This window comes from Ictalurus furcatus, chromosome 17 (genome assembly GCF_023375685.1).
Source record: "Ictalurus furcatus strain D&B chromosome 17, Billie_1.0, whole genome shotgun sequence".
NCBI lineage: Eukaryota > Metazoa > Chordata > Actinopteri > Siluriformes > Ictaluridae > Ictalurus > Ictalurus furcatus.
Genome location: NC_071271.1, coordinates 16,951,239 through 17,064,991, shown reverse-complemented (window position 1 = coordinate 17,064,991; position 113,753 = coordinate 16,951,239). Strand labels below are relative to the sequence as shown.

The following is a 113,753-nucleotide window of genomic DNA, read 5'->3' as shown; positions in this document are numbered from 1 at the left end:
TTCTTGTTTTGCATGGGGCACTGTAGTTCCTTTCCTCTATGAATAGTTCACTGTATGTTGAGTGACACATTGGACTAAAATCCTGCTTTTAATTAAGTCCTGAAAGTCTTAAGCACTAAAACCCTGGGGTTAGATTAACATGGTCTCTCCACCCTGAAGGCATTGCTGGTGTGCAGAGAAATGTTGACAAGACAACGGAAAGAAGAGAACTATCATTATGACATGGGAAGGGTTGATGTGCCCTTTCTGACCCTTGCAAAAGCTTTTCATTTCAACCTCTTCTCTTCTCGGCCATTTTAGGTGTGGATGTCCCACACCCTCCAAAGGCAGCTCAACACACGTGCACTATTAGTGGCCGTTCAAATGAAAAGACTCGGACCAGTTGCCCATTTATCTGTCGAGTGTCCAGTAATTATGCCCTACAGTGAGTCAGTGTTAAGTGAATTAGAGAGAGGAAGAATAATATTGTAAAAGTTTTTCTAGCATTTCTATCCTTGAATATATTGTCTTTTCTGCCTGAAATAATTTCACACACTCAGTAACAGTATTACCCTTGTTTCAGTAAAAGCTTAACACTGGACAGAATGCCCATATGCCCTGGTTTTAATTAGCCCATACTGATCATGATGGACACTATGGAGGGATTTGAGGAACAACCCACTGTGGTTGTTCCTCAAGTCCCTTAAGAATAGTTTAAGAAAAGCTTCCCTGTTTAGGGTGCACTTACATAGAGTGTCAGAAAACAGCTTTATTGCCTTCAGAATTATTGACATCATATTAAAGGAAATCCCCAGTGTTTTTCAAGCTGATCTCTATACACTAGATCTGTAGGTTATGTGTGCTTACCATCAGACCTTTCCCCCCCCCCCAGAAAACTTGTATACTCAAAACTCACTTATAATGAGCATTTATTGAGTTTTGGGAATTTACATCCTGCAAAATCTAAAGTGCAACCATAACACTCGATATCATATCAGCAATAGTCATATTTCTAAATGAACAGACTAAACAGGTTTATTTAGAAATACCTCTGAAGCATTTATGAATGGGTTCAACTCCTGCCCTTAGACTTCCATTATAAGTGAGTTTCACCTAAATGTGCCTTCCAATATTTTCTGAGCACAGGGAAACATGATAAACACTAGAGTATCGTTTTAAATACTATGACATTGGGAAGAATAGAAAACATCCCTTTAAATTAAACCAGGGGCACAGTGGCTTAGTGGTTAACACGTTTGCCTCGCACCTTTTTGCAAGATTGCGTGTTCTCCCTGTGCTTTGGGGGTTTCCTCCGGGTATTCCTCAGCCCAAAGACATGTGTTGTAGGCTGATTAATATCTCAAAATTGTCCATAGTTTGTGAGTGTGCGTATGATTGTGCCCTGCAATGGGTTGGCACCCCTTCCAGTATGTCCCACACTTTGTGCCCCAAGTCCCCTGGGATAGGCTCCAGGCTCCCCGTAACCCTGTGTAGCATACGCGGTAAGAAAATGAATGGATGGATTAAACTTTTGTGAGAAGAATGTGCATTTTGCTCTAAACACAGTTTACCTGTATAAAGAAACTAAAGGAACTATGGGAAATGCCTAAAAGCACACAGCTCATTTTGTAATTATCAATTTACATCAAACACTGACCTTTAAGGGGTCATCCATTAGATCGTTGCTTTGATCATGGCATGTGCAAGTACATAGTTTATCCTCAGCAAATGTTTCTGTTTTGAATTTCGTGAACACAGACCACCAAGTAAGGTTAAGACACGTGTATTCTGTATGTAGCTGGAGAACAAACTGAAGTAATGATCTGTAAGGAATGGAGAAGAGGAGACAGCGAAAAATAAAGAAGTTGTATGGAAAAAGTGTTTGAGCCTCTGGGACATTAATTGATCAGCATTTCGGAGAGGTGTGGCTGGGCTAAGTGATTAGCAGGTCTGCTTTGTGTTCTTTGTGCTATGGTAACAGGAGGGCCAGGGCTTATTTTTGTGGCTTATGCTTGCAGGCATGCTGATTCAGCTTCTGCCACTTGAGAAACTATTTGGCGACCAACCAGGAGAATCCAGTCTATTAATCAGCACTCACTTATCCACCCTGCTGAGTCTGTCCCTTCATCTCATTTGAGCTGATCCTGTGAGTATGGTCTAACACTTTCATTTCCTCAGTAATTCATAATCATGTACACGCACAAAGGACAATCTCATGTCCAGTTTCCACTTGTTCTCTCTTATCCAACCCACAGGATTCAAGGATCCTTCTGTAATAAACCATCTGGCAAAACAAAAGAATAAAACATTGATTTACAGTCATCACATCACAACACATTCTCTATTCGGGTTGCAGCCATATTCCAGATACAATTTTTATATGCATACATGCATATGAATATTCCTGTATACATGATTGTTGTAAGTATGCCTGAACTGCCATACCTAAATACCTAGCCTGCAGCTAAGCCATCTGTTAGCACCCACAATTCCTTGTGGACTGAGCATGTGCGTATATCTCCTTTAAGTGGATTTTCTGAATAAGGTGTTTACATGCAACAAATTTCTGATTAAAACAGGAATAATCCCAAGGTGGGAATCAGAATATTGTCTTAATCTGAATCGGCAATCGGGTTGCTGTGTTTACATGACTCAATACTAATTAGAATATTGGCAAATTCCGATTAATATCGGAATATTTGTGTGCATGTAAACATAGTCATTGACTCTTTTGTTGTTCCTCTGAGTGAGCAATTGTGGATAATTTGTTTGTTTTAACCCATAAGTAATCTTGAAAAGGGGGCAAAACCTTTCAGGGTCACATGTGCCTTCTTCAAATCCAGCCTCCTGAAAGCTGAGACAGCTTAATTACACAGACCCAAAAACTCAGAATACATAGTGGGGTGTCTGTAAAGCAGTGATATATATATATATATATATATATATATATATATATATATATATATATATATATATATATAAGTGGCAGAGCAAACATTACTTAGCAATGCAATACGATCAGGAAACTGGACCTTGTTCACGTGTCCGCAATGCACGTGTGCCAACTAAAAGCCCCACCTGGCACAACAAAAGAGTCTGAAACGTCTGTGAGAGTGAAGTTTTTTGTTTGTGTTAAGCTCATTATTCATGGAAAAAACAATCCTCCTGCCTCTGGCATCCTATAGGGCTCCCTGTACTATATTGTGTGCAACTATAAGATCAAACGGCTTGCCATGTATCCTTGTTCTTGCATGTATAACAATGACTCACTGCTTTTCCACAGTCGCCAGGCGCCTGTTGTCTCTATGCAGATTACTAATACAATAATTTTATGAGACCATCTTGTTGAAAGCCTTCCAGACAAAACGCTGAAATCCTCAACGAGGGATTTGTGAAGTAATTTCTGTTTATATATACACTTTGATTCTTGAAGATAACGCCTTTCAAATGACTCATACATCACGTGCAAGTACCTTTGTGACTGGGATCGAAGGGATTTGGTCTTTGCAAACAATAAAACACAGGCAACCCGTTAGGACGTTAATCACAGGAAGTTTATCTTTATGTCATTATTCATTAAAACTCTCATCCTGGACTCCAACCACTTCGCCTACTGGTTTAGATAATTGATCTGTTACTGAGACCTGGGATAGAATCTTTTATGTATTCCTTTTGTTGCATATTTCATGTAGGATTTTACAAGGATTTGCAGAAATCTGTTTATTTGATCATGTATGACATTTGCGAGACCATAGAAACATGGAAGTGTACATGAAACGTAGAAAACATTGGTGTTCTTGCAGCTATTATTAAAATATTTGTTTTAATGGCTTAGTGTGATGTAAACTAAGTAAAAGACTGTGAAATTACAGGTTCAGTGAAGTCTGTAAACATCTGCACTGCAGATATTCTCAGTTCATTATGTTTTTGCTCAAGGCAAAGACTGTATACTATATAACTTGTTGAAATTTTAAACAGCCTGCCAGAAAAAAGGGGCTTATTCACCTGTGTATCAGTGTACATGGGGTATGGAAAGCACCATGGAAAGGCACCAGTGAATGAAACAAAGCTCTGTGGTGTCTTATGCTTCTTTTCCACTGTAATCATATGGAAAACTCTGCACATATTCTGCTGTTGGAATCAGCACTGATTCACTTAAAGTGACGTAAACTAGATTGGAGATTTTTTTCCAACAATGAACAATCAAACTGAGTTAATGCCTATACTTTATTAAAACAACAACAACAACAACAAGTGCTTGCCAAAATACTAATTTATGTTATACACTTTTGAGATGAACAAAACAAATGAAAATCATATTATGGACTAGGCCTGTTACCACCATAGCAGCCCAGATTGACAGTAAAACCCTGTTTAACACTGATTTTTTTTTTTAAAAAAGTGCTGTGACAATGCCTCCCCTGTAAATCACAGCAGCACTAGCCAATCAAGGGCTGTGAACTCATGCATGCAGAAGAAGGCAGATAGCACTTTCCTCTGACTGCGTTACACAGTCGTTACACAGACCCAGTTGAACAGTTTGCCACAATTACTTTCTACACAGTTACTCGAATAAGATGATTCTGTTAGCGGCAAAGGACTACTATAGACATGGGCTTTTCAATAAACTAGCTGGGGAGGCCCATGACAGATTAGCTTGACTAAAATGTGCACCTATAGTACCCACTTTGGCAATATTAGATCAGTTTGGGGACCAGGAAAGGTTTCAAGTAGAAACTGACAGGGAGTTTTTCAATGGAAAAGTTTGTAAATGAGGTCAAATTACTCATGAAATTAAAAAACAAAACAAAACAAGGCCTAATGCTGCTGTTCGCTGGACAAAAAAGCCTCATCAGATGATAACTGACACTGATCTAGTTCCTTCATGGTTAACTTGGTCAGAATTAAACATTAACCTAAGCTGTATGATCTGTGTAACATCAGCTTTGCGTTAACACCCATTTTTTTTTTTTAGGTGTTGCTTTACTTCCTCGAAGGAAAGGGCCGGTTTTTCATTCAGTTACAGGTCCAGGAGATACAATATTCAGTGTATTGTAGCATCTCAACAGAGTTTCTTAATCCATTAGTTCCACTGAAATTTTTAATCCATTAGTTCCACTGAATCTCCATTAAACCACATCCTGTTACCACAAGACCACCAGCAGACACCAGCAGATTCCTGCACGAGAACTTTAGATGGCAAATATCAACAAACACATCCAAAATTTATCACTAACAACCTTCAACTGTGATATCACCTCCTACTGAAACATAATTCCTACAACAAACTCGTTAACTTTAGCTACATTTGGCTTAATGAGGGTTTAACCACAGGTTGTTTTTGTTTTTCCAGGTGTATGTTTTATACCGACAGCTTAATATTTTGTCAAATCAAGCTTTTAAAACCAACTAATCAGCAAATCAAATGACTCATCTAAAGCTTCAATAGCTTCTGAGGTTTCACAAATGTAAACTATTTCCACAGAACATGCTGCTAAATTGCTGTAGACTATGATTGAGTTTATGGAGCATAGCAACATTTTCTAAGCAGTAGTCAGAAAGTCAAGAAACGGTTGGGATCAGTCAGTTTCAGTTATGTTTACGTGAAAAAACGAACAGGAACTTTTCATTAAAGGTAGAAGCAATCATCTGGGGGTGGGGTGCTGCGTATTAAAAACCCCTAACAGGGCTTGTTTCTGAGAAACCTGCCACCTGTATAGAACTCTTAACAACTTGACTGTTTTTCCACACTTTTTTTTACCATCACGGGAATTCTAACCTTTTCAATTATATTAAGAACAACACTGACAAGACTGAATAAACTATGGAGGGGATTGTAGGGGCATGTGGATTCAACATCGAAACACACACAGTGTGTATGAAACAGTATTTGTGTTCTACAAACCCCATCCCCATGGGTTACTCTCTCCCCATGTATTAGCTTTATAAACACACCTATACCTCCTGAATACATACACAGGCTCCTTCCTGACACAAGCAATCATCTAATTGAATAAACTACAGGGTTCAAGGAGGGGAAACCTGCGGCTGGCCTCTCTCTCTCAAAACCACTGCTGCACGTTTCCCATGCATATGTGGTGACCTCTGACATTTGACCACCAAAATGGTTAGGTTAAGCAGGACCACCCGGGCTGGGATAGGCAGGGACACCTCAGGGGAGTCGCTCCAATCTGGGGACAGAGGGTTTCTCAATCGGGCGGTAAAGTGAATATGGCTGTGGCACGGGGGATGGTAGATATTTCGTGTGTATATGGGATCTGTCTGCTTTCACTGGGTACTTGATCTCTGGAAGGTTCATGAAGTGCTACAGAGCCATCGGTTAAATAGGGACATCTGTTTCAGTAGGCTGGTTTGTAGCGGTTTAGTGCCAGACTGCAGCAGAGGATGAACTGAGTTTAACAAATATGGGAGAATAATTAGGTGCTGAAGCAGATGATTTAGAACAGTCTTCTTAAGGGAGCTTTTTTTTTTTTTTTTGCTAAAAGTGTATATGTAACCAAATGTTATTATGCCAGAGTGTCCAATCTTACCCAGAAAGTGCCAATATGGGTGCAGGTTTTCATTCCATCCAAGCAGTGATGCCCACTTGGAGGAGACAATAACTGTCAGCATCTCTCTAATAAACAAGAGGAAAAAGTAATTCCATCATTCTCACCCAGAGAACAGGGCCAATCATGCATCATAAGGATTCAAACTTGCCATCTCCCAATGATAGGAAGAAGAATTTTCTGCCAGGCAGAATATTACAACTGTACAAAACAAAACAAAAAAAGTGGAGCCTATCCCAAGGAGCATGGGGCACAAGGTGGCAGACACCCTTGACAGGGTGCCAGTCCATTGCAGGGCACACTCACGCACACATTTACACACCCATTCATACACTACGGACACTTTTTTGGACATGCCAATCAGCCTACAATGCGTGTCATTGGACTAGGGGAGGAAACCAGAGTACCTGGAGGAAGCCTGAAGCATGGGGAGAACATGCAAACTCCACACACAGGATTCAAACCCTCAACCCTGGAGGTGTGAGGCAAACGTGCTAACCACTGAGCCACTGTGCCCCCTTATGTTACCTTATATAGTGATATATTATTTGAAACATAGCTTACTTTCACTTTTCCATTCAGCACATATTGTTTTGGATTTAGCTTAGTTACCATACCATTCAGTGCCACATTACCTCATAGAAAAGCCCTATACGTAAATAAGCTTATTGCATAGTTTGAGGACAGGGCGCTATATATAGGTGTCTAAATCTGAGGCGTCCTGCTGTAAATCTTAGTTTTATCACCTGTCACAAGATGCTCTTACAGCCGTCTCACAGCATAGTTAATATCCCCATAAAGCATGTCCCACAGCGCCAGTTAGTTAACCCATATTGCCCAGTTCTTCCTGGGCAATAATCCAGTTGACCTTTTTTATGGCCATTCAGAGCCAAACTGCCTGTTTTAGTTAACATCAAAATAAAATCAGCTGTTTCCATTCACAACCCATATCAAAGCTTTAATCATATCAAATCAATATGGGCTACAGACAGAAGGAGACTTTCACTGTAGGTGTTTCACATGAGCAATGGCACAGGCATGGGCGGTGACAGATGTTTGTGACCACATCAGATGTTGAGATGCAAGGGAAGCTGACAACAGGATGCAGGAATGTGACGGCAGGTAGAGGAGAAGCCCAGGAAACAGCGTGGCATGGAAATATCTGCGTCCTGGAACAATGGAGGCCATGTGTAGGCAAGGAAGGAAAACCCTCAAGGAAGATGGATGGAGACAGACTAACCCAGCCCAGTTTACCTGCTCAACACCACGTTCACAGGAACAACACTCACACAGACTGCATGTGTGTGTGTGTGTGTGTATGTGTGAGAGAGAGAGAGACTTCAATGCATGCCATTCATGAAGGCAGATGAATGTGTATATACATGCATAGTATGCTTGTGTTTGAAGGGAAGATTGATTAAATGATGCCTAGATGAGATGAAAAGTCACTCACAATCTCAAACACATAAACATTTCAAACAATCTACAAAGGATTCAATTAGCCAGCGGCTGCAAAGGATCATTTAATTCCCTGTGTTTAATTATGTGGTAAAATGAGCTTTGTTCCAGATACCAGCAAGACATTGCAGAATGCCAGCAGAGATCAACCTTCTCAGTCTTTTACTTAATAAAATAATTACCCCAAACATTAAGTGGTGCAACATATACTCTCACTGAATAAAGTTAGTTTGAGTAAACTTTTCTAGTTTGAGTTTAATACAAGTGTACTAATGTATACTAGCGAAAGTACACTGTCATCTGCCATATAACTTTACTTTTAGTTTAATACTGAGTATACTAAATATTCATGTCCTACATATAGGCTATTAGATTTTATGTGAGCTATAGGTTTAACATCAGTATAGAATGATACTGACAATATGAGTTTTCCTGACTGGAGTGTGCAAGCTGATACAGTTTAATCAAAAATCAGATGTTTTATGGTAGCCATTTTGATTGAAGAATCAAAATCCTTTACATGATTACTGCTGATTACTTGTGACCAACATAACCAGGTACATTAAGTAACAAGTTAAAAGTAATTGTATACTAAATGTATGCACTGTATTACAGTTCTTACTTCTGCTGATGCTTTCCGCTTCCCAAATCCTAAGCTTAACCGTTTGGCAAAATGTTGAATCTGGGCTCAAATCAGCAGAACAATTCACTTTCCACTAACACTTAGGGGTCAGGAGTGTGTGTGTGTGAACTGGCAGGGAGCGGTAGTCAGCAGGGGTTTAGGAGGCTTTACTGTTAGGGAAAGCAGCAGCAGTCAGTCTCTAATGGTGTGTGTCTAACGTAGCAGATGGGCCTGGTGTAACACGAGAACGCCGCTGGCTCTCTCCCGCATCAACACTTCCACTGCTGACCCCAGGGTTGTTTAGTTCAGTCAGTAGAATCACAGATGTTGCAAATGTTTACGCAGTTTATATGAAGATGATGTAGGTATATCATCAGGTCAGATACATACAGGTAGGTATATACTCAGGTCAGAGTTTATCCTGGGTGATAAAAAGCAAAGTAATATTTTTGGAGTGCATTGTTGTGTATTGTTAATTGTATTGGCCGCAAATGATATTAATATGTTAATGCTATAATTGAACATAGTACTGATGACCTTCAAGTCAAAACTTTATGGTTTGCTGTCAACATGACAAATCTTCACCCATTTCTAGTGTACATATCTGACTGGGTGAATCTGTCTTAATCTGTTAATGTAAGGCTCAAGGTGATTTGGTAAAACTGACCGTTCTCATGAACTATTCAGAAACTCTGATGTCAGTGTTCACACATGTGAATGTTTGTTCTCAGGATCTCAAACACATCAAGTCAGTTAAGCATGAATGGATACAAAAGGGTTCTTTATGATTCTACGATCCATAAAAGGAAGTGTGTATTGGGCTGTGTGTAAAATGGATTGTCACCTCTTATCACAGCAACACAAGCACAACAATCAAAACTGTGCTGAACTGAAAAGGTTTTCCCATGAATACTGTTGAAGTTCAGGGTCACCTCTTCCAGTACAAACCAGATTAGATTGTGCTGTCAGCAGTCCTTTCTACTCAAATGGTAAATTTCTTTTCCACTGAGGCACGTTCCAGTACATCAGCTAAAGAAGAGTGCTGTATGGAAACTTCTGGTATCTCTCTTTCCCTTTCCTTTCACTTCCATTGCCTGTTCTTCCATTATGTAAGCCATTTTCATGGGACCATCAACAATTCCTGGGAGAGAGTTGTATGTCACAAGCCCCTGACACATTGAGATTTCACAGCAAGTATCTGTTTCCACAATCAGTCGTTTATGAACTCACCCCACACACCCCCCTGCCTTTTCCCAATCTCGGGAAAGTGTCCCAGAAAAATGAACACGTCTGTCAGCAGGCTCTGGATCACTGAATGATGTCGTTCCACAGTCGGCAGTTGAGCAAGGAGGGGTAAAAGAACATCTGCTTTTCTCTGGGCTTCATTCACTGACACAATTGTGGTCCTGTTATAGGCTGTCAAGGACACTGCGATGTCTTGCAATAAACATGGGAACTAAGCTGTTGTGAACTGCACAGCCAGAAGCACTGACAAGGAAATTGGCTAGATATGTGGAAGACATAGTGTACTGTGTGAAAGACTTTTTTAAAATACTAATTTTGGCTATCAGGTGTCACCTGCAAAAACAGAAACAAGTGTGAGTCAAAGTCTCCAGAAGAACTGTGGCAGGTTCTCCAAGATGCTTAGAAAAACGGTCCAGCCAATATTCTCAGAAAACTATATGAAGTGTACTGAAAGCTAACCAGTGTCATGCCAAATAATGACTACTTAATTAGTGATGATGCTCTTTATAGTAGATTTTTTATGTAGAAAACATTTAATTACATTATTTTTACACCATGTGCTTAAGAGTTTTGCACAGTGCTATAAATTTTCAAAGCTATTCACAACTGATACAGCCAGTGTGTTAAATATCTACTACATAGGGAGGTCAAGCTCAAAGGTACAGTTTATGGTTTGTAAGTAGACCTATAATTATCATATAAGTTAACTTAAATGATAGCAATATTTCGGTTTGTAATAAAGTCATGCAATATATTTCACTAGCTCCTCCTTCATTCACACCTAGGAGCAATTTAAGGTCTCCAGTTCACCTGCTGGCATGTATTTGGGAGGAAACCAGAGAACCAGAAGGAAACCCACACAGACACAGAAAAAATATGTGAAATGGTCAAGTGTCCAACGTCTGTTTATATAGGTTGTGAGTGTAATTGGGAAGTTGTGCATGATTAGAACTCAGGGGACAGTGAATATGCCAGCGGAGTGTTGGGCTGGAGATTGTAGTCTGTGTGGCCATGTTTGTAGGCCACGGTTTATTCTGTGAAGTGGAGTTTCTAGTGGATTCTGGCGCTTGTATGTCAGAAACTCACAGACAGTAGCTCTAAGCTTAGAATCGAATTAGGGGCCCTGGAGCTGTGAGACAGCAACAATACCAAATTACAAGACAATTTTTAAAAAACATCATATTACTTTAAAAAAAAAAAACATTTAAAAACATTTTATAACTATCTATTTAAAACTATCTATTTAACAAAAAAAATAATTGTAGTATAATTTGAATGTAAGGTAAATGAAGACTTCCTTAATGAAATCCCACTTGTGTTTCCCTGTTACGTTAGCTACAGAGCTAGGTTACTTAGCTAATGTTAGGGATTATACAACCACTTGGGTAATATGATCGGAGAGTTTTGTATTTATATTATTATATTAAATAATATTGTATAAATCACTCTATATTGCATTGTAAATTGAGAGTCAGATACTGAAACCTGACTCATGTCCTACTGTGAAAAGTATGAGCTAGCTTACTATCAGACAGTTAGTTGTCATGGTAACTAATTTTGCTAATGTTACAGATGAATGTTGTGGAAAGATCTGAATACAATTTTCATTTATTTTACATTTACATACACAGGTGCCTACATAAATGAATTAATATACCAATATCATATACTGAAATCTGACCTGGGTCTAACTATGAAAGATACAAGCTAGTTTACTAGCAGTTATGTACTGTATATACGTAACTGCGCTATATAGCTGGCCTGCTAGCTAATTTAGCTAATAATAGCGATATTAGGCCATTAGAGTTGGAAGGAAGACATAGGGAAGTTTGCAAATGAATGAATGTTTACATAGGCCATTACAGTAGTTTCATGGCCATAAAACACATCACCCAAATCCATTTATCTACACAAATAATAATATATTGGTTTAAAATCACATCTCAAGAGGCATAGTAAAGTTTGAGCAGAAGGGTGGGATCATTTGGGATTAGGAAGGCTTTTCAGACTTGCTGGCAGCAAAGGGCTCTAAAACTGACAAACTAATCCTTGAAGGTTCACACAAGCACATGTGGACACTATACACTGATGGCATATCTATGGAAATGACCTCTTCCTACCAGGCATGGGCTTAAGACAAGAGTTCTATTTAGGCTGCACCCAAACATTAGAACAAACAGGCTCCTGATGTGAATGTCAACATGATGATGAAGGTAACTTTGTATAAATAGTATCCACAAAAGGCTGTAGACATTTCTGTCTGAGAAACAGAGAACAAGAACAAGCAAGAGATGAATTTTAAGCCATATGTCCCTAATAACTCCAAGTGTAGTAAAAAGGACAAATTGTTTGCTTGGACATCTGGATATCCAAACTTGAGGTACAATGTGGGGTAATGTTTGTTTATAAAAGTGTCTGCATACAGTGCTGTGAAAAAGTATTTGTCAAATCCTGATTTCTGCTGTTTTTTTTTATATTACATACTAAATAATTTTAGATATTCAAAAGAAATACAACATTAAACAAAGCAACCTGAGTAAAAACCCTGATCTGTCCTTCACTTACTTCTTCCTTTGGATCGTTGTCTTGCTGCAGAATCCACTTGCGCTTGAGTTTCAACTTACAGACTGAAGACCGGACATCCTCCTTTAGGATTTTCTGGTAAAGCGCAGAATTCATGTTTCCCTCAGTTATTGTGAGTTGTCCAGGTGCTGAAGCAGCAAAGCATCTCCACACCATCACACTTCCACCACCATGCTTGACCGTAGGTATGATGTTCTTTTTGTGGAATTCTGTGTTTGGTTTATGCCAGATGTAACAGGACTACTGTCTTCCAAACAGTTCCACTTTTCATCAATCCATAGAACATTCTCCCAAAAGGTTTTAGGATCATCAAGGTGTGTTTTGGCAAAATTCATATGAGTCTTAATGTTCCTCTGGGTTAGCAGTGGTTTTCACCTCGCCACTCTTCTATGGATGCCATTTTTGCCCAGTGTCTTGCTGATAGTGGAGTCATGAACGTTGACCTTTATTGATGCAAGAGAGGCCTGTAGTTCTTTTGATGTTGTCCTTGGCTCTTTTGTGACTTGCTGGACGAGTAGTTTCTGTACTCTTGGAGGAATTTTGGAAGGTCGGCCGCTTCTGGGAAGGTTCACTACTGTGCTGAATTTTTCCATTTGGAGATAATGGCTCTCACTGTGATTCTTTGGAGTCCCAGAGCCTTTGTAACCCTTCCCAGACTTTTTTCTCAGACTTCTGGAATTTCTTTCAATTTTGGCATAGTTTGTTACTGGGTAAGATCTTGAACCAACTTCATGCTGTTGAAAAAGTTCGATTTAAGTGTTGAGGTTTGCAGTAATCAGGCCTGGTTCTGTCTAGTCCTGCGGAACCCCAATATGACTGAAGTTTCATAGATTTGGGCAATTTTTTTTCACATTATCATTTAAAAACTGTACTTTGTGTTTACTCAGGTTGCCTTTGTTTTATCTTAGACTTTGTTTTAATTTTTGAAAAAAAGCAGTATCAGATGTACACACAAACAGAAGAAATACTTTTTCACAGCACTGCATGTGTGTTGTGGTATTTCTGTCTGGCCATGAGGATCAGCTGTATAACCAGCTCATAAAAATGTGACTTTCAAAATGAAATCAGATACTACAGTTCTGAAGTATGCAGGATATTTGTGTTTATGAACAATAGTATGTGGGACAGTAATGCATGTCTGTGTGGGTGTGGACATTATGGGTACTGTAATGTCCATAAATGCGTGCATGCACATGAATGATTGTCTGAACGTCTGTGTCAGTGTGGCTTTTTTGAGCTGATTATGCAAGCGTGTAGGGTGAGGTTGTGGGTGCTGCTCTCCCTTTGCTCTGACATGTTCGACGGAGGAGGCTTTTGTTGTTGGTGCCCTCCTGCTCCACTGACATCAATAGACTCCATTGATACTCAAAGAGGGACACTGTGTCCCTAATCACTGTCGTCCTCCCACTGTCTCCAAGTAGCTATCGCTTGGCCAATCCTGAAGTACTCCCTCAAGTTTACCTCCGAATTGACGTCACGATGTGTAAGGGCAACACGGAATCTGAGGTCACAACTACTTTTGAGATGTTTGCATCTGAATTTGCATCTAGATGCAAATTCATGCACATGAGCTCATTAATAAAACTGAAGGGCTCATGTGACCAAACTGTAACCTCAGCATGCCCTTCTAAGATTCAAAGCAAACTATGTGACTAAATACACTGCTGTACGTGACAAATCCCCTTATGATAGAACCGTTAAGACAGAGTATTACCTCACTATAATAAACCACATGTCATCACTAATATTGGGTGTAATAACTAATAACTCACTAGAGGATCACATGATAAATGAACTACATCAAATCCATTTTAATCTATTGTACCATGCCCTTTAAAGTCACTGTATTAGATCACCTGTCTGGGAAATGATTAAGACCATGGCAACAAACCGAACAAGGCCTCTATATATAAGCTGCTGAAGTGCAACTCAGTCGCTAGGAAGATATATATATATATATATATATATATATATATATATATATATATATATATATATATATATATATATATATTTATATATATATATATATATATATATATATATATATATATATATATATATATGCTACAAAAGAAAGACATCTTCCAGAATAGACCAGTGAAAGATTTGATTCATATATGAATTCATAAATCATTCTGTTCTCAAAAGGTTTTTATGCTAAAATCTTCATAATCTCAATATAATTGTCAAATAACAGTTTAAGTGTTATATGTATATAATAATAATAGAATACATTGCACAACAATTTACTTTTCCATTATGTACACAGGACTTTCAACCCTTCAACACTCAGGGATATGGCAGTGGGAATGACCTTAAGCCACTAAAAGGGCTGAGAGTTATTTCCCAAGTCTAGAAAAAGAAGAAAGATTGGATCTTCTTGAAAACTATCTATCTATCTATCTATCTATCTATCTATCTATCTATCTATATATATATATATATATATATATATATAGAGAGAGAGAGAGAGAGAGAGAGAGATATACATATAGATATAGATAGATTGATAGATAGATAGAGAGAGAGAGAGAGAGAGAGAGAGAGAGAGAGAGAGAGAGAAGATGTAAATAGAAAAGAAAATAAGGCTGAGTACACTCCTGGGAAAATCCATGAGCTTGCTTGTGTCAGTCAGGCTTGTGAAGAAAGTCTAATGGTCATCCACACACAGCTGGTGATCTCAGAGCCATCATCATAAAAGACAGCCAAAACAAACTGTTGAAACCTGAGTCAAAACCTGCTATACAAAAAAAACCTACTATACAAAAAAAACTTGAAAAGTTAAATATGTGTGCCAGATCCTCTCATCTTGGGGGAGCTGCAGAATTCTAAAAGTTCATTAGTGCACTTTACAAAACACTCAACAATATAGATTGATAGGTTGATGAATTAGGTCCAAGGTAATTACATGTTTGACGTCAGAAGGTGAACGGACACACACACAGTGCACATTATCTCATGGAAGACTCATTTGTTTGCCATTGAGTCTCTTTACACAGATATGGGCCATATGTGAAAGGCCAAGGTCAAGCCCATACCTTCTCATTCAAGGAAGTTGCTTAATAATGAGGCTAATTACCCCGAGACGTCGTAAAGAAAGAGTATGATATCCTTTTTCTGCTTGTTTAACCGGCATGCCTACACATTTTCATTCATTAGAGTCTTTCCATTTCCCTCTCTCTAAACAACAGTTAATAGTTACCCATATTACTAATCTACTAGCTCATAGAACAGTACAACCCACACAGGCATGAACACGATGTGAACAGATCAACACACCCCATCATGCTCTACATTGTGCCTTGAGCAAGAGGCAAATTATCATTGCTAGCACTGCCATTCACTATCATTTACACGTGCCTAAACAGCACTAATTGAACTTCACCTTTATGTTATGAAAACAGTTGGTTTTAATACCTCGCACAACTTTAATTTCCTGTCACTGTATGATCTGTATAGGGGAGAAAAAACTGAACACTACCTTTTGAGAAGGTATAGATATATTCAGATACAATGAAGCTATTTTCCTTTTTCAAATCAAGGCAAGTTTTACTACTTTCTTCCTTTGCTAATCAATATTTGGATTTTTCTCAGTTCCACACATTATATTTACATTAGATTAAATAGACGCATTCTCAATGAATTGGGGATGGGTATCTTGGACATATGGACTCATGGTTGGCAAAATTACAAGAGGTATTTTGATATGCAGTATATACTACACAATACCCCAAATCTAATATACTACAACAACTTAAAAATGTATAAAGCAAATGTATAAAATAATAGAGAAATACATGAAATCAGTACTGCCAGTTGATAAGTGTGATTTTTAACATTCTGGTAGGTGTCCTTCAGAAGCCACACTGGTAATTGTCATTACATGAATTAATTAATTAATTAATCAATCAATCAATCATATTAACTCTTTAGTTTCATAGGTATTACTGCACCACAACTGTAAAATTTTGTTGTAATAGTCCCCCTATGTCTAAACAAAAAAGCTTAACATAGCTGCAAGATATTAGCAGCTTTGCCTTCTAGATAGTATCTATCTCAATAGTTAGCAAAAAGTATGCTGAATAAAAATACATTATTGTTCATGTAAAATCTTTCAAACTCATATTAAATTCCAATAGGAACCCTCATGTCTTTTGCAACCTAATTGAAAGAAAAGAATCAGTTAACACATGATTATGTCACCAATTCCTCCCTGCTGAGTCAGTTAGGCATTAAGCTTTTGTGGGTGGTTCCCTGATTGTGTGTCATTTGTGTTCCACTGATTTTACATTTACAAACATGTATGTGAAGTAAAGATAAAAGACATTTTAAACATAGATAAAGTGTCCATCACAATGATGTTTCAAATAAATAACTTACTTAAAAAACAAACAGCATTTTTACCTGTCCCATCCTGCTATAACTACAGTTTACCTTGTACATTCTCCTTTGAAAGTAGGGGCTAATTCTTTTGTTTCTGTCATACACTGAAAACATTTGGGTTTGAGACCAAAAGATGATTATGAGACAATAGATCAAAATATTGTGTTAATTTCCTGATATTGACATCTAAACATCTTAGAACATGGCATCGTTTGTTTGAACCCACCCATTTTTTAAGTGATTAAAAATACTGGACCATGTGACTGACAAGTGTTTCTTGTTGTCCAGGTGTGCCATGTTAGATTGATTGTTTAAATAGTTAATGGCTCTGAATATCTACTCTTGGTTTGAGCCCTGGGTTTTGCCTGTGTAAACTGCATTTGTTGTTAAAAAGGTTAAACCAACATGAAGTCCAGAGAGCTGTCTATGGGAGAAAAGCAAGCCATTTTGAAGCTCAGAAAGGTGGGAAAATCCATCGGTGCCATTGCACATACATTGGGAATAGCCAACACAACAATTTGGAATGTCCTGAAAAAGAAAGAAACTACTGATGTACTAACAACCAGATAATGAACAGCCATGGAAAACAACAGTTGTTGATGACAGAAACATTGTGAGAGCTGTAAAGAAAACCCCCAAAAGTTCAGGAACCAAGATTGACCGCTACCAAAATGATGGAAAGGCCAAACTATGGAAAGAGAAAGGATCTGATCATGATCCAAAACATACCAGTTCATCTGTGAAACATGGTGGTGGTAGTGTCATGGCTTTGGCTTGTATCGCTGCTTCTGGAACAGGCTCACTAATCTTTATTGATCATGTAATTCATGATTTTAGCAGCAGAATGAATTCAGAAGTCTCCAAAAACATTCTGTCTACCAATTTACAGAGAAATGCATCCAATCTAATTGGGAGGAACAAGACAAAGACCCAAAACACACTGCCAACTCAACAAAGGATTTCATTAGCAGGAAAAAGTGGAAGGGTTTAGACTGGCCAAGTCAATCACCATGCTACCGAAATGATAAATTGAAAGTAATTTATTCATCATTTTTTCTTTCATTTTAATGTTTAATATCTTCATGGGTGCTAGTTGACCACATTTTGTATATTTGCTAATTTTATGCTAAATAAACAAAACAACCTCAACCCTGTTAGTCATCTAAGAGCAATGTGTATAAATGGGTTAAAACATCAAAAACAAAAGAAATCACTCTTGTACTATTAATGAACTGTTCACAAACAGGAGGTGCTTTCATAAATCATGAACGTTAGTTTAAATGATGTCACCATGCAAAGTGTTCTGTATTTTGATTCAAATTACATTACATACCATTTTGTATCATAATCACGTTCACATTACTGATTGTTAATTTTGTATTTCAGATGCATCTATCAGAAACACTGCAAATTCCTGTTGAGACTATACTTCACCTAGCTACAGAGTATCAGCCTGACCTACTGATAGTCTTCAGACACATAAAGTTCTTTCGTGCTTTTAAACCACAGTGAAACATAGCAACGGGAAAGTCCAATATTATCCTATTGTAAATAATTGCATGGTCCATAGAAACCTCTCCCTAGCTCTCTCTCTCTCTCTCTCTCTCTCTCTCTCTCTCTCTCTCTCTCTCTAACACACTCTGCACTTCTTATCCCTCTGTGAGGTTGTGCCTGACCTATATGACCCACACTAATCATTGTTTTCTAGAAAAGTAGAGATGGGGATAACCTGACAAAAGAGATCAACCCACAGCTTTAGCTTAGCTGCACAGAGAATGAGTATAACACAAAAGAAAAAGAAAATATGCTTAAGGGCCTCTTTGTGGGTCTTTTCTCATGTCCATCAGGAAGCTAGGAAGTGATTCAAGAACTCACCTAATTCATCCTCAGAATAAAAAAAAGGTACATAGTAAATTCAGGCTGACAGTACAATATGAAAAACGTGAACGTGAATGCAAAATGTGAATGAATAGCTTCTGTAGCCTGAAACACAATGTGTCTGTACCAGTGCTTTTGAACCTTTGTTTCTGTAGATTTGTTAAAGCCTTGGCCCACCGTCAAAGAACAAGGGAGCAACAAAAAACGGATGGGTGATATGGATTTACATTGGCCACTCATATAACAAGGGGACAAGAGAATTATTTTCTAAGCACTTCTCTGGCAATGACTAGTAGCATTGAGAGGCTGAAACGAAAATGTGGGAGGATTATGGAGAGGGGGAGTTTAGGACAAAAGCAGAGAGAGAAAAAACATACTTCATTTATACAATGGAGCTATAGCACTCCACAATCAACCACTGAATCATACAAGGATTTAAAAAAAAAACAACAACTGCAAAGCAGAACATATTTACTGAGAAGCTTACTAGAACACACAGTTCCAATGAACATGAGTGAGGTGAACACTATGAACATGACTGAGGTGAACACTATGAACATCATTGTATAAACCTTAATTATCACAACTGGAAGCTTAATTAAAGCTTAAAATAGTGCACATGTGCAACACATATCCCTGCAGGCCTGTTGTGAAAATGTTAGTTTTACCCTGTGTAGCTTTTCTTTCAAATAAGAGGCCATAACAACTGCCCCTTTAAACGTAAACAGACTCGCCAGTCTTTCCTTAACTACCCCCTTTTTTCCTTTCAATAGGCTCCCAATGGCTTAAAACAGACACGAGGTCTGGACTCCGTCTCTGACCACAGACCCACTAATGGAGAGGGAGCATCCTGTCTGAGGGGGGAGTATAGGGTTTGTCCTTGGGAGGTGCAGCAATGAGGTCAGAGGTCAGCAGCTCTGTCCTCAAGTTTCAAAGGCGTTTAAATGGGGCAGTGTAGTGGGGTCAGTTAGTACCAACCCCTACCAAGGCATGGTACTTCTTAACCTGACAATGCACACAGCTAACTAATTCCTTCCCCCCTTATAATGGGCTGTAAGTGGAAACGATTAGCTTGCTCGTTTTGAGGCATTTCAGACCTCATCATAGAGTCTTGCCGTGAAGACTTTGTACATACATACACACAAAAGCACAAAGCTTAATTTGGTTTAACAGCAATAGGAGGAGCTTGCAGCTCTTTCATCAATCAGTCAGCACATGTCACCTGCACATTTGACCTGTATAAGCAAAAAAGGCTTCTGTGGAAGTTTACCACAGTGCACCGCACAAGCCAAGCCACTGGCGATGGAAGTAATGGCTGCTAAAGAGCCACGGAGCTGTTAGTTTAGGAATCAAAGAGGAGAGGAGTGAAGAAAAGGACATTGTTGAAGCTTTGCATGGAGGATAATTCCTAAAGGTTCAGTGGTGAAGCTATGCTGCGGCCACATGAAGGGTAAATTAGGCTAAAGGTAAAAGTATTGAATGGCCATGATAGTAAAAGAAGAAAATGAACAACTGGAGGCATGCTCCACACTAATTTTTGAGTATGTCAGCACACATTCAAGGATAGTTTATTCAATAAATGATAGTTTATTAAGCTGTGTCATGATGTTAGGAACAATTGGGTAGAATCAGACAGCTTGAGGTCCTGCTGTATTGCCCAGACCTTTCTCTTGGTATTATTTTATGTAAACATTCCCTGGCCTTTTTCAAATCTTCAACTGCCCAGTTTTGGTGAGTCTATACCCACTGTAGCTTCAGATTCTTGTTATTGGCAAACAGGAGTGGGACTCGTTGTGGTCTTCTACTATTGTAGCCTCAAGGTTTGGCATGTTGTTCATACTCTGATGATTTTCTGCTCAGTACGGTTGTAAAGAGAGGTTATTTGAGTTCCTTTAGTCTTCCTGTCAGCTCAACCCAGTCTGGCCATTCTCCTCTGACCTTTCTTATCAACAAGTCATTTCCAGACATAGAACTACTGCTCACCGGATGTTTTTTTTGTTTTTAGCACCATTCTGTGCAAATTCTAGAGACTGTTACGAGCAAAAATCTCAGGAGATCCACAGCTTCTGAAATATTAAAACCAACCCATCTGAAACCAGCAACCATGGCATGGTCAACATTGTTGTACTGTATAGTACACAGTCTATAGTGCTCTGTATTATCCCTGTATATATGCACCATTGTTTACCAAGTCACATCTCAAGAAAAATTTTGTACTTGGCCAGTAAAATTACTCTGATTCTGAGTTGGAATTTACTCTATGGGAGGTTTTGCTAACTATATTGTATATCCTCTACAGATCATCATAACTCATCAGTTAAAGAAGCATCAATTAAAGAAAATAAAAGTTTAATCTAAATCTCTGCTTTCATCAGTGTACAAATATGATGAGCTAGATTGAGCTTCTTGCGTGATTACACTATTTATCGACATCCCAATCACCATATTTCAGACAGTGAATTGTCTCTTCTTCTGATTTTCTTATTAATGTTTATGTCATTTATGTATGTTTTTTTTTCACTATTGCTCAACCTTTTAGTCAACACTGCTTGGTAAAATCCCGAAAATAATTGAGTTTTTTTTTTGTTGTAGTGAAGTGTTTAGTCAAGGTCTTCTTCGCTCCATATACTGAGATGATCTTCCATGTCATCTGCAGACCACAACATGCCTTTCTCTCTCACTGTGAAACAAAATGTGAAGTAACATGTCAACTTCAACCAATGACATTATTCACCCGAGCCCTGGGAATGGACTGATTTCACACATGGTGCAGACTGTATCCAAGTTCACTTGAGACAAACCTCATAACATCATATATAGTGGACCAGCACGCGTTCCTTGGACCACTCCGGGGTCCAAAACAGCATTTGTACGTGATTAAATCTATTAAACTCTCTGTCAAAATGGACAGATCTGGATAAAAAGTGCAAGCGTTTCTAAAGCCGGCCATGAGGACTCCAAGATAGTTTGTATTTTTTAACTCTTTATGTCCTAATATGCCTGTATAAGATATTTTGTATTCTAGATTTGTCATCAAGGATCAGGTTGGGAAGCTGTTGTCTTAGAAATAAATATGAAAAGGTAATTCAGCACACTGTGGATACAAAAAATCCCTCATGTGTGAGGTCCACACATGAGGGTGATGTGGATAATGCTGGGATTACTCCAAGGTCTTGCCCACAATGAAACTTTGTTTGCATTTACAGTTTAAGATATAATGATTTAAATAATCCTTAGTAAAATATTATAACAACATTTTCAATGCAAAGCAACTTTTTAATGAACAATATTGTGTCAGTAAGTTATAACAGTTTTCTACTTTTTTATTGTGACTGACAATTGATCTTTTGCCTCAAATGAACAGAAACATACTGATATGGACAACAGTATGAGCATACCGAACATCTTTTCAACACACTTACACACTGACTTTACAGTATATCAATTGTAGAACAGTGATGATTTATAATCCCACTATCCTCAAATATTTAGGGATATAAATCAACATCCGGATTTCAGTAAAGCTGCTTTGTGTCAATGTCTATTGTTATAACTAAAACTGAATTGAATGGAATAGAAATATGGTCAGATCATACAAAGAATAGTAAAACAAATACTAGGTCAATTCATGGGGTCTTAGAGTCTATTGTGGTCCTTAGCTTTTGACAATGATTTGCTTGTTAATTGGCTTGTTTATCTCAAAACACATCAACACGATCAATACTCTGTCCTGGGATATCAAAGCTGTTCCTGATTCTGCTGTGCACATTCGCACGTGTAGTTGTTCTTAATGTCTCTAAACGTTCTGTGTTGACTGTCTATCTGATTTAGATACAGAGGAGAATGCTTTGATGGCATCAGGACTTGGCAGGAGTTGAGGCTCTATCTTCTATGATGTGGGAGATAAAAGACTTGGTTTTGGCTGTCAAATGATGAACGCAGAAAATTTCAACAGTTCTACCGGAGGTTTAGAAAGAGCGAAAGAGTGAGAAAAGAGAAGAAGCATAATAGAAAAAGCAAGAACAAGCAAGATCGGCATAAAAGCACGCAGCATGACATGACATGTTTATTTTAAGACTGTTAATGATTATCTTTTATGATCATTATGGTCAATTCAATCTGGAAAAAACAACTACAACAACAACAACAAGGATTGATATCCAGGAGCCCAGGCTCAATCAATATACTGTATACAGAAACTTAAGTCTGATATACAGACATGAAAAAGAGAGATTGAGAGAAAAAGAGTGAGAGGAGAGAGTAAAGATCAATTGCACATGAGATCAAGCACATGCCTGTAAGATTAATGAACACATCAAAGCTACATACATACATACATACATACACACACACACACACACACACACATACATACATACACACACACGCACACATACATATATACATATATACATACTTACATACATACATACACACACACATACACACACACATACATATATATACACACATACATACATACATACATACATACATACACACATACATACATACATATACACACATACACACACACATACACACACACATACATACATGCATACATACATACATACATACATCACACACACACATACATACATGCATACATACATACATACATACATACATACATGAAGACACACGCTACATGCACATGCGCACAAACCCTTGTATGGTCACAAAACGTGAAGCAGTCTGGATACACATCTAGGATAAGGAAAGCACATGGCTCAAATGCCATCCACTGCTGAGCATTTGCAGAGAAGCTTTTATGTCCTGTGAATAATATGAACACTTAAACAGTTTGGGAACTTCTTTCAGTCAATGCAATGATGGTGCTATCAAAGCATATTCAACAGTGATTTCACAATCAGATTGAATACAGACTAGTGAGAGGTTAGCTTGCAATACTGTACAGTAATAAAACAGCATAATATAACAGACTGTAGGTCAAAGGCTGTGTTATTGTCCCTTGGGGATGGGAGGAGTGGTGGACACCAGCTATCCCTTGTACAACCATGTTTGTTTCTGAAAAATAACTTCTGGAAAGCACTGTACCCTCAAGACTGTGACTGCATGTTGTGAAACCAAATCCAGACATGCTGTGTGTCTAAGAGGCAAGCTACATTGAGCACTGTATCCTTTGAAACCAGATTTGTCTCAGGAGCAGTGCTTCACACGTGTGACCCAGTTACTGCCGGACCTAATCCTTCTAACAATTCTAGACACATCACATTCACGTCATGCCTACGAAAATGCAGATTAATCCTAAATTCTCCCATACAAGTCCACTCTGCAAGAGCAACGTGACTTTGAACAACTTGATTAAACTCAGTTCTGGTCTCATACAACCCAGGTTGCTGTAGCAATAATTACTGGAGGGGAAAACAATCTTTCTAGCCAGGGCTCATAATACTGTATATTCTACTATTCCCAAAGTTTCAGAAGGAGAAGTAAATGGGTTTAAAAACCGTGGAAAGTCAGTGATAAGTATATGGTGTTGCATATTCAAAGTTTGTATCTTGTCATACTTTATCTGCTGGTTATGAAAGCATCTTAACCACCAGGGACAATGAACACACATGATGAGATCTTCCAACAATATCACATGACATATTATGTAAATACCACTGTTACACATCAATCAATCCCTTACTCCTTCTCACCAAATGTACATGAACATGCCATGGAGCTATCCAATTAGCAGCTAGTGATGACAATCAGAGCTACAGGTGTCCTCTCCCATCCAACTTCTATGAATTTGGTTCCATATTATGTGCAAGCCGGTTCTCCCTTTTAGGCTGTCCCACATTTAGCTAGTCACTCACTGTTATTGTTTGAAAAATCAGGTCAGTTTTCGCTCGTTAATGCCCAGCATTTACCTAAACACTGTTGTATATGGAAGGTGGTTTAACCTGCATTAAATAGTCTCTATTCGCTGTCTGGTGAGCGGGACCACTTACATTTGTTCCACCTCACAGCTCCAGGTTGCCCATCTATAGCTCTGTGAAGAGTTTCTGTGCATGTTCTCCTTGTGTCCACATTGGTTTCCTCTGGGTTTTCTGGTTTCCTCCCAACTCGGAAAAGTATGCCAGTAGGTAGGTTGGCTGGGGTCCCACGCAGGATGTATTCCCGCCTCACACCCAGTGTTTCCCAGATCCACCACAGTCCTGACCAGGATAATTCGGTTACTGAAGATGAATAAATGTTTTTCTCCTCAGCATATTCTGAGCATATTTCACATTAGATGACTAAATGGTGGCTGTGGCTAATGCACTGCTAGCATTGTATGGTGGCCCTACCTCGACATACCATGTGTTGTTAATTGCTAAAACTCCCACTTTAGCTGGATTCTAACTAATTCACATCTCTCTTTGTTTTAGAGTGGGTATTCCCTCTATACAACATTCATTTTCTCTTCACTTCTGTTGCAATGGCCCTGTAGTTGAAGCTAAACCGAATGGATAGTCACTAATAACCATGCTACAGGACCTGTGCCAATGCGGTCAGTGTCAGAATCTTTTGAAAAGTGAAGAATAGCGCTAGTTATGTTCTCACTGCTTTGGTATTGACCATCTCAAGGAAGCTGTGTCTGACCTGGACATCCTCTTCACTGACAATGCAGTGAGTCCATTGTTGACATGGCACAGTTTGCTAGCAGTTTTGAATCTTAATTTGAATCTCTAATTTGGTCCCATTAAGCCTGAAACAGATTAACCACATCATATGCTCATTTTATACTACTGTATTAACTAAAATTGCTAGCTAAGCTGAAACTATTGACCTACTCCAACAATTCTCACATCACAGCTAGAAAATTTGAGAAGTTTTAAACTTGGAGATGGACAGCCATGTTCTCGTCTCTGGCACATGAGCAATGGTATCTTGGGGTCGAGCCCATCTGTCCCTCTGCCTTTGTTGCTTCTCCTGCCCATCTGCCTCTCACTGAAAATGAATGAGGGACAAGTGATTATTGCAGCCCATGTAAAAACCCCATCACTCTCTAGATCAATTCAACATAAATCAAAGGTTTGTTGTTCTTTTTTCAGTAAAGTGAAGCATCCAAATTATGGTCTGTAGTAAGCACATATATAGCACAATTGCAGTAGATAGAGGTTAGTTGGAAATAGAAAAAAAAAAAAAAAAAAAAAACGGTTGGAATACTCATTTAAGATATTTTGGACAATGATTACTTTGGGTTTCTCTGGATGCTTCACAATCATGTCTATTTCAGACTGCTGAAGTCTTATTAGATTTTCTTTCTTGCTAACTAAGCAGAACCAGCTCATATAAAAATGGCTACCTTGCTTACAAAAGCATTCATTAAGATCTTCCTGCATCTTTGTTTGGCCTTGAAGAATTATACCATATTGTTTTAAGCTGTCCTCCTCTGCAATTGGCTTTTCGTGCAGACAAAACAAAGCCCTGAAATTGCTGGTGTAGACATAATCACAATGGAAGTGCTAGGCACATAGCCTTTCCAAATTATCGCTCAGTGTCCTAGTCTTCAGACAGTCAGACAATGCAGGAGCTGGGTAAGGCCATTCATTTTAAAAATAGCAAACTTGTAAAGGAACATAAAAAACCACATTAGTAATTTTTACATTTACAAACGCCTTTCAGAGCTGCTCGAGCTTGCTTTATTATATGGTCATTACACAAATGAAAACATTTCAGGTGTGCACACCAAGAAAAGAGGTCATTTTCAATTTTAGTTCAAAGAAGCAAGTTTATTTGTCATAATAATCCATAACTGAGATGTGTACCATGATGTGATCATACAGAAAGATAATTCCATACAGTTATAAAAATGTATAAATCTACATAGATGTACTGTGATAGTTATGGCACTGAAACATATACTGTACAAACTAAGCACAGTCAATGTCATTTTATCAGTTTGATAAATCTTTGCTGTACAGTTTATAGCTAACCTCTAATGGACTTTAAACGTTTGAAAGAGGAAAAAAAATGGCTTCTGAATAATGAGAAGCAAATATGTCCCATTCATCGGCTAACCAACAATTACATTTAGTCCAAAGTGAGAAAATGCACCTGGGGAACTGCACATTCAGGCTTGTCACAGGTCACACTATCACAGTGTGAATTAAAGCCTATTGTACCACAATGACAAATGTTAAAGCCAGTGTGTTAACCAATAAAACACCCAAGAGCACTGTATGCACACCACAACCATAAAACTGAGGTGACAGAACTACCACTCACAGTCCTGTGCTAGTCAAATAAATCTGCTCCAACAGTCAAAGATTTAATGAACATACTTGCAACAATAATTATAGAATACAATAAAACACCTGATAAACTTTCTTTGACATCAAAGAGGAACCGAAAGCTTTAATTCGCTGTAAAAAAGTGTTCACATCATTACAGAATGGTACCGTCAACTAGGCTGATGAGGTGACTGAAATCAAGCGCATCATTTACACTACAGTGTTTTTCCATATGAGAAACACTTAACACTCCCAGAAGTCTTGACTGGGTAGCCATCAACAGTAACAGCTGTCAAATCAGTAAAGATGTAAAGGTGACATTATGGTGCCATGAGCTCAAAGATGGGCACTAAAGACATTTAGGAGCATTCCACAGTGTGATAGAAAGGGGGAAAATAAATCACAACGTGAATAGCTCTGAGATCCAGTGTTAAGGAGCAAGTGACTGTCCTTGCAAAACAAAAAAAACAAGAAAAAAACACATTCATACACATTTAACAGACATAAATATAAATCTTGTGCACTTGATATACTGTACACTACTATTCAAATGTTTGAAGTCACCACAGATACAAACAGAAAGTGATACTTATATGATCTTAGTACTATGGAAGTTCATAGGTTATAAAACATTTATGGGGAGAGAGGGGAAAAACAAAACAAAAACAAAAAAAACAAACAAACAAAAAAAAACAGTTGTCGAGAAATGCATCTAGAACTGTAAATGACTGGGATTGATGTTTTAATACAATTCATATCCAGAAAGATTGAGATACTGTGGAAATTCTCATATTTGGAAAGCAATGATCAAATCTGGATTTTAAACATTAAGGTAAGGTGATATTCTATTGTCATATCAATAACACACACACACGATTAGTCCATCTGCTTGAGGCACTGAAGGAGTCAAAAGTCTTTGTCACTTTGTCCATGTGCGTCTATGACTCACAGCTTGGCTCATGTTATTGGATACACACATATTTCTTCCACCAGGCCTTGGAGAGCATCTTCATCTTATCAGCTGTGCTGAGAACCTTGCGTTCCCGCCTGGAGCGTCTGTCAGACTGGCGCAGGCCGGCAGAGATGGCAGCATCAAACACCTCTTTCAGGTTTTTCTGTGTGAGAGCTGAGCACTCTACATATGTCACAGCACCAATCTTGTCAGCGAGGGAGCGGGCATCCTGCTCAGGTACGGGCTGTTCACGCCGCCTTGCTAGCTCGATCAGCACCTTGACATCCTGGCGCAGGTCGCACTGTGTGCCCACTAGCAAGACGGGGGTGAGCGGACACCGCCTCCGGATCTCAGGCACCCATTTCTCACCCACGTTCTGGAAGGAAGCAGGACTGACCACACTGAAGCAGAGGAGCAAGACATCTGTGCGCGAGTAGCAGAAGTGCCTCAGCTTATCAAACTCATCCTGAGAGAAAGACAGAAGATCAGAAGTTAATAACACTATAGTAACATGTGTGACAATCGCTAGTGTGTGTATATGACAACATACTTCAATTATTAAATCCTTTCTGCAAAGACTAATCAAGACATGCAATGTCTGTGTGCCAGGAATGCAAAATTGGGGAAATTCTGATTTGCATATTCATATAATCAGAGTTTCTTGATGAAGGCAAGTGTACAATGGTTTCTCCAATTTTTCTGTTTAACTGGCAGACCATGCAATTTGTTATTCAATAAAGAAACATCTAGTTGCCTTTAAAATGTTGTGCTTTTCTGATAAAGATGATATTAAAAAGATCAATTAACATTTTCTAGTTTCCTATACAAATAAATGTTCCACCCTAATATGCCAAAAACTTATTTGGCCGTAAAGTTTCATATCTTTCTATATAAATCCTAATATGCTCTCGACAAAGTATCAGAAAAAACATAGCATCCTTAATTCAGATCCAGTCATAAAATCCATGTTGGAATTGTAAATCTATCACCAGCACATTATATAATTCACACAAAACAATTAACTTTAACCTCTCAAAGTTGGCCAATGAGGGAACCTCCCACAAGTACTGCAGAACACACTGTTCAAGCAGCAATCTTTTTAAACTCTGCCAAGGCGTGCAGCTCTGGCACACCCTTCCTTTATATTGTGCCAATCAAGTAAATTAACACTATAGGACCACAAAGCTTTAAAGAACAGTGCGTTCTTCAGGATTTAAGAGGCCGACTTAGCCTGGCACTGTGAAGAGCTTAACCCTTCCCTTTCCACTCTTAGATTTTAATTGCGTTTCTGAATCAAGATTTTCCTTTCACTTTGAGTGTGACACCTGAGAGTGGGAAAGATCTCTTATCTACCAACTGTGTTTGCAAACGCTTGCCTTCCCTTACTGTATTAGAACATTTACAAGTTGTGTGTTGAAAGGGCAGAGCCATGTACTGGTTAACTCATACAGTACACATAAATGATTTATAATTGTTTGCAGTGTGTGAGAGTTTCAAAACAGATTCAATGCTGGGGGGGGGGGGGGTCAAAAAAAAAACAAACCCAAAAAAACAAAAAAAACAAACAAAAAAAGGTGAATGCGAAAAGCTTTTCATATACCCGTAATGGGCACATACCATATTAAACTTAGACCTGTTTTCACTGGCTTTTGATAAACATTTTTTCATAATTGCCACAGCTCAGAAACAAACAATGGTAAAGGAATAAACTTGGCAAAAGGAACTGAGCCTGCAGGCAAAACTGGTGGTTGAACATTTCTTCTTCATAGCCTGCGTGGCTCACACACAGCAAGGCAGAGAGGAGAGAGACAGCTGAAAAACTTTTTTTCTTCCACCTCTCTGTGGTTGCCACACGATACGCTGTCCTCTCTGATCCATTTTAATTATCTGGGTCTTGCCTTCCATCACTTCTCACTCATTTCAAATCCCCTCCACATTCTACACTCCTCAGCTACAAAAAAAACAAAAACAAAAACAAACCCCAAACACTTATTTCATGTGAGAAAGCTAGGAGCTTTCACCATCAGGCACTGAAAATGGTTCTTTAAGGCAAAACCAATGCAACTATATATACTCAAAATATGCTCTAAAAAAAAAAATAAAAAAAAAAAAAAAAAGGTACATCAGTGGGTATTTTAGGTCCCATGTAATATGTACACTACAGAAATCAAGGGCATACCATTAACAGGAACTACCCTAATAGTTATGATAATAGTTTGCACCTTGAAATAAGTTGAGTACTTATTCCCTCTGAGAATATGAGAATAGTACTACAGGGTCAGTTCAGGTTTATTAGGACAGTACACTTCCTCTCCAGGTTTCAATTGCAGTCAGTATGCTTGTGAAACATCTTTTTTGTGGCCTTGACGGCCCCGAAGTATCTACAGCTGAAACACTGCACTCCCTTCATGAACAACCCCCACCCCCCCAGACAGGGAGACTACACATAACTTCAGGTGCTGTCTGGGGGAGTCACTGAGAACAACTCTCCACTCGGAAATGTCTGAACAGTCTGCTTTGTCTGATGATATGGTGCACACATCAGCAGACGGCAGTCTTTACCTGTCCAGCAGTGTCACATAGTTGCAGTCGCAATGGCTGTCCATCAACTTGTACTACCGCTGCAGAAGACAGAGAGAGAGAGAGAAAGGAAAAAGAGGTGAGGCAAATTTGCATCCTATGGCCATCACACACAGATTTACATGCATTGATTCACCTGACCCAGTAAGCCAGTGTGCTCGAACATTCTCTGCTCAAATCAAAACATATCTGGCGAACGAATCAATGTAAATGTAAACTATAAATATAATATATTCGGATTAATCGGTAAAATTCTAATAAGTGAATCTTTAAGTCAAGGTCCAGACTAAACACAACGAAAAACAAAGAGTAAGCAGTCTGCAATCGCACAGGGAAAGAAATATTCAACCTGGTGAACTCTGCCTGCATATACACAATGACTTTTCCTACAGATACAAAGTAAAACCCGCCGGCTTTCTCACTTGGCAGGCTGCATTGTGTAACTGCGCTCAAATCCGAGTCATCTGATCTGCCTTTGATTGTGCCCTTTTCCCTCTGAAGTGCCACCTGTGCTCTTGCGTAAGTGAGGCAGTTTCGAGATGTCAGATCTAGTTTAAAATGCTGGACTATTACATCACTCTCTACGGCAGGAGGGGGGTTCACAAACTTTCCGTAGCCCCTATCCCAGTTAAAACAAACAAACAAACAAAAAAAACAACAACCCCAAAACAAAACAGTTTGAAACGGGTCAGCTTAGATCATTAAGCACATTAGATCAATGAGCTTCTTATTCTTGAACTTTCCATCAAGAGAAGCCAAACCAATTTAAAGCAAGTTGAATCATACAGCACTCTTCACAGTTTTATCTGAACTGCAAAATCAATTACACTCAATCAATGATACTACTGAGATATTGAGATATATATAGGTAGGTAGACAGACACAGAGACAGACACAGAGACAGACACAGAGACAGACACAGAGACAGACACAGAGACAGACACAGAGACAGACACAGAGACAGACACCACTATCCAAACTGAACCCAACTTTGTGCAAGTCACAGAAACGTGGCCAAGGGTTTATAGGGACTTTACTGACTCAAAACTTACATATTGGTATTAAGTCAACAAGATAAGGGAGAAAGTGTCAAAACAATGCTCCTAACAGAAGGTGAGATCATGTATTTTGCTGACAATTATTCAGCATCCCAATAACACCTGCTTTATAATATTCCTCATCTCAAAATGCGCTGCGTTTCCTTACCGGAGAAGTTGTCGAAGGCTGTAGGGACGTATTTGGTGGGATAGCCGTTAGTCGTGTAGCTGACCACCAGGCTCGTTTTGCCCACAGCTCCATCCCCGAGCAGCACACACTTCAGCAGCCGCTCCTGCGAGCACGACGGCCGGCTGCACTTCGGATTATGCGGCGGAACCGGAGGAGCCATTAAAGGATTATAATCCATCTGCGGTTCAAAAGGCTTTACGCACGAAAGACTAATGAAATTAAGGACGAATGGAGCCTCAAGAAGGGTCTCAGTGTCGAATAATCATGATTCCTCCAGCAGTGAGGCTGTGATTACTCTTCGCTTGCCATTTTGCAGTGTTAAAATCCACACAGTCACAACCTCCATATAAACACACCGCTCAGTAAACTAGCTGCACGCGATACAGCAGCGTTTAAAACGATTACATCATTTGAATAGCCCCACCCCCCAACTATGTCCACCTATAACAAGCTTTAAATCAACTCCTAATTAGACTGTCTCCTCCCATCTTTTTTACACCACAAGGTTTGAAAAGAAGCGCGCGTGATGGTTGGTCATTAGTATTGACTGCTAGGGTTCACATGATAAACGGATTTCCACTCATATCAGAAAGATCAGAAATTGAACCTGTTGAAAGTGTACATCAATACAGGATTGTTTTGCAGTTTTCTTCCAAACAATCATTAATCATTGTTCTTTCCAAAAATATATGCTTTAATATGGATAGATTATTATTATTTTTTTAAACACCCAATGAACCTCTGTCTAAAAGTTGATCAATTCAAACAACATTTATGTTAGTAAGGAATAAAACACAAATGTGGGTGTCCTATTAAAGAAAAACAATAAACCTTCCACGTTCTGAGTTGATTATTTTCCAAGAACAGCCTGTCCCGAAGTGCTTTATTATCTGTATAGACAATGACTCTTATTAAAATCCCTATACAAATACAATTTAATTAAACATTCGCATTCAGGATCCATAAAATATCTCTCATATCAGGCTACAAATATGTGCATGCAAAATATTGCACCGAGCATGTGTATAGGTCGTAGGCCATTGCTTAGAGCACATTTGGTTCACACGCGTGTGTGTGTGTGTGTGTGTGTGTGTGTGTGTGTGTGTGTGTGTGTGTGTGTGTCTCCATCTGGTGGAGACTCTGTGTGTGTTCTTATAAATAATGTGGAGGAATTGCATCATCTGGTTTATATATTATTAATAAGAATGCAATCAAGAGATTAATATTTTATACTTGCAAAAACAATCAGGTGGTGAAATGATTGTAACACGTAGCCTACTCTAGTCTCTGTGACAGAAATATCATTTAATGTTGTGCATGTAGGTGAAAATAAAAAGGCCACTTGTATTTTTTCTTCAGTGTTTATTTCCAACATATTATTGCAAGATTCAAGATTTGTCTTTGCTTTCTGAAAATACAAAAAAAAAAAAAAAAGACTAGATTTTAGGATAAGAGAAGAGATAAAGAGATGTAAATACAGCAAAATTCCCAACACTTTGAGCATGGTATTCATCTCCAGTCCTAAAGAGCTGCAATCCAGTAATGTTTGATGATTTTCCTGCTCTAGCACACCTACTGGTATATTAAATCCATTGTCTGTGAACAGGAAAATCACCGAAGCATGCCGGACTCCAGTTCTCCAAGACTAATTACACTGTGCTCTAGGGCTAAATATAACACTGGCAATTTTGCTGCACAGGGTCTTGTAAGATACAGAAAAAAATTTATTATTTGACTGACAGTCATTCTAGTACTGGTAAAGTATTTAGTTTATTGATTTAGGAGAATATGAGGATCGATTGAAAGAGTAGCACAGAATGGTGGAAGTTCTTTGGGCACAGCAAGCAACCACAATATCTCTCTAGTTACACTGAAAGCATTCTTACAGTATATAAATTAAGATTACAGTATACCTCAAATAAGCTGTCAGTGATAGACAGCAGTGTCCGTAGGACAGGGACAACACTGATTATCAGGTCTGCTTTATAGCTGTTCACAGCTCTATTGGGAGTTTATTTGGACAACAAAAAATGTGTACTATCACCAGGCCCAGATCTTACACCACACAGTTAAGATAATGTTTAAAAAAAAAAAAAAATTAAGGCAAGCAAAAAAGATAAGGGCCCAATTTAAGATTTGAGAGAGAAGCTTGATCGATATGCAATGACACTGTGTTACGTTCTCTGATGACTCCGCTCGGAAGAGTTTACAACACAGAAGAGTCACGATTTCTGTTATAGGTCACACCTGGCACTGAGTGAGCTTTACTGGGATTGCAGCAACACTGGATGTCTAGTCCAGAAAAATGTTATTATTTATGACTAGACAAGATTTCTTTTAGACAAATCATAAGCACTGTAATACAAATCATACCAATGTACCATTTTACCATTAGGAAGGAGTCACAAATCAGGCTTCGGGTCAAAGCGGCAGCAGTAACTAACAACACTCATTCAACCTTCCGCTTACTATTTGTAGTTGATTGTATCTATGTTTACACTTTAGAATTATAGCATACTCATCACTATTTTAATGCATGTAAATACTGCACCTTATTATTACACACCTCTGCAATAGATGAACAAAGAGGTTCACTTATATTTATTGTTCTTGTTCCCTGGTCCTGAGGTACCCCCCTCCTGTCCTGCACCCAACACACCTGATTCAACTAATCAGTTAATTAGCAGCCCTTCCTTTTGGTCAAAGTGGGTGTGTTAGAGCAGGGAGTGAAAATAAGTGGTGAGTGCACTAGATAAATGTGAAAATGTACACTATATGGCCAAAAGTTTGTGGACACCTGACCATCACACCCATATGTAAGCCCTCCCCAAACTGTTGCCACTAAGTTGGAAGCACACATTTGTAATTGTCTTTGTATGCTGCAGCATTAAGGTTTCTCTTCACTGGAAGTACAGGTGCCTCATCAGAAATTTAGAATATGATATAAAAGTTAATTTTTTTCTGTAATTTAATTGACAAAGTGGAACTTTCATATATTCATAGATTCACTACACATAAAGTGAAATATTTCAAGCCTTTTTTTTTGGTTTAATCTAGATGATTACAGCTTACAGCTCATGGAAATCACTTCATTTCTGATTTATAAATTCTTCATTCTAATATTTTGAGATATTGGATTTTTGATTTCCATGAGCTGTAAGCCATAATCATCAAGATTAAAACAAAAGAAAAAAAAGGCTTGAAATATTTCACTTTATGTGTAATGAATCTAGAATATATGAAAGTTCCACTTTTTCAATTAAATTACAGAAAAAAATGAACTTTTACACAATATTCTACATTTCTGATAAGGCACCTGTAAGAGGCCCAAACCTGTTCCAGCATGACAATGCCCTTGTGCACAAAGCTAGCTCCATGAAGACATGTTTTGCCATGGCCAGAGTGGAAGAACTGGAGTGTCCTGCATAGAGCCCTGAACTCAACCCCACTGAACACCTTTGGGATGAACTGGAACGCTGACTGAACCCCAGGCCTCCTCACCCAACATCAGAACCTCACTTCACTAATTCTCTTGTGGCTGAATGAACACAAATCCCCACAGCCACATTCAATATCTAGTGGAAAGGTTTCCCAGAAAAGAGGAGGTTATTATAACAACAAAGGGGAACTAAATCTGGAATGGGATTTTCAAAAAGCACAAAGGGTGTGATGGGTGGGTTTGCACAAACTTTTGGCAATATAGTGTATCTCAATAAGGAAAGTTTCACTTCAGAGATTCAGAAAGATGGTCGTGTATACATGGTGTGTGTCTAATGCAGTGGAGTTTGTACACACTTAGAGAATTTAGGATCCTTTGGTTGTCCCTTATTTAACCAAATAACCATAAAGGAAACCCTTAAGAGTGCAGTCAGATGCACCCTTTCTTCACTACAGAAATTCAAATAGCACAAAGGGAAATGTTGGAAAAAGAAAATGACACTGGAGTTTTAATAGATCTCATATCTCAGGATGTAACAGGATAAATCCACAAGATCAAAATTGCACATATGTACATGTGAACACATATACACATGCCATTCTCATTAAAACTGTCAAAAGTGAAGGATGATTCAGTAAACTGGTCCTGGAGTTTCTTGAATTTGGCTCATCATAGTGCAAACTCCAGTCTCTTGTGTTTAAATGTTCTTGTGCACCACCTCATACTGTATGTTCAAGTTTGTTGGTTCGATGATGTCGTCAATTTCCTTTTTTCCAGACAACTTTCAGAAATCCACTGATTGCGCTAGAGGCCCTGCTGCTTTTGTTTGTCGTACAGCAGAATCTCACCCTGCATCAAAAGAGTCCTCTTAAACTCTCCAAAAACAAATCCTACCTCCACTCCTCCCATGCACTTTTTCTGACACAGTATCTCATTAGTCCCTGCTCTATTAAATCTGAAAGTGGTGCTCTGAAAAACAGACTTGATTAAGACATCAGAGTGACAGCCTATTGCTCCGCCCTAATTTTCTTTCACTCCACCTCTGAGACGCCTCACTGGGATTTGGGTTTGGCACCGCCTGGGGTGGGGTCAGGGGCGGGGCCACCACCCTGAGCCAATCGCTTCAGGCTGCAGTGGAAAAGAGAAAGTTGCAGCATTGCACAAATTCACTTAAATTATTATTATTTAACATTTTAGAAACAATTTATGTGTTGTTCAAGAGACAAAATGAATATGCAAACTCACATGTCCTTAATGTTGTCAACATGAGCTTGGACTTTTGCAACCCAGTTGTCCAGTTTTTCCTTAGTGGAAAGTTAAAAGTGCTGTAAGTATTTACATCATACGTTCTCAGCTGTGGGGTTGTGACCCTTCTGGCCGCCCATAGAGTGGTTAGTTAAAATAAAAAGTAGAGTATTTCTGCACAGTATAGTCAAGGTTTCTAGCTAGAAACATTGCAAGATACAATATTCATGCTATATGTTGCAGTGTATGCCCATAATCTGCACATGGGCAATATTTCATTATATAGCTTACTTTAAGAATCTCATTGGATTAACAACTTGGTGATCATATACCAAACACCTAATGTATCATGCTTGGAATAAGGCAGGTTAAATAAAAATATATATATAATACCTGGTGCCGACTGTAGAAGAGGGGGACAGAGAAGACAGCAATCACGCCTGTGGAAAAACCCAGAAGATTCACTGTCACTGGTGTTATAACCCTGCTTTTGTTTTTACATTCTATCTGTAGCTGTAACCATCAAACATTTTCAAATAATCTATCAAGTACCATCTTGAATATTTTAATATCTCTAAGAACAGAATATTTTACAGAATAGCATCGCTCAAGATGTATTTAATTAAAGATGTAATAAAAGCATCAATGTTTAATTTACATTTACATTTATTCATTTAGCAGACGCTCTTATCCAAAACGACTTAAAAATGAAGAAATACAAGCAAAATTTGATTTAAGCATCAGTGTTTTTAGCTTATTAACCGTGCATTTCGATTTGAGTACTTCAGAGTTTTTGTCGAACGTTTTAGTAGATGAAAAACTGTTTTTGTTTATAAGCGCACAGAATGTGTGAGACTCTGAAGTGTAATGATTTAGGCATCCCAAAGTAAAGAAGAAGATATTTAAACATGTCTTGGTTTATTGACTGTATGTAAGGTAAGGGGAACCCCCCACGTTTTAATAAATATTTTGCAGAACTGCAAATTTAAACTGAAATTTGTTGCTTCAAATTAGAAATGTAAAGATATATATTTTTTTTTTACTAGAGCTAAACATTAATGTACACTTTTTTAAATCAAAATGTAAAACTTCACACATTTACATGCTGGCTTGTTTTGATTTTATTTGACATAGAGAGCTAGATATAGATACAGTATAGAGTTCTGTGAGGAATTTTTCATTGGCATGAAAAAGTAGGATACACAAAGAGTTGCCATATTAATACTATTATTAATTATAGTATAAGTAGTAAGTACTTTTTTTAATGAAAATATTGATAGAAATTATTGAATATTTGTTGCAGAATTAAAATATTTCTTCATATGAAAAAAAAAAGGGAGTTGTGGTCATACCAATAACGAGCAGAGTAAGGCCATTGCAAAGAGCTCCCAGATACGTCACCAGATACATCAGCAACAGGAACTGCAAATGGAAAAGGAATTAATTTAACCACTATACATAAAAGTTCAAAGTTACACTCGACTGCCTCACGTTACTGTCCCACTCTGCCCAAACCCTAGTCTTTGGAGGGATTTGTGATGGAAGATAATATTAAACACTGATGAGCCTGTCAATCAAAAAATAGAGTCTCTCTGAATATCAGTCAGTGTGTTTATTCCAGTGCAACCAACTGAAACTAGATACCTCTCTAACCCTCTACTTTTGGAGTGTCCCATGTCACATACCACACAGGTCAGAACAGGGGGTCCTAGGTTTCGGTGCCTGCTAAAAGTGTTTCCATGCCTCACTGAACGCAGTACTGGGTGCAGAGATTTAAGTTATATGGTGACTTAGTTTAGTTTATCCATGCATGTATTTTACAAGAAAAAAAAACAATTAACAGAATAGGGTTGTGAGAAAAGCATTTATTTATTTTTTTTATTTTTTAAATTTTTTTATGAAACTGTACTTTTAAGGGTTGGGATTTTTTTGGCTTCTCTTGAAGTCAGAGAAGTAGCATTTTGTCTGTGCTCAGAGGGGTCTTGAAAGGTTGTACATGGAATGTTGTACTACAGTGGGTACAAAGATACAACTACACAAGCAGTTTGAATGCTATGAAAATCAAACTGAGCACAAAAGGGGGAAAAAATTGGTCTACATCCAGCCAGACTAGCAATGCGCCAGGGATAACTAACAAATTATGCTTTTTATTACACAAAATCCCACAGGTTCCAGAACAGTTATGCTGCCTTCTTTAACAAATGTTTTCCATTTATGAATCTCACCTTGAGAGAGTCAAACAGGCTAGCTACGAAGACCAGACGCTTCAGTGTGTCTACAGCAGCAAAGCACAGGAATATAGCTCTCTGCATGTAGTGCTCAGCTTGGTCTCCAGACAGACCAATGTCCACATCCAGATAAGTCCTGTAGAATGTAAATCCAAAACAGACTCACCTAATGTGTCCAGTTAGTACATACGTCATTACAGTCCCTAAGGGTTTAAGACAGAAAAAAAATGAGAAGGGGTGAGACTCACTGGAAGGGGTGTGCTGCATCTCTGAGCTGCAGAGCATGCAGCAGTTTGCAGTAGATGCGCACAGAAATGGTGAAGCACACAATGGCCAGCGAAACAGTGGCGAGCACAGTGATGATACTGAGCTGGAAGAGAAACAGCAGACCCACCACCAGGCTGGTGAACACCATGCCTGTCCTCTCGGTGTCCTTCCAGTAGATCAGATCCATTACTGAAGGAAACAGGGACATGGAAACAGAGAAGAAGTATGTACAGTAGATTAATGTAGGCAGCCATGGTAAGGCGCTCAACTCTGAACAATGGGAATATTTTCACCAGAAAATGATAATCATGCTACCACTGACCAGACATTACTTGGGTTGTGGACCACAGCAGTGACACTGACATTCACAGCTTTAGAGGCATTATAGTAAATATTGCACTGGTATAAGTGTATGAGATCAGGCACCACAGCATTTCTTGCTGGGGATTTTAAAGACATGTTTTACCTCACGGCCACTTTATTAAAAACCAACCTTGTCAAACTGGTCCACATTTTAGATAGCCACTTTATCATTGCACAATTCAGGGAATTAATTGACATCAGTGTCATCAGGTTTTCTGACTATAACAGCACTATAGTCTACATCTCAGTAGTGACACTATGGTGTTTCAAAGTCCCAGCAACACTGATCCACTGCTCGCTCCAGGGCAATAATATGCCAGCACTAAGTTAGTATCACAGCATTACACAAAAACCAGAATGGCCCTCCATCCAAGATGGTAGTACTATTGTAGTCCCTCAGTGGTAGATAAGGGCTGACAAATTGTGCAACAGTCAATAATTGCATACCTATAAAATGACCTACATAGGAGATGTACATGATAAAATGGCTGGTGAATGTAACTATAAGTTAAAATGGAGAGGTAGCAAATAAAGTACTTTGGTACCAAATAGGCATGAGATATAAAACTGTGAATACATTAAAATATTTACAATTGCCAAAACATCCATTCTGCTTATTCCCACCCACAATATTTCCGAAGAATATACCTGAGTGAGCAGGGACACCGAGGACGGACTTTAGGGTTCACTGGGGCTAAATATAGCCTCCAAAGTAAGGGTGGGAAATGCAGAATTAAACTATAGCTACATAAAGCTTCCAAAATAAAGTCTGGTGCCATAGTGTGATCAAGACCCGCATTCATACAGTGACATTTTCCCTGCATTCAAACTTCTCAGTTTGATCCATTTGTGGAAGGAAAATCATGGGTGGGACTCCTAAGATAGTATATTGCAGTGATAATGATTAATTTGTCTTTCAACTGGATCCTTTCGGTGATACTTGGCATTCAAATTCCAAAAGAGACATGCACAACACGTGAATGTTATTAATGGCCTTCTAGCCACATTTCCTTGTCTGGATGGATTACTGAGGCACAGCTAGTAGATGACATGCAGATGACACCTAACTAATCTGTTGCGAATTACCTCAGCGGTAATGCCATTCGCGCCTGGCCTTCGTACGTGAGTGACGGTGTGCAACAGCAGATTGAACATTTATAATCAGCTACTGTAAGACACTGAGTTGGCATACACCTGCCTGTTGTCTAAACAGGTGGCCATGCAGGCTAATTTCACATGGCTAACTTTAGTCAGCACACACTCACATCAGTCTGTGCATCTGCACATTAAAGCCCAGTCAGGAATAGCTAACAACATGATTAATGTTTACTTGTTAACATATGTTAAATGTTAAAATTTAATTTGCTATTACAGTACACATCTGGTATATAGTATAGTTATTTGCTTCTTTATTTTATAATTTGCTATTTCTTGGAGCAGTTATGTTTAAGGATTTTTCCATTTAGTATTTGATACTTATTTAAAATAAATGTTTGCTATTTTTCTATTGCTATTTAAAAGCATTTCTTTGTGTACTAGCAGTGTCTTTTTTTCTCCTCTTCCTTGTTAAATAGTTATTTTTATAGATGTTAGATAAGAACATAATTGAAAGTCCTTCATGGTTTTGTTTGTTTGTTTGTTTATTTGTTTTTTCTTTTAAATGTAGAACTGCTACGTGTTAGCAAACAAAATATTGTGACACATATTGTTTATCGTCTGCGACTGGCATCCTATCGTGGGGATAGGATGGGGACAGCTCACGGATGTACTGTATGAATGAATCAAATATTTTGTATCATGAAAATGTCTTCAAACATCATGTGATTTGGCCATATCGCACACTTTTCTCCATTACTAGATAAAGGAAACTTAATTAAAATGATATGAACTATTTGTTGGCCAGTTTTGGTGTCTTTACAGAAAGTGTCTTTGGTGTCTTTTCATTGCAAATACATAGGTAATGCATTTGCTACTTCACCGTGATTTGTGAACATTCATTATACTCTTCTTAGATGGTGATATTTATGACATGATTCATTTATTAGCGCTTCTCTGATAACAAGACACTGTTTTAAAACCTGCCTTACCTATGCTTTCGATATGCTTCATAGATTTCAGATAGGTCAAATGTCTATAATGGCTGCTTTTCTTATTATCTGAATTACATGTTTGTGCATCTGATTGGAAACTCTGGTTAAGATGTTGGACTACTGATCGGATTACTGATCGAAAGGTCATGAGTTCAAGTCCCAACACTACCAAGGCTCCACTGCAGTACCCTTGAGCAAGGCCCTTAACCCTAGACTGCTCAGTTGTATAAAATGAGATAAATGTAAGTCGCTCTGGATAAGGGTGTCTGCCAATTGCTTTAAATGTAAATACTGCTACAGATTTGTGCTGAGTTTCCCCAAAGCATTATTAATTGGTTGAGCAGGCAACTGCTTTTGGGAAACTGGGCCCTGCTAGATAAAATGCACTTTAGTTTTCATGCTCCATTCACACTGCACAAGGACTTTGCATTTTGATGTTCATTCTCAAACATCTGCAGGCTGGTGTTATATATGCTTAGAAAACACATGTGATCTCAGTAGGTTCACCAGTATACATTTAGATTAAATCAAAACATATACCATTTAAAACATGAGTACAGTAGATAAAGCAGCAGAGAAAACCAGTGCTATGAAGATGTTAGTCACAGTAAGACAATATAACAGCCTCACACTTTTATTTATATCTTGTTATGTGTGTCCATATTTATGGCTTAATGAAATGACAGAAAAATAAGTCCAAGGCCAGCTACAGCCCTTAATCCCTTAAAACATGCCCATCACATACACATACACATGTACACGCCCATACACTAATGAAAAATCTTTCACTCTCTTGAATCCTTTGATATTTGGATTATTTCATGACAGTATTACAGCTCCCACAGTCATCTTCTCCAACCAACAACACAGAGTCAGAAGTGAGAAAAAAGCCAAGACAAACTCAACTGCAAATTCTGCACTCCCACAAGAGACCAAATTTCCAAAGTTCCCAAAGCAAGTCGAGTCAGTAGAGAACTGAATCTAGATCGATGTAGAGTCCAGATTGAGACTTACAGATTCTTTTAGGCTTATTGTTTGTTTTTTTTCTCATCGGTAACAATAAAGTAGGCTCTCAACTCTACTATTTTGTGTACATTCAGGATTCCTCACCTTTGCTGGCCATTTTGTGAGCCGATGGAGGGTGAGGACTCTCGTGCCTGTCTCTGTCTCCCTGCTCTGCTCAGACTGATGGAGCTTTTTTGGCCTGCACTCTGCTAAAGACAGCCCCCCAACCCACTGGCTAAAAATAGCACAGCTCCATCATGGCCGTCCTCAACAAAGAAGACAGAGGTGGTTTTACATGTACACAAGAGGGGGACATAGAGGCACATTCACAGATACACACTATGTACAACTGACAGTGAGACATGCCAGATATAGACAAGTATTCCGTATCAATAACAAACCATACGAGCAAGGTCTTTAGGACATGTGGTATGTCACCTGAAGTTGCAGATGATGTCAATTTGTTTCATATAAAAAATGCCTGTATTGCTGTGGAAGGTTTTATTCATTGTACAGATCCACAGGGGAAAGAAAGCTTTCATCCTTGTAACACGAGAGTGGATTCCATATTGAATATTTCACTGCTTTCCACCTCATGTCTGCCTCTACACAGCCACCATGTTGGATCTGGCATGTATGTACTGTACAGTATGTACACACTCCATCTCTCACTATTGTGTGTGTGAGTGCGAACATTCAAGTAGCAGCAGAACCCCACAGTTAGACCATCATCCCAGCAACCTCTTGGGAGTGTTGCCTTGGTGACCAAATGAAGCTTTGTTGGCTACAGCATATTCACCTCTCACTAGTGTTAGGAATCCTGAAGGGAAACCTCCCTCTCACTTCTTTTCAGCATGCTGACTGTATGGTTTTGGTGCTTTCTGTAGATTGGGGTCTCCAGGCTTGTTCAGAAAGTTCCAGCATAGCTGCAGGATTTCAATCCAGCCAAATAAGAGCTAGAGCTAACAGTCAACTATGATTAACTGATTAAACAAGTGTAACAACTGTGGGCCCCTGCTTGGCTGGAAGAAAAACCTGCAGCCACACCAGTGTTTTGTGGATAATATTTGATAACCCCTGCTAAAGGGTATAACTGGCGAATTAGTGTCAGTGTTCATTTATGAGTAATCAGGTCCAACTGAGTAAGAATGATGGACCATAAAGATACAGTACATACAGTAAAATTAGACAAATAGCAATAATAAAACAATAATGATATTTACAAAAAGTTAAACAGCAATACACTTCTTCACTAAATGGTAAATGGTCTGCACTTATATAGCGCTTTTATCCAAAGCGCTTTACACTGTGTCTCATTCACCCATTCACCCACACACCAATGGTAGCAGAGCTGCCATGCAAGGCACTAACATGCCATCGGGAGAAACTTGGGGTTCAGTGTCTTGCCCAAGGACACTTCGGCATGTGGAGTCATGTGAGCCGGGAATCGAACCACCAACCCTACGATTAGTGAACAACCCATTCTACCAACTGAGCAACAGCCGCCCCACTAGCAGACATCAAACATGCATTGGAGTTCCAAAAACATGCATCGGAGAGTACAGACCAAAGTTGTGTCCCAAATGACGTACTATACACTTAAACTATGCACTATGTACTCTATCATCTTGTGTGTGAATTTTAGAAGGGTAGTATCATCTCAAATAGAACACTAGCGGATTTTTACTAGCCGGAAGTATAAGCCGTTTCCCAGGCGATGGGACATGACGTCAAACGCATGCAATGCAATGCAAACGCATGCAATTAGCATTAGCAGAATACCCAGAGTCATGGAAAATAGATTACTTCAGTTTCCTGTTTATGTCAGCGTTACCTTTTATTCCCGACATAACCACAGTCACCATCAGACAGAGGCATAATTGTCAAGTGACAGCGGAAAAAAGTGTGTGACCCAAGTCCTCTAAGGCATGGGAGCATTTTATATTAAATGCCGCAAAGAAGATCGTAACCTGCAAACTTTACAAAGCAGAGTTTGTATAGCACAGAAGCACAACAGTGACGCACGAGCACAAACTTATGTTTATATCCAAAATACTCCATAGTCTGCAAGGGGTTGGGGAAACTGGTGCGAGTTGCTTAAAAGGTTTAGTTTAATTCAAGTTGATTGTTATTATGTGCTGTATTTGCACAATTACAAACTCTAATTGGAAGAAGCAAATTAGTTCTTACAATTATTTACTGAAACTTTAAAACTGTAAAATATGAAGTTTTTATGTTTCCTATTTTTCATGTTACAATTTTTTTTGGTGAACTCTATTGTTTTTCACAGTTTTTTAAATGCAAAAAAACTTTTTTTGCTAGCAGTTTGTCAGCAAACCTATATCTTGTGATATGTATCATGTATTACAGAAATGTCTTTATGTATTGCAGTATGTTTTTTTTGTCATATTACGAGAGACAAAGTCTGCAGTCCAGGCTGAGGTAATCAGTGCTATGAGCTATTTCCTCTGAAGGTTAAGCCATCCAGGGAGAACTGTGAAGCGTCTATGTAGCAGTTTTTTTTTCTTATTTAACAATTAACAATTGTTAATTGTCACACATCGGCTAATCTACTGTACCAACAAAATCGTGTAAACATTAAGCTCAAGTAAAATAACCCTGTATGTAATTGCCTGTTCAGTAAATGTTTTGTTGTGTACTACTACATGATCCTGCTTCATTTGTGTTCTAATGATGAACAAAAGTCTTATGGGTTTGGAACAACATGAGGGTGAGTAATTGATGGCAGAATTTTCATTTTTGGGTGAACTATCCCTTTAAAATCGGTAGAAGTCAGTTGTCCTTCATATAAATATATATATATATATATATATATATATATATATATATATATATATATATGTATATTACATACAATTTACTGTTAGCAATTTAAGCCACTGTAATGTAGTAATGAATTTTGGGAGCAAAGTCTCCATCAGGATGATACCTTAAATGATGACCTTTCAGAAAGGCTCTTCAAAATAAATGTTTCTGACCCTATAAATGGCTGCCTAACCCTAACCCTCAAAGTGCCCTGTGTATCCTTCATCCCTTCAAAATGGACCACACTGATTGACCACCAATGTTTAGTCTATATGTTTAGCCTTACCTGAGATCTGGATATGTATCGTCGTCCCCTCTGATAAGTTAAGTGTAGAGAACCACTGTTCCCTGGTTGGCTCTTCCTGAGTGTTTTGAATAATGGGATTTTGTGATGTATGTGACGCTTCTTCCTCAGTCTGGGATGTGGCTGTGGATTCTGTGCCAACATATGGCTCTGATGCATGAAGCTGTTGAGCTGTGGAGTTAACGAAAGGTAAGAAGCTACCACTACTTAGATGGAAATATTTGAATGCAGCTAGAACAAGTATTATAGTACCTAAACAGGCAACAACATGAAACTGAGTTTATCTTATATATTGTATATACTACATACTAATAATCAAGTGATTTATATAAAGCCCCTGTCAACATAACGTTTATCTTGAGCTTGTTTCACTGATTGTGACGTGATTCCTTGTCCAAATCAAAATTTTGCACATCATGATGTCAGCTCTTTGCATTACAGGAACTGATGACCCTGGTCTGGACTCTGATCATTGCACTTTTTGCTGTAAAAGTTTAGTCTCTGCTTAATTAGCCTGGAGCTGTTGTGGTGTTCTCAACATGATAGGAGGCACTTCAAGCTCATTGTAAACCAGAAACTATTTAATAAGGACTATAGGTTAGTGCAATAAGTGTAGCTTTTTAAGTAGCTGAATGCAGCAATCAAGAGCATATAAAACACAATTTAAAAGTTTTATATCTCTTGCTGTTAGTGCAATGCTACTTAAAAGGTAGGAAATACCGTTTGACTCGCAACAACTTGGTTAAAACCAAAAATGTTGCGGAAATGTTATCACATTTTAATTTCCACCCCTTTCTACCTCATTATGGGTATAATTAAACTGTAGCTAATAACATATGCAGCCTTTTTTGAATCTACGCTTGGTAAATACATATTAACTGATGTGTGTAATATCACAAAGAGTTTTTAACATTTAAAACTATGTTGACAGAGGCTTTAATCCATAATTTACTGTATATCATACACTATATGGCCAAAAGTATGTGTACACTTGACCTTCACACTCATATGTGGTTCTTCCCCAAAGGTAGAAGCACACAATTGTATAGAATGTCTTCAATCCCTTTACTGGAACTGGGAACTGGGATGAACTGGAACACTGACTTTGCCCCCGGCCTTCTTGCCCAACATCAGCACCCAACCTCACTAATACTCTTGTGGCTGAACGGGCACTAATCCCCACAGCCAGTGGAAAGCCTTCCCAGCAAAGTGGAGGTTATTATAACAGCAAAAGTGGGACCAAATCTGGAATGGGATGTTCACCAAACACATATGGATGTGATTGGTCAGGCTTACACATACTTTTGGCCATATAGTCTTACTGATCTTACTAATGTCTTACTGATCCATAGCAAGCAACATACGTAATATTACATTAGATAAAATCCACTGCTTTAAATAGTACATTAATAATATCATTGTTTTGTTGTTTGAGTTTTGGCTGTCATCAGGTCGGTTGAGTAAGAGAGTAACTGAGTGAGTCAGATGAAGTCATTTTTTAGTTTTACGCTGTAGTGTATGTGAATCATATCAGATCACCTGTCAGAAAGCATCAGGCAGCTTAAGCGCACACACATTCACACACATATCTGTATAGTATGAACATTCAGAAATGGCACATACTATGCCTAGTTATAACAGCTGAATTAATGTCTAATGATATATTTATGCATATTACATAAAGTCTGGCATACTAAGATATTCCTATTTAATTTTTCCAAAACTCATCATGGACTTAGTGTATTGTTTGAGGTCTGAGGTGTGATCTCATACCTTCATAACTATCTGTAACGTAGCACGTCTCCTGTAATGTGATCTCCTCCTTTTCTCCCTGCAATTCTTCATCAGCAAAGTACTCTATACCCTGACTGGATGACTCTAGAGTCCGATTGTGGCTCTCCACTGGTTCAGGAAGGTTTTCCACAACCTGCTGCTCCTCCTCTCCACTCATGAAGGCAAGGGGGTCCCACTCAACAGCGGGGGAGTCTGGAGGTAAAAAGGTTTCCACAGTGTCCATACGGCGTAGTGAGCCTTGTCTTCCTCTGCCTCCGGTTCTCCGTCGGCCAGAGTCTCTCCGGCCAGAGCTCTCGCCCTCTGAGAAGGCAATGTATGAGAATGTGAGCTCGAAGGAGTTCTGGCGGGGGGTCCCCCACATGGAGGAACTGCTGAGGTCATCCTCAGGGCCTTCTTCATCCTCAGACCACTCCCGTGCTGTTAGGAGCTCCGGGAAATCTGACTCCTCATTACCACCTAGGGCGGAAAAGTGAGTAGTAATAGTAGGGCTGGTAGCAGCATAGAGCAGCACAAAAGGTCTGGACATGATGGAAAAAAAAGCCACTGTGTATATTAATAATCTGTTTTACAAACAATCCTAAACACTTCAGTGAGTCATATAATTTATATGATGTAAAGTACTCAAGTTCAATGCAAATCTGTTCAAAAGATGCACCATAGGCAACGTACAAAAAAAGATGAGTTAATTAGTTGGTTGATTAGTGTGTGTGCACACTCGCATTAGCTAAGCAGCATTAGATAGCCAGCTACTTTAACACAGTACTGCACTAATGCTGCACTAATGCTGCCAGCTAAGTAGTTATCTTAGCTAATATTATTTCTCCAGCAAGTGCCAAGTCAGCTACAAATTAAAACCAAGCAGTAGCAACAGTATGCTAACTATTATATTGTGTAAACCAGTTGCTAGCAAGTAGGACTGTGACTAATGATTAATCTGTCGATTATTTCTTCAATTAATCGATTAGTTGGATTAAAAGAACATTTTTATTTTCTGTATTTTTTTACAGAAAATATTTCACACTCCGCCCGATGTTGTCCTTCAAACATTGAAGGCTATGAAAAAGGTATTAAATATATTGATGTGGGCTATGCTATAAATTGTGCAAAGGATTGAAAAAATATATTAACATTATATTTTGAAAAAAACAAAAAAAAACAAAATGATTGTCCACAAGCCTTAAAGCACAAGTTAAATCACTATATTAAAAATGCTAAAACAAAAGTACAAACTAAGTGATAACTGGTAAGAGGCTGAATGTTCTGCAGTAACACACACATATTCACTCATCTGAACACAGTAACATCTTAATTTATTCCGTAAATGTATGACACTTCTTACATTTACATACAATTCCATATTATAACCCCATTACAGTTACTGCTCTCATTAAAAACAATTACTTCTGTTTTTAAATATAGCATCGAACAACATATTTGATCAAAATGAATATTTTAGTCAAAGTGATTGCGCTTCCTTTCTATTGCACGATGTTTGATTGACACGCATACGTGGACTTGCGTGCGTTCAGTGAAGTTTAACGGAGAATCACTCGCTGTCAGGACGAGTCTTTATGTAAATTGGAAATACTGGTGTGAATTTCTAATATTTACAGATAAGGATATAAATGTAAAAATGCCATTTCTGTGCTGAAGAAAACATGTCTGGAACACATTAAACAGCACACACATCTGACCCAACAAGCCATGTTAATACACTTACGAGTTTGTTTGAACCACTTAATATAAAACATTCTCATGTTTTAGACGACCTGGATCGTGCACTTTTCCCGCAGCAGCTCACTCTGTGACCTCCGCTGTTTTTCACGTGTTTTATTCATAGAAATGCGTTTTTCCCCATTGTGAACGCCACTGACGGAACTAATCCATAATGAAATTTGTTTTCGATTATTTTAATTAACGATTACATTTTATCGATTAGTTGTTGCAGCATTACTAGCAAGTGTTAACCCTCGCGCTCTCAGATTGGTGTCTATTGTTTAACAGAGGGAGATTGAGTTACTGAATAGGAATACTGTATTCATGTTTTTAAACTCCTGTCAGGAGATATTACTCATGAAATGTCAGGAAATGGTATACAGATGTTTATATATGTTAATATAAATCCAGATTTAACTCTGGAAAGGGTAAAGTAATCCTTACCATCTGTACAGGGAGGAGTGGAGTCAGGTGTTGAGGAGACAGAGCCAAACTCCTCTGAAACAGAAGGGCACAAGTTATTCCCAAATACTGACTCTGGCAACAGCCGACAGACATACTGTATCCAAACAACATATATCTGTTTACATTTAACATTCTATCTCCTTTAATTATACTGGTTCTGAGCTATTTTACAGAAATAATGAAGCTTTGACATATTAGCTTAAGAACACACAGATATTTGCATCAAACATTCCGTATAGGTTACTGTCATGTGCATGCAGATGTAGTGTGTAAAGCAAAAATATTTTTTTTTAAGTTGTTGTAAAACACCTAAATAGTACATATTTGCTATTTTTTTTAAGAGGAGGCAAATAGTGAAAATTTGTGTGCATTATGTTTGGGGTAAAAGATAATGTGGGCTGTTATTCTGAATAGCTAGAACTTTTTCCGTTAATATTTAATGCTTTCCTGGAAACACCTTTATGAGACAACAGAGAAGTAAGAGTGGAATGATATCATAAAATATTGATGTTTTTTAATAATTATAATAACTTCTTTCAGATGCAAACAGGCCACAATGTCACATTGTTACGATACAGGCCTACTTAACATAGTCCATATTGAGAACAATGAAGTTTAATGTAATGTTCCTAATTATGGGTTAAAGAGACTTATCAACAGTAGATGAAAATTACCCCAACTTTTATCTGTTGTTGCGTCTCCAAGTTGCACCTACACAATACACCTACATAGCAAAACACCTGGCTGTAGTTCAGTTTCTGTAGTTTAACATATGCTGTGTTAAACTACAGAAACTGAACTACAGCCAGATGTTTTGCTATGAACATTGGGTTTCTGACAAAGCTGTAGACTAATAACAATAAAATGGCATTCAACCATAACCATATGTCATACACTGTATAAACTTCACAGTCACGGGAGGGTAAAATTGTAATATCATGGTAAAATGGATTGGCACCCTGTCCAGGGTGTACCCCACATTGTACCCGATGCTCCCTGGGATAGGCTCCAGGTTCCCCGTGACCCTGATTTACGTCATCAAATTGTAATCGGTTCGTGAGATCGGCCAAATTTAGAGACTACCGATCGAGTGTGATTAATCACGGGCTGATCGTTCGGAGCATCAATATTTTCTAGCTGCTGGGATTGGGGGGTTGTTGTGGGGATAGTGTCAAAGGTACACCTTTTATACCTTTTAACCATCAAGGGGCATGTAGTGCACCTCTAAAGCTTTACTCTAAATGGACACTATGTCTACATCCACAGCATTATATACAGCTAGCCTTTTTTTTCAGTTAGTTACAGTTATATAGCACTTTTCTAGACACTCAAAGCTCTTTATGGGGGGATCTCCTCAACCACCACTAGCATGTATGATGCAACAGCAGCAGCATTTGTGCACCAGAACGCCCACCACACACCAGCTATTAGTGGAGAGGAGAGAATGATGTAGCCAATTCAAGGATGGAGATTATTAGGGGGCCATGATAGAAGTTCGCCAGTTAACTCACAAAGTTCAAAGTTATGCCCCTACTCTTTATGAGGAGTGTCCTGGGATTTTTAATGACCACAGAGAGTCAGGACCTTGGTTTCAAGGTCTTATCAAGAAGACTGTGCTGTTTTTACAGTATACTGTCCCCCTCACTATACTGGGACATTAAGACCCACACAGAACATATGAGCACCCCTTGCTGGCCTCCCTAATACCACTTCCAGCAGCAACCTCAGTCTTCTTCGGGGGTCTCCCATCCAGGTACTAGCCAGGCTCAACCCTGCTTAGCTTCAGTGGGAAACCAGGCAAGAATTGCAGGGATATGCTCTGGCATACATGGCATCCCTGGCATACCTGGCATACCTGGCATAGCCTTTCCTATATTACATGTGTATGTAATAATACATTTTCTAGAAGCTGTTTTTTGATTATACCCTGTTGCTTTAAATATGAAAGGCTCCAGTTTATATGCAGGATACAGTACACTGAGCTGTACATTACATGCATAGGAGAGGCCTTACTGTAAGTGAGACAAAGCACACACAGCACCCATGGACCCACCCGTTAAGTACAGTTCAGTGTAAATTAAAACAAGTAATAAAATACTAGGACAGTACACAGACTACTATTTATGCTATAAGACAAGTGATGTACTCCTGGAATATGTACACAGTACAGAGGCAAACATCAGCACTACAGCATCAACACAAACAAATTGGCTAAACTAGGCATCTTTACAAGTGTGGAAAGAGATGAGCATGATGATGCTTTACCATATTTTCTACAAAGATAGCTGGAAACTAAGAGCTCTTAAATACGACCATACCATATTAAATAACATGCCTTTTTTTAATTAATACTCTAGTATACACTCCTGTTTAATGCACTGTTTAGGGTCGCTAGTATGCATGTTTGTACATAACTAGAATAATGCATGTACAGGGAGGGGATGATGCTAACATGCTGCTGATGGAAAAAAAAAAAAAAAACCACACACAACAAAGATACTCACTGCAGTGGGAGAATCCTAAAACCTGACCCATGCTCCATCAAGACGCTGCTGGGCCTGACCGCTCCTCTCTCCCCTCTCCGGCGCCCTCCAGATGTTCACTCATCCGCTGGATCTCCTCTCCTCTTTCCGGATCCCTCACATTCTGTCTTTCTTTTCCTCCTTTCTTCTCCTCCTCTCCACCCATCCTGTAACGCAACACTGGCTCGCGCTCCCCCACGCTGTCTGTAAGGGTTGCCAGATTGGTACATTCACCACATGTTAGGTTTGTGACGTTTTGTGGTTTGTTTCAGTCTATGGAGTACTTTAGCACTATGATGAACTGCAGAGGATAATTTTATATATATATATATATATATATATATATATATATATATATATATATATATATATATATATATATATATATATATCTGCTGATTTTTGTGCTGTTTAAAAGAAAACTCCTTTAATCTTGTGATCTGAGATTTATTTTATTATTATTATTTATATATTATTATTATTATTATTTTATTTTTTTGTAATGAAATTCGGAGTTTACTTTTTCAATTTACCCTTCTTCAACACTTTCTATTTACACTTAGCTAAAGAGAGCGATGCAGCAGCGCTTTACTCCTTCCAGCTCTCTCACCTACTCGTCTGTATACTCTGCACACACAGAGCAGATCCCAAAGCTTCAGTTTTCATGCTAATTCCACCATCAATGTCTAATGCATAATGTCATCGTGTTTGTCATCTTGTAAATCTCTAGACAAACTGAGCTAGCTGAATCACTAAACACATCACTGGTAATATTAACATGTATCTATAATATTATTAATATTAAAGTTTTCCCTCAATTGCCAACTGATTTCGATAATAATTTGTGTCCCTTGTTTATTTCAACATTTTACTTAAGAGTCATGCGCAGGACTGTTTTTAAAACCCTGTTCCTGCCTCCTTTACAAAAACCCCACACACACTATTGTATAAATGATCAAATATACTGCTCACTATACTGTGTATTGGAATAGTGAGTTGTATGAAAAATAAACTGGTGCAGTATGGAGTATACAGGAAGGTTATGCCATTTCAATCCCAGCTATAATTTTCATGTAAATCTGTGCAAGAGGTGTGTGAAAATTAATTTACTGTATTTACACTAAAGTGTCACAGTTCCACAAATAAGCACTACAAAAGTAATTAATGTAATACAAAACAAGGACTAAATGAATGTATCAAACAAATATAGTAAACACTCTGGTCACGATTCAATGCAATTCATGATGAAAAAATTGTATTTACTTAATTCAAGATTGAATTACATAATTCAATCTAGTAGATAGAAACTTGTTTAAATTAGGTTCAGTATTATATGATTCCCAGTAATGGCATAGGCTCTCCATGAAAGATGGCAATCATCTGACCAGCATGGTCTCTATATAATTCTATTTATTCAATATATCTCTATATACTGTAACTCTATGGGTTGTGCAGGTTGGCACCTCTGGTGTTCAACCAGTGTAATTGCTTTAGATGCATAATTAATAGAATGCTGATGTCACATTTTTTCCCATCTTCATATTTTTGCATTGCAGTGCATCATGTCAAGATGCATGTCATGTTACACCTCTAGTAAACAGCAAAAGACTATTTATTCAGGTATTTAGTTGAATGAATCTCAATTGGTTGTCCTGGAATGTTAGATCAGACTACTGGCAGTACATTGTGATATGTTACAGAGCAATCAGATGAACTGATGTGTCCTGAGCTGCACTGACAACAGGCGCATCTCTGTTCTTGGGAATGGATCAAGCTTAAAGCTTAGTATGTAAAGCTCTGGGTTACTGATCAGAAGGCCAGGGGTTCAAGGCCCAGTACCATCAAGCTACCACTGTTAGGCCATTAACCCTCCCTGCTCCGGGGGTGCCTTATTATGGCTGACCCTGTGCTCTGACCGCAACCTCCTAACAAGCTGGGATGTGTGAAGAATAGAATTGCACTGTGCTGTAATGTATATGTGACCAATAAAGACTTCTTCTTCAAATACACACGATTAATGGCTTATGAGAGTCTTATATAAGTATAATACTTATAATAATGGTATTAATTCTGAATATACAGTAGACAAGTCTATACTTGTCTGTATAATTAGTCTATACTAATTATGCTACCAGTTGCTATTGTTACATTGGAATAAGACTGCTTTGGGAAATCTAATCTAAGTAAATGCTATGTGGTGTTAAAATATTTTTTTATTTAAAAAATAAAATAAAAATAATCTGAATCAATGTTGTGAGACATAGAGGCATTTTTCCAAAATGCATTTCAGAAATTTGTTTGGTTAAGGTCACATGGTTGTTAGCACGGTGCATCTCAAGCAAATCTATGCTAAATATATGGCAATTTAATACTTATTTACAGAATATGCATCATACAGTATATCTATATTCTGTTTCAATGTCTGGGTACATTGTGAAATGCTGACATGATCATAATGTTAGTGCAGGAACATGACCTAATCCAAGCGCATTACTGTAGAAGGGATTATCAAGAGTCCAAAACAGCAGGTGGGAGAGACAAGGCACACATGGGTGATCACGTTGAGGGATGAGTGAACAGAAATAGCTTGGCCAATAACCGCTTTTGGAGCAGAGAAGAAAGCCAGGTAAGCTGCCCAGGTTCAACACTGTAAAACTAACTTTGATTACATCTACCTTGTGTTTTATTCCAGGACCAAAAGACATAATATCATAGTTAAAGATTGTGTATTACAAATGTTAGTTAACAAAAACTCCTCAGGTTTTAGAAATATTTAATAAAATCATTCTTCTTTGCAAGCTCCAAGATTTGGGGTAAAGCACTGGACCTGTTACGGAGGTCTAGAGTGAGGAAACTAAAGAGTAGAAGGAACAGCAGGAGGTTTAAGAGAACGATCCAGGTGGCCATGAGGACGGCAAGGCGAGCCAGTGCTGTGGAGGTTCCTTCCTTCCTGCGACAGCTGGTGAGGGAGACTGAAAAGATGGTCACTTTCTTTTTCAAGGGAGGGCAGGTGGAACAACATGCAGACGATGATTCGGAGTCTGAAGAGGATAATGATGATGTGGAGGAGATACCCAGCCCTTACCTGGAGAGGCCAATGCTACAGAAGCATACTGCCGAGGGCGAGTGTAAGTGGGGAGTTAGCTATGCCCTGGCCAGCATGCAGGGATGGCGTGCACAAATGGAGGATGCCCACACATGCATGCCTGAGATGACTGAGGGCCTGCCGAACTGGAGTTACTTCGCCGTGTTTGATGGGCATGCTGGAAACACTGTGGCACAGTATTGCTCCACACATCTCCTTGATCACATCCTTGCGACAGGTACAGTCTATTTAATATATGAAGACACCCTTCAAAAAGAGTGGTAGAACAATTTGGTCACTTAAGAGAAATAAAGCCTTTTAAAGCAGTGGTAATTTTAGAGCTCTCTTCAGCCTGTGAGGTGAATGGCAATGAACTACAATGAAAACTGAGTATTCTTTCCACAACCAACCCCACTCTCACTCTCTCTCTCTCTCTCTCTCTCTCTCTCTCAAAACCAGCTATCTTTTAAAGAAAAGGGGCAGGGCCAAACAGTGCTGCTTCAGGTGTGGGTGGGCCTAATTTCCAGACCAGAAGTTTTAAACAGAAATCTGAAAATAATTTAACTAATTATCAGTTGTGAAATATTGTAAATCTGCTTTTTTTTCTGAAGTATCTTTGAAATTATGTGATTATTACAGGTCTAGTGTCCTTCAATTACAGACTGAGATTACTGATAATGAAAGAATGTTTCAAACCCAATTTACTGACCAGTGCTTCTGTAGAATTAGCACTAGAGTCCAAGGATTGCATTTTGGTGCTAGAGTAGAAGCTCAACAAATATGATCAGAAGAAACAGGATGCCTGCTATAGCCTAGTAAATCCATCCTGAATGATCACTAATTTGAAACAAAAACCTTTCAGAATCCTTTCAAAGAATTATCAAAACTACTGGCAATGGGTTCTCTGAAACCAAGTACCAAAGATGGAATGTATACAGTATATATTAAAAGTCTACACACCCCTGTTAAAATTGCAGGTTTTTTGTGATGGTGGTATGTTGAACAAAAAAAAAATCTTGAACTATCCTGAACACAGTCACATGCACCATTATAAATGTGCACCCCCGTTTATAATGGAGCATGTGAATATGTTCAGGATTAAACAATTACATTCATGCCCAAAATTAATTATCATACACTTGTCATGAATGAAGTGATTCTGATTAACTCCAAATAAAGATTAGCTGTTTCTGTAGGTCCTTGATTTCATCTGACTGCTGAAGCTGTGGTCCACAAAGACTTTACAAAGCATGTACATGATCTCATTGTTGAAAGGTATTGATCAGGAGAGGGGTACAGAAGAATTTCCAAAACATTAGATGTGCCATGGAACACTGTGAAGGCCATCATCAACAACTGGACAAAATGGCATTTGGTGCAAAAATAAGACAGCTTATGACACAATGAACAACATACCAATAATGAAGCATGGTTGTGGCAGCATCATTCTATGGGGCTGCTTGTCTTCAGCTGGGCCTGGGCTAGAGGTCAAGATTAAAGGAGTCATGGGTAGTCCCAAATACCAATCTTTAATTTTTTTGGCACAAAACCAGCAGGCCTCTGTTAGATGAAGAAAGATTTAATGCTCCATCATGATAGCGACCAAAAGCATAAATCCAAGTCAACAGTGGAATGGCTTCAGAAGAAGAAGATCAGCATTTTGGAATGGCCTACTCAGATACCAGATCTAAATCCTATTGACACCCTGTGGAATGTCTGTGCAAAGAAGATCCCTTCGTAATTTGATAGATCTGGGGCATTTTTACAATGGAGTGTGGAATAAAATTGCCAAATCAAGATGCACTATTGAGTGCTGTATTACAAGCAAAAGGTGCTTTAACAAACTGTAAGGGGTGCAAAATTGTGCAACCAGGTTACTATAAAGTTTTTCTGTTTCTTTGATTTCCCTGAAATGTTTCAATTTGTTTTTCACTAGAATTTAGTTGGTTGCTATAACACTTTAAAGGTGGCAAAAGGATCTGAAAGGAATTAGATCACAAAACCTGCTATTTTAACATGGGTGTGCAGACATTTTATGTCCACTGTAGACCTTATTAGTGTAACTTGCAAATTTGTTGGCAGGGAATGAGAAAGTGCAGGACAATAAGAAGAAAATTTCCTTCAGTGTAAGGATTTAAGCTTAGGTCAGAGTGTGAAATATACAGCCAGTGTGACTAGTATCACATAGTATAGTTAAAAATATACTTGAAAATGTAGATTTTTGTGCTTTCCATAAATCAGACTTTGTATCAATATAGAGTTAAATATTATATATTATAAACTCTCCTATAAGTGCTTGGATCATAAGGCATCAAAGATTATATTTCAGTCAATACATTTTAATGTCTATTTAATAATTATTGCCAAAAAGGTATCATATTTTCCAAGTTTTAACAGGTCTCATGCACCTAGGACTCTTGTGAAGTGCTTACAAAAATACTCATGTGTCTCTGTCCTCCACTAGGTGGCATAACTGCAGAGGAAAAAGTGGAGCAAGTGAAAGATAGCATCCGAGATGGGTTCTTAGGCATTGACCGCCACATGCAGCAACTGGCCCGCAATAGTGGCTGGGACCGCAGTGGCTCCACAGCAGCCGCTGTCATGATCTCTCCACGAAACATCTACTTTATTAATTGTGGTGACTCACGCACTTTCCTGTGCCGTAATGGCCAGGTGGTGTTCTACACGGAGGACCACAAGCCCTGCAACCCACGTGAGAAGGAGCGCATACAGAACGCAGGGGGCTCAGTCACGCTGCAGCGCATCAACGGCTCCCTGGCTGTATCTCGTGCCCTTGGAGATTTCACCTTTAAGGAAGTGGAGTGGAGGACGCAGACGGAGCAGCTGGTTTCCCCCGAACCAGAGATCTATGATCTGGAGCGCTCGCCCAGTGATGAATTCTTAGTGGTGGCTTGTGATGGAGTTTGGGATGCCATCAGTAATGAAGAGCTGTGTGCCTTTGTGCACAACCGGCTTTCAGTGTGTGATGATTTGAGGGAAGTCTGTTCGCAGGTCATTGACCTCTGCCTCTATAAGGTTAGAGTCCCAACAAATGGTCCTAAAAGTCCCACAACGTTGGTGAGCAGGCAAGGGATGCTTGCTATAAACTGTTACTGTGATCTTTTACATTTCTTATTGAGTTGGTTTCTATTTACCAGTTCATCATTAATCTATAGGATCCACTATTGCTTAATAATAATAATAATAATAATAATAATAATAATAATAATAATTTCTGTGCTTTTGTTGACATCACCTATGACCTAATATTACAAGAGAATATATTATATAATAAACATAGAATTAGTCCTGTACTTCCTGTGGAAAGTGATAATTAAATATTTAGATATGGTTTGTCCTATGGTATGTCCTTGGCTCATCACATGCTGACCCAAGGAAGATTAAAGTTTGTCTAGGATTCTAGACCTCAGGTCTTCAGACACATTCATAAGCTCAACTTTTGTGTCATTCTTTAAAAAATGTCTGAATGGACAACAAGCTAGAATAAACGTAACATTGCTGAAAGGCATCATTTTGAATGTATAATTTGAAATATTCAGTGACTATTACGTTGACAACAATCTTCAGTGGTGTCACATTGAATTTCCATTCTCCACAATATTTTAGGGTATAATATTCTTCTATGACAAGCCACTAATTGAGATACTACTATCAATACAAACCATATACATAAAGCATGCCCCATCACTTATTCATAAAACCATACTATTAAAGCTACATATTATTATTATTATTATTATTATTATTATTATTATTTTAGTTGCCCTGACAATGGCAGTGCTAGGGGTTTCAGATTTGTATATATGTGTCATATGCCAGCTCTGACTGGAGCCAGTAGCCAATCCGGAGATAGAGAGTGAGCGTGTAAACCAATTATAATAAGAGAGTGAACGAGTTCTGCATTGTATTATAAGAGGAAAAAAAGATGTACTTTAGATTTTTTCGTTGTGAATATTTAATATTATTACAGTTGTTTGTTCTTTAATTTAGTGGGAAACTAGTGATTCAGACAACTTATCCTTAGTGCGAAATTTGTGTCATTAACCAGATGGTTTAGCTATAGAACTCATGACAGTTTCTCCATATTTTTGTATTTTAAGCTTTGTTATATCAGAGGAAAGTGAGACACCCAGGGCATCAGTTCTCCAGCCTAATGTGTTTGACAGGCTGGAGAACAAAATACACTAAGAACACAAACTGGGTAATAAATTTACATACATGGGAAACAACAAGACATGATAGGTTTGTTCTCTAAACTTTATTTAGCAGAGCATCTGAGAGGTTTTGTTCTTTCACCTGGAATTCATAATTGTGGCAGTCATATTGATGTGAACAAAAAAGTTGTTTTTTTATTCTCTTAATTCTTCTGTAAAACTGAGGAAACATTAGTATTTAAATATATATTCAAAGTCACGAATACTTTGATCACATCCCCTATTTAATAGATAAATAACTGAATAATAAAATGGCACTTATATAGTAGATAATGCATTGGAACCTGAGGCACATCAGGTACATTGATTATCTTTTCTCATATATTACAGGGAAGTCTGGACAATATGAGCATCATCATCGTCTGCTTCAATGGCTCTCCACAAGTGACTCCTGAAGCATTGCAACGTGAGGCAAAGCTGGAACAACTCATAGATCTTAAAGTAAAAGGTCATTTTCTCATTCTGTACTAGAAAATCCTATACACACATATATCATAACAAAACACTCAGTTAAACACTCAGCATCTCAAGCTAGTATCTCAAATCTCAAATTTCTTCTTATCATCCTGTTCACAGAGATCATTCAAGTGATCAGGTCTCAAAATGAGGAGCCTGATCTGCTTTATGTGATGAAGTTTCTGGCAACTGAAAACATCCCTGGACTTCCACCAGGGGGTGGCATCACAAGCAAGTGAGTGGAACAGGGGTTTCTCTATTATGCGCATTGACACCTAATGGATGACTCAAAATTATTAGAAAATTTAAAAAAAAAAAAATTTTCATTGTCTCCTTAATTTTTTCTATTTCACAGGAGAGACTGCGTAATTGCTGCATACCAGAAATATTCAGCAGCTTTTAGAACTGTTGAGCCAGTGGTATGACCTGAACTGACTGATACTTTCATGCATACTTCTACTTCTCTGAAACGAGCCAAAGATGGAAACTGCTGTGTGAAGAAAATATTCAATGCGTATAGTCATTTTATTTGAGGAAAAATATTGTAGAAAATGGTTCATTACTTGTATGATAAAGTTGGGATGGTATAGAGAACAAATCAACCAGGGACACCAACACCATACTACATTTAGAGAAAAAAAGATATCGGCTGAAGTGAAAACCCGACAAATAAACACTTCATGCGTTTGCGGTGTACAGTCATTTAATGAGAGACCAACAATGAACATGTATTCCCTTGTTACACTGAAGATTTTTTTTACATTTTTTATTTTTATTTTTACAAACATCTATGAGTTTAATGGTTATACGTCATTTATTTTCTTAGGATATTGGTGACTCCGAGGATTCCAACTAGTGGTGGTTGCCTTGGAAACAAAATCAGAAGCCTCACATTTACATAGCCTACAGTACCAACAGTCTCTGTTATGGGAAACATGACAGATGAACTTTAAAGAAATAAAAGGTTGAAAATAATAGCAGAATACAGTACAGAATCCATTATCAACAAATATGTTTATTAGCAGGGAAATAAACAAATCCCTCTTTAAGTGAAGTGACTCTGAATCCCTAATTAGGCAGAGTCTGCTTGCCTATACAGCTGACACAGCAAACAGAATCCGCATAATGTAGATATTATTACACATTTCAAAGTAAAGTATAAACATTCCCATGTGTACAGTATATGGGGGTGAAGATATCATAGTGACTTTCTCAGCCATTCTGCATTGATATGGCACAAACAAAGTGACAAAGGGATTATAAAACTTTACAGTGTGACACAATAAATCAAGATTGTGGAATTATCTTGGAAAATGATTAATGTTTGGATGTTATTTAAATGCCGCTCAATACATATGACAAGTTTTACAATAAAATATTGCTCAAAAGTATTAACAATATATAAAATTGGAGACAAAACTTTGACCTCATTAAGGCTTTATTGCAAGACTTTATTACATAATTGTCATAGAGAACCTTATGATATAAATGTTTCAGAATAACATATATGTATGTTCTATCTATCATAGAATGGCTTATGCATTTGTCATGTTTTTGTCTTGTTTTTTATTATTAAAAACTACTGTATATTAATTGTGGATTTAACATACAAAACAAAGTAAATACACAAAATAATGTATACATGTACTAATAGCCAGCCATACTGAAATGATACACCCCATGGGATCACCAACAAATGCATCACATTTTGAATTATTTGTTCTAAATAAACATATTTCTTGCATTTGACTCTTTTTGAATTTGTTGCCTTACTAAGCATATTACACATGATTTGGCAAAGGAGTACTTTAAAAGCCCCAATGTGACTTTTTCCATCACTTTAGAGTGTACTACATCTAATGCAGTTAGTACACTGCAACTAAGACTGTATCTAGAACCACTGCTCTAAAGCTGTGTCAAGACAGATCATTCCTGTAGCATACTGTGTCTGCTTGCTAATTGTGAAATTGTTTCCTGAGCAGACCTGAGTCATTCCTAGGCAATAAGCTCCCCATTAGCGTGATACATCATTAGCTTGTATTCTACGCCTGCAATCTGATTACAGGGTCGTATAGTTGTTATAAACATTATAATACATCATACATCTTATATACATTCTCAAAAGATATGCAGATGAAAAGCTAAATGAATCATGCATGCTTTAATAAAATTTCATACCGGAACATTGCAGGCTTATATACATTCAGTTCCTGAGCAGGTTTTACTGTTTAGGATTTGCTTTAATACTCAGTAACACCATCCTCTCCACAATGACAGTTTCAAGTGCTGTATACAAATTCCACAGAGTGGGATTTAATTTTTTACTTCAAGACAATGGCACTTCACTTACACAGCTATGTGGAGTAAATTAGTAAATTTGTATTCTGTTGTTTTTAGTAAGTAAAATTAAGTAAGTAAGTATTAAAATAACAGCTCATAGCCCGGTTTCAGAGAGCAGCATGTTTGACATTCCTGGTTAGAGCCTGCACCATAGCATATAATATTTGCTGTATAGAATGTGTTACTTACGTGTGGTATGTCCTGTCACCTATGTACTAATTACCCTAGGCATATCTTTGGTGCGGCTTCTATCCATATGTATTTGAAGGCAGCAAACTAGAAACAAAATCAGAGGGACAGTGAATGTGAGCACAGAAACATTCAGGTCAGGAAAAGCATCAAAGAAGTATTTTCTTCACAGAAGGTAAGCAATGAGCATTGACTTTCTGTCCTTATCACAGTGGGGAAAATGCTGTGTGTAAATTCGAAAAATGAATGGAATTATTCTGTGCAAATTCTATTCTTGTTTTTTTTTTTGTTTTTTTTTAGCCAATTTTATATAAATTATTTATGATATAACAGTAGCTTGTGTTCAAAACATGTTTCTTTATTTTTTCATGTTTCCACTCACAAATCTCAAAAAGAGTAATGAATATGTGTTTGTTGTCTGACTTCTTATTTTGTTTATTCTTATCAGTGAAATGTACTGTACTGTGTACAGTATACACAAATAGTTATGGGATAAAATGCCTTCTCTAGTTTACTCTGGAACTTTTTTAGATGTTGGAAAGTTTTAGAGGGTATAGACATGATTTTCTTTTTTGCTGCCTTTTGAATGTCCAATCAGGAAAAGTAGAAGGAGAGGAAAACTTTAGACACAAAGTGTAAAATAACCAAAATAATACAAATATTATTTATATACGAGCCACTTAGCAAAATGCTTAGATTTAATCCTGTACTCCAGCTAGACTCTGTTGAGTGCTGCTAATATTCTTGAACTTAAGGCATAACTGTCAGTCCTGATTTTTTATGTGCATTTATGTCATTTTTGTCATGGTTACCTGTTTCTGTGTCTTAGTAAGGCAAGATGCTATTAAAGGTGGATGCTGACTCAGGCTATGGCAGCATGGTTGGTCCAGGTCTTGGCCTGGCAGGCAGTCTGGGGGCTTCAGAGACACTCCCTCTTCTCATTCCAGAGGATGAGCTAGAGCTGAACTTTTTGAAGCCCATGACTAGAGAAGAGCTTGAGGCAGCAGCTGGTGGACCAGGTTGGAAGAAGTTTCGCTCTCGTCTGGTTCTGCTCTTCTGGTTAGGCTGGCTGACAATATTGTGCATTGCTATCACTGTGATTGTACAGAGCCCACGGCCTGTAGCTGGTCACCTTCAGTGGTGGCAGAAGGACCTTTTCTACCGCATACAGCCAGCCCTGTTCCTAGATGTAGAGAGCACACGGTCAGGAGCTATAAGCAGTGAGTAGCTGCATGTTAGTAAAGTACAATCAGATATACTGTACAGACATAGCAACCATCCCTTATACTTTAATGTTGAACATTATGAATATACAGTGCCATCCACTAATATTGGCACTCTTGGAAAATATGAGCAAAGAAGCATGTGAAAAATTGTCTTTTTTGTTTAAATTTTTTGTTCAAAATATTCACAAAAATACTCTGCTCTTATGGATATCAAACAATTGCAAACAAAACACAGGTTTATAAAAAAAAAAAAAAACCCACTTTGTTAAATATATGTGTGCATGAATTATTGGCACCCTTTTAGTCTTTACTTTGTGCTACCTCCCTTTGCCAAGATAACAGCTCTGAGTCTTCTTCTATAATGCCTGATGAGGTTGGAGAATACATGGCAAGGGATCTGAGACCATTCCTCCATACAGAATCTCTACAGATCCTTCAAATTTCAACGCCCACGCTGGTGGACTCTCCTCTTCAGTTCACCCCACAGGTTTTCTATGGGGTTCAAGTCAGGGGACTGGGATGGCCATGGCAGGACCTTGATTTTGTGGTCAGTAAACCATTTTTGTGTTGATTTTGATGTATATTTTGGATCATTGTCCTGCTGGAAGATCCACCCATGGCCCATTTTAAGCTTTCTGGCAAAGGCAATCAGGTTTTCATTTAATATCTGTTGATATTTGGTAGAGTCCATGATGCCAGGTCTTCTGGCAATGACAAAATGTCCAGGTCCTCTGGCAGCAAAAACAGCCCCAAATCATTGAAGAGCCACCACTGTATTTAACCATGGGTATGATGTACTTTTCCATATGTCTACCGCTCTGTGTACGCCAAAACTACCTCTAGTGTTTATTGCCAAAAACTCTATTTTGGTTTCATCTGACCATAGAACCCAATCTCATTTGAAGTTCCAGTAGTGTCTGGCAAAGTGAAGATGGAAGAGAGTAGAGGCTTTTTTCTTGAAACCCTTCCAAACAACTTGCAGTGATGTAGGAGGCTTCGTATTGTAGTTTTGGAGATTTTCTGACCCCAAGACACAGCTACTGTAACTTCTGCAATTCTCCAGCTGTGATCCTTGGAGATTTTTTGGCCACTTGAACCACCCCCTTCACAGTGCAATGAGACAGACACACGTCCAATTCCAGGTTGATTCATAACATTTCCAGTTGACTGGAATTTCTTAATTATTGCCCTGATGGTGGAAATGAGCATTTCCAATGCTTGTGCTATTTTCTTATAGCCACTTCCGATTTTGTGAAGCTCAACAACTTTTTGCCATACAGCACAGCTATATTCCTTGATCTTACCCATTATTATGAGTGACTAAGGGAATTTGGTCTGTGTTACCTCATATTTACACCCCTGTGATACAGGATACATGGTTGAACAATTTCCTGTTTCATCACCCAGGTGTACTAAAAAAAATGTAAAATATCAGTGGAAATATACTCCAAATATATTTTTCTCTTATGAATTTATAGGGGTGCCAATAACTGAGGCACAGCTATATTTAACAAAGTTTTTTTTTTGATAAAACTTTGTATTTTCGTGAATTTTCTGAACAAAAGATCAAAAGGTTAAACAATAAAAACAATTTTCACTGCATTCTTTGCTCATATTTACCAAGAGTGCCAATATTAGTATATGAAAAGCATATGAAAGGCTTTACTGCTCAGATCATTCGGAGGTAGGTCTTCAGGCATGTCAATAAGGACCTTGAGGACTTTGCTTAAACACATCATTTTACTATATATATATATATATATATATATATATATATATATATATATATATATATATATATATATATATCACTGTATATATGGCTAAATGTTTGTGGACACATATATGGGTCTTCCTGTAACTCTGCCTCTTTGGCGTTGTTTGCGCACTCTCTGCTCTGCAGTGAGTCAGGATTGCTTATATCAGCCTGTCTCAATGGCCAGCCTGTGTGCATGGGTCTGTACTTTGTCAGTATTCTCTGTGTTTGAAATCTTGGGTTTATTAATAATATTTATAATTGCAACATTCTTCATTTTATTCTACTCGTGTACAGGAGTATCAGAGAGGCTGCCGTACCTGAAGTCTTTGGGAGTTGGGGTTATGATTTTGGAGGGCTTGTTCAGGTCTGATGTCTCTCTCCTAAACCTGACTCTGATTGACCACAAACTTGGCACTTTACCTGAGGTCCATCAGTTCATTACTGACAGTCACACAGCAGGTAGAATTTAGAGTTTATATAGATATGCTTCTTACACCACTAACACTTTTTTTCTTATAGAGTACTTATATTGGGCCCTTCTATAACACTCATAAGCACTGCAAAAATCTTTCATAAAGCAAGGCTATAAAGGGTGTATATAGATGATTTGTGAGGTGACATTAGAGGTTTTATGTTGTATATGACTATGTCTTTATAGAAAAGAATGAAGAGAGAATTATCATTATGGCTAGATTGCTACCATATGTTTATTTTTTATCTTGCAAGGTATTAAATTGTTTTTATTAACACATTCATGATGCTTAAAACCTCTTAAGTGAGGTTATAGAAGTTGCATCTTATTATTTTTTGAGGACCATATCTATCTAATTGAAAACAAACGAACAAGCGAAATTAAAATCAAACATTTTTCTGTATTGTTTTCGTTTATGTATTTTGATTCATTTTTGGAATTCCCACTTATATTATTGATATGATATATTATTTTTTATACATACATTTTACTTTGTTTATTTTAATAAGCATTTGTGTATGTATCTTTTATTCATTTTTTTTTTTAAAGATTTGTTAACCGTACTGTATTATTTTGAATATGCACTATGCGTTATTGATTCATTATATTGCAGTAGATGGCGATGTTCAGCTGTAAGTTAACACACCATGAAAATTCATTGTTGTGTGTACCTATCATCAGTGAATACTTCCTTAATAGCCAATTATTTACAGATTGCCTTAACAGATATTTGATGTACTTACTTTGGAAAGAAACAACAAAAACAAAAACAAAAACAAAAAAACATAAGCCCTCTAAATCCAATGTACATCTTTACTTTTCCAGCACTATTTAAAACTGGTCTACCATAACTCTTAGCATAGCATTTTGAACCTGAAAGAGTTCAAATCAGGTGATATTAGTAACTAGAATAATTTTCAGTTTTAATGAAAACTTTAGTGTCACTAAACAAAATTCCTCTGTGCTTACAGGATAATTAGTGTGACTGTGTTTAATTCAGGTATGAGGGTCATTCTGCACCTCTGCAAAGTAAACACCAATCAGACAGAGATCTCATCAAGTGCTTCTGATTATGTCCAGGTAAATATGCACAACTGAATCATTTTAATGTGATTACCGTGTGTGTGTGTGTGTGTGTGTGTGTGTGTGTGTGTGTGTTACTAATTATTCAATTATCTCTCCTAGGATTCATTAAGGTACTGGCTTGAGCAAGGTGTGTCAGGATTTGAAATCTGCAATGCAGACACAGAGTTTAGTGAGAAGGTGAAATTCTTCTGAGGATTCACTGACCTGATGTGTTCATGGTGGTAAAGTGAAAATCCATCATTTGTGTGCAAACAGAAAAAAAAATGTTGTCTGTTTCTGTATTTGTGACTTTCAGACACTGAAAAGGTGGAGGGAAGTGGTCAAAGAGTTTGACACAGTTGGCAATGAAAGGTATTCTGCAGTCATTTTAGACCTCACTGAAATAGTTCTTCATTTTTTTCAGGATTGTAAAAATGCAGTGCATTTACTTTCCAGTTTAAACAATGACACGGACATTATTCTGAGCTCCTCAGATGGTTGTACATAAATGAGTGTATGTCCTATTTTTTTTTTTTTTAATTATTATTATTTTATTTTGCAGGATTATGATGATGAGGAAAATAAATGATTCTGTTCCAGGGCTCGATATTTCGGAGTCAACTATAAACAGCTCTCTGGCGGAGTTAGTTTCAAGGTCTCTGATTCCTCCATCCTCACATCCATTATCTGCTCCTGAGGTAGCTGAAGCTATGGAGACCAAGTTGAAGACCCTGCATGGAGAATGGCCAAGCTGGAGAGTGAGTAGACATTTTGTTAAGAAATTACAACCTAAACAGGTGTAAATGTCATGTTTAGTCCACAGGTCTCAAGCTAGATTTCCTAACAAAAATAGATGTGACATGTTTCTTTCAGTGTGCATATCTTTGTGATAGGCCGTTCTTTACACATGTGGTATACTTTATGCATCAATTAATTGCAAAATTATACATTCAAAATATCATTCTTAAATTAATGGTTTGTTCAGTTCTTGAACAGGAACTACACATTGGGATTGTATTCTTTACTTTATGGCATGGCTCTATTTTAAAACAATTCTAGGAAAAAGCATAATTCTCTTAGGACTTGCCAATTCTGACGTTATGACAAAAGGAAAATGTTTGATGGCTAGCACAGGGGTCACTTTCCCAAAAGCAGTACAGAGAAAAAATCATTTTCATGTACCAGAGGGAGTTTCACATCAAGAGCTTTTGGATTCAGTGGAATTCAATTTTATTCTTCATAACACACAACAATAATTTACACAGCACACGGATTACATAATATATATGCTACATTCACAACAGTGTAAGAAAGAGTAACAACAATTAGAAGTAATATTTGCATTGTGCAACACAATGCAATATAATCACATTAAAATAATCCGTCCATCCATTTTCTGTACCGTTTATCCTTACTGGGTCACAGGGGAACCTGGAGCCTATCCCAGGGGGCATGGGGCACAAGGTGGGGGACAACCTGAACAAGGTGCCAATCCATAGCAGAGAACCAGATGAAAATAATATCCCATAATAATAAAACCCATGATGATCAATTTTTTAAAATCCACAAATAGCTGTGATTTATTATACATTGTTGAATGTTACAGTTACTTACCATAAAACCAAATAGTCAGTTGTTGGCCAGACTCTTGTGCTTTGTATCCAAGCAAAACATAACACTGACACTCCCAAGTTCCAGGATGACATCTGTAGGGTGCATAGAGCCAAAGCTGACTTGTTTGCCAAGACACTACAGTACAGTCACTACAGTACTTCTACAACAGATCAAACTTGTGAGATTATATGGAACAGCAGGTGAAACACCAAAATAGGCCAGCTGAATTGAACCCAGTCAGTAGATCTGTGGGCTAGAACGGACAGAAATCCAACAGTCTTGGTAGCATCCTTACCTGACATTAAGCATCCTAAAGCTATTATTATAGAGAGTGGAGGCGTAACCAAGTATTAGAAGAATATTAGAAACAAAATGCCACATGTGATGAATTTTATCCAGAGACCTTACAATTCAATAAATACAATAGACCAGGGGTTGTCAGCTGGCAGACTGCAATCTAGATGTGGACACAGCAAAGTATTTCAGCGGACCAAATACTTGAAAAAAGCTGATTAATGTATGAAAAAAAAATAGTCTTTAGTTTTCCAAACTTGAACCAATACATCATCTGTAGCAGATTGTTGTGGTTTATGCAGTCACTTTCATTTATGTAAATTATTTAGCTGAAGGCAGCTCATCAGACCAGAAATTTGCTATAGGGCTAGAGCTTAGGTAGGGAACAGTTTTTTTTTTTCACAGATGAGAAAAAGTATTAGTTTATTCTCTGGATGTCAAATTCAAAATAGATGTGTCTCAGCTGTTCAGTATCTGTGGTGCTAGTCATCCTGTGAAGTTCCTCTATTAAACAAAACATTTTTTTATATAGTTATAAACAACTCACTAATTGTTCAGCATTAAAAAGAAACTGTTGTCACCATTCAGTCATTTTAATTCCTTCAGTCAGCTTAGTCCCCAGCATTAGACAGTATAAAGGACAATAGGAGCACCATGCCATTTAAATCAGCTAGATGGCTGATTTGCATGGCATGGTGCTCCTATTGTCCTTTATACTGCATGGGACATTATATAATATTCATGCATAAGAGTTCAAATATGATTATGGGAAGAAAATTACTTTCTGCCAGACAACACTGGGGTAAAGAGTCTGGTCATCTAGAAGCTGGCGGCGTTTCTGGATCCAACATTCATAGTAAGTGTTTTCAGTTGAGGTGAAACCGACCCCAGCTGTTTTCACTAACCACTGTAGGCTTTTGCATGATTAGTAACTGAAGTGATTGAGTAAAAAGGTTCCGCATTGTACTGCAGATCCTCTGTATGTAGTGATGTGCCTCACTGAGTGTGTATGTTTCAGGTGGATGGCCCTGTAGCCTGGAAACTGCAGAAAGTCATCATGGTTCTGATTATGACCCTGCCGGGGACTCCCAGTATCAGATATGGTGATGAGACTAGTCGGGTACCAGTAAGCACACAGCCTTAAATAGTCTCCTTGCTAGAAATGAGCAGTTTTATCAACAAAAATTCTGTCTCTTAAAAGATAGCTCCAGGGTCTTCCATTTCAGTCCTGAGCTTGGGTTACTCTCTGTGTGGAGTTTCACATGTTGTCCCTGTGTCTGTGTGAGTTTCTTCTGGGTTCTCAGACAGAGACAAAAGACTCCATTTTCTTTCCCTTTGTCCTCATTGCTATCTAACAGACACTGAGATGGTGGTGGCTCAATTATTAAGGTGTAGGGTTACTGATTGAAAGCTTGTGAGTTCAAATCTTTGCACCACTAAGCTGCCACTGTTGGGTCCTTGAGCACTCAACTGCTAACACTAAACTGCTCAGCTGTATCCTGTCTGAAAAGTGTAATACACTCTGGATAAAAGTGTCAGCCAAATGAGATAAATGTAGAAACCATGGTGTTAATAAGAGATCTCTTTTTAGATTTTTTCCCCCTGACCTATATTTCAATGTCTCCCTAAACATTCACAATATAAACCTTAGTGTAGAATTAACACACACTTTTGAATAAACTACTAAAAGTTCAGTCAGATTTATAGAAAAAATGTGTTTTTTTGCAGAACCCGTATTACCCGAAGCATTCCACAGCTCTCTTCCACGCTCTGAGCCACGCTCGTTCTCATGAAGAAGCTCTCCTCTATGGCGCCTTCACTTTTCTCACTTCCAATACCACATCACTCAGCTTTGGTTCCACAAACTCCACAACCACACCACCTTTGGCCTTCCTGCGCTCATGGGGGTGCATTCACTTCCTGGTGCTGTTTAACTTGGGTTCAGAGTCTTATGCTCTGGACTCTAACTGGACCTTGAGTCTTCCTGAAAGCGGAATGTTTGTAACTAGCACAGGTCTGGATCGCCTTGGTCCGGTGACTCTTCAATCTATAACTCTCCAACCTCATGAAGCCATTGTCATTAAACTGTTTCAGACAGACCATGATTTCTGAGAGTCAGGAAATAAGAAAATAAGTGGTTTCATGAATAGCCTGAAATAAAAATGATGTTTCTACAAATATTGTGACATATTACATGAATTCTGTACATTAGTGCCACTATACTGCAACTATAGATTTTTCTGTTAACCACATGAGGTCACTCTATTACACCTGCTACAGTATCTCAGACTTTTCACATGATTGGACGTGAGATTTATCGACAGAGTCTTAAACAAACAGGATTTTGAAATTTGAGCTGTTTTGTGGTTAGCGATGCGTGTTTCTGTATTTTCTTCATACTTGCAGGTTATTAATGACTATGAGGTGAACTTAGATTTCTCAGAATTGACATCAGACAAAAGCCATGTCCAATAAACATTCCCTCATGTCCTGAACAGCCCGTGCTCAATTACTCAGGAAATAGCTGTTTTAAATTATTTTGTTGTGCTTGTCCATTGCAAATTAAAAACCACATGAACATTTCATTAGAAATGAAATACAAAAAACAAATCCAGCTCCCTGTGGACATGCATGAGCATGAGCATGGTATTGCAGGCAGAATATATTCAGATGTCACTTATACACTTGTGTATATAGACTTTTCATTTAACAATATGAGCACAAACACACTTTTCTTTCAACTAATGTAAAGACATAATTTAGAGTCTTTACTCCTTTTAGTTGATCAAGAAATTCTTAAGGCAATGATTATATAGTCAGATGGGCACGATTATGATTGGAGCTAAAGTGTTCAGAAAGGCAGATCTTCAGGAACAGGGTTAATGAACACTGCTCTATGACATTACACCATTTTGACTAATTTATTGCAACAATTTAGGTGATACAGCAATTGTTCTTTTTTTTAATTATTGTATTTTCCCTTTAAATAATTATAAAATAGTAAGGTCAGAGGCACAAGGTTTGTACTGTGACAGGGGTTGCTCAAACTATTACTTTCCTGTGTAAAGAAATTACGAAATTGTGACCACGCCTTAAGAAGAAGTGTGAAGTTTCAGTTCTCTCTATTTTTCTAGTGAAATTTACTAGAGTATGCGAACAGTATATTTTTTAATATGCTATTTCCATTTTCAGTGTGAGGAATTAAAATGTCTGTGCATGCTATGGGTGCCACTGAAAGAAAAAAAACGTCTACAAAATTGAAATTATAAAAGCGTCCTTTAAGTCAGACACCAAGTCTATATAAAGGTAAATTCCGGAAAGACTTGCTCATAGTGAACCTCAAATTTCTTCACAGTTTATACTAAGGGGTTGTCCATATCTAATCATTTATTATCCTGGTCAATAACAGCAAATTGTATATTATATATTATTAAAAATGTGTAAATGTGTGTGTGTGAGTGTGTCTCCAATCTATTTTGCATGATCTAAACTTCATATTTCATCCTCCATGTTGTGCTGGCATAGTTGTATAATTTGATCTACCATGAACCTAATTACACAAGCAGGTAATTGTGTAATCAGATAGGTATCTGATTACAATCATAGCATACCATTGTGATTTTCTTTTTAACATTTTTTTAATTGCATCTGAGTTCACGAATATTACAGACCTATTAAAAGGAAGCGAGTCATTATGCAGTGAGATTGGTGCTCTAAGTTCCTTTTTCGTATGGGTACAGGGAATGGATCTTTAATCTTAGTATGAGACTTTTGATAAATAGGAGGCCTAGAAATAACACAAACATTTTCTTTTATGGACACTGCAGTTAGACCAGCTATACTCCAGCATCAACTCCTTTCAACTGTTCACTGTCTGCATAAACAGACAAACAAGGGAAATTGGAGCAGTTGTTGTCTGCAGGCAGAAAATCAGGAACTTAAGACAAATTACAGTAGGAGATCAGTTTATGCAACTGATGCTTCTGCACATCACACAAAACAACACAGTGGAAGTGCAACTTAAATCATTACACTTTGAAATGGTTACAATATTTATTTGGTTTCCTGGGATTCTTTGAACAAGTCATACTAGCCAGCTATTCGGCTGTTTATTTAAAATCACCACACTGTTTTGATCATTGGGATATGCAGCCATAAACCATCCATGATATTCTCCAGGGGTATTGCAAGTTAATCAGCACTGTGTTGGTGACGGCCAACTGCAAAAGTGCAAACCACTTTTCACTTCATGAAGACAAAACTGAAGGCAGAAAGACCCACAAACAAGCAGCAACTGGCCTGGCAAAGCATCAAAGGAGGAAACTCAGCACTTGGTGATGTCCATGGGTTCCAGATTTCAGGCAGTCTTTGACTGCAAATGATTAGCATCTAAGTATTAAAAATAATCAGAATATTTAAGATTGTTAGTTTGGAGCCTGTGAAAATGGGGTCATTTGTTACTCTAAATAAATTAGTGTTTTTTGTACTAATTTGGTGGTGATGACCTCATGTTGAGGTAGATGATAATGCTTTCCAAGAAAAAATAAGGGATTTTCCCCCTAGAGTCTATGGCCTAGACTGATGAATATGATGATAAAGATCTTATAAAGCCAAATTCCAGTCAACACTGAAGAAAAAAAAGGATATCAATAACAAATTATAAATGCCAACCAACACCTGAATCTGAGTCAGGCTAATAAAAGCTCTTCCTAACCACAACAGATGTGCTCTGAGGGTGGGTTGGAGTGAAACATGGCACAATGACTAAAACTGGAAAACAGACTGAGCTTGTTCTAACACTTAAGTCATCAAAGTATGCTTACACTACACAATATCAGTAGTAACATGATGAAAGGGAAACTCGGTGCTGATTTATAGTGCCTCAAGGACAACAGACAGGTTTGTGTGATAAACAGTATTACAGCCACCCACAGACAGTAGCACTTCCACTTTTTATGTTTTTTTTTTACAAGACCATTTCCTTGTTTACCAGCAGAGGCGAATGTGGAATGCTGTATGAGACTTGACCGATCGACCATGAAACCGAGCTGTCCTTTTATTGTAACCAGAAACACGTGTAAGTGTTTGCAATGAGCTGATAATGTGGGCCATTAAAGCATCTCACAATTAAGGATGAAACCCGCTTCCTTTCCAAAAAGCAGCATCGCACTTTATTGTGAGGTGTCCTACACCGCAAATGTTTGCAATGGCTGCTCATAGAATACTCATACATAATGATGATGACCATGAGAATTCAAATAGAAAGCCATGAAAGTGTGTGTACATGAACCCCAGCAATTTCTCTCATACACACACAGGCATTTACACAATCATCAAAGACAATACACTTTTAACAATGGCCTTTTTAAAAAAAAAAAAAATAAAATAAATCAGTTTGTAGATATACAGTTACTGATAGTAGCCCATCAGTTTCTCTGCACCTTTTGCCAACCCACCTTTAACCAATATGCAGTGAAAGGGACAGCCACACAGTAAAATCCCTAGTGTTGAATTAACACCCAAAGTGTTTATTTGAGTCCAGTGGACTTACATAAACACTGTAGGGTGTGAATTCAACACTGTGGGTGTTAAATCAACCCTGGCGATTTTGCTGTGCATAAAACCACAACTGGCCAGATGTTATTCAGGTAGTAGACACAGTGATACTGGCATGGTAATGACATTGTAGTGGGTGTTACACTGGTATGAATGTATAAGATCATCAGCTTTTAAGCACTGTTCACTATTATTGCACACACATGTTCCATACTGGCCCATCTTGTATGTGCATATTTAAAGCTCTATGTACAATTTTTGTAAAATGCCCTCCACCCTGTTGGTGGATAGTTTCTCAACTTAGCACTGAAAATGAGAAGTTTAAAAGCCACAGCAACACAGCTTCACCTCCTACAGTATATAGTGTACACTACCATGTCAGTGTCTCTGCTTGCTGAGAGCTGAGAAGGATCCACCACTTAAGTAATATCTAATCAGCAGTTCTTGATTGTTTTGATTCCATGTCCAAAATGTACTATATGTAAACATGTAGTAGATAGTCGCCCTGCTGAAAAATCCAGCATAGTCCGACCAGCTACCAGCTGTCAAGCAGGTCACAAGCCAGGCAAGTCAAACTGGTAGATCATCTTTGCCCAACGGTAGGCTAAGTGATGGCAGAAAGGATGCAGTTTCTGATCTCAACTATTTATTGATCAATTTAGTCTAGTAATAAGGAAGCCGGAAATCATTTACCTACTGGCAAAGACGATCTACCAGTTTGACAAGCTTGGTAGGTGCTTTGGCAGCTTGTAGATGGCCAGATCGACAGATCAAGCTGTTCAGTACAACATCCCTGGGAAATATGAAAGGTTATTTCATCATTGTCGAATGGCAAAGATTGTCAGTGAGTGTCATTTCATGCAGGAGCGAGTAAGTTTAGTTGCTGATTCCCTAACCCCACTGACCACAACGAACAAATACATGACCAAACACATGAGCAAACTTTTTACGTTAATGATGTTGATTGTTTGGACTCATAACGCTGTGTTTCTTCAGTACAATATTAGCTACCATTATCTTCTGATATTGAATATTAAATAACACTAATAAGAGTAATATTATGTTAACTATGACCTTTTTGATATTTGCTGGAGGAAAAACAAATGTTGCTTAGCTCTGTGCCGTTTATGTCTTGATGGGGAATCCATAAACAAATAAGGGTTGCCATGTTTTGTCATTTTCCATGCATGCGGATTAGTATTTTGCTTCACCCTAGATTTCCACCCCCAGGAAAGTCATTGGATACACCCTGGCCACCCCACTGTAAAAGTTCTGGCTATACCCCTGGTGATAAATGAAGAATTGTCAAGAAATGTAGAAAAATTACATTTCGGGTATGCAGACCTCTATAAAGAAATGAAGTTATTGAAGCCCTGAGGTAAATTAGACAAGGACAGATTCTTGGTAGGCTAATGAGTGGCTGGGCAGAGCAGTAATTAGAGGCAGTTACAGTCTGTGCACACAAATACACACACACACGCGCACACCGGTTCCTCTACTCTGTCTCTCCTCCCTGTTTCTCACGTCTATACTACACGACTCAGACAACCAACAGTCAGTCGTTACAGCGAGGCACAGGAAACAGCGAGAGGAAGCTTTAGCGTCGTTAAAACTTTCATTTCGACCGAACTACAGCGTCATTATCCTTCATCATATATCAAAAATACCTGAGTCTTTTTACGTGCGTTTCTTTAACGCGAGTTATGGAGCAGCTGTTACAGATGTTTGATCAAACTTAATTGAGGAGGAAATCACACACTGTGCCGGTTCCCTGTGTCGACGGGTTTTATTGTTTGTTTGTTTGTTTGTTTTGTTTTTATCAAAGTTTTGTTTTGTTTTGTTTTTACTGGATATGAGATTTGTGTAAGGACGAATTTGAAGCATCTTTAATATAGATATTTTATCGACTCGGCTGAAATGCACAGTTTCTGACAGAGAAACAGAAATGGGAAATCCTCTAACAGGTGCGTGGCTCAACATACTCTCTTATATTATATATTAATAAAATAATAATCTTATAAGATATTGACTCGAACCTCTGTGCATATGTATATGGTTCATTACTTTTCATTACTGACCAATGCATAGTCTTAATGTGAATGCGAACATTGCTCTTTTCAGGCTGTATTAAACCAAATGATTACCATATAATGTGCTTTAGGTACAGAGACCTTTATTGGAAATAATCTTTAAGACTGGGAGTCATACTGACTGGAGCATTTCATAACGTGTGATTCTTTTTTTATTCTAATAAGTTGAATTGTGTAATACTGTATTATCCCTGCTGGGGGAAAAAAAACCCAATAGAAACCATCACAGAAATTCTAATTGTTTCCACTACAAATACCATTACATACCATCAGCTTACCATTAAAAGCATTACCATTATTGGTCCTTAATGGTATCCACTAGACATAACATGCCACCAATAGAAGGCAACAAATTTCCAGTAGAGACCCACATTGATCATTACATAAAAAAAAATTTGAAAAAAAACTTTGAAAGAAAACACTGATCTCCATAAAAAAACAATACAATTCCCATTATAACCATTAAAACCATTACAATTTCTGTGAGGGTTTCTATTGGGGTTTTTTTCCAGTAGGGATATAAGTAAGGAAGTCATTTCAAATAGACTTCTTTGCTAGTAAAAAAAAAAAAAAAAAAAAAGGCAGTAAAAATGAACTTTATTTTTAACTCTATTCCACAGTCTTCCTGGGCTCAGGGTAAGAGCGACTCAATGATGATCCCAAACAGTGCATGTGAAAATGTCACGCACATCGAAGTGCAAAAGAACCCTGGGAACCTGGTGGTCAGTGCCATCATGTTTCTTGCTGGTGTGGTGGGCAATCTGCTAGCTCTGGCCATTCTCGGGGTCCACCAAAAAGAACGACGGACCAAATCCAATGTCTTCTGCATCCTAGTAACAGGACTTGCTGTGACAGATCTAGCAGGGACGTGCTTGCTCAGTCCACCGGTGTTTGTGTGCTATGCTCATGCTACCTCCCTGGTGGGCTTAACTGGCGGCATGCATCTCTGTGGCTCCTTTGCCTTCGCCCTGACCTTCTTTGGTCTGGCATCCATGCTGATCCTGTGTGCCATGGCAGTGGAGCGGTGCCTGGCCATCAGCCACCCATATTTCTACTCCAAGCACGTACGGCGCCACTTCGCCAAAGTTGCGCTAATCCTTATCTACCTTTTTACAGGTGCTTTCTGCCTGCTGCCCATCTTTGGCATTGGCCGCTACAAGCAGTACTGTCCTGGCACATGGTGCTTTATTAAAATGGAGGCTGGGAATGAGGATCAGGAAGAGGGGAGGCGCACACTCGCCTTCTCCCTCTCTTATTCTCTGTTAATGGCCTTGCTCATTGCTGTTGTCTTTGTCTGTAATGGCTCAGTCATCGTCAGTCTGTGCCGAATGCACCGAAGCCAGATCACACGCCGAGGTTCTGTGGTCTCGACAGGGCGCAAGAAAAGGCTTAGCACCTGGTTTGGCCAGGGTGAGGAGGAGATGGACCACCTGCTGCTGCTGGCCTCCATGACTATCATCTTTGTCATCTGCTCCTTGCCTCTCACTGTAAGTACATGAGCTGATCATATCACACTCTTTGCTACAGTACATTACAGTTAGGTTAAGTGGATTACAAGCTATGCAGCAAAATGGTGATACATAGTTAGACGTGCTGTATACAGTGTGGACAATATTCTAGAAAAGCTGCTATACTACAGATGTATAGCTTGTAGACTTAAAAAAAAAAAAAAAACACATTATACCCGAGACATGTTCTTTCTGTTTTCTCTTTCCTGTCTCAAGGCACCAAGTTTATTAATGAAGCTGAACAATTGCCCAATTCTGTCAGCTGTAAAAGTTTTGTCTTTTGTTTAGGTGATAGTAAATTGTTACCAGTTGTGAGTTGTTTACTCTGTGATCATTCAAGTGCACTAAGGCACTCTTAATAGTGCATATCATTTCTGGATATGACAACATGTTGAAATTCTCAGCTACAACCGGGATCAGTCAGGAACAAATGGTCCTCCATTGATTTTGGTACCTTGGCACAATGCTACATAGACACAGACATACACACACGCACACACACAAATAATTCATCTCAGTGTTTACTATCTATGTTAACAATAGGTGTGTCTCGGTGTGCTGAGATATTATGTAACCGATGCTGGAGTACTTGTATAGTAGGTCTAGCCACCTGCTGTTATGTCATCTCTCTTTAAGCATTATCTATAACTTCCTATAATACGTGTCTCACTAGCCTGGAGAAGTGGATTAGACCAACTTGACCTCCATGTGACTGACTCTGTGTCGGGCACGTATTGAACTCTTCTTAATCATAGCCACCATTAAATTCTTCCCACGTGTATGTTTCAGCTATTACTTTTTGTCAAGGAAGAAACAGGCTTTTGCATTATTGTAGTTGTTAGGTAGTTTTCTTGTTGATTTTTTTGTATCACTGTTATTTGACCTTTGCTGAATATATGATAACGGAAGGGAGTTGCTGTACACACAGATGAAAAGATGGCAATGCTGAATGTTAATAAGGATAAAAAATAAAAAAAACACAGGAGATGTTATTTTGTACATTTCACTGGCAGTGAAGCTTATATAGTATAGTATACTATATATTATATAGTACATATGTGACTTGGATATTTTATGTAGTACACACACATTTTGTATTTATGCTAATAATTACTGACTGTAAAGCATCTATTGCAAGGCACAAATGATCACACCCTGTACCTTACCTATGTGTTGAAAAGGACCACCAGTAATAAGATAATATTCTGGGTTGTTGACCATCCTCAGTAGAGCAGTGGCACTGACATAGTAGTTGCAATGGTATGAAATCCAGAGCTCTCTCAAGCACTTTCTTTCTCTTTCTCTCTCTCTCTCTCTCTCTCTCTCTCTCTCTGAATGTATGTGTGTGTATTCCAGGTAACTAATACTGTTGCTTGTTATATAATATTTTGCAGTAAACAAAACACAAAATCGATATGGGTAAAGCAATACTAGCACCAATAGTTGGGATCTCCTTTTGTTCTGGGGAAACTCTATAGTCTTCTATAGTATTATTATCCTGTAAGCAAATAGCTACCCCATTGTAGTCCCTTTACAAACACCAACTTATTCAAGCCACTCATTCGTGAATTCATTATCACTACTGCACAGTGTGATGTGGGAATATGTTGGTACTAATTTCTAGTACATTGATGTGCATGCCATAATGATTGGCAAACATTAGCAGATGACTGAAAACATTTACTGGACTAACTACTGTCAATCACTGCTTTCCAGAGAAGGTGGCAATCTACCATCAGTGTGCACAAACACCAAAATTACAAATAGTGTATGCTGCAGGAGCAGTGGAGCTTGACATACTATGTTATTTAGGTTCTTAGAGACAAAGAGTGGAAACTGAGCTAGAGATGACTAGCAAGTTGAGGGAATTCAAGGACTGAAGAAATACAGTAAGACACCCATAAGTGATGCCCTGCTGGACAAATGGCTTTGATAGCAAAATTACAGAGGCTAAACAACTTCTTGCCAAAGAACATGACGGGCCGGCTGTGGCTTAGTTGGTAGAGCGGGTTGTCCTCTAATTGTAGGGTTGGCGGTTCGATTCCCCGCCCGCATGACTCCACATGCCAAGACACTGAACCCCAAGTTGCTCCCGATGGCAAGTTAACGTCTTGCATGGCAGCTCTGCTATCATTGGTGTGTGAGTGGGTGAATGATCCACAGTGTAAAGCACTTTGGATAAAAGCGCTATATAAGTGCGCCATTTAACATACACTCACCGTCCACTTTAATAGAACACCTGTAAACCTGCTCATTTATGCAGTTATCCAATCAGCCAATAATGTGGCAGCAGCCACAGGAACTTCAGTTAATCACATCAAACATCAGAATGGGGGAAAAAGGGTGGTCTCTGTGACTTTAACCGTGGCATGGTTGTTGGTGCCAGATGGGCTGATGTGTGTATTTCAGAAACTGCTGATCTCCTGGGATTTTCACACACAACAGTCTCTAGAATTTACAAAGAATGGTGTGACAAACAAAAACACTGAGTGAGCGACAGTTCTGTGGGTGGAATATGAGATGTCAGAGGATATGAGACGTCAGAGGAAAATGGGCAGATTGGTATGAGCTGGAAGCTATATATAGTGACTCATATAATCACTCTTTACAACCATGGTGAGCAGAAAAGCATCTTAGCATGCACAAAACATCGAGCCTTGAGGTGGATGAGCTGCAACTATAGAAGACCACATCAGGTTCCACTCCTGTCAGCCGAGAACAAGAATCTGAGGCTACAGTGGGCACAGTGACCCACTGAAACAGGACAGCTGAAGATTGGAAAAACATCTCCTGGTCTGATGAATTTCTGTCAGGACACGCAGATCTTGTAATCAACAGCATGAATCCATTGACCCAATCTGCCTTGCGTCAACAGTTCATTGGTGGTGGTGTAATGTTGGTTTCTTGGAATCTTTTGGCCTCTCAATAGCGATCAAGCATCATTTGAATACCATAGTCTTTATGAGTATTATTGCTGACCTAATGCATCCCTGTCTTCAGTTGATGACGGCGGTGACAGTGGTTGATTGCAGGTGTCAAGGGTGGGGAAGGGTGGAGTTCAAATAAAAATGCACCAATTGCAACAAAGGGTTTCACAAAAACATACAATACAGTTAAAGGAAAGCTAACACAAGAATTGATTAGGGACTTCTCAAGCAGCATGACAAGCACGTTTACCGAGGGTATACGCTAATATTGATAGTTAGAAGTTGTTATATGCAAACAGCCTTGGGGAACAAGTAATCATGTGGCGTATACATGCGTATGTCCTGACTACACCGCTGGTTGCATGTTGCCATACAATGCACAGACTGACTGGCAGCCCGTAGTACATGGTTTCAGTGTAATGAACTGTTGATATACTTGAAATTTTAAGTCACAAACACAGACAAACGGTGTGATACAAACAACAAAATTTACTGGTGCTATTATACTAGCACTATCAGCACTATTGGAATGCTGGTTGTCTAATCACATTAGTGGACCGTAACTAACTGTGGCCTTCACCACTGACATCAGTACCCGACATCACTAAACCCCTTGTGGCAGAATGAGCACAAGTCCGTACAGACCCTTTCAAAAATCTAATAGAAAGCTGATTAGTGGAGACTTTTATAGGAGCAAAGGGGGCATCAACTCCATATTAATGCCATGGTTTTGGAATGGGACATTCAAGAAGCACACAGGGCTGTGATGGTCAGGTGTCTACATACATTTGGCCATATAGTGTATATGGATTTAAGAGCATAAGAGGCACTACAGCTGTCAGTGAGGCCAAAATCATCAAGAGACAGGTATTGGAAACTCTGTAATGCAATTATTTCCTAGTTATATTGATACAGTAACCATCTACTGAGAGTTGTGTAACCAAGAAAAGGTCATCCTGGTTGATTCACACCTTTTACAGTCTTTAAATGTGGCTTTATACCTTCTAAAGTAATCATGGAGTGCAGTTCCACATTTACAGCACATTATGCAGAACATGATATCACTTCAGCCTACAGGTGTTTTATTGCAGCCTTGAACGTTTGTCATCTGAGGTTAATTTATAGCTTACCTGCTATAGCAATTGCTGTTTGCTCAACAAACGAACACCTACATTAGCCTTGACTCTTATTGCACAGTGTCCTGTACTGTTTATTATAATTTTTTTGCAACCAGGAAAATCTGTAATGGACACAAGTCCAGTGATTTACAGCACCTATGGTTTCCTGTTTTTTTTTTCTTCTTTTCTTTCTTTTTTCTTTATCGGTCTTAAGCTGTGAATTCTATAAAAGTTGAATGTGCATGAAAGGATCTCATCATTAGGAAGGGTGGTAGGTTGGTAAGCCTTTTTCCATTGCAGAGGCACACACTCCTTGGCACCTGTCAAGGGTTGGGATAAATTAGTGAACAGTCAGTTCTTGTAGTGTTGGAACCAGGAAAAATGGACAAAAAAAAAAACCACCACTCAAATTTTAGATTAGTCTGTTGATCTTCTACTTTACTGTCTATGGAAATACATGATCTTGCATGTTGTATACAGCAAGTTTTCTTCTTGCTGTTTGCTAAGATAATAGATGTTTGTACAGGTGATGTGTAAGACAAAATAAATTTGGATTAATTAATATGGTGTTTAACTAAAAGGCCACGCCTTTTTCTAACATTGATGTTTAGCAAAACAAACCATTACCTAGTAACCAAGTGATATATCTTGTTAAGATGGTTTTACTGCAAACCTTGGTTGTGAAATAAGCTCAAAATATATTTTGAGGAACTATTTATGTAAGATAGCCATGATTTTAAGATTCTCACATAGGGTTTTCACATCCATGTTTGCATAAGTGTTGAGTTTATAGCATTTAATATTATTGATAGTGTAAGGCTGTAGAAAAATCCGGTGGACAAAAGCAGAAGCCAGGTTCTGTACATGGTACAGGCTTCCTCTTCATGGTTAGTAACTTGTAATGATTAACTTATTAACTTATTAATTGGTGGTGTGGCTTGATGATTAAAATCCTTCTCAGCCATGACCAGGATAAAGTGGTTACTGAAGATGAGTTTACACACACACAAACATCAGGTTTAAGTGACCTTAAGTGACGTTTAATAATAGCTAGACCATCACAGCACTAAAATGAAGAGAAAATTCATTACATTAAAATTCATTACTCTATTTCTTTCTTATAACACTTTGGGCATGTCTGTGATGGCCTCACGATCAGTATCGCCCAGGCTAAAGATCCACTGCAACCCTGACCAGGGTAAAGCGGTTACAGAAGATGAATGAATGAATGAAGACTTTGGACATAAACACTGCAGGCTCTTCCTTCAGAGTCTAAAAAGTCCCACAAGGTTCTGTTATAAATCCCCTGGTTTTTTTTTCTTCCTTTTATATACATTCTCTTGTTGGCTTTCACATCACTATGCCGATAATGCAAAATTATACTTATCAACTGGCCAGACTCAGCAGCACAGCCATCACAATCACATCAACAAAGTAGCTTTCACCGTTGGGCTGCTTTCTTTTATTAGCTAACATGCTGCTCTTTAACCGTATTAAAATTGATTAGCAGCTCTTACCGACTGATCTTACTAACTGCTGTCTATTTTAAGGCATATATCATCAGTAAGATCAATATCAGAGTAAATGTATCAGAGTGTAAAGAGCTAAGTGTGATAATGTCTGAAGCAGACATTGGGAAACCTGTCTAAACCTTTGTTTTAGAAACCTGTCCTTGCTAATTGGTATATTTTAAGCATAAAATAAGGGTTAGGACTTGTTACCCTTTATATGAAATGTATTATATGAAATGTGAAAACCTGAAGTCCACACTGATCCTACTGTATCTTGTTAATGCTTAGTGAATAAGGGAATGACTCAAGAGTTCCTATAATTGCAATGCTGGGATTTGGATAAAACGCGTCCAAACGGAGAGACTTGCAGACCTTTTAGACTGCAATCAACTATTTGTTGATTTAAAGCCTTTTGGGATATTTTGCACTGAGGTAGTTCAGAGAAAAGACTTTATAATGATTTAGTAAATACATGGTTCTTAGATCTGTTACCCTTTGACAAAATAAACTTGAGTAATGGAGCGTTGGATCTGCTTTCATGCATCGGCAGACACATTGAGCCAAGTGATTTTCACAACATCAAATCATGCAAAAAACACATTATTTTCCATGCTCCACAGGAATGCCTTCTCTGTTCAAGACTTGGGCATTTCTGTTGTGTGAGTTATTTGCAGAATGACTGTGTTGAAAGATGAAGCGCCATCTGGAATTGATTTCTAAGATGACACAGTTGGATACGGTTTCTATGAGCATGCTAACAGAAACAGCTATTGCTATTACTCATCCATCCATAACTCTTCATTCATGAGAAGGAATAAAAGTAAGGAATAAAACATGAAGGGGCATGTTGTTATAGGAAAATAATTAATAATGGGGTCGTGTGATGCAGGCCAACGTGAAGATTAATTTTTTCCTATAACAGCTTGTCTCAAAGTGTTTTATTCATTTTATGCCAAAACAATTTGCTGTCTAATTGTTTTTATTTGTTTTGTTTTTTTTTTTTTTTTAATGGCATACTTTTTAGCCATTTACAATTACATTTAATGTTGTGGAACAGTCATAATAAGTTAATTCCTCTGATCAATTACCTTATAGCAGCTATAAACAGAACATAAACATAAGCAGCTATAAACAGAAAAATAAACATAAAATCCCCTAAAGTTTTCTTGAAATTATTAAGACAAAATGCAGCTTGTTACGAAGAAGTTTTCCTGTGGCAGAAAACCCTGGAGTTACAGCTTTACATCTGACTGTTACAAAACGCTGACACTGGTGACTCCTTCCATTAATGTTAAAAAATAAACATCTCATCACAAAACTTCACCATATGAATGATTATAATTAGTAACAGTGGTGGGATATGAGTTGACTAATAATAATTGCTGTCCTTTTTTGTTCATCTGAAACTATTACTAAGGCCTAAAGAGTTTTGTGTTTATTTAACCACTTTTCCAGAACCACAGAAATGGCTCTATTGATTTATTGGTTGATTAAAATGGTTACAATCATGGTTGTTACAATCGTGGTTTGTTCAGTGTGGACCAAAAACCATTTGTATGTGTCTGACTCAGTTCTGAGCTGCATCCTTTCATTAGCTAAGTGACATCATTAGCTTGTAAATCTGTAGAAATCGATCAACAATCTTCTTGCCTATAATATAATACCATTAATACCCTTAATACCATTGAGATCAATAATAGTGTGAATAATTGGTGATCACTATTGATGTGTGGTAATTGTGCTTCCAGCTCTATAGGGTTAGTCAAACAAAATTGAAGAATTAAGGCTGAACTGTTGCTGAGAATTACAGGAATGTTTTAATGAATGTTGATTATGTGGTTGTTATGGTTATGATTATGTGGTTGGATGACTGGTCCAAACTTTCAGTAGGCCCAATTTCCAAGGCCCAATTACTTGAACGCGATTCATCTATTTACAAAAAAAAAAAAAAAAGCCTTCTACTAAAGCCTAACCCAAGGGTTTTTCATTTTTGTTAAATGCATTTGTTTTCGAAAGAGCCATTGGAAAAACGAATATTTTACTCTGTTAAAAAACCTGGTTTTCCAATAACAATAACTTTATTTAGGTCAACAGACAACTCAAAAACAAACAAATATGCAACAAACAATAGGTAACATGTTGCAATATGGAATTAATTGTGCAGGGTTTCACTTTGAGGTTGAGTTTCCACCTGAGCAGCATAAAACCTTTCTCTCTCTCTCTCTCTCTCACTCTCTCTCTGTGTGTGTGTGTGCGTGTGTGTGTGTGTGTGCGTGTGTATCCGTGTTCTTTTCCCTCTCTGTCTCACGTGCAGTCAGACACAGCAGAGAACCAGAGATTTCAATAAAAGCACATGTTTCAGTCCTGCCACTTTTTAAATTTTCGATGCTCCTCTGATTTCTTTCTTTTTCGCATGATAGGTTACCATAGAAACTTGAGTGGATTGGTGTCGTGACACGTGCGCACAGCACTGCAAACGTGCACTGGCTGGAGCGACTTGAAATCTATTATTGTAAACTGAATTTTCATTAACTTCAGTAGGCTGTACAACAAAGGAATTGTAATTGACTTTGCATTTTCTACAGGAAACTGACCTCTAGTGATGTGTCTTAGATTTGAACTATGATATGTTGGTGAAGGGTGAGACACCGGGCGAGCCACACGATTTTGTCAGAGCCACATGTTCTCGTGCGTCATAGGTTCCCGACTACTGGCCTGACCACTCAGTGGCCATCTTGCCAATGTTCTGGGCAGTTACTTTCAATCATACACGACCAGGGCTCTCTCTCTCTCTCTCTCTCTATCTCTCTCTCTCACACACACACACACACACACAAATTGCTTTGTGTGTAGCACGTTTCTTAATAACAAAGCACCCTATATCTATGGAAGCCCTAAGCGGCCATGCATTGCTAATTTTTCCTTTCTTGTTTTCTTGTGATCTCGATTTAATTTTTCTGTGTACTCGACATCCATCGTCCAGATGACAATGGGTATTTTGAATGGGTTTTTGGTTCAATGCCTGAAATAAAGTCTGTGGTTAACACAAGCTCAGGATAATTTTATGTTTTATTCTACGACATAAAATACACCAGTAATACCTCACTCGTGATTTTTTAAAGCTGTTACGTGTCTTGAAAAAGTTGCTAATAAGTGGCTAAATGGGACTACGGAGGTTGTCGGGTACATTATACGTCATTACGCCGAACAGGAAATCTCATCTACTGCAGCCTCGTTGTGTTTATACTCACGCTCTTGCAAACTATTCCAACTCAAACATTCCAACTTGTAGACGTATCAATTTATAGTATTTTCCAATTTTTTAAATAAAGATTGAAAGAGTTGTCAGAAGCCTAGCTGTGGTGATGTTGAAGTCATGCGACCGTGGTGTAGTTCGTGTTCTGTGAAGATTATCTTGATGAACAAAACGTGTAAGAATCATTAACTTTTGTTGGTCACAGAGCTTATTTTCTGTAATAATCTAAAAGCCAGTGGAAAAATCCTGTTGGCTTTTTGTGGATGGAATCAGGATGATGCTAACTTCCCGGGTGGCCTACAAAAATACCTCATCCCTGCAGGATTGATGACTTCCACATTACCGTCAGACACTTGAGAAGGGGACATCCATCTCTCTTAATGCGGAGATAAAGGCCATCTCTACAGTGGGCAATTATTACATTTATGATGGCGAAGATGCCAATGTGCATGCAACTCCAGTCCCATTCACAAAGCGCAAGATTTTCTCAGGATAAGAAGAAACATCTCGGGGTAAGAAAACAACTTTTTATGTCGAGCTCATGAGAAAATTAAGTCGTGATCACAAGAAAGTATCAAAGAAAACAAAATTATAAAGCATAGCCATTTAGGGCTAGTAGTTTAATGGATTAAGAAAACCATGAGAATGAAGTACTGCAAATGTTGTAGATAATATATTTTACCCCTCAGTAAAAGATGGTTGTTAATGTAAGATGGTTTTATGACTTTCTGAAGATTTACGAGTGACCAGGCATTTATATTTTATACATAGTTGGTGGATAATGGGATATTTCGAAAGAGTTGCCATGTATTTAATAAATGATGTTGTTTTAAGTTCTAATTATAGAGTCAATGTTACATTTCTGTGGATTTAAATCATATCCAAAACCCATGTCTTGTTTGCCAATTTTAATCTGAATGTAAACTTCCCTGGGAGATTTTCTTATCTGAAAGGAGTGTAAAGAGCCTGGTGACTTTATTTACTGTCTCATCGTTTATGAGTAGTGGCCTCTATTTTTGTGGACTTTTATTATGTCTTAAAGTACTTTAAATACTATATTATTTTCCACCTCTAAAAAGGTTATTTTTGCTGTGACTGTGCAATGTGTACTCTTCAACTGAAGCTTAATGATATACACATAGTATATACATACAATGCGCAGCCAACAATGATCAGCCATAACATAAAAACCAGTGACAGTGTATAACTGATTCTCTCATTACAATGGCACCTGTCAAAGTTGGGAATAAATTAGGTAGCAAGTGACCAGGCAGTTCTCGAAGTTGATGTGTTGGAAGCAGGAAAAATGGGCAAGCATAAAGATCTGAGAGACTTTGACAAGGGCCACATTGTGATGATTAGACGACTGGGTCAGAGCATCTCCAAAACAGCAGGTCTTGTGGGGTGTTCCTGGTATTCAGTGGTTAGTACCTACCAAAAGTGGTCCAAGGAAGGACAACCGGAGAATTGGCGACAGGGTCATGGGCGCCCAAGGCTCATTGATGCGCATGGGGAGCGAAGGCTAGCCCGTCCGGTCTGATCCCACAGAAGAGCTACTGTAGCACAAATTGCTGAAAAATTTCAAGCTGGCGATGATAGAAAGGTGTCAGAACACACAGTGCATCACAGCTTTCTGCGGACAGTATGGGGCCTGCATATGTGGATAACTAGAAACAAAGAACTAGAAAGATGAATAGGTTGCTTTTTTGTTGAGCTTTGTGTAATTACAGCTGCCCAACTACAGCTGTCCTCATCCCAGACTGGCCCTGTTTTAGATATGAGTATTAGATTTCTTGGACAAAATAAAGCACACTGTTGAGCCGGTAGTGCGGAGATAACATGTGAGGGGTGGATTGAATAGATGTGGTTGTGACGTTATGCAGTTTGTCTCCTGTGAAATCTTTGGGGTCAAAGAGAGTGTGAGCTGAAGAGGAACAGTGAATTAGGTGGTGTGTGTTTGTACATGTACAGCTATTATGGAAAGTGACAGCTGCAGCTACAGAACTTTACTGGCAAATCACGAGTTCATTCCAGTAAGTAAACAGAGCTTTAGACTTGTTCACCATGCTGTTACTAACCATCAGTGATGACATGTTCACATCTGCACCATTGACTCAATTGAGCCTCCAAAAAGGATGATATATTGTGATGTCAGGAATAGTAACGTCTGGAAACTGCATGTTTTTTAGAGAAATTACTCTTAAAACAGGAAAGGTTGATCTCTTTTCTATTTTCTGGTATTTAGAGTCACAATATAATATAATAACCGCTTTAAAACACTTAATGTTGTGGTAGAGTTTAAATACTCCAGACCACAGAATTGTTCTGTCATGGAGCCAGGCAGGATCTAAAGGTGCAAACCCTTGTCAGAGGTGTGTCCATGTGTCAACTGTTTCTTCCTCCTCTGGATCATATAACAGGTGTCTACATGTTCTCTTTTACTTCTTTTATTATTATTATTGTCATTCTATTTTATGATTTAGAGTTTGAAATTGTACAGGTGCTGTTTATGCCTTTCTTTTATGAGACAGTTGTATATTTATGTAATGGCCCATTGAGAATGAAGTGTTGTATATATAAACAAACAAATGTCTTTCTTGTGTTTATGGCAGACAGAAATGTTATGAAGTATTAGAGTTACACTCAAATGTTATGGAAAGTTGATGTGTATAACAGCACACTCTAACTGTGGCAATGATTAATTGCCTAGTTTAACTTTGCTGTATTGTGTACATTTATTTTACAGATACTGTATACACAAACATGCATGTAGTACAAGAAAACAAACTTCCCATATGTTGAACATGTTCATATATTCATACTAAGGGCCAGGGGGAAATGTGATCTCTATAAGGGGGAAATATAATTAAAAACATCAAATGCACAAGACCCATGAAAGTTGTGGTTTGGGGTTGAGACGGTTGATCTGCTCTCTGTAGTGTTGTCATAATGGTATGAGAAATCGTCCATCTTTGATCCTCGAAGCCTCTCAGGAATCATTTAGATTTACAACCCCAATTCCAAAAAAGTTGGGACACTGTGTGAAATGTAAATAAAAACAGACTGCAATGATTTGCAAATCTCATAAACCCATATGTTATTCACAATAGAGCATAGAAAACATATCCAATGTTTAAACTGAGTAAATGTACCATTTTAAGAAAAAAATAAGGTAATTTTGAATTTCATGGCCAACACGTCTCAAAAAAGTTGGGACGGGAGGCAGCAAAAGGCTGGAAAAGTAATTGTTACTAAAAAGAAACAGCTGGAGGTTCATTGGAAACAGGTCAGTAACATGATTGGGTATACAAAGAATATCTTAGAGAGGCAGAGTCTTTCAGAAGTAAAGATGGGCAGAGGTTCACCAATCTGTGAAACACAGCGTCTACAATTTTTGGAACAATTTCAGAATAATGTTCCTCAATGTAAAATTGCGAAGACTATGAATATCTCATCTCATTTCATTTACATTTTACACAGTGTCCCAACTTTTTTGGAATTGGGGCTGTATTTGGAAGACGTCTCATTATTCACTGAGGTCAATGTAAATTCAAAGGAAAGGTCACTCTCAGTAGTAAGTGCCGGAAATGGTTCTTTAGAGCAATGGCACAGAAAAACTATTTATGGTTCTCTAAAGCAGTGGGGTCCATGAAACATAGCCAGTGGGTCTGTGACTTTTTTATTTAGTTACAACGCTGGAAATTATAACCCATAATCAAACTTATTATATCTATTATTGAGTGTATACCTGTGTGCTTGACTGGTTCCTTGAATTAAATGGCTTTAAGTCCTGTAAGGTGTTTGGCCTCCATGGATTGGACTTGTTTGTCCAGCGCATCCCACAGATGCTCAATTGTTTTGAGATCTGGGGAATTTGGAGGCCAATTCAACTCTTGTCATGTTCCTTAAACCATTCCTGAACAATTCTTTTAAGCCCATGAAGGGGTATACTTGGTCTGCAACAACGTTTAGATAGGTGGTACGTGTCAAAGTAACATCCACATGAATGCCAGGACCCAGGGTTTCCCAGCAGAACATTGCCCAGAGCATCACACTGCCTGCACCAGCTTGCCTTCTTCCCATAGTAAATCCTGGTGCCATCTCTTCCCTAAGTAAGCAATGCACACGTACCTGGCCATCCACATAATGTAACGTGATTTATCAGACCAGGCCACCTTCTTCCACTGATCCATGGTCCAGTTCTGATGCTCTCATGCCCATTGTAGGTGCTTCCGGCAGTGGACAGGGGTCAGTATGGGCACTCTGACCAGTCTGTTGCTATGCAGCCCCATGCACAGCAAGCTGTGATGCACTGTGTGTTCTGACACCTTTCTATCATCGCCAGCATTGACTTTTTCAGCAATTTAATCAGCAATTTGTGCTACAGTAGCTCTTCTGTGGAATCAGGCCAGACGAGCTAGCCTTTACTCCCCATGCGCATAAATGAGCCTTGGGCGCCCATGACCCTGTCACCGGTTCACTGGTTGTCCTTCCTTAGAGCATTTTTGGTAGGTTCTAAACACTGCATACCAGGAACACCCCACAAGACCTGCTGTTTTGGAGATGCTCTGACCCAATCGTCTTGCCGTCATAATTTGGCACTTGTCAAAGTCGCTCAGATCCTTTCGCTTGCCCATTTTTCTTACTTCCAAAACATCAACTTTGAGAACTGACGAAGTTCGCTTGCTGATTAATATACCCCACGCCTTGATAGGTGCCATTGTAATAAGCAAAGATATTCACGTCTCCCATCAGTGGTTTTAATGTTATAGCTGATCGGTGTGTGTGTGTGTGTGTGTGTGTGAGTGTGTGTGTGCACAAGGTGCTCACACACAATATTGATAGGATTTAGATTTGTACTCTTTATTGCTCTTTCTTTTCAACTTTCAACTATTTCACAAATAATGCTCAAACTACTGTGGAAAAAACTGCTGGGGAAAATCCCAACTATAAATGCTGTATAGTCACTGATATAAAATTCTGATAGTTAAGTTTTAATTCCTGTCACTGTTTACCTGACATTTGATGGCTAGATTAGCAAGTTTACATCTAAAGATTTCCTTCTTCGTAAATGACTGTCAGACTTAAACTGACTAATACTGTGAAAAGCCCACTTCTCTGATATTAATCAGCACTTTGTTGGGCTTGGATGTACCTCATACAGGTCAGATCCATTTACATTCATTTGCTTGATTACCAAATACACTTCCTCTCTGAGAGAATTGTAGTCTAAAATAAGCTCAGTGCTGTTATCAGATAGAGTGGTTTTTAATACAAAACATGCACGTATTTGATGGTCTGTGTGTGACTCTTCACCTTGCTAATGTTTCAGATGTCTTAATTTGAAGTGCAGAATGTCGAAAGGGAAAAAAAAATCACATAAATGTGCTTTGGAAACCTTCAGACTTTTCTGACTCCATGTACACTTAAATTCTTCCTGGATACTAGATGGATTGATCTGGGCTTTATTGGCTTTGTCACACTCTAAACTATGTGCAAAACAATTCTGTATTCGGCATGTTGCAACCACTTTGTTGGTGTTGATGAAACAAATATTAAGTGTCCATTCATCATTTATTAATGCTTGTGTGTATTTGGGATGAGTAATGTAAAACAATCTGCATACAGTTTACCCACTAATGGCAGATATACATAAAATCTTGTTTTTTGATGTTGTTGCTTCTAATATGTGCTATTACTTGATCTGATTGGGTACCACAGCTGCTCATGCTCTTTTTTGTTTACCCTGAAAGTAATATTCCACACCACAATCCCTGGAAGCTTTCTCTTGCCATTTATAACAGCTATAGCAATGCCAGCACAAACACTGGAGTGAACAAAATCCCTAACCAAATTAAAAGCCAAAAATCTGATGAAAAATGATCAGCATTTTGAATCCATGGAAAGTCCCTGAGCTAATGAAAATCCTCCAGGTCAGCCTTCATTCCTAAAAGCATGTTGGCTCCTGGAATTGTTTCCATTTTGTAGTTCCATTATCATGCAATATTCATTTGGCTCCACAGACTCTTCCTGTGCGGAAGTACAAGGTGATGCTCTGCCCAGACGCGCTGACTTGCAAAACAGACAAGCATTAGCATGAATCGAGCCTTGCTCTGGCCTGAACACATTTCCCTTCATCCTTCCATTGAGACCCAGTTTTATATGTCCACTCTGTCCCTCTTGTCCTTTCAGCAAGTCATTTTTTTTTTTGCAATTATAAGACACAGAGCCAGTGTTTATGCTGATCTGGTTGTTGTGCTCTGTGTTTGCACATTAATGTCCTGTATGATTGGGCAGGAATCAAACAAAAACTGTGGAGCAGGTTGGCTAAGCAGTCAAAAGTCAATCGTCCAGATGTGAGAGTGTTATTATGACGGAGACATTTTATTACATTTTAATATATCCTATTTTAACCTTGAAAGTGACTTCTGATGCTTAAATCTCATCTGTCCAATCACTGCAATGGCTCATCAGAGCAACATTCACCTCAAAGAGCCATCTTATTCATAAACGACACACCACAAATATTTGCCACAGTGAAAATGTGAAGGAGAGTGACTGAAACCCTCTTCACCCATGATAAAATCACGCCATTGAGTATTTTAGCTTTTTAAAAATTAATTATTTCATTTATTTTAACAAATATTCCCAATAAACCATTCTTCTGGCACACAGTGTAATCTGATAACAGTAAGCTTTGGTTGCTAAGCAACATAACTGGCAAATATTAGTGTGTTTTGTTGACAAAACATGATGTTACAAATTCACATACTGGTATACACACATACACACACATACAGTGTATTTATAATTTTATAACAGTTTTGAACACAGTGAAGCCATTCAGATTTTATAAATAAATGTAGATGAGAAAACTATTTGAATATATTTTAACAGTTTCCAAACAGCATAGTTATCCTGTCAGGTTAGCTTGTGTCCGCTAGCCGTCTTGTTTTAGCTGTCGCTGAAGACTGCGGTAAAGTGACTGAAGTTCATTCTCCAACCTCAATGTGGTGTCATCAGCAGAAATCAATATAATTCAATGACACATTGTTTCACTCTACTACATTAAGTAGCTGTATCCTACCCAGTGAGCTAGCTCAGCTGACATTAGCGTGGTTATGACCAGTTTCTGATCCATGGATCATATGCATATGGCCCATGTCACTTCTTTCTTTTATAGTTTGAAAGATTAGGTCATGTTGTTCATAAGTAAATGACTGCAATAAATCTAGTTTCATAGCATAAGAAAACAAATGCTCATATGGACAAGAAGAGAGCGAAGGTTTGATGTTAAAAATAATTTTTAAAAAGCAGGTCGTTTTTCGTTATTAGGCTTGTTAGTAACGGCAGACAGAACATTACCACTAGTTCAATGGTTTTAAGGACATTTGTCAAAGCCTTCTGTAAACTCATGATGACATTTTAAAATGTTTAGATTTTTTTTTTAATTAATAGACATTACTTACTTTATCATTATTTACAGGTCATTATTAGTTGCTCACAAACTTGTGTTACAATATGCTTTTAAGTCGTCAAGGAATTATTTATCACACAATATTACAGCTTTGAATCATTATTAGATGTTTTTTTTTTTTAAAAAAAACGCTTACAGGGAATTAATGCCAATTTACAAAGAATTATAAGCGCAGTTATAATCAGTTATAAATATGGACTCCATCAAAGTGTTACCAAAAGTTTTATGTTTGTTCGTTGGGTTGATTAAACTACCTAATTATTTCTTCACACATAACATTAGAAATTTCTACTCAAGTAGTTTTCTTGTGCATTCTGATATTCTTTTCTGCTCACCACAGTTGTAAAGATCTGAGTTACCACAACCTTCCTCTCAGGCTCAGACCACTCTGGAGATTCTCATCAACAAGGCATTTCTGCCTACAGAACCGATGCTCACTTTTGTATGTTTTTGTTTTTCACACCATTCTGTGTAAACTCTAGAGATTGTTGTGTGTTGAATTAGGTGTTAATTGTATGAACCAATTCAGTTGATGAGCAAATAATGTCATTTCTATGTAGCTGTCAAGTCATTAAACTACAATACCACAAAAATACACAAAGCATTATGGGAAACCCACATTTGCAACATTTATGCAGTACTTCACTTCAGTATAATGTGTGCAATCACTTCACTTTAGGCTCTGAGACAGGCTGCAGGACGTAGACTATATTTGATTACAAGTCAGTATCTTTAACACACTCAACTATCTTGTCTACCTTAAAGGGCCATTTGCACATCATTGCCAGGAAGTGGCTGCACTTGGGTCAGGCTTGGCATACCACTACTGAGTCAGAAGCAGTCTCCTCTTTTGGAGGAGGGGTGCATTAAATAGTCACAGTTGCAAGCCAGTCATAAGGAAACCAGTAAATTCCACAGTGAAATGATACCAGATTTAGGCAAAACTTAATCTATCTAGAAGATGGAGCAAGTAGAAAGAGAAATAATATAATGCATGAGAAGTTATGTTTAAAATATAATGTCAGTCTGTGTGCAAATTGGTTTAGCAAAGGAAATTGACACAAAAAATAGTGTGAAAGGTTTACCACACCCATGGATTTTTACAGAAGTGTGGGTTGTTTGTGTTTCTTGTGCTTTGCACTATTAAAATGCTTCAGTTGCTGAAAATAGGTTCAGTCTGCGTGTAATTCAGTAACCTGTTATCACTTTTAATAGACAAAAACAAACAAAAAAACAAACAGTAATGCATGGCCTCTAGTAGTTCATACATAAGGTTAATGTATAGTATGTAAAGTTAACATGTATCAGGCATTACTTCCTCCTGAAGGAAGAATAAAACTGTTTACTGGATATAAAGCCTAGAAGAATTACTGGTTATCAAGAACAGATTGTTTCAGAGTGCTCATGAAATATTAATATCCATATTATAGTATAAAGATTTTCTGGTAAAAGTCAGGTTTTAAAGTAGTTGCATTTTCATTTCTGCTGAATTGACTCAATTAAAAAATAAATAAAAGTGCTTGTCGGTGTTTAATAATGCATGACAGGAAAAACAAGAAAAACAAGAAGGCAAGAGCATTGATTGCCATCTTGTATAGGGAACATATATCTCTTACAGGATCTAGAGCACATTTCACAGTTCGTTCTTTTCCAACTGGTATCACTTATCAAGCTTTACAGGAAATGTTTACTACAGTTGTCCTCCTTTATGTATTTGCTTAATGTTTAATCCTGTAAAATCCCACGACATATCACCAGCTTCAGAATTACATTCTCCATGCTCATGAATACATACCTGTCTTATTATTCTTAGTGTAGTTCCTGAGTAATATGCTTTAAATTAATAATTGAATAATAAGCCAGGAGTTTAAGGGGTTAGTATAAGAGTGATGTATTGAATATCAGCATGGCCGTGATTTGGCTGCAGTCTGGGTGCTGCAGGTAATTACAAATGACAAAATGTTCTTTTTTGTGTAATTATTTCAATAGCCCTGTGATTTGTGATTGTGCAGGTATATATTTTTTATTATTATTATTGAAGTGCAGTATGTACTAACAGCAGCATTGTGATATCCAAGACTGCTCTTCCCCTTGTTATCTATTTAGCAGAGCTGAATATAGACATGTCAGTCTGGTATTTTTAGGCTACCTAGCCAGAACTGGGCGCTGCACCAACTAACATCATTACTGTACTGGCCCTGTGCATCCATTTTTAATTTATTTCAATATCAACAGTAATTTTTATCTGAGCAAATCTAATTCTACAGTCCTTATCACTTTTTCATGGCCGGTGTGACGTCATGCATCCCATCATGCCAGCACTGTATAAACGAATTTAATGCACAGACGTCATGAATAATAACAGTGGGATAACGAGCAGCGGGAATACAGTGGTGTCAACATGCATAGACGATACAGCATTAAAAGAATATATTTTCAAAACAGAATGAGGAGAGGAATCTTACATGAAACACTGGGTCCTAAGTGTTATTGATTAATGGATTTTGTCTACACTTTAAGAGGGATTCTTCAACAACATTATTCTATCTGTAGCCAAAGCCTGGTGTTTTTATCTTGGAACACAGTATCACTGAAGGCTGTAGTTTGGTTTTTGTGTGTAATTTTATATTCTGTGGAGCGAGCAGAATTCACTGTGCAGGAACGTTGCAGAAAAAGGCCATCTGCCCCGACTGGATAGCAGCTCCACCCACAGAACCATTTCCCAGCTTCTTTGATCACCTTTTAAGAGCACTTTACATGTTTTAAGTAATTTTAGGCCATGGCCAAAAGCACATTCTAGAGATTGCATTACTTAAGTGTGCAAGTTATTGATTGCAATAATTCAGAGTTTTTGAGCTGGGTACTGTAAATTAAAAAAACCTAGAGCTACTTCTATTGATCCATCCTTCCTTTAAAGCTAGAGCACAATATCCATATTTGAAGAAAATCAACAAAAGGGAAGAGTAGTTAGGTCCTAATAGAATTTATAATATTAACAAATTGACACATGATAGAGTTATGCAATAACTGGAACTGGGTTGTGCAAATTGCAATGTCAGAACCTGCAATATAATAGGAAGTCTGATTAATGGTTTTTTTGTTTGTTTGTTTATTTGTTTTTTACACCACATATTCATGCCTACTATCTTGCTCTAATTCACACATTTAATGGAACATTCAGGATAGTTCTAACCTTGATTTTTCCAGTGCAAAAAAAAAATTGGCATAATTTCTGTAATCTAATGAACCACACATGCACATTTACAGACACAATGAAAGTGGTTTCCCCAAATTCAACTAAAAATGCAACCAAAATTTATTTCTCCCCTTCTTGGCAAGCATCTTTAGTACTTAGTAGAGCACCCTATTGCTATTATGACCTGCTGCAAACGAGATGCTTAGCTTCTGGCAGCGTTCCTCATGAGCAATGGCCACCAGTTCAGTAATATTCTTGGGTTTGCGTGCTGCAACCGCCGCCTTCAAATCCCACCAGAGATTTTCTATGGGATTCAAGTCAGGTGACTGTGATGGCCCGGTAGAATCTTCCAGGACTTCTTCTGCAACCAAGCCTTGGTGGAATTTGAGGAATGCTTGGAATCGTTGTCCTGTTGGAAGGCCAAGCTTCAGCTTCCTCACAGATGGCTTGACGTTTTCTCCTAGGATTTTCTGATACATCAATGAATCAAATTTTTACCAATAATTAGCTAGAAAATGTAATTAAGTAAAACAAAACCCCAGTCAGTATAATACAGCAGAACAGGGGAGGGTGGTAAATTCAGTGAACAGTAAGAAATAGTAAATTTGAAATATAATCCTTTTAAAATTGCTTATCTAATGTTCCTCGTGAAACCATGAATGGTTTCTGATCGTCGCAGGAGAGCAAAGCAAACAAACAGCATTTTAAATCACTGTCCAATTTTGATTGCCAGCCCTTGTAGCCCTTTTTCCTGTTTTTTTCTGGCCTCCTTATCTAACAAAATATTGACAAACTCCTTTTTGATAGTTTTAGAAAGGTGCTTTGTTTATCCGGCTTGCAATGTGAAGAACATGATATTTGTATTGAGCCCACCTGCTTGTTTGGTTGACATGGTCACTTACCAGCAATAAAACTTCATTCCGTCTCTGCATGTGTGTGAAATTCCCTTTCAGAATTAAGCATCCTCCCCTCCACTAATTCTTCTCCAATATGAATTTGTCTTCTTGAGCCGTTTTTTCTTCTTCTGCTAATTGTCACAACGGTTTGTTTCTGCTTTATTTGTATACTCCTGTCAAGCATATACAAGTTTAATGCAAATGCAAGAATTCAATTAAAACACCCAAGGCAGACAAGTTGTACAGTATGGGCAAAGCAGATTCAAAACATGAAAGTCAGGTGATCAGCAAACAGGCAGGGATGGCATCAATAACCAAACTAAAGCAGAATCAAACCAGAGTAACATCCACAAAATAAGTAAACTCAATAATGTCACTAGTCAATACTAGCAGCAAGACTTCACAATGACTGTATAAAAGACCAGGTTATTTGTAGGAATGTTAGGAACAGGTGAAGCTGATCAGTTCAGTGATTGTGAATGGGGATGTGGAGCACATGACTGGTCATGTGATACAGTTTGTAGTTAATTGTCATGTGGAGAATCATTTGAAATTGACTTCTTCTATGGTTGAAATATACAAATGTATTCACAGCGCACAATTTTCAAGGACCCACTTTATTCTTTGGTGGTCTACAGTGCCATTAGTGGTCAAACAGTTACAAAACTACACGGTCATCAAAAGACTCCTTAATAGCCATAAGTGCTGAACATACTTCAAGTGGTTTGTGATGATACATCACAGATAGCACTTTATAATAATAATGGGCTAGGGGTCAATGCAGACAATGCAGACCCAACCCAATGCAGTCAATGCAGACCCAACTTTTCAACTTTAGATTTTAAAAAAAAAGAAGAAAACTTTTAAGTGATATTTTTCTGTAACACTTCTCATATACTGTATATTCACTGGCTTGTAAAAGAAAATAATTTATTTGACAAAAATATTAAGAAGGCATGAATCAGGACAGGGGGTTAAAGATTAAAGCAAAGTTCACCTGCTTATAAATTATGTAAGAGTACACCATGAAACTATTTTTAAGCAAGGAAACGGGAACACAATTCTATAATTGCAGCTGAATCACAACACCCATTCAAGTGCAAACAGGCTTGCTGTATCATTCTGGTGAAGATGTTGCTAAACCTTGCTATTTCCAATCATGTTCTATTCTTGCTTGACTCAGTGGTATATATAAGACCTCCAACCTTTAGCCAAAGGAATTTACAGTTAAAGGTTAGAACAACCACAACAAAGTAGGTCACAAACACAAATGTGAGAACAGGATGTTTTGGCGACAATTGAAATACAATGTTGCAAAAGTCATACAGAGAAGACACTTGCTAATCCTTGGCTGTTTTTTAAATAACATTGTGTACTATAATTGTATATATATACTCTTTGTATTATTATTACTACTAAATAACAGTTATCACATTTTGGCATTTAGCCCAACGTTAACTGCCAAAAAAAACCTACTACATTGTCTAAAGGGAATTTAATGCAGGCCTAGCCTTGTTCCAGAAAATCTACTTGCCTTGCCAAATTTAACAAAGCACACCTAAAACAATTGAGCAAGGGAGGTTCTGAACACTACAGAAAGGTGTGTTACTTGTAGTAGAGTTGGAACCAAACTCTTAAAGATTTCTGCTCTACTGGTGGACGGCACTATCATTCTGTAGGTGCACCTTCATAACAAAATGATTATGCAGAAATGGTTGGATCTGGAGTCATTTCAGATGAAAAGCAGCTTTTTCTTTGTTAAACAATGAGAGCTTGTTGTTTAACAAGTCAAACTTTGTGACATTTTTCACCTAAATTTGGTTTTGTGGTGTTCACTGAAATAAGCGTTGCTTAAATTATCGCCTGTGGATGAGGAAAATTTAGTTCATTTCAAAAGGACCAAGTATAAATGAGTGAAAATTTAAATAAATAAATGAATAAATAAATAAAAACCTGTCTTGTATTATAGCATCCCTTTAAGGTGCATATAGTATTTTTTGCTGTATTGTGAATGTGAGTTATTGTATCAGGTTACTGTGTATTTTGTGCAATTTTCTGGTATGTTCTGATGTTTTGTGTATGCTAAGTTACATTGTGGGTGAGTGAGTTTGCAGTCTTGTGGCTGTATGTTCAATTTAGAAGGCAGCTGACCGACTTCCCTAAACAAACTTTATAACTAGTTTCTTTTCAGTTAGCCACATTATCAACTCGTCCTAAAGTGCTTATTTAAAGAGACCCTGAAAGTCCCATGGTGCCCAAGCAGTCATGTCAGAACTTGATTAGTAGACCACGGCAGGATAGAGAGCTTCTGCCTGAGGACCATATGAGGCCAGGGAATGTGGTGGGGCATGTTTTCTGGAGTTGTTTTGACGACGTGCAACAGTGACAATCACTGGCTTCTTGTAATGTCACGCAGATGAGTTGGTAGCTACTGATTCAGAATTGCTGAATAGAAGTCGGAGCCACACTTCTTCCAGATGGTATGACACTATACTGACACTGTCATTAACATCACTTAATGGCTCATGGAAATTCCTGTAGCTCCCTGTCGATGTTAAAGTGAAATTAATTGAACGCTGTGGGTATACAGTGTTCCATGGTGGCACATTTCACACTCATTCTTTCCAGGCCTTCTCTGTCTGTTGCTGCTCTATTCAAAATGTCCTCCTTCTAGAAAAGTAAGAAATGTATTATGTTCTCTGTCTGTCCTGGTCTGTACTATATGGTGACACCACCTGTCAGGGCATGGCACATTTTACAATTTATGTCATAATGACCCACACCATAAATAACTCCATTTCGATGCTTGAAGGTGTAGATAGGATTGTTGCCTTTCACACAGTCTGGCAAAGATCTCCATTAAATGCTGCTGTAAACGTCAGGTGTTGTTGACGTGTCGTCAATTCCAGCATGTTCTTGTACTAGAAAAAGCAAACAGTGACATCAGGAGGTATGCAGGCAGCATTATGCTTCTAAACAGAGACATCTTTTGCAGATCCTGATGGGTTTTGTGGAATCGTGTTTCGGGTTTGAATAAACAAAACAACCGCATGTGCAGGTGCTGTGGTCTGGAGAAGAAACTCATGACCTAAGCTATCTATTCAGAACACAAACAGTCCAGAGAATTCAGCTTCTATACAGACATCGGACGTGTTTGATATGAGAAATTAGTGCTTTTTATGTGATGGAAATGGTCTAGAGCTTTCCTAGAAAGGACTTATGTGATCTGCCACAGTGCCACAGATAAAAACGCAAACAGTAAGTCCTTGAGAAGTGTGTGTCTGTAACTTCTGCATTGTCTATGTTTTTAGTGCAAGGTTTCTTTTTACCTTTTTTTTTTTTGGCTCCTCATGTGCAGCATGTGCAGTGTGTCAGGTTGTTGAAACGAATGACCTTCCCAAAAAGCACAGTCCATGCCAAAATACTAATTAGTATGATTTAGCCAGCCAGTAATCCCCTTTTCTCAACACATGCCACATAGTGTGATGGACTCTGAATCTAAACTTTTCTGTTTGGGGACAGAGTCAAATAAAGTCAAATATATCTAGACCAAACCAAACTTGCTGTGTCCATTTAGTTTATTCGTTGTATCGCAGATCAGACATATTTTTCAGACTAATTTCACTGAAGATTTAAACCCGGACACAGTTGTAATGACTGCACTGATCAGCTGGACAATTATGACAGGAAATATATAGGCAGTATATTACCAAGAATAGATATTGTGTTCATATTGTGTGTGTTTCCAGAACCAGATATTTTGTTCATCTCACAATTCAACGCTGTGGATGTGTTGCACATCCTGTCCATGATCAGACTATAATAACACAGATTTGTCTTTTTTAATTTGGTTTTCCTGACAATACCCATCTTATACAAGTCCATTACATGGTTAAACTGGTCTGTAAAATCATATTATTGTACACTGTGCTGTCTTGCCTTTCACCTGTCATCGGTACACTATGATATGTTTGGCAATTGCAGTCATCCAGAACTGCATACAAGATTTGATTTCTTACAGAATAAACACTGAAGTAATTAATAATAGTTAATAAAGGTTTCCTAGACATGTAGAAGTTTAAAAGAGCTTCGGTGTTCAGTCATTTTAAATATATTTTAAATATCTTTCACCCAACCTAACTCTCCTTTTTTCTCTTTTTCTTTCTATTAGATATTTGGCTTCGTCAATGCCATCAGCCAAGGATCAGGCAATGACAAAAGGAACCTCCTGGCATTCCGTTTCTCTGCCCTCAACCCCGTGGTAGACCCCTGGGTCTTCATCATCTTCCGCAAGTCCATCTTCCAGCATGTGCGCGCACTCTTACATTGCCGATTCAGCAAGGCGGCAGTGAAGAACACAGCCCAAGATGGCCTCTCGCATCGCTTAGAGAGCATGGTGCCTGCAGAGTCCACTGCTCTCCAGAGCAAAATTTTCAGTGACATCCCTCAGTGAAAGCCAGCAGCAAACCAAGGGTCAAGGGACATGTTGAAATCTGGAGACATTTCATGCATTTGTTAATATTCAGTAACCACTTTATCTTGGTCAGTGTTGCAGTGGATTCAGAACTTATTTCAGAAACACTGTGCATAATGCAGGAATACACACTGGATTGGATTCCAGTCTTTACATCATATTTATACACATTCACGCATGCATTCACACCTACGGGCAAATTTGTGTCCCTAATCCACCTACTGGCATGTTTTTGGTAGATGGGGGAAAACCAGAGACCTGGTGGAAAGCCTGCATGGACTTGGGGAGAACATTCAATTACTAGAGCTTAGTAATGAACTGGGAAAGCTGGACACAGTGAGGTGGCAATGTTACCCAAAACCCCACCTTGCAACCCCATCAGGAGACTTCAAAAAAGAAAAAAAAACTTTAAAGACTACACATATTCAGAAACTACTGTCAGAAGAATCAGTTCTATACAGAATGATGGACTATACTGTATGTACAATAGAAAATGAATGTGTGTGTGTGTGCATGTGTGTGTGTGTGTGTGTGTGTGTAGGAATAAGGCCTTCTTAAGGCATGTGTGTACACTCCTCAATATGTGAAGCACAAACCATGTTTGAACTAAATATTACTTCAGAACTATTGTTGTCTACAATAGCCATCAATTCCATTCAGAAAGACAGTAGTGTATGATTAATAAATACGCAAGGTATATCACAAAAACATTGAGTATCACTCACTGGCCATTTTATTAGTGACACCTATACCCTAGCACATTCACACAATTATCTAGTCAGCCAGTCATGTGGTGGCAGCACGATGCATAAAATCATTTACTCTATATACAGGTCAAGAGCTTCATGGAATGTTCACATAAAACATTAAAGTGGGGGAAAAAATATGAGCTAAGTGACTTTGACCGTGACATGGTTGTTGGTGGCAGACAGGGTTGTTTTTGTATTTTCAGAAACTACTCAACTTCTGGGATTTTCACCCAAAACACTCTCTCAAAAAAACGCGGTCAGAAACCTGCTAGAGTTAATGAGATCACATTTTCCCCATGTTCTGATGTTTGATGTGAACTTTACTGAAATTCTTGACCTGTATCTGCATGATTTTATAATTCCATGAATGTGTAGGTTTGCAGGTTTACTCAATAAGACTGAGTGAGTGTATATGTCAGTTGATCTGTGTAACAACATTCCTTCGCCTCTAATGAAATGCAAATGAATAAGAAGGCCGTAATTCTTTAGTTTGGTGCCCTCGTTTCATACCAACCATAAGCATTTTAAGTACATCCATAATAAACGTTGGTATGTTTGCAGATTAGTAGATTTTTCACAAACTCATACTGTAGAAGGGATTCATTTTGTAAATGCCTTAATGTAGTTCTGTATATTTGCACTCCGCCTTCAGAGTGAAGTTACGTGCTATTTACGCATTGTCTCAGATCATTTCAAGGCTATTATCACAGCACATCTATTAAACACGTGGACCAGGTGATACATATCATATGAGTTTTCTAGGATCTAAACTAAACTATGAATTAAGCTAGAAACCGAGTCAAGTGTTGAAAATATTGCTTTTTTGTGCATGCACTGTCTTTTGATTAGGCATCGTTTTTGCAACAGAAAATCACATTGCATCTAAACATAAGAACTTGATAAGCCTAGTTCACACTGTACCAACAGACATGTTTGTCAGGTTTTGTCAGATCAGTGTGTTAACTTTTTGTCGGCGTCTGTTGACGTTGGTCGGCATTTGTTTTGCCGACTGGTGTCAGCAAGCAGTGTTGTATGAACTCTACTGTGATCTGACCGAGCACAAACCACTGCTCTAACGATCAGGCAAGTGTCCTTGAAAACTCTATAGAAACGAGAGCCCATGTGCTAGGTGCTAGGTGTGTTAAATCGTTGTTGTGGGTAAAAAGGCAGATTTCGGCTAGAATAAAAAAAAAAGAGGATAAATTATATATCGATGTGGTATATAAATAAAATTGTTCATTTTGACCCATGGTGAGGATCATCTACTCTTGTGTTTGGGTTTTAATCGGGATAGTCCGCTAACCGTATGCCATTTTCCGTATTCTGTTTCATGAAGTGAGAAGTGAAATTGCAACAAAGGTTTAAAACTTACATTTGCATTTTTATGCAAATGTAAGTTGCATTTTGCTTGGCAAACCGAGCTAAATCTTTAAAGCTCTGCACATCCTCTGTTTGAAGATCTTTGCATAAATTTAAACAAGTGCCCTGTCTCCAACATCATAGCAACCAAGGCTTCACACACAAATTCTTTCGTTTCACTCTTCGTCTTTTCAGGTGAAGAATGACACATAAAGACACTAGTGATAGTACAGTTTTGATTGTGGTAAAAGGATAATCCAATTTTAAACCCGTCTGTCTATTAAAAATAAGTTTGTTGCTATCTGTTGGGGCAGTGTGAACATGGCAGTTTTGTTTACCGACATTTTTATCCAACGGTCAACTTTTAAATGCTGGTGATTGACGGTGTCGGTTAGCATCAGTTGGTGCAGTGTAAACTAGGCTTTAGAGTTATGAGGTTCCATCTTACTCTTCTTTGTTTTTCTTTTTCATATTGAGCTTCAAAGACTTGACTCTGTAGTTCAGACACATAACTGTCTCTCTCTTTTTTCCCTACTTTTAAACAGTATTGTGTAAAGTTCACACATCCATGTATATTCTGGATCTTATAAACATAAATTCAATTTAATCAAACATGGCAAAAGCTTAGAATTTCAAAGTCACAATTGTGTAAGTTCATTCACTGAAACCAAATGTCTAAAGTTTTTCAGTGGTCATTTTTTATTCACGTTTCTCAACGCAGACAAAAAATTGCACTTGTTACTTGGTCTCTGTGGTTTGTTGTTTGTAATGTGACAAAGGAAAGATTTTAATACAACATGTGGTAATAATCATTTATGTTGTAAAAATCTTCAAAATCATTTTTGTGGTGTCTGAAACATCTCGGCTCTTGCGTGACCTTCTCTTTTAGCTCATGTCACAATTATAATTCATACTCAGCCTAAATCAAAGTGCTGTACAGATGCTTTTAGAACTGTCCTGGACCCAATGTAAATGCTTAATGGGAATCAGAAATACAATGCATGCTGCAAGCAGGAGATAATTTTACCTTCCATATTTGGGTGTTGGAACATTTTGTCTATCAAGGAAATGTCCTGGTGTTTTTGTATACCGAGCGTTTGAGGAAGTGGTAGGCATTAATATCAGCAGTGGAAAATGTGAGGTTGGTCTCCCCAAACTTTCAAAACAGACATATCCTCTAGAGTAGATGCGGTAGAGGTTTTGTAGATAACAAGTTCGCAGTTCAACTTTCATTGTTTTAACAAAATATACCAACTACTTGCTATTACACATCATACAGTATGCAAACCAGTTATCTATGAAATATACCAGAGATGTTCTTATTTTTTTGGTGTTTGAAAAGGAATATCCTCAGTGGTGTATATAGCAGTGAAGTCTTTGTATGTACAGTACATGCCACATCTGGTTTGTGCGAGTTTTGTGTGCAGCATATTAAGCTTTTCCCATTCTGACTTGCACTCAGCTCTTTTTTTTCATTCAGCGTTACAAAAGAGAGATCTTGCTTGCCAAATCATGGTGAGTTGAAAAAATAATAAACACTTCTAAAGAATATGCAGTGGTCTTGGTCGTTGACTGAACACATAGGCAGGGAAAGGCATTTTGATTGATCTGACTGCAGTATGCTACTTCCAACATGTGTAAATATAATGGGTCTAAAAACAATTCCAATAGCAGAGTAAATAATTAAGCCAGAGTAAAATAAAAACTTCAAAGAACAACCTAAATGCACTGAAATGGCATCAAAAACAAAGAAAATAATAGTAATATAGAAAGACAGTAATGCTATTATAAGATTTGGTCATTTCAACCCCAGCTTTCATATATGAGCTAATATTCAACTTCAGGTTTTTGTTGTTGTTCTTGTTGTTGTTGTTGTTTCTTTTAATAATCTGTCACTGGCTTATAATATGTGACTGACTCTGACATGGGTCCTATTTGTCTAAGTGAAACCAGGGAACATAAAGACCTGAACACACAGCACCAAGTTGCAAAATAATGACGACCGTGGGCTGGAATCTGTCAACAGCCTTATTTGTCAGTAATTATGAAGCAGACTGGTTTTCGGTTCTACCATGGCCTGCTAAATGAAAACAGAGTGACTTGAATGAAAGCAGTGAAGTGATGCCTCCAGCAGGGTGGTATGGAGGTCAAACACTGAGCCAACAACTGAAGAAAAGTAAATAGACATGAAACAAAAGAATGTACTGCATATACGAACTGGGTTTTCAAGCAAAGTCAGTTATGCCTGTGACAATCATGAGTTTGTGTTCACAACACGCTACAAATACACCGACATGACGGTACATGCTTCTCCAGATGTACACAATATGAGCAAATAAAGACAAAAATAACATCTTCTTTGATTAACGCAGCCCAAGTTGCATCTCAATCTGTCAAATTGACTGTTCAGCTCTGGTGACACGATGAAGATTAGCCTCAGTAGTAAACATGGCACTCAATCACAAACTTTATGAAAAATGTGCATGGCTTGGTATTGAATTAAATTAAATGTGTTTAGATTTGAACATTTTTAAAAGTATCTACATTGTCACAACACAGTTTTAGATTTAGATCTCTAATAAGTAATCCAGAGGTGACAATGGAAAGGAAAAACTTCCAGAGACAACATCAGGAAGACACCTTGAGAGAAAACTCAAAAGGGAAGCACTTCCAGGTGACACCAGAAGTGATTATAAATCATGACTCCTTCTATAACTGTATATTATACTTTATGAACTATAAGTGTGTCGAAAGGATGTTCAGTATGAGTGTCATAATAACAAAACAATAGTAATAATAATAATAATAATAATAATAATAATAATAATAATGAGGATGATTACAGCATCAGTTCTTACATACAAGTCCATAACATCCAGGCAAGATTCAAGGAAGCAATGGTGAGAACTGGGCATAAACAGTACATCTTTAGGGTATCCATGTGTTACTGTATTTACCATGTCTAGTTGTTAACCCTGCCTGAGCATTGAGCTGTAACAACACCGCTCTACAAGCTTCTATTCAATCCTTTTTAAATGTACATACTCAAAGACTTGCTAAAAATTATAGTTCCAGAAATATAACCATAAATAATCTCTAAATCTAAAAATGAAACTAAATTTAACATTTCCATTCAGAAAAAAACAGAACTGAGATCATGGCAGTCTGTTTCTGTGTGGGTTGGAAACACCAAATATAAATCACTTCCATGAATCAGTGCTTGACTTGAATTTGTGTGTTTAACCCCCATAAGAGACATCAGATTTATCTGGATTACAAATGACATTTATGCAGATTGTTCCAGCCAGAATTGTACACCAATAGGCTCTTAAAGTAAATTTAAGAAAAAGACATTTTTTAAAGTCAATTCATAATTTTTCAACAGATCTGTAAAAAAAAAAAAAAAATTAAATTAAAAATTAAAAATCACTATCATCAGGAGCTCTCAAGTTTGAATCCAGCTCTCCATGGTTGGGAGCTTAGGGAGTAAAATTGACCATGCATCTGGGTGGTAGAGATGATATATTGTCTCTATCCTGTCAATCACAGCAACACTAGCCGAGTTCATGTATGTGGAAGAGGGTAGATACTGATTTTCTCTGAGTGTGTTACACTGCCCTGTGATGTTGTATGAGCAAGAGTTTGAAAAGGTGCAGAGGTAGGCTTCACATGTCTCTGAGGAAGTATACTGCATGGTAGCCTTCACCTTCCTCAGTTTGTTGGTGTCGGTGTTTGCTAGAGGGCAAGAAACCGGGAGGGAGAAACTGGAATTGGGGAGTAAAAAAAAAAAAGAAAAACATTTGCTGTCATCGGTACAATCTGGAAAGATGTGATGGTGAAGGAGCATTGCAAACATTTGACAGCCAGTATCTGATTATAATGCTATCTAACAACTTGATCAACATGACATTTACCGTGTGAGGAAGTTGCTCTTAATTAACAAGGTTTAACACTTATCTCTAAGCAGTTTTATTTTTAATAAACTAGCTTATTACCCAACATGAAAGCCAAGGCAAGATTAGAAAGTCAATAAAAATATTTTAAAGTATTTCATTTCCAGAGTTCAGCCACCACAACATCCAACAGACATTTCCATGCTGCAGCACACAAATCAGACCCTGAAGTTCCTTCTAAAATACAATGACTCATACAAACGGTTTTGCAAAAGGGCAAGAAATGGAACATGTATAAAAAGAAGACTGAGAGCGGTGTTGCGAAAATGTAATCATCTGCATCATGCTGCAGTGCAATAAAGACAGTTTAACAAGCTGATAAGTTTACGTTCCTAAGAAATTATAGGCTGGCTGCATTACTACAATGAATCATATTGCAAATTCAGCAGTTTCTTTAATTATGAGGTAACTTTTTCAACTCTCACAAATGTTTTCTTTATTTGAAAATTAAATAAATAAATAAATAAATAATAATGGTGTGTCTCCCACAAAGATGCAGCCTGAGATCCGAGAAATCTTCAACCACAAGAAAAGTATAGACCCTTAGCCTTTGTAGTTACAGAGAACTCAGTTATAGAGCAGTAAGCTGTGGCTTTCCTGAACACAAGTCGCATTCTCATAGTGAAAGTCATTTCTGTGTGAATATATGTACATGTGAGAGGCAGATTGTTTTCGCCACCATTTGCAATGTGAATAAATCTTGACAGCAGCTATGTGAACACAGAACAGCCTACAAAGACCTTTCCCACAGTCACAACAGCAAGTTTACGGTTTAACATCAGAGAGACACATTGACAGATCTTTTCCACTGTGATTGTGGGTGGGCAAAATGTGTGCTACTTTCAGCAGCATTCAATATTTCCAGTTGCTGTATCAGCTTTCCTGTAATCTGCGATGGTTCCTGATCATTTCTCTGCGATATTTGCATAACACATTTATCAGCTGTTATGTGCCCAGACATATACTTTGGACGCTAGATACATTAGTGAATCCATGTATCCACACAGGATACAGAAAATTATGGTTAGATTTACTGATGTCCTCACAAAGAAAGCAAATTGAAAAATACATGGTTGACCTGTGTGATTAGAAAATGACAAGACGACTAAGCAACATTCATTCATTCATTCTTTCTTTCTTTCTTCACTAACCACTTCATCCTGTTCAGGGTTGCATTGGATCCAGAGCCTATCCCAAAAACACTGGGCACAAAGTATGAGAATTCACCCTGGATGGGATGCCAGTCTATTGGGATGCCAGTCTTTAGAGTAGCCAATTCACCTACTGGAATGGTTTGGGAGGTTGGAGGAAGCCGGAGAACCTGAAGGAAACCCAGAACACAGGGGAGAACATGAGAAACTCCACACAGAGAGGAACCTGACCTCAGTACTGAACTTGGGACCCAAAGCTGTGAGGTAGCAAAGCTTTATACAGGCTACATATTTAATTGTACATACTTTATATAAGAGATTAAAAATAAATTTTAAAAAAAACTTGAGTAAATTGCATTTTATTGTTATACTTAAGTATTGTTTTGGCATGTTTAAACTTTACTTTAATCTTTATTTTATCTTACTGATATTGTACTCTTAAGTGTTACTGGCATACTATCCAAGAAAAAAAGTTTTACTTCTTGCGTTCTTCTTTTAGTCAGACCTTTAGTACTTCTTAGAAATCTCAAAGGTCTCTTCTTCTCTTATGCATCCAAAGACTGTATGCTATAGGTAAGTCGAATAAGCTCAATTTAGCATCGATTCTAAAAACTATGAAGAATTTGTCATCTGCAGTGACCTTCTCTTGCTACACAATGTAGTTAATACTACAGTGATCCATGTGCATCTGAATATAGATATGCCACATGACTGCAGTGTGGAACATGAGGATGAAAACCCTTTACCCTACCTCTGTAAAAGATTTCAATATGTTGAAGTAAACAAAGACTGAGGTTTCTCCTTTGCGTAAAAGGGTTGAACTCCATCTAATTTGAAAAGCATGTTGAGGTAAGTTTTTTGCCAAGACTAGCATCGATTCAGGTAACAAACGGTCTAGGTCAGTCAAATCCTAGCTAATGGTAAATATCAGTTATTTTATGAGATATCATACTTCTGATTCATTTATTATCAGTAGCGTTAGTCTTGCATGTGAGTGGCAAATTTACAGAGATTGAATGAGGTTTTCAAGAAAAATGGGGGAGTTGCTTTAAAAGGAAAATCATCTTCTGACAGTGTTAGATTAGTAATAAAAGTTCTTTTTCACAGGAAAACATGTCATTACCTTAATTTCATTAATTAAAACATTTACTTTTTAATACTTTTTTTTTTACCTTCACTTATATAAATGTTTTGGCTGGATAGTTCCTCTTATAAATGGAAAAAAGCAAGATTTTGACACGGTATCTATACTTTCACTTAAGTATAATTTCTCAGTATTTTTCCACCCCTGCTTTATACAGATTCTACATAGTGCCTAGATTACCGTAATTGTCATCGGCAGACTTTGAGTGCCTAAGCCAAACGCAGCCACACTGTCTCTCATTTAAGTTCATTCAAAGTAATAATAATAATAATAATAATAATAATAATAATAATAATAATAATCACTTGGACCTATACCTGTATATCACACCACTTTGCTTTGTTTTTTTTTTTTTAAAGCTCACCACTGATTAAAGAGCAATACAATTCTGCCAAAGACCACAGTACATAAATATAACAGAGCAGCTCCCTCTAGTGCTAGATGTACAAACATTGCTAACACTGAGGCCACAGCAGTGCTGGAGTAATTAATATCATTGTTCTGTGACGTCTAAACTACAGTAACATGTACAGACAGTGCTTGACCCATTAGCTTGAGCATTTGTTACATTTAGCACAGCTTTTATCCAAAGCAATTTACAACAAAGAGCATATAATCTGGTCAGCCGAGGGTTAAGGGCCTTGCTTTGTAAAGGATCCAACAAGCAGTGCTGCAATTTGCACTGAAAATCTTTCAATCACTAACTCAGAACCTTTGAGCTGCTACTTCTTTGTATAAACTTACAGCTATTATTTGAAGTTTATTATATAAAAGTGTAGCTGTTCTGTTTGAACTAAAAAAAATCTTACAAAATCAACAGGGTTCATTTGGTTATTTTATAAACTCACTAATATTTATAAGTCATAATTCATTGCATTGTGATTCTAGTATCAGTCTTGTAACATTGCTGTAGCACAATTTTTTCAGCTCCTGGGTCCCCAGGTCAATTCTGAGCTCACGTTACCTCCCACCTTCCAAAAACATGCTTGTGTATTTGCTACAATAAAGATGGATTTGCCCTGTGATGCCGTCCCATCCAGCGTGAATTGTCCCACCTTGCGTCCAGTGTTCCTGGGACAGGCTCCAGATCCACCATGACCTTGAAAGCAGTTACTGAAGATGAATGAATGAATGTGTTGAACATGGTGTTAGAAAAAGTCAAACCGTGCAGCGTTGTGTCCACCGTTCACAAGTGAAGAAGTTGGGAGATGAAAACAAGTGTCAGTGTCAAGCCCAAATAATAGCTCAATCTGTTACTATTCTGCGATGCCAAATATTGTGAAGAACAGAGAAAATATCAAACTAAAACAGCTGGGTACACCGGTGAGTTCATGAACTACAGCTGCACTGTATGGACTTTTTTTTTTTTTTTTTTAAATATATTGTTACGGTCTGAATATCACAATGATGTTATGTGATGTAATCAATTAAGACTCAAGTATTTATATCTGACTGGATGTGTTAGAGGACCTGAAAATGAAAATTTATTCCATAATAGGCAGCAGAAATGCCAGTATTTCTCTTCTCAAAGGAAATAGTTAATATTGTAAATAGTTCAAAATAAAAACCTCAACACCAGGACACCTGATGTCAAATTTTAATATATGCCCCATTAACATGCCAACAATTTCAAAAACAAAAATAGATTGAAGAGTATTGTTATGGTCTGCAGCAAAATTGCAGGTACAACCTTGAATGATTAACTCATTTGTACAAGGTCATTGAAGAAGGGCCAGTCATTTCTGGCTGATTCCAGCCATCCCTGTCTCAGGATTTTAAGTTGCTTCCGTCGGGCTGCAGATACAATCTGCCAACATGTATCACAAATAGGTTTAAAAACCTCTTTTGTCCCAGCAGCCATCAGTTTTCTAAATAAATTAACCTGACTTTTACTTCATAATTATTACAGTACTTTCTTGTTTGTTTTGTTTCTTTTGATTATTGTTAGTCTAAGAGCTGTGTGTGGTTACAGCTGACTGCACAATAATTTGCCCCTCTGGGACAATAACGATAACCTTGAACCTTAGGTCTAATTTCAAATGACTGCCTATTAGGGTGTAAGATAATGATGTTATATACCCTACATGCTGCACTACCTGTGCATGTCATTTGAGATTCAGACACATCCCTAAACTACAGTTCCTTCTTCACAGTTACACTGAACTGTAAAGAGGAAAATATCTTTTGTCACATTTGGCTCCACATACACCAATCGACAGTGTAAGTGTCACTCACACTGCAGTATGAGCTGTTCGTTTACTTATGCTCTATAGTGAATAGTGCATTCTTGAAATGGAGACATTCAGAGACACTGCATGCTGCAAAGAGAAAAGAGACAGTGAAAACATGAATGCAAGCATAAAGTATACATTTATTTTTATTGGAAAACATTTATATTTATATTATATATATTTATATTATATATATAGTGCATATTATTCATACACTTTTCACATGTTAAATCCTTGATCCTCTTTCATTTGTACATCTGACCAAAAACCATTAAAAACACCACTCTGAGTAGAGCAGTGGAATTCTGCATCGCCCACAGTAAGATCACTGGAATATTAATGACCCCCAAAACCCAACATTACTTAGTATAAGTGAAACTAAATCACCTTTGTCCAGCTCTAATGGACCCTGGTTGTTGTTTTTTTTTTTTTCTTCCCTTCAGTC

General features: G+C 37.9%; 6 protein-coding genes across 8 annotated transcripts in view; 3 read left to right on the top strand and 3 right to left on the bottom strand.

Moving 5' to 3' along the window:
- Positions 1-27,795: 27,795 nt before the first annotated feature.
- On the bottom strand, positions 27,796-31,897 carry rhoub (ras homolog family member Ub). The gene is made up of 3 exons (XM_053646961.1): positions 31,693-31,897; positions 30,469-30,527; positions 27,796-28,372 (listed from the first exon to the last, which is right to left on the bottom strand). Exons 1-3 carry the CDS (start codon positions 31,889-31,891, stop codon positions 27,917-27,919), a joined length of 714 nt encoding a protein of 237 aa, XP_053502936.1. The 5' UTR covers positions 31,892-31,897; the 3' UTR covers positions 27,796-27,916.
- Positions 31,898-32,871: 974 nt separating this feature from the next.
- On the bottom strand, positions 32,872-48,649 carry rtn2a (reticulon 2a). 2 transcript variants are annotated; one of them, XM_053646964.1, is made up of 8 exons: positions 47,254-48,649; positions 45,463-45,651; positions 38,874-39,081; positions 38,623-38,761; positions 37,750-37,819; positions 36,791-36,837; positions 36,398-36,456; positions 32,872-36,280 (listed from the first exon to the last, which is right to left on the bottom strand). In XM_053646964.1, the coding sequence occupies exons 1-8, from the start codon at positions 47,798-47,800 to the stop codon at positions 36,205-36,207; spliced, it is 1,335 nt and encodes a 444-aa protein (XP_053502939.1). In that variant the 5' UTR covers positions 47,801-48,649; the 3' UTR covers positions 32,872-36,204. The 2 variants fall into 2 exon arrangements, with proteins under 2 accessions (XP_053502939.1, XP_053502938.1); XM_053646963.1 differs by lacking the exons at positions 45,463-45,651; positions 47,254-48,649 and adding an exon at positions 42,456-42,533.
- Positions 48,650-54,871: 6,222 nt separating this feature from the next.
- Positions 54,872-59,992, top strand: ppm1na (protein phosphatase, Mg2+/Mn2+ dependent, 1Na (putative)). 2 transcript variants are annotated; one of them, XM_053647070.1, is made up of 5 exons: positions 54,872-55,343; positions 56,286-56,290; positions 57,551-58,098; positions 59,628-59,738; positions 59,876-59,992. In XM_053647070.1, exons 1-5 carry the CDS (start codon positions 54,883-54,885, stop codon positions 59,990-59,992), a joined length of 1,242 nt encoding a protein of 413 aa, XP_053503045.1. In that variant the 5' UTR covers positions 54,872-54,882. The 2 variants fall into 2 exon arrangements, with proteins under 2 accessions (XP_053503045.1, XP_053503046.1); XM_053647071.1 differs by lacking the exon at positions 56,286-56,290 and having other exon boundaries at positions 54,872-55,300; positions 57,527-58,098; positions 59,628-59,745; positions 59,874-59,992.
- A 2,136-nt stretch (positions 59,993-62,128) lies between these two features.
- On the top strand, positions 62,129-70,973 carry si:dkey-202g17.3 (4F2 cell-surface antigen heavy chain). The gene is made up of 8 exons (XM_053647702.1): positions 62,129-63,502; positions 65,562-65,726; positions 66,740-66,819; positions 66,925-67,002; positions 67,121-67,301; positions 67,336-67,601; positions 69,731-69,838; positions 70,441-70,973. Exons 1-8 carry the CDS (start codon positions 63,121-63,123, stop codon positions 70,822-70,824), a joined length of 1,644 nt encoding a protein of 547 aa, XP_053503677.1. The 5' UTR covers positions 62,129-63,120; the 3' UTR covers positions 70,825-70,973.
- A 4,259-nt stretch (positions 70,974-75,232) lies between these two features.
- ptgir (prostaglandin I2 receptor) lies at positions 75,233-102,700 on the top strand. Its single transcript, XM_053647233.1, has 3 exons — positions 75,233-76,232; positions 76,979-77,845; positions 102,419-102,700. Exons 2-3 carry the CDS (start codon positions 77,009-77,011, stop codon positions 102,698-102,700), a joined length of 1,119 nt encoding a protein of 372 aa, XP_053503208.1. The 5' UTR covers positions 75,233-76,232; positions 76,979-77,008.
- Positions 102,701-113,428: 10,728 nt separating this feature from the next.
- The window catches only part of calm3a (calmodulin 3a (phosphorylase kinase, delta)), an 8,910-nt gene continuing 8,585 nt past the window's right edge, over positions 113,429-113,753 (bottom strand). Inside the window, exon 6 of the mRNA XM_053646747.1 lies at positions 113,429-113,753. This exon is cut by the window's right edge and continues 1,201 nt beyond it. The gene's annotated coding sequence lies outside the window, so the exon portion shown is untranslated.

Coding starts and splice junctions, on each gene's coding strand:
- rtn2a (XM_053646964.1), bottom strand. CDS start 47,800: ATGTCCAGACCTTTTGTGCTGCTCTATGCTGCTACCAGCCCTACTATT. Junction 39,082..45,462: donor GATACATATCCAGATCTCAG/GTAAGGCTAAAC, acceptor TGTTTCCTTCAG/TAATGGATCTGATCTACTGG. Junction 38,762..38,873: donor GATGCAGCACACCCCTTCCA/GTGAGTCTCACC, acceptor TACATTCTACAG/GACTTATCTGGATGTGGACA.
- si:dkey-202g17.3 (XM_053647702.1), top strand. CDS start 63,121: ATGCTATTAAAGGTGGATGCTGACTCAGGCTATGGCAGCATGGTTGGT. Junction 65,727..66,739: donor TACTGACAGTCACACAGCAG/GTAGAATTTAGA, acceptor TGTTTAATTCAG/GTATGAGGGTCATTCTGCAC. Junction 66,820..66,924: donor GTGCTTCTGATTATGTCCAG/GTAAATATGCAC, acceptor TATCTCTCCTAG/GATTCATTAAGGTACTGGCT.
- ppm1na (XM_053647070.1), top strand. CDS start 54,883: ATGAGGACGGCAAGGCGAGCCAGTGCTGTGGAGGTTCCTTCCTTCCTG. Junction 58,099..59,627: donor TTGACCTCTGCCTCTATAAG/GTTAGAGTCCCA, acceptor CATATATTACAG/GGAAGTCTGGACAATATGAG. Junction 59,739..59,875: donor AACAACTCATAGATCTTAAA/GTAAAAGGTCAT, acceptor CTGTTCACAGAG/ATCATTCAAGTGATCAGGTC.
- ptgir (XM_053647233.1), top strand. CDS start 77,009: ATGATGATCCCAAACAGTGCATGTGAAAATGTCACGCACATCGAAGTG. Junction 77,846..102,418: donor TCTGCTCCTTGCCTCTCACT/GTAAGTACATGA, acceptor TCTTTCTATTAG/ATATTTGGCTTCGTCAATGC.
- rhoub (XM_053646961.1), bottom strand. CDS start 31,891: ATGGATTATAATCCTTTAATGGCTCCTCCGGTTCCGCCGCATAATCCG. Junction 30,528..31,692: donor AGCCTTCGACAACTTCTCCG/GTAAGGAAACGC, acceptor TGTCTTCTGCAG/CGGTAGTACAAGTTGATGGA. Junction 28,373..30,468: donor TATGTGACACTGCTGGACAG/GTAAAGACTGCC, acceptor TCTTTCTCTCAG/GATGAGTTTGATAAGCTGAG.